Source organism: Cannabis sativa, chromosome 2, assembly GCF_029168945.1.
Source record: "Cannabis sativa cultivar Pink pepper isolate KNU-18-1 chromosome 2, ASM2916894v1, whole genome shotgun sequence".
Lineage (NCBI taxonomy): Eukaryota > Viridiplantae > Streptophyta > Magnoliopsida > Rosales > Cannabaceae > Cannabis > Cannabis sativa.
In genome coordinates, this window is record NC_083602.1 from 77,550,387 (window position 1) to 77,694,565 (window position 144,179).

Below are 144,179 nucleotides of genomic sequence, written 5' to 3' on the forward strand. Positions count from 1 at the left end.
TGCTTAGTGAAAATTCATAAATTAGACGTACTCTAACTTTAGAATTATAATTGATTAATCAAAATCAATTAACTGAGTCTTACAAGCAGTATGGTCTCAACTTGTATGGGGACCATGGGCCTATATAAACCGAGCTTCCAATAAGTCGAACTGAATTTACCAAGTAAATTCCCTAACTTATTAATTTCTTATTGAATCCACACTTAGAACTTAAAATTGCACTATCAGTCATATAGAACGCTCTATATGTTCCACGATATAGATATGCTATTAGTTATCCATTGTTATAATCCTAATTTTGTCAATGACACTCTAATAGATGATCTACATTGAATAGGCACTAAATTACCGTTACACCTTCAATGTATTTTATCCTTAAAATACTTAGCTTCGTATAAATGATATTTTAGCGAAGTGAAATGAGATCTCCACCATTTATCTCTGTTTAGCCAAGCTCGAAGGATATTATCGTTTCACTTCTAAATTCTTATAGAAGTTATAGACTCCATATTTATGTTAGCGCTCCCACTCAATTATACTATCATGTTCCCAAAATGTACGTATCACCTTGACCCAAAAGTAGGCTTAACTAACAAATCAAAGAACATGTATAGTACTCTTGAGATTGAACCTAATCATATCACGATTAAGATCATTTGATCTAGGATCAACGAGTGATATTGAATTGAATAGATATTACGGTAAATTTTAATATATCTAATCAAAGTTCAATATCGGTCCCTTCCGATGTATACTCCATACATACATCCGATACTGGTAAACTTTGTCAATGCCCTGGAAAGGACATAACACTTATCCAAGGTGTAAGAATACCTACCGCTGATTATCATGTCAGTCTAAATCCAGTGAATTGACAAATCAGGGAATAAACTTTCGAACATATAATTAAGATTATATTCCACTGTGTTGACAACACTATAATCATTAACAAATTCATATGTTCTGGACTTAAATAGAATTCATATATTATATATATATAATAATGAAATAAATCACGTGAACCATGGAACATAAGATGTTTTTTCTGATTTTTATTAATAAGTAAATCTGATTATATTGAAATGGATTTTATTTAGGGCACAAAACCCAACAGTAGCTCCTCCAACAACGAGTGTACCCAAGAATGCATATCCAAAGGAACCTAGGACATTAGGTGTTCACAAAGATAAAGGCAAAGGAATCACTATAGAGGAGCCAAAAAAGATTCCTTCCACGTAGCGACCTAATAAGTCTAAAGTAGCTGACCAACCTCCACGAAAGAGGAACGAAAACCATACTTTAGGGTCTGGAGACCAAGCCAATTCTAGAGGCAGAGCCATACAGAAAGACAAGGAAAATTTTGGAACCCAGAACCTAAAACCTCAAAAGAAAACACCCCCTCTAAGTGAGTCGAGTAACCATGACGAAGAGGTTAAAGAAGTCCATCAGGTATCCGAAGATAGTGGCGGAAGTCTGTCGACTAATGATCTTCAAAGAAAGCTGGATGCAAAAAAGGAAAAGGCCAAGGCCAAAAAAGCAAGACCCCGTGGAAACAATTTGAGGAATCACATCAATGATCTTGTTCGCGGAAGAGAATCTTGTAGTGATAAAACTCAACGCCTTGAACGCAAAGTTGAGGAGTTGATGAAGATCACTGAAAAGGTCTTTAGGAAGTGAAGTGGTGTCGCGTCTGACTCTGAGGAAGAGGACACAGAGCCTTGTGTGAAAAGGATTATTAATGCACCATTGCTGGAGCATTTTAGGATGTCCCAGATTGAACTGTATAAGGGACGGACGGACCCCAAGGACCATCTGTCCAAATACAATCACTTCATGCAAGTCGCCAAGGAAAGTGATGATGTTAAATATTTGTGTGTTCCATTAACATTGAGCAAGTCTGCGGAGGACTGGTGGAAGAGGTTGTGTCCGTGATCAATCCACAATTGGAAAGATCTACAGGTGATGTTCGGAAACAGTTTATACCAGCTAAGGCTTATGATCTAAAAGCTAGCTCCTTTACAAGCGTCAAGCAACAAAAAGGAGAGAGCTTAAAGAAATAAATCCAGCGTATGATGGATGTGGCTGCTAAGACAAAAGTCACTGATGATATGAAAATGGTGGCTCTAACATTGGGACTTGTAATTGGATCCCTAGTGTGGGGAGATCTTTAGTGTAAAAGGGTAGACGCTTTAAGTGAATTTTTTGTGCGAGCTCAAGGATTCATAAACCTAGAGGATGCTTATGCCCATGAGTATGGAGTACTTCATGCACCTTCGACCGAAGCAGTAAATGGCCAACCTTCACAAATGGTAACTTCCTCCATTTACCGTCCACCAACTACAGTTACTACTCCCACAGTGTATGGACCAAGTACTTCTGTACAGCCAGCTGTACATACTAGTTTCTCTAGGTACGAAGATGCACAAACCGGATACGGTGCCACTCCCGAACAAACAAAACCAGAAAGCAAAAGCTTCTGAATCTAATGTGACCTACCCAAGAAGTAAGAGGAGTTCAAAGGGGCCAAATCAGAGAGTCTGTGAAGAAAAGTAAAACTCAAGAATCAAGATACATGGAATACACAAGTCTCATTGATACTCTGAGAGAATGTGTACAAGGAAACCTGTAACACAGTGCATTATAGGATGCCTCCACCAATGTTCAAAGGCAGATTACATAGGCGACACCCAAACAAAAGGTGTGAATACCATGGTCTTATTGGTCACACTACCAATGAGTGCGACTACTTAAAAGATCAAATAGAAGGTTGGTACAGAATGGACATTTGACCAATTGGGTAAGAATCCATGTCATTTATCTGGGACAAGCAGTCGCACATGGACTGATGCGTGTCGTAAGCCACAACAAATTTACTATTTTATTTAATTTCAATACTTCTAATTATTTTAGTATAATCGTAAGTAAGGGTCGATCCCACGAGGACTATGTTTATTTAATTATTTTAGTATAATCGTAAGTAAGGGTCGATTCCACAAGGACTATGTGATATGCTTTTTAGCGGTTCCTACTAAGCCTTTTTCCAGCATAATTAGATAATTATGTTGGGAAAACCGTGATTTACCGGCCAAAATATATGCCAACAAAAACTAAACCTAACAAAATCAGGGATAGGAAGCTACTTCTTTTGCCTGCAACCTTTACAAACGCGTTTAACCAACTGCTCGGATAAAAGTGGCCATTCATGTAATGATTTTAACCGTAGATAAATAAACTAATATATATATGAAGAGACCTTGACTTCCAATCGTACTATATAGTTTATGCTTATATGTTTTTTTTCTTTTTTGTCTTTTTACTTCGAGCTTTGTGAAACTAAAAGTTAGCATATTGTTCCCTTAATTTACTCAGACTTAAAAATAGTGCGGAGTAAATAATGTTAAGTGGACATTTATATTGCTAATAAGATATAATTTCATGTCAATAGAATATTTCGTCCACTTAAAAATTTTATGAGCAAGATATTAATTCGTTACTACTAGCTATAGCTAGTCTGTGTATTAATTATATACATATCTTATTAAAGACAAAACATAAAGTAGTAAATTGCAAGAGCTATCATTTCTTGTTTGACAAACCCAACCAAAACATGAGATAGTTTATTTAATGAAAGCTCATAGTACTCATCTTTGACTTGAAGAATGTCTGCATGTGCAGTTCATGTGTTAAGCATAGACTAAAGTTTTGAAGCAGTCCAATTATTAATTATTAACAAAAACATGGAAATTAATTAGTTATTTCCTAGCTTTACTAATTTTGTATATATCCTTGTTTATTCATCATATACATATATATGAGAGGTGGGGGTCAAGCTAAGCTGCTTTGATAGGTCAGAAAAAGGAGCTGGTAACCAAACTTTCCCCACCAATATCGATATTTTTTGTAACATATTTTTTAAATAAAAAATTTGCCCCAAGAAAGGTGAAGGGGGTTGATGGTGACGCCCTTTTTAAACCATAAAGTCCTCCTAGTAGGAAAGGAGGGAGGCTTCTATTTGACTATTTCAAGACTATGCTGAAGCCACTAAGATTATCTTAGCGGTGAGGGAAGGATAAAAAAAAGAGAGATCATGAGTTCGAACTCAAGACTTTTAAGCTATTATTTAATTGGAAAATATCATTAAGTTACACTCAAAAAAAAAAAATAAATAAATAAATAAAAATCAAGATTGTGCTGCCCTGGCCCTATATTTATTTACAGACCATCGCAATCGCCACTAAGGGGGCTTCGTCTCCAGGAGCCTTCTTCAACCTCCCTCCAGCTCAAAAAATGCGAGATTCTGACGGTAGTTTGAAGGGGTTTCGATCATAATTAAATTTCTAATAAATCTATTAGGGGAATGTGATGCGAAATAATGAATAAACCAAAAGATATGACATGATGGTCGAAACTAAGAACAAAAACCGAAAATTTGAAGTCGAACATATAAGGTTCGGTCATGATAATAAAGGCTCGGTCATACATAAAATTAAAAGAATTTATGCTAGATAAAGCAAGAAAAAAATAAACATGTAACAAAACCTGTTAGAATTAGAATAAAGTGAATGAGGTTTTATTTTTTTGACTTTTGGCTCTTGGATCAATTTTTTTGAATTTTTGGTGGTCCATTTTGAAGAGTAACCTATTGCTCTTATATATTCTATTATCTTTCCACACATTAGCAATGTGGGACTCTCAACCAATTTCAAATTTTAAATAGAAAGATAAAATATTTAATTGCATAAATAATATTTAACCATAAAATTTTAAATATAAAGTCTGTATTATGGTATATTTTAGTTATATTTGTTAAGACACTACTAATTAATTATTAAATAAATCTTTCAAAGAGAGACTGGATTAGAATAAAACTATATATATATTAATCAAATAAATCTAATGGAATATCAACCCTCCTCTCATATATATTATTAGAATTTAGGACACGTGTATATAATAACCTCGATGCTCATAAGAATGTTTATTATGGTGATATAGATTGAAGTGTATTCTTCTTTTACTAAAGTTCTTTCTATTGTTTTTTCTTGATTATATTATGTTATATACAGTATTGAATTTAATTGAGTAGAAGAGAGAAAACATCATGGTTCATTGTTTGACACTTAATTTTGTCATTAAAAACATAATATATAAATCATATAAATAAAGTGTGTAGAAACCCCACTAATATTGGTATATCACATGAATCGATGTAGTTTGATTAGCGTCAAAACGTTTGACAACGTGCAGCTCATGTGTAAAAAAAGAGGCCATATATTTCATACCAAAGGCTTGACGAAAAAAATTGTTGGTATCCACCCTTTTTCTATGCTTCCTTTTGTATTTTTGTTTTCAAGTCGTGAGTAAGTAAAGCCTGGGACTCGTTTTTTGTTGTTACTTGTTAGTAGCTAGTACGTAGTTCTACTACTAGAGCTAGATTACATCATTAATAAAAGAGTTATTTGTGGCCATAATATCTAAATTTAGCTTTAAATTTTTTACAGTAAAAATACTTTCTCTTACAATTTTGAAACTTTCGTAGTGTTGACGCTGAAAAGTTATCAACTCTGCATCGTCTGATATAAGCGGTAGCGGCAAATGAATGTATGAACATAAAGTAAAAAAAGAACACTACAATTATAGTAGTTCACTCTCCTTATCACTAAGGTAATAGAACTATCTCTACTTAGAGTTTTTATTATCACAAAAAGCTAATTGTCTTACAAGAGAACTCAAGAAAAAATGAATAGTCTAGCTTCACTTCACAATTTCTAGAGAGAGAACCTCTGACCTTGTAGAGAATATGTAAATTGTGACTAATGAGGTAGGGGAGCTCTCTTTTTATAGGAAGGATGTCCAATTAAATTACAATAATATAATTTGAAAATTTTGCACAACATTCGTTAAGAAATCCAACACTATCTCGCGAGTCAATTATGATGCCCAAAACTTCAAAATTTGAACGAGGGTGAAAAACACACTTAGATTTGTCTTGAGAATAGCTTTAATTTTACACTTGAATCGCATCATTTGGATAAAAATTGAGAAAATTATGACCAATTTACTTAGTAGTATGCATTGCCCAAAAGTGACTGCGAGAATAGACTAACTTTGCCTAGAACTTGGTTTCTGGGGATTTAGGCATATTTTCAGATGTTTGAATGTTGTGATAGATATCCTTAGTTCGTTCTTTCACCTTGGGTAAGTTTTCTTGGCAATTTTACTTGATATGCATGGCTGATTCACGATGAATCACTAATGATGACTAAGTAGGTGATCACTAGTGTTATTCTAATACTTGCACTACGACGTGACATTTGTCTAGGTAACTATACACGTGTAGCCAATCTCATAACCTGGGCGAATGATTCTACTTCCAACAGGCCATGTAGACTGTTATGAAGCTTAAAGTCATACATAGATGGTAGAATGTCTGAACAAACTCACATTTAGACATTTGACCAGCTCTATTAGGTGGATAGCTCGCATGCACCGACCAGAGAGTGCGAGTTAGCAATTTCATAGATATAACTCATTATTTCCAAGCTTGCATATAACGGTACAATCCCTACATTGGTGGAATTAATTCATATCTTCAGAGAATAAAGGCAATCAACCTAGATTTTCTAATTTATTTATTGTAATTATGGGAATAAGCTATTTCTTATTTTATTTATCATTGATTAAGGGAAACTATTTTCAAGTAATTAATCCTTATAAATAGTGGTCTCATCTCACTATTCAGGGATACGAAATTATTCAGAGAAAAAACACTCAAGAGTGAAGTCACGATCTATGAGTAAATCACTCAGAGATCATTGTAAAATCTTTCGAGAGAGAATAATTCATTCTTGCCCACAAGTTAATACAACAAAATAGAGAGTAAGTTATTACCAATCATAAGGGACCAAACATCTATAACATCTAGTATTTTTTTTTTACTTTACGCTCTTTGCTTTCTGTTATTTAATTATTCTCATTGCTTTAATTAAGACTCCTGGTCATTAGCTAAAAGCAAGATCAACAACTAGTGCACATGGTGTCCGTTGACTTTTGGGTGACACATGTAAATGAGACCTTGACATGTGGAAGCATCCAAATCTTATTTTGGAGGCAAAATAAGACCGATGTCAGGAGCAAAATTGTTGTATGAAGGACAGAACACTGAGCCCTAGGCCAATGTCAACCTCGACATCGAATGTGCTTGCACATTGGCGCAATGGGTTGTTTGGGGGCTGACTCACTAATAAATCAATATTTTCTCCTAATTCCAAGTCTTGTATCTTGGTTTTGGAGAAAAAATAGACAAATTCTCAAAACTAAATTGCAATCAGATTGACAGAACCACCAATGGGGTGGCTATGTCAACCTTGGGACCCATTGATTAGGGTGCTATCACCTTGGGTGCCCAGCTTTACATCTGGGGCCTAGATGGCTTTGTTTTCTTCCTGAAAGCACTTATATCTTTCTCGTACACAAAAATAAGGGAAATACCCAAAAAAACTTCTCTAAAAATAATTGACAAACTACCCTTGGTTGAGATAATCAACCTAGGCTCTCTTGAATGGAGAAAATATCTTCAATTTTTTATTCATTATTCGAATAGATAAACTAAATTAGATATTTATATGAGTGAAAGAAAAATTCTTATATATATAAGCTAGTAAAAAAATTGAGTCTCATTTTCTATGTATAAGAGTTAGAAAGTTCAGCAGAAATAAATACAAGCAGAGTGGCCTCAAGGCATAGAGTACGCGCGAGACATCTTCGAAATTAGTTTTGTTAATGCCCAATCTTCTCTTTAGCGAAAAGTGCTCCACGAATTTTAGCTTCATCAAAATTTCACGGGCATTTCTCGGTGAAACAAAATTAGCTCTTAGGTTAGAATGTCAACCTAGGGGCCCATAGTTGTAGATGAACTCCTTTGAGATGTATTCGATGAAATATCATGTCCTTACATTTTCCCTTTGATGGATTTGAGGAACCGGGGCCCAGGTATGTCGCATGAAACCTAAAGCTAGCAACAATTCGCTCACATTGACTATATGTGAACCTGGGCGCCCATTAGGGCTTCTTCATGCCCAGTTTCCATTTCATGTAACTCATTTGCAAAGTTTGAAACTATGCTGGGGCATGTCTCTCATGTATCTTAGGATAATGGCTAACCATATTGCTCATCAAAATTAGATAGAAACCAAAACTGATGCAAGACGGCACATAGGATGTCAACCTGGACGCCCAGCACTGATGTTGGATCCAGGTTGAGCCCTGGGATGCCCATGTGACATCCTTAACTTTATGATTCATCGTTTTACGGTCACTAAGTCATGTTCACTTGAACTTTGTCAAAGGATGGCAACTAGAAATGTCTTCTCTGGATATCAGCGCCTACCTGGGCCCCCACTACTGTTAACCAGGGCATCGACACAACTTTAATGCCCAGGTTGACCACTTTTAGTTTCAGTGGTTGGGCCCCAGGGTTGTTTCCTTCTTACCACGTGTCAAAAGTTTTTTCCATGTCATCGGGTCAATTTTTTGGGTAATATTTACCTATAAGTCAGTATGACATAGGTGTCATGCTAACTTATCAACACGGTGTATGTCTGTTTTATTCAAAACCACGAGTTTGGCATCAATTTTTGGCACGTGACCTTCATTTTTGGCCTCCTACAAAGATTCTCTATGACCTTCAAGATTCCCATTTCCATAGGCAATTTTGATTTTTTTAATCTCGAAGAATGCAACTCGGCGATTTCAACAGCATGACGAAATTCCATTGTTACAAGAATTAGCCCTCCAAATTCAAAATTTAAGAAATTTTGTCTTGACTTTTCAAGCTTCACTTCCATTTCAAGCTTTTGAAACATCTTTACTTGAGCTAAACCAAGCCTGCGTTAACCTAAATTAGCTTAGACGAATCATCTTATGGTGAGAAATGGGTTGTCAAAAATATGCTCAGTAGATTAGAGCAAAGCATACAATACCTAATTTTTCCTTAAAAACTGCAAGAGGTGGAGATAAAGTGGCCTTAGCGTTATTGACTTTAGCCATTGAGAGTGCAAATGTTGCTTGACAAAGATTATGAGCTTGAGCCTCAAGTCAAGAGCACACTTAGTAAAATACAACTTGTATCCATAAAAAATGATTGCAACCTTCCTGATGAAATAGAGAGGAAACCTAGGCCAGATGGTCCTTCTGTCACTAGTAACACATGTTACAGCCTTTGGTCTCGCATGTACATGAATGTGGGCGCTAGTCTTTATTTAGCATACTGATTCCTATTTACTAACTATTCTTCATTTGCATTTTGCAGCGCTGATGATCGACTTTCTTGGGCTCATGGAACGCAACCCCAAGAGAAAAATAGTAATGCCACACTTGAAGCTACATCCTCATGAAGAGTGATGTTAACTAGAGAATGATCCAAGGACCCTTTGTTGGGTTTTATGCCCTAAATAAAACTCTTTACAATCTGATTAGTTATCAATATAAGAAATTTGAAGTGATTAATGTTTGCATGAATTTTACATGCTAATGGTTTAATATGTTTATTACATTCACACACACAAAATCAATTAAATCTAAATCATATGTTTATTCACAATTACAGTATCGTCAACACAGTGGAATGTGATTGTGATCATATGAATCAAAAGAATAAGTCCCTGTTTCATCAGTGTTTTGGATTTACACTAATGTGATAATCAGCGATGATGTGTACTTACACTTGGAGTAAGTGTTATGTTCTTTCCAGGACATTAGTAAAGTATACTAGTTTCAAATGTATGGAGTATACATTGGACTGGACCGATATTGCAACTAAGTTAAGATATTACAAACTTACCGTTATATATCTTTCCAAGTCAATATCAGTAGTTGATCTTAAGATTAAAAGAATCTAAATCCTGATATGCTTAGGCTCAACTCAGGAGTGCTATTCATGTTCTTTGATTTATTAGTTAAGCCTACTTTTGGGTCAGGGTGATACGTATATTTTGGGAACATGATAGTATGAATGAGTGGGAGTGCTGAACATAAATATAGAATCTATAGCTTCTACTGGTGTATAGAAGTCAAGTGATGATTCCCTTCGAGCTTAGCAAATAGAAGTAAATGGATGAGCTCTTGTTCAACTGACTAATTGTTAGATCACTAAACACCATTTACAGGTAGCTAAGTGTTTTAAGGCGCAAAATACATTGAGGGGTGAGAACGGTAAAATTATCCCATCTCGATGTAAATCATCTATATAGAGGATCTTTAAATCACAATAAGATTATAACAATGGTTAAATGAGATAGCATATTGATATCGTGGAACATATAATATGCTCTATATAAGTCTGAGAGTGCATTTCTAAGTTCTAAGAGTGGATTCAACGAAGAATTAATAAGTAGGAATTTACTTGGTAAATTTGATTCACTTATTGGAAGCTCAGCATATAGATCCATGGTCCCCATTCTAGTTGAGAACATTCTGCTTGTAAGACTCAATAATTGATTCGTGATTAGTCAATTATAATTCTAAAAGTTAGACTATGTCTAATTTGTGAATTTTCACTAAGCAGGGGTGAAATTGTAAAGAAAAGAGATTCTAGGTTTATTTATTTATTAATGGACTTTATATGTCTAGTTAATAATTAAATTAATTGACAATATTATTTAATAATCTGTTTTAGTTATTAAATAATTAGTTTTGGCATTTAAATGGTTAGAATTGGAAAATTGGCATTTTTGAGAAAATAGAAATAAAATTTGTGAAAACTGCAAAATCAAGTGGGCCCATTATCTACACCATGGCCGGCCACTTGTTTGACTTTTTCAAATTAATATTTTCATTATTTTAATGCCAAATAATTCCTAACCTAAACCTAGTAGTTGCCTGTAAATAGAAAGTGATGGCTCAGTCAAAACATAAGTTTTTCATAACATCTTGTGACAGAAATTTCTCTCTCCAGAAAAACTGAGCCTTCCCTATTCTCCTCTATTGGCCAAAACCCCTCTTCTCTTTTCTCTTCCTAAATTTAGACCCTAGTGAAAGAGTGAGTGCCCACACACAGCAAGCAGTAACTCAATCATAGATTGGAAGACTGTGAAGGATCAAACTCAAAGAAGAAGGACATTCGGGCTCAGATCTTGATAATACTCTGCGACAGAAAGGATACAAGGGTTAGAGATTTGAGTGGAAGGAGACATTAATTCCGCTGCATCAATGTAAGGTTTTCTTAAATTTATATGTGTTTATTTTATCGTTTTAGAAAGTTCATATTTAGGGTGTTAAACAATATACTTGTGAGTAGATCTAAGATCCTGGTAAAATAAGTTCCAACACCCTTCCCTTCCTAGGAAGAGAACGAGGACTAGAGCGAAGGCTAATGCAACCACTGTTAGTTTTTAAGATTCATATCAGAATCGTAGCAAAAGTAGAAATATGATTTGTTTTTAAAATTAATATTTTGTTGAATCTGATATGAACCTTATACCCTAGATCTCAACACAAAATTACGTAAACTAAATCTAACTTGTTAGATTAAGAAATTACCTCGTGTTACCTACCAGGGTTTCTTTGAATCTTTTTGTATAATGTATCAATCATCTAATCCAATAATGGCTTTGATGAAGAATCCACACCAGATCTTTTAGATCAACCTAACACCCAAGATATGAGTGGGCTTATATATTTAATAGGATGTATAAATTTTTCTGTTATATTGTTTACTCAACCCATGAGACATTGTAACCTAAGATTGGAAAAATTATACAACAACACTTTGTATGTGTGTGACATGTAAAGAGATAAGAGAGAGAGAGAGAGAGAGAGAGAGAGAGAGAGAGAGAGAGAGAGAGAGAGAGAGAGAGAGAGAGAGAGAGAGAGAGAGAGAGAGAGAGATTGAAAGTTAATTTTAATTCTATTTTATTTCCTAATTTCAATTTTGATCCAGTGGTCCCGTACTCTCACTCTACATACCATCTAGATATAATAATATTTTAAAGCCATTTTTAACCCTTTAAAATAAAAGATGATATTATTTCTAATTTGATAATTAAAATTAAAATTCAAAATAATATAATATAACTAAATAATATAATTCAGTTATATTTTTTGTTTTATATTATCTTTTAATTTAAATACATTATCTTATAATATATTTAAATAAAATAATAAATTATAATTATTAATTTGATTAAATTTATAAATAAAATAATAAAACAAACTAAATGGGCTTTACATGAACTACTACATAAATCACTATTCCTCACAGACCTAAAAATATTTTTTTTTGGGATCGTCGCTAAAAAAATTGAGTGTTTAAAATTGTCAAAAAAAATTGAGTATTCTTGACAGTTTTAAACACTCGTGAAGTATTCCCTTCGGTTTAAAACTGTCGCTTATAGTGTTATTCTCGACGATTTTTAAGCGTGCCTTAAAATTATGATTTTTATTTAAAAAAAAATTGTCGATGGTTGAAAATCATGGCCTATAATATAGCGCATTTTAGATCAAAATTTTTTTAAATCTATACATTTTCAAAATGTCGATCTCTCTCCCTAGAGTTCTCCCTCTCTCTTTCTCATAGACGACAGTCCAAAGGCTCCATCACTTGTATCTCATCTCTCGCTCTCTCTCTTTCTCGCTTTGTCTTTCACGAGCTCCACCATAGACGAAAGCCCATCCAAGCTCCACCATGGTCGACCACGTTGACGAGCTTCACCATGAGAACGACCGTCACTCGTCTCTCTCTCTCTCTCTCTCTCTCTCTCTCTCTCTCTCTCTCTCTCTCTCTCTCTCTCGTCCGATGACAAATGCACAACCACGAGCCACCACTCTTTTTGTCCACTCTTTCTCATAACTTCTTAATTATTATTTTTTTAATTTAGGATTTATGTGTTTTTGAGATTTCTGTATTTCACAGATCGTCGGAGATCTCGACTCTTCGAGGATCTTAAGAACAATTGAAAATCCTATCTTGGTTTCGAGGAGGATGAAGTCTCGACTATAGCTCAACGGTTTTAGATCGTCAGGAATTGTTTTATACCGATATTTTGCCACCGTTGCCTATTCTACTTAGTATTCGCGACACTCGTATAGCGAACGGTTTTATAGAGTATCGAGAATTCTATACTTGATGGTGTAAATCAAGAATTTTGGGATTTTAGTAGTGATGTCACCTACACATGTGGGCCATATTTTAAAGCCCAAAATTGATTCTCAATTTTTTTACAAATAAGATTTATTATTTATTTTACCAATAAATAATATTTAATTAATTCTCACTCTCTTATTTCATTAGGATTAAAATAAATATTACATTATACAAAAATAATATTTTCTCTCTCTTTAATATTATTTAAGATAATATTATATTTAACTAATTAATATAGTTTTATCAAATAAAACTAAATAGTTAGATATGACTTTAATAATCCAATTCATAATTGATATAATTATTCAAAATAACAATTTATACAAAATTATTACTTTTCCCTTAAGAATTCTCATAGAAATTAATTCTTTCTCAAATTTTCATCAAGTCAAACCTTCCCCTCTATAGTGTTTCATAGAGGTGACTGGGAACCATAGACCTATATTTCAATGTTCTAATCTTATCCATTTTGTAAGCTTCACACGTGGACCTTGTTCCAGGAACACTCAACGCTAATCAGTCGGTCAATACCTTTGACCGTGGTTCCTGGAAGATAGGAGCCCTCGCTCACGGAAAGGGCCTTTATGAAAAAATCTCCCCCTGCAAGGCAGTGATGTTGGGGGGCAGTTTATTCGATTAGAAATCTTCCCTAGTTTCATGGAATGAAACCATATGCTTTCACAAAGGATAAGGTCTTGTCACAAAGCGTCCATATAAGTCAAGAAGGAAGTTTAGTTGTGTTGAAATCTCGTTTACTATCACGGGGAAGCTCATCCCGTACGGGTCATTCTGCAGACATGGCTGCTAGGCTTTTTTAGGTATAGTGCCAGGATTTGTCCCCCACGATAGTGTTGGGTTTTATGCCCTAAATAAAACTCCATTTCAATGTAATCCAGATTATTCAAATATCAATAAAGTAACAGAAGTATTTTTCATTCATTTGTGTATGTTTTGGTTCACTTTATGAATTGTTTGTCTATTTGATTTATAAATTCATCCAAACCCCTTTCACATACTTGATCATGTTTATTATGTTGTCAACACAGTGGAAAGTAAACGTGACTATGTGAATAAAGGATTCCTAGATTTATCAGAACACTGGGTTTTACTGATATGACAATCTACAACAGAGTTTACTTGCATTTGGAGAAATGCTATGTTCTTTCCAAAACATTGGTTAAAGTAAAGCTCAGGTTGGATGCATGGAGTATGCATTGGAATGGACCGATATTGAACTTTGAAATAGATTTATAAAACTTACCGTAATATCTATTCAATTCAATATCACTAAGTTGATCCTAGATCAAATGATCTAAATCCTGATATGGTTAGGCTCAATCTCAAGAGTGTTATTCATGTTCTTTGATTTGTTAGTAAAGCCTACTTTTGGGTCAGGGTGATACGTACATTTTGGGAACACGGTAGTGCAATTGAGTGGGAGCGCTAACATAAATATGGAATCTATAGCTTCTATCTGGCGAATAGTAAGCAAAGGATGATTTCCTTCGAGCTTAACCAAACGAGATAAATGGTGGAGTACTCATTTCACTTAGCTGATATATCATATATACAGGGTTAAGTATTTTAAGGATAAAATACATTGTAGGGTGTTACGGTAATTAAGTCCCTTTACAATGTAAATCATCCATATAGAGGATCATTGATCACATTAGGATTATAACAATGGATAACTAATGATGTGTCTATATGGTGGAACATATAGAGCATTCTATATACTGAGAGTGCAATTCTAAGTTCTATTCGTAGATTCAACGAAGAATTAATAAGTCAGTGAATTTAAGAAGTAAATTCTTGATTTGCTTATTGGAAGCTCGGATATATAGACCCATGGTCCCGCCACTAGTGGAGACAATATTACTTGTAAGACTCATTTAATTGATTTTAATTAATCAATTATAATTCTTAAGTTAGACTGTGTCTATTTGAGAATTTATCACTTATTAAGGGTAAAATAGTAAATAGAGAATTTGAGGGGCATATTTATTAATTGGGAAACTTTAATTAGTTTTATTATTAATAAATAAATGACAATATATTATTTGATAATTAATTTTAATTATTAAATAATTAGATTTGACATTTATGTAGGTGAACAAAGAAATTGGCAGTTTTTGACAAAACAGGAAACTAGCAATGTAGGAAAAGGAAAGTTGGAAAAGTGGCAAGCCTTGTTTCCACAATGCCTAGGCCGGCCACCTTACTTACCTTTTCACATTGATTTTTCATTTTTTAAATGCCAATTAATTCAACCATAGCCCTAGGTGGTCTTCTATAAATAGAAGGTAAAGGCTTCAGTTTTTTGTACAACACTTTTGACAGAATTTTCTATCACACAAAACTCTCTCAAGCCGCCACCCTCTCTCTCTGTCTACCTTCTCTGTTTTCGAAATTCTATGAGTGATAGAGTAGTGCCCACACAGATCAAGTAATACCTCAATCGTAGTGAGGAAGGCTGTTTAGAATTCATATTCAACAAAGAAGGACATTCGTGCTCAGATCTTGATTACACTCTGCGACAGAAAGGAATCAAGGGTTAGAGATCTGAGTGGGAGGAGACATATATTCCGCTGCACCCAATGTAATATTTCTCTTACTTTTATGTGTTTAATTTTCCATCGTTTTAGAAGTTCATATTTAGGTTGTTAAATCAACATACTTGTGAGTAGATCTAAGATCCTGGTAAAATAAATCCAACAACTGGCACCAGAGCCATGGTAATTGATTTTCTTTCAAGAAATTTGGACTTAAAACGATTTGTTTGTGTTTTGGATGATATCATGTTGCTTTGTGTGTCATATTTATGTTTGATTGTTGTTTGTGAATTCTGGGAAAAATCCTTACTTTTCTGTCTCTGTATTTATTTTTATTGGATAGTTTGGAAAATTCTAAGCAATTTACTTTTTTACAGAACTCGATTTCGATTTAATTTGAATTAGTTATGAATTTTTGAAAACTGGAAAAATTAGGATGATGAACACCTTCCCACGCGCGCGGAATGGCTGCATGCAGCCTCCCTGCGCCGTGAGATCTCGGCCAGAATCCAGGGGACGCGCGCGGATGGGTATGCTTTGCATACCATTCGTACTGTTCATCAAATTTTTTATTTTTTTTCGATTTTTCATGCTATTTGATGGAATTAACTTCCGATTTTTTGTGTAGTTTTGTATGTTGATTTTTGTTTTTCAAATTTCAAATCTAATTATCAGAAATAAATTAATTTGATTTTTCAAAATTAATTTTAGATATTAGTGTAATTTGAATTTGAAAATAGGTTAAAATCAATTTTTGCTTACCTCTTTTCTTATTTCCTTTAAAATTTGATTATTTTATTTTTTTTAAGGTGAGATATTATTTTTTTTGGTAACTTGACCTTATTTAGAATAAGATCAAAATAATCATGATATTTTAAAAAGAGGAAATAAGATATTTTTGTTAACTTTTAAATTTTGTTATTCTTACTTAAATTAAATTATAAAATAAGAAAAGGGTATGTATTTACCATTTTCTATTTTATTAGTTAATTTATTAAATAACATGTAATTTAAAAGGAAAGTTAGCAATTTATTTTGAAAGGATATTTAGGTTACTTAAAACCTAATTTTTCAAAATTGTAGGTTTAATTTTTAAATATTTTTTTTAAAAACCGAATTTTTTTTTCCGAAATATATATTTAAAAAAATTAAATAAATCCTACATCCAACTATCCAAATCTAACTTGTTGCAGGAGTATGTGTTTTAGATTGTTTGTAAGTTTTTTAAAACCTATTATTGCTTGATCTAAATTGCCATGGTTAACTTGTTGACAGATCCAATGATCTGATTTTAACCCATGGTTCAATTGATGATAGGTCAAGTAAATAATTTGTAACAGGTAATTTTTACAATCTTCTTTCATCTATGTATGACCTAGTAACATTATAGGATCCATCCAAATCTGTATGCTTGTGTGAGCCTATATGTTTAATTTTTGTTATAGATACATATAGGTTGTTGTTGCTAAATAAAATGTCATAACCTGATAGATTTTATTTAGGCTCATTTAGTAGTGAGCCTATTCAATTAATAACAGTTGTTCATTTGAAGGTTAAATTCCTCTCTTTTGGGCCTTGTGTGAGAGTTGGGAGCCATAGAAGTGGGTACGACATACTGGACCCAGCCCCCCCTCACATGAACAACCCCAATTGTGAAGGCCCATTTGCCTGATTTGGATAACTGTGCTAGGTTAATTATATTAGTTTGACCTAATAAAATTGATTAGCAACATAATTAATTTCATTCTTCCTTGAAATTAATTTAAGAAAAACATAGTTTGAAGAATTATATTCTAGAAAAAATATATGTATTTTTCTTGTGTTTAATTAAGTATGGAATTATAACCATGTAAATTCTTTCTGAATCTTAATTTTATAATTTCATTAAATATTCCTATTTAAAGTTGAGATTTAGTTATATCTAACAAATCAACTTAGATTTGAATATCTTTTGAATTTCCTATTATAAATTAAGTTGAGGAATTTTAGGAATTGGTTATTAAGATTCATTAGATATTTTTTTTAAGTTGATATTTTATAAATATGAGAACTTAAAATGGAATATCTTTGAAATTAAGTGGTTACTACTTAATTGTTAATATTTAATTAATTCATTGATTGAAGAATATTTAAGTTGGATATATAGATTTTTCTAAACAACTTAAATAAGATATTTTTCAATTTCATTCCATTTTTGAAATTTAATTAAAGTTTTACTTTAATTTGTAATGTTTCATTATTGAGATATGGAATATAAATGATTAAACAAAATACATATTTTAAATAATGAGCTTTAATCAAGAGAAATTCGATCTCCATTGTTGGTTTTACATAGCTATTGTTTTAGTGAGTAATCCTCCCTAATGGAGGAACGTTCATTAGCAAGTTAGCACCGTTTAATCTCGAAAGATAAGTATTCTTATAAGTTTTTTATATTGTTTATGACCACCCTAATGGTGGCGACTGTATAAGACTTACAAGAGTATGAAACAATGGTAGAAGCTCATAAGATAGAATTGCATTGACTCTCGCCTAAACGGGACAACGCTGAATTCCAATCTTGATCGAATAAAAGGTTGCTAGAATGTTTGACATTTTAGATGAATTGACAACTCTATTCAATGGATTATGCTTTGACTCTCGCCTAAACGGGACATTGTATCAGTTCGTTGGAAACCTTGGAAAATAAACTATGTTAGATTTAGTATTTTTATAACATATGTGATTATTTGTTATTTTCTGAACATGTGTATGAATTTATGAACCAAAACCTTACTTCTGTTTTATTGATGTGTTGTAGTGCCAATATGAATAACCCTCACCCCGATCCTCTCCTAGTTAATATCTTAGCAAAAGAACTCTATAGTGTGAAAATGCATCCTGGTAGTTGCATAAACTCGCACCTGTTGATGATGAATCTAAAGTTCCAAAGGCAAATCTACTAGGAATTGATTTATCAAGAGAACAATGGGTACAACTCATCCTTAATAGTCTTCCTCAAGAGTATGATAGTTTTGTTCTATATTACTTATTGAACAATCCTCACTCCTTCGACATGGACAAACTCGAGACTGAGTTGAGGGCCCATGCGCGGAATTTGATTGCAATGGGACCTCCTGGTATTGCAAACTTTAATAATAGGAAGAAGATTAAGCATGAGGGCTCTAACAAAGCTACTTCTTCAAATACAATTATCAGACATCATGTTCTATGTGCGAATTGTAATGGAAAGGGACATAAAGAAGAACAATGTCCCAGGCTTCTAGACAATTCAAACGAAGGTGATGCTTTTGTCTTTGAATCATGAGTTTTAGAGAATGAAAAATCCACCTGGATTGTTGATTCTGGATCTACTAACCATTTATGTTCTTCATTGCAGCTGCTTGAAACTTGGGAAAATGTTCACCCAGATGAGTTAAAGCTAAAAGTTGGAAATGGCGAGTTGGTATCAGTTAAAGCTAGAGGAACAACCCGAATCAAGTTTCATACAAAGAAATTTTTACTTTTACAGAATGTTTTATATATTCCAAACTTTAGTAGAAGCTTGATTAGTGTTTCATGTTTACAAACACAATTTTATATATTGAATTTTTCAAGTACAAATTGTTCAATTTCTCGTAATGGATTTCATATATGTGTTGCTAACATGGAACAAGGGCTTTATGTTTTAAGACCTGATACACAAATCTCACTAAATACTGAACTTTTCAATGTAGCTAAACCTAGAAACCTTAAGAGAAAAGAGATTGATAATGATGATCAAACTTATCTATGGCATTTACGTTTAGGTCATATAGGTTTTGATAGACTCAATAGGCTAACCTAGGACGTTCCATTGAAAAATGTCGTCTTAGGAGAACTGCCAGTATGCGAGTCTTGCCTAGAAGGAAAAATGACCAAACGTTCTTTCTCTGCAAAGGGAGAGTGTGCCAAACAACCCCTAGGGCTAGTGCATTCAGATGTTTGCGGACCTCTGAATGTAAAAGCCCGAGGTGGTTATGAGTATTTCGTCACTTTCATTGACGACTTCTCTAGATACAGTTTTCTTTACCTAATGCAAAAGAAATCTGAAACGTTTGAAAAGTTTCAGGAATTTCATGCTTTGGCTCAAAACCAATTAGGTAAAACATTAAAGATCTTGCGAACTGATAGGGGTGGAGAATATATGGATATGCAGTTCAAAGATCATTTAACTGAACTTGGAATTGAATCCCAATATACTGCCCCAAGCACTCCACAGCTAAATGGAGTTGCAGAAAGAAGAAATCGCACTCTCTTGGAAATGGTTAGGTCCATGCTGAGTTATTCAACTTTGTCTACGTCCTTCTGGGGATATGCTATTCAAATGGTAAACGACATTTTAAATGTTGTACCATCTAAAGCAGTCCCTAAGACACCCGTCGAACTATGGAATGGTCGTACACCTAGTTTACGCCATTATAGGATTTGGGGGTGCCCTGCTCACGTCTTGAGAAAGAAAGAAGGCAAACTGGAATCGCGAACTGAAGTTTGCATGTTTGTCGGAAATTCTAAAGAGACTAGGGGTGGACTATTTTATAGTCACAAGGATAACAAAGTATTTGTTTCTACAAATGCTACTTTCCTTGAAGATAACTATATGAAAGACAACAAACCGAAAAGTGAAGTTGTATTAGAGGAAATGCTTGCAGATACAGTTCCTTCAAATGTTCCATCCTCTTCTACTCAAGAAGAGGACCATCCCACTCCCTCAGTTGTAGCAACTGAGAAAACTACTACCAAAGCTCCTGTTCAGAAGGTCACCACTCCTCGTCGTAGTGGGAGGGTTTCTACAAAACCATCTCATTATGGCTTGGATGGTGAAATCAATATGGTCGTTGGTGACGGTATTGATGACGACCCATTAACCTATAAATAGGCAATGGCAAGTCCGCAACGGAAGCGATGGTCAGCCGGCATGGATTCAGAAATGGATTCCATGAAAAAGAACAAAGTCTGGGAATATGTAAATCCACCCGATGATTATCGTACAATTGGATGTAAATGGGTCTACAAGAAGAAAAGAGGTGCTGGAGGCGAAGTCGAAACTTTCAAAGCTAGACTGGTCGCCAAGGGTTATACCCAAAGAGAAGGTGTGGACTATGAGGAAACTTTTAGTCCGGTTGCGATGCTCAAATCCATCCGAATTCTTCTCTCCATTGCTGCCGCTTTCGATTATGAAATTTGGCAAATGGATGTCAAGACAGCCTTTCTTAATGGGCTTCTTGAAGAAACCATCTATATGGAGCAACCAGAAGGTTATGTTCTTCCTGGGCAGGAAAATAAAGTTTGCAAATTAAGTAGGTCCATTTATGGACTTAAGCAAGCTTCTCGCTCATGGAATAAAAGGTTTGATGAGGTCATTATAACCTACAGCTTTCATTAGAATGAAGATGAACCTTGTGTTTACCAACTCAAGGAAGACCAAGTAGTAGTATTCCTGGTCCTTTATGTTGATGACATTTTGATCATTGGCAACAATGTCAAGAAAATGACTCACATCAAGGAATGGCTTGACACTCAATACGACATGAAAGACTAGGGTGAGGCAGCCTATGTTCTCGGTATTCAGATTATCAGAAACCAGAAGAACATATCCCTTGCTCTCTCTCAAACAACTTACATTGACAAAGTTCTAGAGAGATTCTCCATGACCAATACCAATGGGGCAAATATGCCTTCTAGATATGGTATTCGTCTATCTAAGGAACAGTTTCCTACTGATCCTCAAGAGATAGAAGACATGGCAAAAGTTCCTTATGCTTCTGCAGTTGGAAGTCTAATGTATGCAATGTTATGCACTAGACCTGACATTTGCTATGCAATTGGAATCATGAGCAGGTATCAATCAAATCTAGGACAGGATTATTGGAATGCCATTAAGTATATTTTGAAATACTTAAAGAGTAAAAGGAATTATGTATTAGTCTACAAGGGTGGTGCTTTAAATCCCATAAGCTATACAGACTCAGATTGCCGGGCATGTCTTGAAGACAGAAAATCTACATCTGGGATGGTTTTTACTCTTGGGGGTGGAGCAGTGGTTTGGAGAAGTACAAAACAAACTGCGATTTCGGATTCTACCATGGAGGCAGAATACATAGCTGCGGTCGAAGCAGCTAAAGAGGTTGTCTGGCTTAGAAAGTTCTTCACCAGTCTTGGTGTAGTACCTGGAATGGAAAAGCCTCTAGTCCTGCTTTGTGATAACAATGGAGCTATAGCCAACAGTAAGGAACCTCAGAGCCACACGAGAAGTAAGCATATAGAAAGAAAATATCATATTATCAGAGAATATGTGGCAAGAGGGGATATACTGGTGGAGAAAGTGGAGACAGAGGACAACTTAGCTGATCCATTCACCAAAGTCTTGGCAGTGACTGCATTAGAAAAGCACCGTCAGAATTTAGGGTTAATTGAAATGTACTGATTAGTTTTATATTAGTGCAAGTGGGAGTTTGTTGGGTTTTATGCCCTAAATAAAACCCCATTTAAATGTAATCCAGATTATTCAAATATCAATAAAGTAACAGAAGTATTTTTCATTCATTTGTGTATGTTTTGGTTCACTTTATTAATTATTTGTCTGTTTTATTTATAAATTCTTCCAAACCCCTTTCACATACTTGATCATGTTTATTGTGTTGTCAACACAGTGGAAAGTAAACATGACTATGTGAATAAAGGATTCCTTGATTTATCAGAACACTGGGTTTTACTGATATGACAATCTACAACAGAGTTTACTTGCATTTGGAGAAATGCTATGTTCTTTCCAGAACATTGGTTAAAGTTAAGCTCAGGTTGGATGCATGGAGTATCTATTGGAATGGACCGATATTGAACTTTGAAATAGATTTATAAAACTTACCGTAATATCTATTCAATTCAATATCACTAAGTTGATCCTAGATCAAATGATCTAAATCCTGATATGGTTAGGCTCAATCTCAAGAGTGTTATTCGTGTTCTTTGATTTGTTAGTTAAGCCTGGGTTAGGGTGATACGTACATTTTGGGAACACGGTAGTGCAATTGAGTGGGAGCGCTAACATAAATATGGAATCTATAGCTTCTATCTGGCGAATAGTAAGCAAAGGATGATTTCCTTCGAGCTTAACCAAACGAGATAAATGGTGGAGTACTCATTTCACTTAGATGAAATATCATTTATGCAGGGTTAAGTGTTTTAAGGATAAAATATATTGTAGGGTGTTACGGTAATCAAGTCCCTTTACAATGTAAATCATCCATATAGATGATCATTGATCACATTAGGATTATAACAATGGATAACTAATGATGTGTCTATATGGTGAAACATATAGAGCATTCTATATACTGAGAGTGAAATTCTAAGTTCTATGCGGGGATTCAACGAAGAATTAATAAGTCAGTGAATTTAAGAAGTAAATTCTTGATCTGCTTATTGGAAGCTCGGATATATAGACCCATAGTCCCCCCACTAGTTGAGACAATATTACTTGTAAGACTCATTTAATTGATTTTAATTAATCAATTATAATTCTTAAGTTAGACTGTGTCTATTTGAGAATTTATCACTTATTAAGGGTGAAATAGTAAATAGAGAATTTAAGGGGCATATTTATTAATTGGGAAACTTTAATTAGTTTTATTATTAATAAATAAATGACAATATATTATTTGATAAGTAATTTTAATTATTAAATAATTAGATTTGACATTTATGTAGTTGAACAAAGGAATTAGCAGTTTTTGACAAAACAAGAAACTAGAAATGTAGGAAAAGGAAAGTTGGAAAAGTGGCAAGCCTTGTTTCCACAATGCCTAGGCCGGCCACTTTACTTACCTTTTCACATTGATTTTTCATTTTTTAAATGCCAATTAATTCAACCATAGCCCTAGGTGGTCTTCTATAAATAGAAGGTAAAGGCTTCAGTTTTTTGTACAACACTTTTGACAGAATTTTCAATCACACAAAACTCTCTCAAGCCTCCACCCCCTCTCTCTCTACCTTCTCTGTTTTTGAAATTCTATGAGTGATAGAGTAGTGCCCACACACATCAAGTAATACCTCAATCATAGTGAGGAAGGCTGTGTAGAATTCAGATTCAATAAAGAAGGACATTCGGGCTCAGATCTTGATTATACTCTGCGACAGAAAGGAATCAAGGGTTAGAGATCTGAGTTGGAGGAGACATATATTCCGCTGCACCCAATGTAAGATTTCTCTTACTTTTATGTGTTTAATTTTCCATTGTTTTAGAAGTTCATATTTAGGTTGTTAAATCAACATACTTGTGAGTAGATCTAAGATCCTGGTAAAATAAATCCAACAGATAGTACAGAGCACGTGCGCCGAATCGTACATTCTTGATCCAACAGCCATCAACAAGGGCAATTCAAAAAGGAAGACCCTGAGGCAACACTTGTATGATGTTTGGACTGTACCAGCTGACAACCTTAGATGCCATGTGATGAATCGGCCACCTACCAAATCAACGGTCAAATTTCGTCTTAATATGATCAGTCCAGCCAGCACATGAAGGGGGGTTGGCCTATAAATACTCTTCCATTCCATAAGATAGGGGCAATTCCAAAAAGACAAAAAAAAGCACTGTGTACTACTCACCTAAAAACTCAACCAAAATTCCTATGAAGCTTCTTCTTCTTCAAGGGGAACAAGAGGAATAAAGAGTTTCAGTCTATTATACTAATTTGTATTATTATTCTCGGACCAAATTGTCTAATAAAATGGACTCGTGGACTAAGGATAGTTAACGCCTGAACCACATAAAAATCTTGTATTTATTATTCAATCTGTTTTTCTTTTCTAAGCTCTAAATATTTAGTTTATAAAAAATCTCGGTAAATATCTATTAAACACTTGATTATTATTGAACTCTTCAATCGAATGATCTAGTTTATTAATTCTATTATTACTCTACTATAAATATAGAATTGCATTCTTCGACAATATAAAGTTATATTTACATAGTTCTTACTTGTAGTCCATTGATATAATTAATATAATTAGTTTTCCCCCAATTATTAGTTCATAATTATAGTTGGTCAAAATTATTATTTTACCCTTATAATTATCTCTTGACTTCTTATGAACCAATAATTCATTATGAACAGTTAATCTATAATCTAATTATAGATTTGGATCCCATTATTAACTGTAAAGACCGCTTAATTTAAATTTGGAAATTAGCAGATAATTAGGGTTTAATTATGAAAATTATTTATTGCTATTTAAATAATTATTTATGTTGATTTATTTGAATTCAGAATGTATTTTTATGTCATATAGTGGAATTTCATAATTTTGCATTTTCGGTGCCCGACAACATGGAACGCGGTGTATGGCTCAGTAGAATCCCAATCTAATATTTTAGAATAGCAGGGCGGTATTGTTAGACATTGGGAATGTCGGTATTAGTCAGGAATTTAGAGTTTTCCAAAATTACCCTTAGTACCCTTTTTATGTTGTTTTAGGGTGGAGGGGCAAAATGGTCATTTTTCCCCATATGTATTTTGTCCTATAGTGGACTTGATTACATTTAGTAAGTAGTTTTATGTTGGCTGATATTAGTTTAATAAAATGAAATAAGAGGATTCATGTATTTCATCTTTTATTCAAAAATCAAAGAAGGGAAAAAAATTGCATTTTCACTCCTCTCTCTCACTCATTTTCGAACCACTTGGGACCAGCTAGGGTTCTGATTTTTGCTGCTTCAAATCTATGTTTTGCATCCATTTTGAGTACAATCCAAGCTCTAGGTATAGCTCTTGCATTCTCTCTTTAGTTTCTTGTAATTTAAGGAAGAAAATGGTTGCATGCTTGGTGATTTTGGTGTTGTGGTTGCTGTTAGTTGTTGTTGTTGTTTCAGAAGCTTAGATGTGTTTAATTGAGTGGATTCAAGCTAGTTTTGTTGTTAGTTAGTTGGATTTAACCATGTGTAAAGCTTTAAACTCAAACTTTGGATTTTTATGGTAATATGATGATTTAGTTGCTGTGGTTGTTGTTTGTGTTTGGGTTTGTTTTCTGGTGTTATATTATAGTTATATATGGTGAATTGAGCAGGTTTTGATAGCTAGTTTGTGCGATGAGAAAGCTTTGAGTTTTTGAACTCAAGCTTGACTCATCAATGGTGATTTTTGTTATGGTGCTTGAAGCTGTGTTTTATTGCTTTGTTATTGACCTTTAGGATGTTTAGACCAGGTCTGGAAAGTTTGGAGGGGATTGGGGTTGAATTGGTTGAGATATGGAATTTTTAGTGTTTCCTGCACTGAACCGGAATTCTGGTTCAGAGAGGCCTGTAGGAATTGGAATTCCGGTCGGCTTCCAGGATTTCCTCCCAGAACCGGAATTCCGGTTGGGGAACCGGTCTACCGGTTGGTGCAAATTTGGGAACCCTAGTTTTTCCCATTTTTGTGTTATTTAGGGTATTGCCATGTGGTTTATCGATAGGGAAACTTTTAGTTTCAAGTTTAAGTCCCCGAGAAGTGATTTAGCGTATCACTTATCAGTGTTGTGATTATTGTGATTTAGGAGCCTGTAATTCGTCGAGCAGATTGTTCCACTCAGGTTGACCGGCACACCTGAATTCAGAATCGAGGTAAGATTAGTATAATGTCATGCATATACTTATACATGTTTAGCATACATGTTAGTTGCCATCAGATTAACATATAAGATATATGTTAGGAAAATTTTATATAGCCGTCAGATTAGCATATCAGGGCAACAGTGAGGTGTACATAGAGTTGCGGGAAAGGTACTTATTCAGTCTAAGGAAAGTTCTATACATTTTTGGCACCATTCCAAATTGCCTTAACTACTAGTGTTAATTTCCTGATTAACCAAAAGTAGTTGCCAAAGGTATAGAATCCAGTATCCCTAAAAGAGTAGACATATAGAGAGGAATTTCACATTATTAATGATTTTGTGATTAAGGAAGAGTAATGGTGGAGAAAAGGTTGTGTTTAATTCAACCTTTCAGATCCTATTACGAAGAGTTTACTACTACTACACTTGATTTGTATATCAAGGTGTTGAGATTATTTGAAATGCAATTTTTGTTTTATATTAGTGCAAGTGGGAGTTTGTTGGGTTTTATGCCCTAAATAAAACTCATTTCAATATAATCAGATTTACTTATTAATATAGATCAGAAATAACATTTAATGTTGCATGGTTCACATGATTTATTTCATGATTATATGTACATAATGTATAAATTCATCTGAAACCCTTTTCACATACTTGATCCTGTTTATTGTGTCGTCAACAGATTAGAAAGTAAACATGACTATGTGAATAAAGTATCCTAGATTTATCAGACACAGGGTTTTATTGATATGATAATCTACAACAGAGTTTACTTGCATTTGGAGAAATGCTATGTTCTTTCTAGAGCATTGGTTAAAGTAAAGCTCAGGTTGGATGCATGGAGTATGCATCGGAAGGGACCGATATTGAAGTTTGACTTAGATTTATTAAACTTACCGTAATATCTATTCAAGTCAATATCGCCTAGTTGATCCTAGATCAAATGATCTTAATCCTGTTATGATTAGGCTCAATCTCAAGAGGCTATTCATGTTCTTTGATTTGTTAGTTAAGCCTACTTTTGGGTCAGGGTGATACGTACATTTTGGGAACACGGTAGTGCAATTGAGTGGGAGCGCTAACATAAACATGGAATCTATAGCTTCTATCTGGCGAATAGTAAGTAAAGGATGATCTCCTTCGAGCTTGACCAAACGAAAATAAATGGTGGAGTACTCATTTCACATAAGCTGAAATATTATTTATACAGGGTTAAGTGTTTTAAGGATAAAATACATTGTAGGGTGTAACGGTAATCTAATCCCTTTACAGTGTAGATCATTCATATAGAGGATCATTGATCAAATTAGGATTATAACAATGGATAACTAATGATGTGTCTATATGGTGGAATATATAGAGCATTCTATATACTGAGAGTGCAATTCTAAGTTCTATGCGTGGATTCAACGAAGAATTAATAAGTCAGTGAATTTATGTTATAAATTCTTGATCTGCTTATTGGAAGCTTGGTTATATAGACCCATGGTCCCCCCACTAGTTGAGATAATATTACTTCTAAGACTCATATAATTGATTTTGATTAATCAATTATAATTCTCAAATTAGACTATGTTTATTTGTGAATTTTTCACTAAGCAAGGGCGAAATTGTAAAAAAAGAGTTTTAGGGGCATATTTGTTAATTATGATACTTTGTATGGTTCAATTAATAAATATGATAAATGACAATATTATTTAATAATTATTTATAGTTATTAAATAATTAGAATTGGCATTTAAATGGTTGAGTTTGAAAATTGGCGTGTTTGAGAAAATGAGATGCAAAAATGATAAAACTGCAAAATTGCAAAAAGTGAGGCCCAAATCCACATTGCTTAGGTCCGGCCACTTTTATAGGGTTTTTCATATGATATTTTCATTATTTTAATGCTAAATAATTCAAACCTGACCCTAGTGGAATGCTATAAATAGATAGTGAAGGCTTTAGGAAAATTACACTTTCATTCTAGAAAACCTGAGCCTTCTCTCTCTATATCTGGCCGCCACTTCTCTCTCTCTCTTCTTCCTTGAGATTTCGAAATACTTCAAGTGATACCTCAATTATAGTGAGGAAGATCGTGAAGAACGACTGTCAGCAAGGAGGAGTTTCAGCACTAAAGAATCAGAGAAAGAGATCCAGGTTCAAATATTGATAATGCTCTGCTACAGAAAGGAATCAAGGGCTAGATATCTGAACGGAAGGAGTCATTATATTCCGCTGCACCCAATGTAAGGTTTACTAAACTTTATATGTGTTTATTTCATCGTTTTAGAAAGTTCATATTTAGGGTGTTAATCAACATACTTATGAGTAGATCTAAGATCCTGGTAAAATAATTTCCAACAGAACACCAGTATGACAGCCGATCAAACCACTCCTAGCACCAAAGTCCCATGTACCAATAACACTCAACGGCCTGTTAGAGATGACACAAAACTTCAAAATCTATGAGAGGAACTTGTGATTATGCAAGGCCATAAGAACACTTTGCATCATGATTAGGAAGATCTCCGAGTAGCTATTAACCTTGCCTTGATGAGCAAAGACGTCAATTCAGAGAATGGAGGGATTGAGAGATGGAAGTCATGAGGGCTCAGCAAGCAGCCATTAATGATCGTTCCAGGCAGGGCACCGTGCTAGTCAGAATGGGCTTACGAAGTTACCAGTAGACAATTAGCAACTAAATCTAGCATCCCCCTAAGTGGGTCAGAAGGGTATGTATCAGTCATACTGCATAGACTCGTAGTGGTCAGCCATCCAAATAAAGGCCAGAAGTCCAAACAGTGGGCCAAACGGTAGACAACCAAATTTTGCCAGACTACCCCTTGGGAGGAGGTACACATGTGAACAAATTTACTTATAAAGAGGTATTAGGCCAACCTCTTAGCCAAGCAAGTCAAACATCAAGACAACTTGGTGCCTAGTTTTTCGATTGGCTAGGCACCGCGCATGACCTCAGAAATGATCCAAATGGTGGAAGGGGACTAAATGGACAAAACATTCCACCGATTGCCCAGCCAGATAACCAAGCCCAAGATCCCGTTCAAAGAGATCCCAATGTGACATAGGTCGGCCACCACACTAGCCAATTTCATTCACTTGTGCAAGCACAAATAGATCAACTTAAAAACATGGTACATGGCCTGACTAGTCTAAAACTCATAGATCTCGTACTCGATTGGCCATAGGGATTACCCTTATCAATTGAGATTAAGGCTTTTGACCTACCCCTAAAGTTCAAAATGCCAATTTGGAAAATGTACACAGGAAAAGAAGACCCTTTATCCCATTTGAAGTACTTTGAAATGTAGATGGACCAGTAAGGGATTAGATGCAATGTATAGATTATAATTTTTTTGGCCACACTCTTAGAGGCCACACAGCAATGGTATTTTAAAGTGCCTCCTGGAAAGTTTAATTCTTAGATTTCTTTCTCCTCCAAATTCTACTCACAATTCTCTTCCTCCCGTTAGCTTCTCTCACACCTAGAAGACCTAGTAGAAGTTAAGCAAATGCCAGGAGAACCTCTTAGGGCCTACATTAGAAGGTATGAATAAAAAAACAAAGGTTAAAGGGCTGACTGAGGAGGAAAGATTAACATCACTATTGGGGGTATTTTGCCTCCGGGAGAATTATTGAAAGATATCAAGAGACTAAATGTGGGCTCGATGGCTAAGTTTCTGGATCGGGCAGATGGATTCATTAAGCTCGAGGAGGCAGTAAGGTGTGTGGATACCGTAGGACAAAAGAAGAATCAACAACCAACTACTGCAGCTAGTACTTCCACCTAGAATTCATAATATCCCCATAGCTCGAATCTAAATGGAAAAAGGTCTAACAAGGGTAATAAACAAGGTAATGTAAAGAAAGACAAGTTCACTAGCGACACCGAACATCATCCTAGAGAGAACGCTGTCCTAATATATGATATAGAAACAATCTATGCAACCACCTAGTGTATGGTGTCATACAAGAAACCCTCTCTCATGAAGAAGGACATAAGTAAAAGAGATACAACTAAGTTATGTCATTTTCATGTAGATTACGACCATGACACAAATGAATGTAACAATTTTAAGTGGGAGATTGAATTCTTGATCAGAAAAAATAACCCGCACTTACAAAATAACTAGAACTAACTGATGCCTCCACCAGTTGACGGGCATCTGTAGGTAATCATTGGGGCCCGCACCTCACTGGAGACTTGGGCAAAGCTAGAGAAAAGTATGCTCGAGCCTTGCAACATGAACAAAATGATACAAATCTGGCAGTGGAGGAAAGGAAACCTAAAATACCACACGTAGGGGAACCAATAATAACATTCTCCAAGGCAGATGCTAGCCATGTTATCTTCCCACGTAACGACCCTTTGGTCATTGAAATACAGATTGCAAACATGATAGTTGCATAGAGTATGATGGAAAATGGAATTTCCTCAAATATTCTATTCCACATATATTTAATACAAACGAACATTACAAAAATCGTGTTGTATCTGTTTAGATCGCGTATTTGATAATTCTGAGCTCTGTTTTTATAATACTATGATATTATAGTATCAAAACTATTATTCAACTATCTTGTAACTTAATTGCAACTACAAATATTAAATGTGATTGTGTATATATAAGAAACTATTTATCAATATTTTTTTGTCAATGATCGATAATTATTTGTACCTTAATAGTAATATATGGAGAAACAACTGTTAGTAAAATGTTTATACAATTGTAATGCAACTTGTTGACTTCGCTTTTAGCCAACGACAATGAGTCTATTTTATAAGCGATAAACGATATGTAGTAACGGATATATAGTAAAGCAATAATAAGGCACAAGAATTTTATAGAGGTTCAGCCTCGAGCAGTCCGGTAATAGCCTAATCCTCGTTACTTGTATTGACATAAGAACAAGGAAGAAGATTCCTTTTCTTATAGCTCTTACAACAGTATCTCTGAACATATAATTCTTAGATAATAATATAGTCTTAGCTAGCTGCGTTTTGACTTTTGATCCCCCCTTCCCAGTGAATGTGCATCATTATTTATAGGGCTGGGAAACTTGAGGAGGAAGAGTTTCCTCTCTCGCTACAATGCGCATAGATAGAAAGATCGTGGGCTCAATACTGAATGCAAGGATCGTGGGATTGGGGCTGAGTACACTGATAGTGGGATCGTGTGTATGTCGTATGCACGTAAATTGATCCCTGAGTTATAGGGATTGAGCTGATGACTCATGATGCGAAAGCTCAATTCGCTAAGTGTTAATTGCTCTGCACGGATAGCTGAATATCTTACTCCGGATGTGCCAGCGAGGGATGCTGCTCGGTCTATCTTCCCGATCAGATGCTCCAAGTGGACTCCACCTATCACCATTCTCGTGATGCCACATCATCGTGCAAAATTTGGGATAACACAACCATTATGAAACATTAAAAATCAGAGCAGTGTTTCTAAGTATGTAACTCTATCTACATGTTTATTCCTGATTTAATATGAACAAATTAATTATTTGAAATGTAGAAAATAACAAAAATGCATTGTGATAAATATTTAACTATAGTATTGATGTATTTTTTTTTTATTATACTTGAGTTGTTTGTTTGGGACTCCAGTTCAACTTTTTGAGATCTACATTCATGGATTTGAAAATTGAAGTTAAGACATTAGTTTTATGCGAATTAAAGCAAATTTCTGGTTAAATTTTAAATTCGTAGTAGTTTTTCTGCACGTTTTTTCATGAATATGAAACAATCCCTATTTTGATTGATTCTAGTCATCTTTTCAAATGAAGTCGCATAATTAATGGTGGTTCTCTTTCTAGATGAGTTTCCTTTCAGTTTTGTTGGGTTGCTAGGTTTGTCGATCGAAGATTGTGTGAGTGAGAGTATTTGTTTTGTTCTGTGCAGCTAAAGTAGTAGAAAAAGAAGTATTTTGTAATATTTAGTTTATATGTTGTATTAATGTTCATAGGGTCAGCCTTAACTATTTTTGTAATTTAATTGTCTTTTCTGTATATACTTTAAAAAATCCTTTATAAAATAAAATTATTTTTATGAAAAAGTAAAATAAAAATGAAAGATTAAATCATATTAAATAATTATTTTATCAATTAAATAATTAAAATTATTTTTTGGTGTGTAAGTATACCTAATTTTTATGGGATAAGTTGAAGAATACCAATTTTCTGTATTCATTAATCATAAATACCCTCATATTATATTTTATTAAAAACTACGCACTTTTGTGAGTGGATTACCCATTATACCCTTATCTTTGCATGTTTACATTTTCAATGCAACTTTCACTGCGCTGTAGAAAAATGCTTAGGAAACCCTAGGGTTAGACACTTCTGCGATTCTTCTTTTTCATGTCTTCATGTGGGTTTACATCCATAAAGCTTGTCTCTGAACTGCATTGCGTCCGCCTTTCATCTTGCTTATTCTAAGCCTCATGAACTTTTTTGCCCTAACTCAAGAAAATTTTCTGACTTCTTGAGTTCTGACTTTTCTTTAGACATAGCCGTTCTTTAATCGGTTGAGTACTCCTGGTCGGCATATTTTCTTATTTATCGTTTGATATTCCGTCCAACACTCATCTCGTGTGTTGTCTTTTGTAGATGAACTCAGGTGAGTCTTGGTAACTCAGACATCAGATCGACCAGGATTTGCTTCAACTTCTGCACGAGGATCACCCTCGTCTTCGTTCTAGTCCTCCTTCTAGTGAAGGGCATTCTTCTGAACTTGTACCCAGCCATAGGATGATGGCTCGTACAATGAAAACTACGCGTCTGGCCGATGCTACTGATCCTAAAGTGGCTCAGCTTGCCACTCTGCCCAACGCCAAACAGGATTCGACCGTCCCGATGGAGGAGGATCGCGAGGGGGACGCTAAGGTCCAGGAAGTTGAGGAGCTGGATGATGTGCATCCCGGCAGTCCCTCTGAGGCAGAGGGGGAGGAGGAGATTGAACCCCTAAATTTCAGGGAGTACAATGAGGCTGGGCAGCCAGTCGATGCTGACGGAGATGTCCTGGTTGAGGGTGTGGACTACGTCAGTGAGGAGCTTGTTGCGGCAGTTCCTCGTAGAAGGCAGGGTGCCTTGGGCGCAGGTGGGTAAGTCCTCTGTCCAAGATTACGGAGGCGCGCCTTCGAACTCTTGACCAGGACAGGTACCTGGGCGAGCTAGACTGCTACATTCCCGCCCACACTAATCGTGCCACAAACCCTGACAAGGGGATGTGCCCCTGGTCGGGGGCCCATGGTCAGCAAGGAGCGTTGATGCCCTTGCACAAATATTTTAAGGATGTGGCCGACTTCTTCGGTCTCTGCCCGCCCCAAATCACTCCTAAGGGCATTAAATATTTGTCCACCCTCTTTGTCCTCTACGCTTCCCAAGGATGGGGTACTCCTTCTCCCGATGAGGTTACCTAGTTCTTTGATCTGAAGTCCAACCCCAAACAAGGCAGGTCGGGGTACTTCTATTTCTCTCAGCCAGGCTTCAAGTGGTTAACCGGCACGGATGACAAGGCCATCAGTAAAATAGGGCGTTTTGGTGATGAGTACTTCATGGGGAAGGATCTGAGCATTATCCGGACTCGGTTTCAGCAGATTCCAACCTATCACCGTCCTCTTCTCACTCTTGCTCTTAGGGATAGAGCTCAGAAACTTGCCCGGTTGCCGGGGGAAGACTGGAATATTATCCAGTTGACCTCTGAAGATAATCTTGTGAGGTACGGGCTTTATCCCGAGGACTTTACTCCTAAGTCCGTGGTGGGGAAGAAGAGGAAATCTGGTGCTGGCCAGCCTGAACGAGCTCATAAGGAGGATGAGCTTATTCAACTTAAGCGTGAGGCTAAGTTGAAAGGAGGTGCTAGGGCCAAACAGTATGCTCAGGAGCCTTCAAATCCTGAAGATGAAGCTGAGGACGAGCAGGTGACTCCGATAAAGAGGAAGAAGAAACTCCCGGCCTCGCCCAAGCCTGTTGAACATGCAATTCGCATAAGGGAGCCCCTTTCACCTGTTCGGCCATCTTCTCTCGTGTTCGGAAAAGGGAAAGTCGTTATGTCTGAGATAAGATCGATGTCAGGTGATGATGGACTTCTGAGTCTTGTGCGGGCGGTCACCTTGCATTTTACTTTATTTTGTTCTTGAGCTTCTGATTTTCATGCATTGTGTTTCTGATGGCAGATTTCTAACCATATTGTTTTTGTTATGTGCAGACATGTCTTGGCAGATGCTCGACGCTTTGAGGAAGAGAATAGGCGAAAGCTCTAGCGCCTCTCCTTCGGCCAAGAAGTCCAAGGGCGGTGAGGGGTCCTTTTCAAAGGAAAAGAGACCTTCTAGAGAGGTCATTGATCTTTCTCGAAAAGATAAAGCCATGAAAGAATTTCTTATATCAACAGTGAGAGGTCTTAGATATGCTTTTGTATGCCTTGGACCAGACACCTGCTGTTGAGTGGGAGTAATGAGTAGGTATCAGATTAATCCAGGAGAAGAACATTGGAAGACAATCAAGTAAATCTTAAGATTAAGAAGAGGAACTATATGTTAGTCTATAAGGGTGTGTTTAAAACTCTTAGACTACACCATATCAGATTTCGAAATTTGCCTTTGTGCTAGTAAATCTTTCTGATAAGATGGTGGTTACTCTGGGGGTGGAATAGTGATTTTGGAGAAGTGTAAAAACCTATCTGAAGTCTCTAGGTCTACCAGAGAGAGACTGAATGTTAAAGCTGCAGGAAAGGTACTTATTCAGTCTAAGGAAAGTTCTATACATCTTTGGCACCATTCCAAATTGCCTTAAACTACTAGTGTTAATTTCCTGATTAACCAAAAGTAGTTGCCAAAGATATAGAATCTAGTATCCCAAGAGAGTAGACATATAGAGAGGAATTTCACATTATTAATGATTTTGTGATTAAAGGAAGAGTAGTAGTGGAGAAAAGGTTGTGGTTAATTCAACCTTTCAGATCCTATTACGAGGAGTTTACTACTACTACACTTGATTTGTATATCAAGGTGTTGAGATTATTTGAAACGCACTTTTTCTTTTATATTAGTGCAAGTGGGAGTTTGTTGGGTTTTATGCCCTAAATAAAACTCATTTCAATATAATCAGATTTACTTATTAATAGAGATAAGAAATAACATTTAATGTTGCATGGCTCACATGATTTATTTCATGATTATATGTACATAATGTATAGATTCATCTGAAACCCTTTTCACATACTTGATCCTGTTTATTGTGCCGTCAACACATTGGAAAGTAAACATGACTATGTGAATAAAGTTTCCTAGATTTATCAGACACAGGGTTTTACTGATATGATAATCTACAACAAGAGTTTACTTGCATTTGGAGAAGTGCTATGTTCTTTCCAGAGCATTGGTTAAAGTAAAGCTCAGGTTGGATGCATGGAGTATGCATCGGAAGGGACCGATATTGAACTTTGACTTAGATTTAATTAAACTTACCGTAAAATCTATTCAAGTCAATATCGCCAAGTTGATCCTAGATCAAATGATCTTAATCCTGTTATGATTAGGCTCAATCTTGAAAGGCTATTCGTGTTCTTTGATTTGTTAGTTAAGCCTACTTTTAGGTCAGGGTGATACGTACATTTTGGGAACAAGGTAGTGCAATTGAGTGGGAGCGCTAGCATAAACATGGAATCTATAGCTTCTATCTGGCGAATAGTAAGCAAAGGATGATCTCCTTCGAGCTTGACCAAACGAAAATAAATGGTGGAGATCTCATTTCACATAAGCTGAAATATCATTTATACAGGGTCAAGTGTTTTAAGGATAAAATACATAGTAGGGTGTTACGGTAATCTAAACCCTTTACTGTGTAGATCATTCATATAGAGGATAATTGATCACATTAGGATTATAACAATGGATAACTAATGATGTGTCTATATGGTGGAACATATAGAGAATTCTATATACTGAGAGTGCAATTCTAAGTTCTATGCGTGGATTCAACGAAGAATTAATAAGTTAGTGAATTTTAGTGCTAAATTCTTGATCTACTTATTGGAAGCTCGGTTATATACACCCATGGTCCCCCCACTAGTTGAGATAATATTGCTTGTAAGACTCATATAATTGGTTTTGATTAATCAATTATAATTCTCAAATTAGACTATGTCTATTTGTGAATTTTTCACTAAGTAAGGGCGAAATTGTAAAGAAAGAGTTTATAGGGGCATATTTGTTAATTATGATACATTGTATGGTTCAATTAATAAATATGATAAATGATAATATTATTTAATAATTATTTATAGTTATTAAATAGTTAGAATTGGCATTTAAATGGTTGAATTAGGAAATTGGCATTTTTGAGAAAATCAGATACAAAAGGTGTTAAAATTGCAAAATTGCAAAACCCAAGGCCCAATCCACTAAGGCATGGCCAGCCACCTATTGTGTGTATTTTAAGTTGATTTTCTCATTATTTTAATGCCATATAATTCAAATCTAACCCTAGTGGAATGTTATAAATAGATAGTGAAGGCTTCACGAAAAACACTTCTTCTGATTCAGAAAACCTGAGCTTTCTCTCTCCCTATCTTTAGCTGCCACTTCTTCTTTCTCTTCCCTCTTGATAATTTCGAAATCCTTAGTGTATGAGTAGTGCCCACACACATCAAGTGATACCTCAATCATAGTGAGGAAGATCGTGAAGAAAGATCATCAGCAAAGGAGTTTCAGCGTCAAAGATTCAGAGAAAGAGATCCAGGTTCAGATATTGATAATGCTCTGCTACAGAAATGAATCAAGGGCTAGATATCTGAACGGAAGGAGTCATTATATTCCGCTGCACCCAATGTAAGGTTTCTTTAACTTTATATGTGTTTATTTCATCGTTTTAGAAAGTTCATATTTAGGATGTTAATCAACATACTTGTGAGTAGATCTAAGATCCTGGTAAAATAATTTTCAACAGTCCAAGGAGTCTGGATCACCAACGGCTGGGTCTGAACTGGTCAGGAGTGATCTTCAGCAGGTGCAGGCACCAACTCCACCTTTGCCAGTACTTCCAGAGGCCAAAAAGGACAAGGAGATGCTGGCCCATTACATGAACCGGCTGGTTCCTAAGGTCAGGGAGCAACTGGCTAGTGCTGATAGTGACTCATCTTTGGATGTGTTGGTGGGTGGAGTCCTGAAGGAGTTCACCAGGGTAAATCTTTTTTGATACTTCCCTTTAACTTTCCACACTTAGCTCAATATGCTAAAGTTTTTCTTCTGTGCAGGTGTTGGAAATTATTTTACCAGGATCTTAGATCTACTCACAAGTATGTTTATTAACATCCTAAATAAGAACTTTCTAAAACGATAAATTAAACACATATAAAGTTTAGGAAACCTTACATTGGGTGCAGCGGAATATAATGACTCCTTCCGTTCAGATATCTAGCCCTTGATTCCTTTCTGTAGCAGAGCATTATCAATATCTGAACCTGGATCTCTTTCTCTGAATCTTTGATGCTGAGACTCCTTTGCTGATGATCTTTCTTCACGATCTTCCTCACTATGATTGAGGTATCACTTGATGTGTGTGGGCACTACTCATACACTAAGAAATTTCGAAATTTCAATGGAAGAAGAAAGAAGAAGTGGCAGCTAAAGATAGGGAGAGAGAAGGCTTAGTTTTTTTCTCTGAAGGAAAAATAGGAAATTTAAGTGTGTTTTTCCTGAAGCCTTCACTATCTATTTATAGCATTCCACTAGGGTTAGGTTTGAATTATTTGGCATTAAATTAATGAAAATATCAGTTTAAATTTCCTAAAAAAGTGGCTGGCCCTATACTAGTGGATTTGGGCCTCACTTTTTGCAATTTTGCAGTTTTATCTTTTCTGCATCTGATTTTCTCAAAAACGCCAATTTTCTAATTCAACCATTTAAATGCCAATTCTAACTATTTAATAACTATAAATAATTATTAAATAATATTGCCATTTATCATATTTATTAATTGAACCATACAAAGTATCATAATTAACAAATATGCCCCTAAAACTCTTTCTTTACAATTTCGCCCTTACTTAGTGAAAAATTCACAAAAAGACATAGTCTAATTTTAGAATTATAATTGATTAATCAAAACCAATTACATGAGTCTTACAAGCAATATTATCTCAACTAGTGGGGGGACCATGGGTCTATATAACCGAGCTTCCAATAAGTAGATCAAGAATTTAGCACTAAAATTCACTAACTTATTAATTCTTCGTTGAATCCACGCATAGAACTTAGAATTGCACTCTCAGTATATAGAATGCTCTATATGTTCCACCATATAGACACATCATTAGTTATCCATTGTTATAATCCTAATGTGATCAATGATCCTCTATATGAATGATCTACACTGTAAAGGGATTAAATTATCGTTACACCCTACAATGTATTTATTCCTTAAAACACTTGACCCCGTATAAATGATATTTCAGCTTATGTGAAATGAGTACTCCACCATTTATGTTCGTTTGGTCAAGCTCGAAGGAGATCATCCTTTGCTTACTATTCGCCAGATAGAAGCTATAGATTCCATGTTTATGATAGCGCTCCCACTCAATTGCACTACCGTGTTCCCAAAAAGTACGTATCACCCTGACAAAAAGGTAGGCTTAACTAACAATTCAAGGAACACGAATAGCCTTTCAAGATTGAGCCTAATCATAACAGGATTAAGATCATTTGATCTAGGATCAACTAGGCGATATTGACTTGAAAAGATTTTATGGTAAGTTTAATTAAATCTAAGTCAAAGTTCAATATCGGTCGTTTCCGATGCATACTCCATGCATCCAACCTGAGCTTTACTTTAACCAATGCTCTGGAAAGAACATAGCACTTCTCCAAATGCAAGTAAACTCTGTTGTAGATTATCATATCAGTAAAACCCTATGTCTGATAAATCTAGGAAACTTTATTCACATAGTCATGTTTACTTTCCAATGTGTTGACGGCACAATAAACAGGATCAAGTATGTGAAAAGGGTTTCAGATGAATTTATACATTATGTACATATAATCATGAAATAAATCATGTGAACCATGCAACATTAAATGTTATTTCTGATCTATATTAATAAGTAAATCTGATTATATTGAAATGAGTTTTATTTAGGGCATAAAACCCAACAAACTCCCACTTGCACTAATATAAAACAAAAAGTGCGTTTCAAATAATCTCAACACCTTGATATACAAATCAAGTGTAGTAGTAGTAAATTCCTCGTAATAGGATCTGAAAGGTTGAATTAACCACAACCTTTCCTCCACCATTACTCTTCCTTTAATCACAAAATCATTGATAATGTGAAATTCCTCTCTATATGTCTACTCTCTTGGGATACTGGATTCTATACCTTTGGCAACTACTTTTGGTTAATCAGGAAATTAACACTAGTAGTTTAAGGCAATTTGGAATGGTGCCAAAGATGTATAGAACTTTCCTTAGACTAAATAAGTACCTTTCCTACAGCTTTAACATTCAGTCTCTCTCTGGTAGACCTAGAGACTTCAGATAGGTTTTTACACTTCTCCAAAATCACTATTCCACCCCCAGAGTAACCACCATCTTATCAGAAAGATTTACTAGCACAAAGGCAAATTTCGAAATCTGATATGGTGTAGTCTAAGAGTTTTAAACACACCCTTATAGACTAACATATAGTTCCTCTTCTTTATCTTAGGATTTACTTGATTGTCTTCCAATGTTCTTCTCCTGGATTAATCTGACACCTACTCATTACTCCCACTCAACAGCAGGTGTCTGGTCTAAGGCATACAAAAGCATATCTAAGACCTCTCACTGTTGATGTAAGAAATTCTTTCATGGCTTTATCTTTTTTGGAATAGTTAAGACTTTTCCTTAGATAAATAAAATCTATACCTAAGAAGTTGTGAAGCTTCTATAGATTGCCATTAGAAAGAAAATGCTTCAGCATCTTACTAAAGTAAGTTGCTTGCATTAGAGTAAGTAATTACCAGGTATACCACAAGCCATAGGTTTAGATAAACTCAAACCTATAATACTAGGAACAGGAAGTTTTGTTAAGTCCATTGAATGGACTTATAAACAAAAATTTCCTTTTATGTCCTTGTAATAAAAAACTTTAGGTTACTCCATGTGAATGGATTAAACCATAGTTCTATTGGCTTTCTTCTTATTTTCTTATCTTGACAATCCATTACTTGTTTAAGCTCACAATGGATTTTAATCACTAGTGTCTCCCAAGTCATAAGAAGATGAGTTCCTAGAAACTCTCCCACTACGACAAGGTACCGTGAATTATGTCGAAGAAAACTAAATGGTATTAACCTCTTTGGTTGTGACAAGGCAACAGAGGCAGTGGGATCATCATCCGTTATATAAGATGATAGAACACTTTTGGAATCAAGAATTAAATATCTCCTTTATTTGCTACTTGTTTTTCAGACTTAGTCATTTTCTTAGAAAAGTAGTATTTGTTTGAACAAACACTTTCTTATCTATTGACTATGGGATGGTCCACCCCTAATCACTTAGAATAGCTAACAAACCATGAATCTAGTAATGATTTATCAATTAACAGTTCTAGCCTTTCTTAAGATTTTGATTAGGTCATACATGAATCTAGTAATGATTTACACGAAGTATATAACCATTACATCATTCTGAAATTGTATTACCATAGAAGGATTTAGGCAACGACTAGTAACTAATCATCAACATGCAACTCGAAATTTCTGGGGAGGTAAGTTTGGATATAATTCAAAAATCAATTTAATGATCTTTGAACTGCATATCTACTAACTATTTCTCCACCCTATCAGTTCGCAAGATCTTTAACCACTTACCTTAATGGTTTTAACCATTGCTAGAAATTAATGAAATTTTTCAAACATTTCAAATTTCTTTGCTAAAAGGTATAATCTATAGTGATCGTTTTAAGAATACAACGAAAAACTCATATCCACCCCTGAATGTACATCCATCTGCGAATGAGATGAACTACTTTCAGTGGATATAGGCATATTAACTCTTTGCAGAGATTGATCTTGTCAAATCCACTATGAACAAGATACAAATGCCATAGATTAAGAAAAATGTGGTTGTGTCGTTTTGATGACTTAGGTATAGTTACATCAAAGAGTTCTTAGAATACTGCAAGTGGATCACAGTCACAGTAATACCTAACTCATATTCCATACGGTTGAATCCATTAATAAAAGATGGATATTTAAACACTTGAGAAAGTGTAAGCGTATTGTATACGGAATTAGAAATATAAGAAAATTTCTGTTTGGATTCTAAAATTAAAGTCAAAGACTTAAATTCAACCAAATATAATGAGTAATTCTTTCTTGGACCACCACTACTAATACAAACTCTAAGTCAGATTTGCCCATACAAGTAGGAGATTTCTAAGATTGAGGATTTATATCAATTGGGAATAGAATTTCGGGATTATAATCATAAGCGTCATTTAATTTCTTAAGAGAAAATATAATGACATGAAATGATTTATAGACCATTCATCCAATGATATATTATGGAGCTAATTCGAAATGAATAAGCGAAGAGGAATTAGGATAATTTCGATTATAAATAAGAATCCAACGATGCGTCGATTAGCGAAAGTCAAAGTAATCTTATTTATGTAATCTTCTTGTTTCATATTGTAAAAATACTAGTCTAAGGTGTCATCAATTGATGAACAGCTAGATGTCGCATATACAATATTTATCTTTCGAGATCTAACACTATTATGTATGTCTAATGGTGAAAATCCACTAGAGATTTATCTCATTAGATAAACAAACATGTTGGACCAACAATGAAGATTCGAAATTAAACTACAACTTAATAACAGAAAATAACATGGTTCAATATAAATTCATACACAATTCAGAAATTATAAGCATATAGCAAGTAGGAATGACAAGTGAAAATACTAAAACATACAATCCTAAATAATTTCCAAGGTTTTTCAACAAACTGATACAGTGTCCCGTTTAGGCGAGAGTCAAAGCATCATTCATTGAATAGAGTTGTCAGCTCATCTAAAATGATAACCATTCTAGCAACCTTTTATTCGATCAAGATTGGAATTGAGCGTTGTCCCGTTTAGGCGAGAGTCAAGGCAATTCTATCTTAAGAGCTTCCACCATTGTTTCATAATTTGCAAGTCAAGTATGGTCGCCACCATAAGGGTGATCCATACCATACAAAACACTTACAAACTACTTATCATGCGAGGTTAAACGGTGCAAAATTGCTAATGAACGTTCCTCCATTAGGGAGGATTACTCACTAAAACAAACGCGGTGTAAAATCCACAATGGAGATCGAATGTCTCTTGATAATAAAGCTCATTATTTAAAAAGAGTTGTATTTTCTTTTATTCTCTTTATTTATTCTATTTATTTTAAATAAATATTTATTTAATTAAAATTTCCAATTTAGAATGAAAAATTCTAAATAAAATTTTAATTTAATATTTATAAATTTTACTTAGATGGATATGAAAATAACATGAATTATTTCCATCTTAGTAATAATTTCCAATAAATATTTAGAAAAAAAATATTTAAGTTGTTACAAAATTAATTTAAATTAATTTACAACTCAAATTTAATTTGCTATAAATATATATTGCATTTCGAAAAATTAAAGTATTTAAGAATACAATTTTCGAAAAATGCATGTTAAAATAAAAAATAAATCTTGGAAAAATTATTCTAATTTAATGTTGGCCCAAAATTAATTAATAAAATTAATTTACAACAAAAAATATAATTTTCCTATTTAATTAAATATATAAGAAAAATTTCAAATATTTAAGTATGATGATGAAAATCAACTTAAATATTAATTTTCTATTTAATTAAATACACTAGAAAAATACTTCAAGCAAAAATATCATCTATCTAGATTTTTCTTTGACTAATTAATTCAATTTCTAATAATATACTTTAATTCAATTTATTTTAAATTAATCAATAAATGAAAAAATCATTGATTTAAGTTGATCCAAGAATTAATTAAAATAAATAATTAATTTACAACTTAATCTATTTTTCAAGATAAAATTCGAAATTCTAGCATTTAAGAAATGCAATTTCGAAAATTGATTAATAAAATAAAGAAAAAATATATTTTGAAAATTATTTAAATTTAGTTGAAAAATTAAATTTCAACTAAAAATAATTTTCTATTTAATTAAATGTCATGAAAAAGAAATATTTAAGTATGATGATAAAAATCAACTTAGATATTTAATTTTCAAATTAATTAAATGTATTAAATTCAAGAAATAAATAATTAAGTGTAGAGAAGGCTTAATTATTAATCTCTAGTTTAATACTAGGAAAAATATACTTAAAATAAATTGTACCAAAATTAATTATTTAAATAATTAATTTCACAATGTATAATATTTTCCTATTTAATATTAGAAATAATAAGTAGTCTAGAAATAACTATCTAGAAAATATCTTATTTGACTAAGTATCTTTTCCACAAAATTTGAAAAAATATATAATTTAAGTTGTATTAGAAATAATCTAGAACTTAAATATTTTTCAAAATTAAATTTAATTAAATATCAAAAATTAAGTTGTAACCACTTAATTCAAAAATATTCCATTTTAAGTTAATATTTGAAAAGATATTAACTTAAAAAATATCTAAAGAATCTTAATAACCAATGCCTAAAATTCCTCAACTTAATTTTGAAATTTGAAATTCAAAAGATATTCAGATTTAAGTTGGTTACTTGTAGATAACTAAATATCAACTTAAATAAGAATATTTAATGAAAAATTTAAATTAAGTTCCAAAAAGAATCTAGATGGTTATAATTCTATATTTAATTAAATACAAGAAAATACATATAGTTTAGCTTAGAATAAAAATTCTTTAAACTATAATTTTCTTAAATTAATTGCAAAATAAATGAAATTAATTATGTTGCTAATCAATTTTATTAGGTTAAACTAGTGTAATTAACCTAGTACAGTTGTTCAAATCAGGCAAATGGGCCTTCACAATTGGGGTGGTTTGTGTGAGGGGGTGCTGGGTTCAGTATGTCGTACCCACTTCTATGGCTCCCAACTCTCACACAAGGCCCAAAAGAGAGGAATTTAACCTTAATAAGAACAACTGTTATTAATTGAATAGGCCCAAAAACTAAATGGGCCTAAATAAATTCTATCAATAACTATGATAATTTATTTTAGCAACATTAACCTATATGCATCTATAATAAAATTAAACACATAGGCTCACACAGGCACACTTTGGATGGGTCCTATCATGTTGCTAGGTCATACACAGATGAAAGAAGATTGTAAATTATACCTGTTAACAATTATTATCTTGACCAAGGGAGCCATCAGATCATTAGATCTGGCAAAAAGTAACCATGGCTATTTGCAATCAAGTAATAATAGGTTTTAAAAACTTACAAACAAGCTAAAACACATACTCCTGCAACAGGGTTAGCTGGATAGTTGGATGTAGGATTTATTTAATTTTAAATTAAATAATTAATTTCGAAACTTTATTAAAAAATATTTTCGAAAAAAAATAAAAAAAATTTAAAAAAATTTCGAAAATTAATTAAATATTTAAATTTAAAATTAAACCTACAATTTTGAAAAATTAGGTTTGAACCAACCTAAATATCATTTCAAAATTTGCTAACTACTTTTAAATTTTAAATGTTATTTTATAAATAAAAATTAAATAAAAAATTAGAAAAGATAAATAAATATCTTTTTCAAATTTTAAATGTAATTTAAATAAATAAAATAACAAAATTTAAAAAATTAGCAAAATATCTTACATCTATTTAAAATTACATGATTATAAATATCTTATTTTAAATTTAAATAAGGTCAAAATATCTAAAAAGATTTAAAAAAAAAATTAAAAGATAAGATATTATTAAAAAAAAATATCTTAAAAGATAAGATATTTTTAAAATATCTTAAAAGATATTATAAATATCTTAAAAGATATTATAAATATCTTATAAAATCTGACCTTAAATTTAAAAAAAAATATAATCAAATTTAAAAATAAGATAGATTTTTAAGCAAAAAGATAAATACTAATTCTATTCAAATTCAAATTACACTAATATCTTGAATTAAATTAAAAAAAAATTAAATTAATTCAAAATGATAATTAGAATTGAATTAGGAATAGTAATAGTATATATATAAAACCATACAAAAAATTGGAAGCTAATTCCATGAAAAAGTATGAAGAAAAAAGGAAAAATTCGAAACTGTACGGACAGTTCTGCGATCGCAGGAAACTATCAGCAGAGCCCTGATTTTGTCAAATCTTCAAAAAATCATAACTAATTCAAATAAAATCCAAATTGAGTTCTGTAAAAGGATAACTTGCTTAATTTTTTCCATACTATCCAATAAAAATAATTCCAGAAACTAAATCACAATTATTTTTCACGAAAATTTCACAAACATCAATCAATCATCAAATAACACTCAGTACAACATGATACCATCCAAAGAACATACAAACAATCGTTTTAAAGTCCAAATTTCTTGCAAGTAAATCAATTACCATGGCTCTGATACCAGTTGTTGGAAATTATTTTACCAGGATCTTAGATCTACTCACAAGTATGTTTATTAACATCCTAAATAAGAACTTTCTAAAACGATAAATTAAACACATATAAAGTTTAGGAAACCTTACATTGGGTGCAGCGGAATATAATGACTCCTTCCGTTCAGATATCTAGCCCTTGATTCCTTTCTGTAGCAGAGCATTATCAATATCTGAACCTGGATCTCTTTCTCTGAATCTTTGATGCTGAAACTCCTTTGCTGATGATCTTTCTTCACGATCTTCCTCACTATGATTGAGGTATCACTTGATGTGTGTGGGCACTACTCATACACTAAGAAATTTCGAAATTTCAATGGAAGAAGAAAGAAGAAGTGGCAGCTAAAGATAGGGAGAGAGAAGGCTTAGTTTTTTTCTCTGAAGGAAAAATAGGAAATTTAAGTGTGTTTTTCCTGAAGCCTTCACTATCTATTTATAGCATTCCACTAGGGTTAGGTTTGAATTATTTGGCATTAAATTAATGAAAATATCAGTTTAAATTTCCTAAAAAAGTGGCTGGCCCTATACTAGTGGATTTGGGCCTCACTTTTTGCAATTTTGCAGTTTTATCTTTTCTGCATCTGATTTTCTCAAAACGCCAATTTTCTAATTCAACCATTTAAATGTCAATTCTAACTATTTAATAACTATAAATAATTCTTAAATAATATTGCCATTTATCATATTTATTAATTGAACCATACAAAGTATCATAATTAACAAATATGCCCCTAAAACTCTTTCTTTACAATTTCGCCCTTACTTAGTGAAAAATTCACAAAAAGACATAGTCTAATTTTAGAATTATAATTGATTAATCAAAACCAATTACATGAGTCTTACAAGCAATATTATCTCAACTAGTGGGGGGACCATGGGTCTATATAACCGAGCTTCCAATAAGTAGATCAAGAATTTAGCACTAAAATTCACTAACTTATTAATTCTTCGTTGAATCCACGCATAGAACTTAGAATTGCACTCTCAGTATATAGAATGCTCTATATGTTCCACCATATAGACACATCATTAGTTATCCATTGTTATAATCCTAATGTGATCAATGATCCTCTATATGAATGATCTACACTGTAAAGGGATTAAATTATCGTTACACCCTACAATGTATTTATTCCTTAAAACACTTGACCCCGTATAAATGATATTTCAGCTTATGTGAAATGAGTACTCCACCATTTATGTTCGTTTGGTCAAGCTCGAAGGAGATCATCCTTTGCTTACTATTCGCCAGATAGAAGCTATAGATTCCATGTTTATGATAGCGCTCCCACTCAATTGCACTACCGTGTTCCCAAAAAGTACGTATCACCCTGACAAAAAGGTAGGCTTAACTAACAATTCAAGGAACACGAATAGCCTTTCAAGATTGAGCCTAATCATAACAGGATTAAGATCATTTGATCTAGGATCAACTAGGCGATATTGACTTGAATAGATTTTATGGTAAGTTTAATTAAATCTAAGTCAAAGTTCAATATCGGTCGTTTCCGATGCATACTCCATGCATCCAACCTAAGCTTTACTTTAACCAATGCTCTGGAAAGAACATAGCACTTCTCCAAATGCAAGTAAACTCTGTTGTAGATTATCATATCAGTAAAACCCTATGTCTGATAAATCTAGGAAACTTTATTCACATAGTCATGTTTACTTTCCAATGTGTTGACGGCACAATAAACAGGATCAAGTATGTGAAAAGGGTTTCAGATGAATTTATACATTATGTACATATAATCATGAAATAAATCATGTGAACCATGCAACATTAAATGTTATTTCTGATCTATATTAATAAGTAAATCTGATTATATTGAAATTAGTTTTATTTAGGGCATAAAACCCAACAGCAGGCCGGTCTGAAGTTGGCCTACACTTACTCTTGGGCTAAGTCTATTGCTTCCAAGAATGCGGCTCTGTCCAACACCTTGAGGGCGGAGGCAGACTTGGCCAAGAAGGAAGCTGAAGAAGCCAGGGCGGAAGACGAAGCTGTTCGGTTGGAGTTGGGCGAGGCCAACAAGAAGCTATTCGCTACTGAGAAGAAGATCTCTGTGCTGACTAAGGATCTCGAGGCTGCTGATCGTTTTGAGGAGACCATCGAGATCTTATCTGCTGAGGTAAAAAGTCTTCAGGATGAGAGGACTTCTCTGCGAGCAGTTCTTCTTCGCACGAAGGAGGAGAAGGACACCAAGGAGGGGGAGCTTTCGGCCGAGGTGGACAGGTTGAAGGAGAAGGTCAATACCTTCAATTTTTGGAAGGCTAATCCCCGGGCCAACTTTGACTACTTGGGCGACGCTAAGGACATGTACCTTGAGTACTGCGCGACCCAAGTGGTTTATGGTTGGAACGAGGCAGCATCTTCAATGTCGGGCCAAGCTGCTTCAGCCTTGGGTCAGGCAGCTGATGCTTCTCTTGTTCAAACAACAAATCCTCCTGCTCCAGTTGGCCCAGAAGAATCGAACCAAGAGCTTGGGACTCTAGCTGTTTAAACACTTCTTTTTATCTCTTTTTATATATATATCTTATTCGGCCTCAGGGCCTTTTCTAAGACATCATGACCGGCCAAGCTGTCTTTAAACTTGAAATTATTTTTCATTTTTTGGACAATGAGCTGACCGGGCAGCTTTTAATCCCGGTATTACGTACTTTTGTTATCCTTAATGAATTTCATTCTCTCTTTATAATTGTCGTGCAATTTTGATTGTTTTATTTTCACCAAACGCTTTGTACAGGTATAGGTGCCCCCCAAGTGACCGAGCAGACGTATGACTCTTGGTCACTTGTCATTATAATCATGCTGATTTTTTCGACTCAATTGAATTTTGAAATATTATCTTTATTCATTTATTGATCGAAAAGTATATTTGTTACCGTAGTAACTTACATCAGAGCTATTTGATCTAATCTGATCTTTTAGCTTAACATGAAATAAAACAAATTGCAAACATAAGAAATTGTACTTTAAAGTGGTCAGCCCAACCTGAGTACTTTGTTTCTGAAACCTTTGGGCGTAGTCCGCGTAGAAGGCCATTCACTTAAAAGTGAATGTTCATTTAGTACTTAAAATGGTCAACTCGACCTGGTACTTTATTGGTAGTATTTCCTTAAATGTTCTCCATTTCAGTACCGTGGTCTAGAATGAGTTGCATTTTTTCGTCATACTTACATAATTTGTATGCTCCGGAGTCGAGAACTTCAACCACTTGATATGGTCCTTCCCAGTTAGGTCCTAGTACACCTGTCGTGCTGTCTTTGGTGTTTGGGAATACCCTTCTTAGGACCATATCTCCCACGAAAAATTTCTGAGCTTTCACTTGTTTGTTGAAATACCGAGCTACTCTTTGTTGATGAGCTATCAACTTTAGGTTTGTAGTTGCTCGTTTTTCTTTGATTTCATCAAGTGATTCTGCAAGGATTATGTGATTGGTACCTTGATCGTACGTTAATCTTTTGTGGGAAGGTGGCTCGAGTTCGACGGGCAGCATAGCTTCATAACCGTACGCCATTGCAAATTGTGTCTGACCGGTTCCTGTTTTTTCTGTTGTACGATATGACCATAGAACTTCGGGGAGTTCTTCTGGCCAGTTTCCTTTGGCATCTTCAAGTTTCTTCGTTAGTGTATCCTTCAAGGTTTGGTTGACTGCTTCAACTTGATCGTTTGCTTGAGGATGTGCCACTGCAGAGAAACTTTTGATGATACCATGGTTCGCACAGAAATCAGTGAAAGATTGGCTGTCGAACTGTTTGCCATTGTTTGAGACTATTTTTTACGGTAGTCCGAACCGACATATGATGTTCTTTACTATAAAGTCTTGAATTTTCTTTGATGTAATGGTCGCAAGTGGTTCAGCTTCAGTCCACTTAGTAAAGTAGTCGACTGCTACCACTGCGTACTGCACTTCGCCTTTACCTTTAGGTAACTGCCCGATTAGGTTAATTTCCCAAATGGCAAAGGGCCACGGACTTTGCATCTGTGTTAGCTCGTTGAGCGGAGCTCTTTGTATTTTTGAAAATCCGCATAGCTTCATAATAATTCTGTAAAGCTTCTGCATAATTTCCTTCGGATTGAGCCGACATCCGTTACGGTTCTCTGGCATTTGTCGCACTTCTTAACATAGGCTCTCGAATCTTCAATCATCATTGGCCAGAAGTAACCTTGCCTTAGAATTTTCTTGGATAAGCTCTGTCCGGCGGCGTGATTTCCACAAAATCCGTCGTGAACTTCAGATAGGAGCCGTGCAGCTTCATCTTGTGTAACACATCTGTGTAATGGCATTGAGAATCCTCTTCTGTACATGACCCCTTTCTACTATGATATACCGTGCTGCCTTCCTTCTCATTTTTCGAGCTTCATTTCGGTTATCTGTGAGTTCCCCAGAGTTGAGGTAGGCTGCTATTGGCGTCATCAAGTTTGGGGATGTGTCGATCATTTCGATTTCTTCCGTGCCAGTAATGCTAGGCTCTTCAAGGAACTGGATAGGGACCAAGTTTTCCTTGTCACTTACATTGCTGCTTGCCAATCGAGCTAACGCGTATGCAATTGTATTTTCTTCTCTTGGAATTTGTCTGAGACTGTAGCTTTTGAATTGTGCGAGCAAGTCGTGTATTTTGCTCAGATATGCTATCATCTTTTCTCCCCGAGCCTCGTATTCGCCGAATACATGATTTACCACCAGCTGTGAATCACTGCAGATTTCAATGTGTTCGGCCTTCATTTCCTGGGCTAGCTTATGTCCAGCGATTAGTGCCTCGTATTTGACTTCGTTGTTAGATGCCTTGAATCCAAATTTGACCGCAGCGTGCAGGTGTCGCCCCCAGGCGTGACGAGGGCAATTCCTGCGCCAGATAATTGATCTGTTGCCGACCCATCCACATGTAGCTTCCAGGTCGGATTATCTTCATTGTTACTTGGTTGTAGTACTGGCTCGGGATTGCTTTCTGGTATGCTTTCTTCTTTTCCTGTGCATTCTACCACAAAGTCGGCCAAGGCTTGGCCTTTGATTGCTATTCGGGGTTGGAAGTTGATTTCGTACTATCCCAATTCTACCGCCCACTTGAGTAACCGTCCAGAGGCATCTAGCTTTTGCAGTACTTGTCGTAGTGGTTGGTTGGTGTATACCCGAACAGGATGAGCTCAGAAATAAGGCCTCAGCTTCCTTGTTGCTAGAATATCGGCCCTCGGCCTCGATGAGTCTTTTTCTAATGTAATAGATTGGGTCCTGCACGCTGTTCTCTTCTCTAATCAGCACGGCACTCACGGCATGCTTCGTGACAGCTAGGTATATCCCCAGCTCCTCATCGTCCAGAGGTTTAGAAAGTATGGGAGGTTTTGCAAGCTGTGCCTTTAGATCTTGAAAAGCTCTTTCACATTCTTCTGTCCACTCAAACTTTTTGTTTCCTCGTAGGATGTTGAAGAATGGAACACATTTGTCCGTTGATTTTGACACAAATCTGCTGAGTGCGGCGATTCGATTAGTTCAGCTTTGCACTTCTTTGGTTTTTGTTGGCGAGTTCATATCCAGGAGGGCTTGAATTTTTTCTGGATTGGCTTCAATTCCTCGAGCATTGACGATGAAGCCTAGAAACTTTCTCGAGCTGACTCCAAAAGAGCACTTTAGGGGATTTCGTTTCATGTTGTATTTCTTGAGGACTTTGAGACATTCGTCTAGGTCGTTTATGTGCCCCCCAGCCTTTCTGGATTTGACGAGCATGTCATTCACTTAAACTTCCATATTTCGCCCGATCTGGTCTTTAAACATCTTGTTTACCAATCTTTGGTACGTAGCTCCAGCATTTTTTAGACCAAACGGCATGACTTTGTAGCAGTAGAGACCCATATCTGTTCAGAAACTTGTATGTTCTTGGTCTGGCGGATGCATTTTGATTTGATTGTAGCCTGAATAAGCGTCCATGAAGCTTTAAATTTCGTGCCCGGCCGTTGCGTCTATGAGCTGATCGATCCTTGGAAGTGGAAAACAGTCTTTAGGGCATGCTTTGTTGAGGTTTGTGAAATCAATACAGACTCGCCATTTCTTGTTCGGCTGGGGCACGAGTAGGGGATTTGCGACCCAAGCCAGGTAAAAAGCTTCAATTATGAGGTTGTTGTTGCAGTTTTTCAACTTCATCTTTTAGGGCTACTGCTCGTTCTTTATCCACCAGTCTTCGTTTTTGGTGAACTGGCCGGATCTTAGGATCGATATTCAGGACGTGTGAAATAATAGAAGGGTCGATTCCGACCATATCCGCATGTGACCAGGCAAAAACATCTAGGTTTGCTTTCAGAAATTTTGTCAACTCTGATTTTACTTCGAGCAACAAACCCTTTCCAATTTTTAGCTTTCTGGCCGAGATACCTGGATCGATCTCGATCTCTTCTAATTCTTCCACAGGTCAAACATTGCTGCTTTGGTCCCCAAGTCGAGGATCCACATCTTCATTCTTGCCTTGGGAAGTTTCCTACTTGGGAATATTTTTTTTTCCCTTGTCTGGACTTGTTGGGTTTTATACCCTAAATAAAACTCTTTACAATCTGATTAGTTATCAATATAAGAAATTTGAAGTGATTTATGTTCGCATGAATTTTACATGCTAATGGTTTAATATGTTTATTACTTTTATACACAGAATCAGTTAAATCCAGATCATATGTTTATTCACAATTACAGTATCGTCAACACAGTGGAATGTGATTGTGATCATATGAATCAAAAGACTTGGTCCCTGTTTCATCGGTGTTATTGGATTTACAATAATGTGATAATCAGTGATGATGTGTACTTACACTTGGAGTAAGTGTTATGTTCTTTCCACGACATTAGTAAAGTATACTAGTTTCGAATGTATGGAGTATACATTGGACTGGACCGATATTGCAACTAAGTTAAGATATTACAAACCTACCGTTATATATATATATATATCTTTCCAAGTCAATATCAGCAGTTGATCTTAAGATTAAAAGAATCTAAATCCTGATATGCTTAGGCTCAACTCAGGAGTGCTATTCATGTTCTTTGATTTATTAGTTAAGCCTACTTTTAGGTCAGGGTGATACGTATATTTTGGGAACATGATAGTATGATTGAGTGGGATTGTTGAACATAAATATGGAATCTATAGCTTCTACTGGTGTATAGAAGTCAAGTGATGATTCCCTTCGAGCTTAGCAAATAGAAGTAAATTGATGGGCTCTTGTTTAACTGACTAATTACTAGATCACTAAACACCATTTACAAGTAGCTAATTGTTTTAAGGGGCAAAATACATTGAGGGGTGAGAACGGTAAAATTATCCCATCTCGATGTAGATCATCTATATAGAGGATCTTTAAATCACAATAAGATTATAACAATGGTTAAATGAGATAGCATATTGATATCGTGGAACATATAATATGCTCTATATAAGTCTGAGAGTGTAATTCTAAGTTCTAAGAGTTGATTCAATGAAAAATTAATAAGTAGGAATTTGTTGGGTTTTATGCCCTAAATAAAACTCATTTCAATATAATCAGATTTACTTATTAATGTAGATCAGAAATAACATTTAATGTTGCATGGTTCACATGATTTATTTCATGATTATATGTACATAATGTATGAATTCATCTGAAACCATTTTCACATACTTGATCCTGTTTATTGTGCTGTCAACACATTGGAAAGTAAACATGACTATGTGAATAAAGTTTCCTAGATTTATCAGACATAGGGTTTTACTGATATGATAATCTACAACAGAGTTTACTTGCATTTGGAGAAATGCTATGTTCTTTCCAGAGCATTGGTTAAAGTAAAGCTCACGTTGGATGCATGGAGTATGCATCGGAAGTGACCGATATTGAACTTTGACTTAGATTTATTAAACTTACCGTAATATCTATTCAAGTCAATATCGCCTAGTTGATCCTAGATCAAATGATCTTAATCCTATAATGATTAGGCTCAATCTCAAGAGACTATTCGTGTTTTTTGATTTGTTAGTTAAGCCTACTTTTGGGTCAGGGTGATACGTACATTTTGGGAACACGGTAGTGCAATTGAGTGGGAGCGCTAACATAAACATGGAATCTATAGCTTTTATCTGGCGAATAGTAAGTAAAGGATGATCTCCTTCGAGCTTGACCAAACGAAAATAAATGGTGGAGATCTCATTTCACATAAGCTGAAATATCATTTATACGGGATTAAGTGTTTTAAGGATTAAATACATTGTAGGGTGTAACGGTAATCTAATCCCTTTACAGTGTAGATCATTCATATAGAGCATTCTATATACTGAGAGTGCAATTCTAAGTTCTATGCGTGGATTCAACGAAGAATTAATAAGTTAGTGAATTTTAGTAATAAATTCTTGATCTACATATTGGAAGCTCGGTTATATAGACCCATGGTCCCCGCACTAGTTGAGATAATATTGCTTGTAAGACTCATATAATTGGTTTTGATTAATCAATTATAATTCTCAAATTAGACTATGTCTATTTGTGAATTTTTCACTAAGTAAGGGCGAAATTGTAAAGAAAGAGTTTATAGGGGCATATTTGTTAATTATGATACTTCGTATGATTCAATTCATAAATATGATAAATGACAATATTATTTAATAATTATTTATAGTTATTAAATAGTTAGAATTGGCATTTAAATGGTTGAATTTGAAAATTGGCATTTTTGAGAAAATCAGATGCAGAAAAGATAAAACTGCAAAATTACGAAAATGAGGCCTAAATCCACTAAGCATGGCCGGCCACTTTTGTAGGGAATTTAAACTGATATTTTCATTATTTTAATGCCAAATAATTCAAACCTAACCCTAGTGGAATGTTATAAATAGATAGTGAAGGCTTCAAGAAAATTACACTTCTGATTCAGAAAAAATTGAGTCTCTCTCTCTCCCTATCTTTAGCCGCCACTTCCCTGTTCTTTTCTTCTTCAATATTTCAAATTCCTTGAGTGAATGAGTGAGTTCGCACACACAGCAAGTGATACCTCAATCATAGTGAGGAAGATCGTGAAGAAAGACTTTCAGCAAGAAGGAGTTTCAGCACTAAAGAATCAGAGAAAGAGATCGAGGTTCAGATATTGATAATGCTCTGCTACAGAAAGGAGTCAAGGGCTAGATATCTGAACGGAAGGAGTCATATTATTCCGCTGCACATATTGTAAGGTTTCCTAAACTTTATATGTGTTTATTTCATCGTTTTAGAAAGTTCATATTTAGGGTGTTAATCAACATACTTGTGAGTAGATCTAAGATCCTGGTAAAATAATTTCCAAAAACTGGCCTCGGAGCCATGGTAATTGATTTGCTTGCGTGAAATTTGGACTTTAAAACGATTGTTTGATTTTTTGGATGGTATCATGTTGTATTGAGTGTTATTTGATGATTGATTGATGTTTGTGAATTTTTGTGAAGAATAATTGTATATCTGTTTCTGGAATTATTTTTATTGGATAGTATGGAAAAAATTAAGCAAGTTACTTTTTTACAGACTCAATTTCGATTTAATTTGAATTAGTTATGATTTTTTTAAGTTTCGAAAAAATCGGGTTGTGTCGCTGCACATGCGCGCGGAAATCATGCTGATTTCCCCTGCGCCGAGTTTGCACGCCGAAACAGCCCAGTGCACGCGCGGACGGGTATGCACAGCATCCCGTCTGTATAACTTGTAATTTTTTCGTTTTTCTTCGTTTTTTCATGCTTTTTCATGGAATTAACTTCCGATTTTTTGTGTAGTTCTGTATTTATACTATTACTATTCTTAATTCAACTCTAATTATCATAATGAATTAATTTAATATTTTTTAAATTTAATTCATGATATTAGTGTAATTTGTATTTAAAAATAGTTAGTATCTATCTTTTTTGCTTAATAATCTATCTTATTTTTAAATTTGATTATATCTTATCTTTTTTTTTAAAAAAATTTAAGGTCAGATTTTAAATATTCTAAATTAAATCTTTTTTTAAATAATTTGACCTTATTTAAATTTAAAATAAGATAACTATAATCATGTAATTTTAAATAGATGTATGATATTTTGCTAACTTTTAAATTTTGTTATTTTATTTATTTAAATTACATTTATAATCTGAAAAAGATATTCATTTATGTTTTTTAATTTTTTATATAATTTTTATTTATAAAATAACATTTAATTTTTAAAAAGTAGTTAGCAAATTTTGAAATGATATTTAGGTTGGTTGAAACCTAATTTTTCAAAAATTGTAGGTTTAATTTTAATTTTAAATTTATTTTTAAATTTCGAAATTTTTTTTAAATTTTTTTTTATTTAATTAATTATTTATTTCGAAATTAATTATTTAATTTAAAATTAAATAAATCCTACATCCAACTATCCAGCTAACCTTGTTGCAGGAGTATGTGTTTTAGCTTGTGTGTAAGTTTTCAAAACCTATTATTGCTTGATTGCAAATAGCCATGGTTAACTTGTTGACAGATCCAATGATCTGATTTTAACTCATGGCTCCCTTGGTCAAGTAAATAATTTGTAACAGGTATATTTACAATCTTCTTTCATCTGTGTATGACCTAGCAACATGATAGGACCCATTCAAAGTGTGCCTTTGTGAGCCTATGTGTTTAATTCCATTATAGATGCATATAGGTTGTTGTTGCTAAATAAATTATCATAGTTCTTGATAGATTTTATTTAGGCCCATTTAGTTTTTGGGCCTATTTAATTAATAACAGTTGTTCATTTTAAGGTTAAATTCCTCTCTTTTGGGCCTTGTGTGAGAGTTGGGAGCCATAGTAGTGGGTACGACATACTGAACCCAGCACCCCCTCACATGAACCACCCCAATTGTGAAGGCCCATTTGCTTGATTTGAATAACTGTACTAGGTTAATTAAACTAGTTTAACCTAATAAAATTGATTAGCAACATAATTAATTTCATTTATTTTGAAATTAATTTAAGAAAATTTCAGTTTAAAGAATTTTTTATTCTAAGCTAAACTATATGTATTTTCTTGTATTTAATTAAATATAGAATTATAACCATCTAGATTCTTTCTGAAGCTTAATTTAAATTTTTCATTAAATATTCCTATTTAAGTTGATATTTAGTTATCTATAACTAATCAACTTAAATCTAAATATCGTTTGAATTTCAAATTTCAAAATTAAGTTGAGGAATTTTAGGCATTGGTTATTAAGATTCTTTAGATATTTTTTTTCAATTAATATCTTTTCGAATATTAACTTAAAATGGAATATTGTAGATATTTTTTTTAAGTTAATATCTTTTCGAATATTAACTTAAAATGGAATACTTTCAAATTAAGTGGTTACAACTTAATTTTTGATATTTAATTAAATTTAAATTTGAAAAATATTTAAGTTCTAGATTTCTTCTAATACAACTTAAATTAGATATTTTTTTCAAATTTTGTGGAAAAGATACTTAGTCAAATAAGATATTTTCTAGAGAGTTATTTCTAGACTACTTATCATTTCTAATATTAAATAGGAAAATATTATACATTGTGAAATTAATTATTTAAATAATTAATTTTGGTACAATTTATTTTAAGTATATTTTTCCTAGTATTAAACTAGAGATTAATAATTAAGCCTTCTCTACACTTAATTATTTATTTCTTGAATTTCATACATTTAATTAATTTAAAAATTAAATATCTAAGTTGATTTTCATCATGATACTTAAATATTTCTTTTTCATGACACTTAATTAAATAGAAAATTATTTTAGTTGAATTTTTTTTTTAACTAAATTTAAATAATTTCCAAAATATATTTTTTCTTATTTTATTAATCAAATTTCGAAATTGCATTTCTTAAATGCTAGAATTTCGAATTTTATTTGAAAAATAGATTAAAGTTGTAAATTATTTATTTTAATTTTGCACCAACTTAAATCAATGATTTTTTCATTTAATGATTAATTAAAATAAATGAAGTAAAATATATTTTATTAGAAATTTATTTAATTAGTCAAAGGAAAATCTAGATAGGTGATATTTTTGCTTGAAGTATTTTTCTAGTGTATTTAATTAAATAGAAAATTAATATTTAAGTTCATTTTCATCATCATACTTAAATATTTGAAATTTTTCTTATATATTTAATTAAATAGAAAAATTATATTTTTGTTGTAAATTAATTTTATTAATTAATTTTGGGCTAACATTAAATTAGAATAATTTTTCTAGGATTAATTTTTTATTTTAACATGCATGTTCGAAAATTGTATTCTTAAATACTTTAATTTTTCGAAATGCAATATATATTTATAGAAAATTAAATTTGAGTTGTAAATTAATTTAAATTAATTTTGTAACAACTTAAATTGAATATTTTTCTAAAAATTTATTAGAAATTATTACTAAGATGGAAGAAATTCATTTTATTTTCATATCCATCTAAGTAAAATTTATAAATATTAAATTAAAATTTATATTTAGAATTTTTCATTCTAAATTGGAAATTTTAATTAAATAAATATATATTTAAAATAAATAGATTAAATAATGAGAATCAAAGAAAATACAACTCTCTTTAAATAATGAGCTTTATTATTATTAAGATATTCGATCTCCATTGTTGGTTTTACATCGCGTTTGTTTTAGTGAGTAATCCTCCCTAATGGAGGAACGTTCATTAGCAATTTCGCACCGTTTAATCTCGAAAGATAAGTAGTTTGTAAGTGTTTTATATGGTATGGATCACCCTAATGGTGGCGACCATATTTGACTTGCAAATTGCGAAACAATGGTGGAAGCTCATAAGATAGAATTGCCTTGACTCTCGCCTAAATAGGACAACGCTGAATTCTGATCTTGATCGAATAAAAGGTTGCTAGAATGTTTAACATTTTAGATGAGCTGACAACTCTATTCAATGGATGGTAGCTTTGACTCTCGCCTAAACGGGACACTGATATCACTTTGTTGAAAACCTTGGAAATTATTTAGGATTGTATGTTTTAGTATTTTCACTTGTCATTCCTACTTGCTATATGTTTAATAATTTCTGAATTGTGTATGAATTTATATTGAACCATGTTATTTTCTGTTATTAAGTTGTAGTTTAATTTCGAATCTTCATTGTTGGTCTAACTTGGTTTGTTTATCTAATGAGATAAATCCCTAATGGATTTTCACCATTAGACATACATAATAGTGTTAGATCTCGAAAGATAAATATTGTATATGCGACATCTAGCTGTTCATCAATTGATGACACCTTAAACTAGTATTTTTACAATATGAAACAAGAAGATTGCATAAATAAGATTACTTTGACTTTTGCTAATCGAAGCATCGTTGGATTCTTATTTAATCAACGAAATTATCCTAATTCCTCTTAGCTTATTCATTTCGAAAAGCTCAATAACATATCATTGGATGAACGGTCTATAAATCATTTCATGTCATTCTATATTTTCTCTTACGAAATTAAATGACGCATATGATTATAATCCCAAAATTCTATTCCCAATTGATATAAATCCTCAATCTTAGAAATCTCCTACTTGTATGGGCAAATCAGACTTAGAATTAAATTAGTAGTGGTGGTCCAAGATAGAATTACTCATTATATTTGGTATTAATTTAAGTCTTTGACTTTAATTTTAGATTCCAAACAGAAATTTTCTTATATTACTAATTCCAGGATGCAATACAGTTACACCTTTACAAGGGTTTAATATCCATCTTCTATTAATGGATTCAAACTGTATGGAATACGAGTTAGGTATTCTGTGACCAGGATCCACTTGCACCATTCTAAGAATTCGTTGATGTAACTAAACATAAGTCATCAAAACGACACAACCACATTTTTATTAATCTATGGCATTTATATCTTGTTCATAGTGGATTTGACAAGATCAATCTCTGCAAAGAGTTAATATGCCTATATCTACTGAAAGTAGTTCATCTCATTCGCAGATGAATGTACATTCAGGGGTGGATATTAGTTTTTTGTTGTATTCTTAAAACGATCACTCTAGATTATACCTTAAGAAAAGAAATTTGAAATGTTTGAAAAATTTCATTAATTTCTAGCAATGGGGAAAACCGTTAAGGTAAGTGGTTGAAGATCTTGCGAGCTGATAGGGGTGGAGAAATAGTTAGTAGATATGCAGTTCAAAGATCATTAAATTGATTTTTGAATTATATCCAAACTTACCTCCCCAGAAATTTCGAGTTGCATATTGATGATTAGTTACTAGTCGTTGCCTAAATCCTTCTATGGTAATACAATTTCAGAATGTTGTAATGGTTGTATACTTAATGTAAATCATTACTAGATTCATGGATGACCTAATCAAAATCTTAAGAAAAGCTAGAACTGTTAACCATGGTTTGTTAGCTATTCTAAGTGATTAGGGGTGGACCATCCCATAGTCAGTAGATAAGAAAGTGTTTGTTTAAATAAATACTACTTTTCTAAGAAAATGACTAAGTCTGAAAATAAAGTAGCAAATAAAGGAGATATTTATTTCTTGATTCCGAAAGTGTTCTATCATCTTATTTGACATATGATGATCTCACTGCCTCTGTTGTCTTGTCACAACCGAAGAGGTTAATACCATTTAGTTTTCTTCGACATAATTCACGGTACCTTGTCGTAGTGGGAGAGTTTCTAGGAATTCACCTTCTTATGACTTGGGAGACACTAGTGATTAAAATCCATTGTGAGTTTAAACAAGTAATGGATTGTCAAGATAAGAAACTAAGAAGAAAGCCAAGAGAACTAAAGTTTGATCCATTCACATGGAGTAACCTAAAGTTTTCTATTACAAGGACATAAAAGGAAATTTAGTGTATGTCTATTCAATGGACTTAACAAGACTTCCTGTTCCTAGTATTATAGATTTGAGTTTATCTAAACCTATGGCTTGTGGTATACCTGGTAATTACTTACTCTAATGCAAGCAACTTACTTTAGTAAGATGCTGAAGCATTTTCTTTCTAATGGTGATCTATAGAAGCTTCACAACTTATTAGGCATAGATTTTATTTATCTAAGGAAAAGTCTCAACTATTCCAGAAAAGATAAAGCCATGAAAGAATTTCTTAAATCAACAGTGAGAGGTCTTAGATATGCTTTTGTATGCCTTAGACCAAACACCTGCTGTTGAGTGGGAGTAATAAGTAGGTATTAGATTAATCCAGGAGAAGAACATTGGAAGACAATCAAGTAAATCTTAAGATAAAGAAGAGGAACTATATGTTAGTCTATAAGGGTGTGTTTAAAACTCTTAGACTACACCACATCAGATTTCGAAATTTGCCTTTGTGCTAGAAAATCTTTCTGATAAGATGGTGATTACTCTGGGGCTGGAATAGTGATTTTGGAGAAGTGTAAAAACCTATCTGAAGTCTCTAGGTCTACCAGAGAGAGACTGAATGTTAAAGTTGCAGGAAAGGTACTTATTCAGTCTAAGGAAAGTTCATTACATTTTTGGCACCATTCCAAATTGCCTAAACTACTAGTGTTAATTTCCTGATTAACCAAAAGTAGTTGGCAAAGGTATGTATAGAATCCAGTATCCCAAGAGAGTAGACATATAGAGAGGAATTTCACATTATCAATGATTTTGTGATTAAGGAAGAGTAATAGTGGAGAAAAGGTTGTGTTTAATTCAACCTTTCAGATCCTATTACGAGGAGTTTACTACTACTACACTTGATTTGTATATCAAGTTGTTGAGATTATTTAAAATGCACATTTTGTTTTATATTAGTGCAAGTGGGAGTTTGTTGGGTTTTATGCCCTAAATAAAACTCATTTCAATATAATCAAATTTACTTGTTAATATAGATCAGAAATAACATTTAATGTTGCATGGTTCACATGATTTATTTCATGATTATATGTACATAATGTATGAATTCATCTGAAACCCTTTTCACATACTTGATCCTGTTTATTGTGCTGTCAACACATTGGAAAGTAAACATGACTATGTGAATAAAGTTTTCTAGATTTATCAAACATAGGGTTTTACTGATATGATAATCTACAACAGAGTTTACTTGCATTTGGAGAAATGCTATGTTCTTTCCAAAGCATTGGTTAAAGTAAAGCTCAGGTTGGATGCATGGAGTATATATCGGAAGCGACCAATATTGAAATTTGACTGAAATTTATTAAAGTTACCGTAATATCTATTCAAGTCAATATCGCCTAGTTGATCCGAGATCAAATGATCTTAATCCTGTTATGATTAGGCTCAATCTCAAGAGGCTATTAGTGTTCTTTGATTTGTTAGTTAAGCCTACTTTTGGGTGAGGGTGATACGTACATTTTGGGAACACGGTAGTGCAATTGAGTGGGAGCGTTAACATTAACATGGAATCTATAGCTTCTATCTGGCAAATAGTAAGTAAAGGATGATCTCCTTCGAGCTTGACCAAACAAAAATAAATGGTGGAGATCTCATTTCACATAAGCTGAAATATCATTTATACGGGGTTAAGTGTTTTAAGGATTAAATACATTGTAGGGTGTAACGGTAATCTAATCCCTTTACAGTGTAGATCATTCATATAGAGGATCATTGATCAAATTAGGATTATAACAATGGATAACTAATGATGTGTCTATATGGTGAAACATATAGAGCATTCTATATACTGAGAGTGCAATTCTAAGTTCTATGCGTGGATTCAACGAAGAATTAATAAGTTAGTGAATTTTAGTAATAAATTCTTGATCTACTTATTAGAAGCTCGGTTATATAGACCCATGGTCCCCGCACTAGTTGAGATAATATTGCTTGTAAGACTCATATAAATGGTTTTGATTAATCAATTATAATTCTCAAATTAGACTATGTCTATTTGTGAATTTTTCACTAAGTAAGGGCGAAATTGTAAAGAAAGAGTTTATAGGGGCATATTTGTTAATTATGATACTTCGTATGGTTCAATTCATAAATATGATAAATGACAATATTATTTAATAATTATTTATAGTTATTAAATAGTTAGAATTGGCATTTAAATGGTTGAATTTGAAAATTGGCATTTTTGAGAAAATCAGATGCAGAAAAGATAAAACTGCAAAATTGCAAAAATGAGGCCCAAATCCACTAAGCATGGCCGACCACTTTTGTAGGGAATTTAAAATGATATTTTCATTATTTTAATGCCAAATAATTCAAACCTAACCCTAGTGGAATGCTATAAATAGATAGTGAAGGCTTCAAGAAAATTACACTTCTGATTCAGAAAAAATTGAGCCTCTCTCTCTCCCTATCTTTAGCCGCCACTTCCCTCTTCTTTTCTTCTTCAATATTTCGAATTCCTTGAGTGAATGAGTGAGTTCCCACACACCGCAAGTGATACCTCAATCATAGTGAGGAAGATCGTGAAGAAAGACTTTCAGCAAGAAGGAGTTTCAGCACTAAAGAATCAGAGAAAGAGATCCAGGTTCATATATTGATAATGCTCTGCTACAGAAAGGAATCAAGGGCTAGATATCTGAACGGAAGGAGTCATATTATTCCGCTGCACCCAATGTAAGGTTTTCTAAACTTTATATGTGTTTATTTCATCGTTTTAGAAAGTTCATATTTAGGGTGTTAATCAACATACTTGTGAGTAGATCTATGATCCTGGTAAAATAATTTCCAACAGAATTTACTTGGTAAATTTGGTTCACTTATTGGAAGCTCAGCACATAGATCCATGGTCTCCATTCTAGCTGAGAACATTCTGCTTGTAAGACTCATTAATTGATTCATGATTAATCAATTATAATTCTAAAGTTAGACTATGTCTAATTTATGAATTTTCACTAAGCACGGGTGAAACTGTAAAGAAAAGAGATTATAGGTTTATTTATTTATTAATGGACTTTATATGTCTAGTTAAATGATAATATTATTTAATAATCTATTTTAGTTATTAAATAATTAGTTTTGGCATTTAAATGGTTAGAATTGGAAAATTGGCCTTTTTGAGAAAATAGAAATAAAATTTGTAAAAACTGCAAAATCAAGTGGGCCCATAAACTACACCATGGCCGGCCACTTGTTTGACTTTTTTAAATTAATTTTTTCATTATTTTAATGCCAAATAATTCCTAACCAAAACCTAGTAGTTTCCTATAAATAGAAAGTGATGGCTCAGAAAACAAGACATTCATTAGTTATCTGACAGAAATTTCTCTCTTCAGAAAAACTGAGCCTTCCCTATTTTCTTCTATAGGCCGAAACCCTCTTCTCTCTTTTCCCTTCATAAATTTCGACCCTAGTGAAAGAGTAAGTGCCCACACACAGCAAGCAGTAACTCAATCATAGATTGGATGACTGTGAAGGATCAAACTTAAAGAAGAAGGACATTCGGGCTGAGATCTTGATTATACTCCGCGACAGAAAGCATACAAGGGTTAGAGATCTGAGTGGAAGGAGACATTAATTCCGCTGCATCAATGTAAGGTTTTCTTAACTTTATATGTGTTTATTTTATCGTTTTAGAAAGTTCATATTTAAGGTGTTAAACAACATACTTGTGAGTAGATCTAAGATCCTGGTAAAATAAATTTCCAACAACTGGCCTCAGAGCCATGGTAATTGATTTGCTTGCAAGAAATTTGGACTTTAAAACGATTATTTGTTATTTGGATGGTTTCATGTTGTATTGAGTGTTATATGATGATTGATTGATGTTTGTGAATTATCGTGAAAAGTAATTGAAATTTTGTTTCTGGAATTATTTTTATTGGATAGTATGAAAAAAATTAAGCAAGTTACTTTTTTACAGAACTCAATTTCGATTTAATTTGAATTAGTTATGATTTTTTGAAGATTCGAAAAAAGATAGGAATGTTGAGCATCACCCACGCGCGCGGACAGTAGGAATTCAGACAAGCAAAGACCGAGCTTGCTGTCTGAATCCCCCCATGCGCGCGCGGAACCTGGTCTGATGCCCCCTACGTGCACGGGAATGCTGCAAGCTTCCCAATCTGCCGAGCTTTCTCGGCCAGCATCTCCTTGTGCGTGCGCATTGCATACCGTCCGTACAGCTCACAATTTTTTTCGTTTTTCTTCGTTTTTTCATGCTTTTTCATGGATTTAAGTTCCGATTTTTTGTGTAGTTTTGTATTTATATATTTACTATTCCTAATTCAATTCTAATTATCATAATTAATTTATTTTATATTTTTATTTATTTTAATTAATGATATTAGTGTAATTTGAATTTGAAATTAGTAAATATCTTTTTTTCTTTTTTTTGCTTAATCATCTATCTTATTGTTAAATTTGATTATATCTTATCTTATTTTTAAATTTAAGGTCAGATATTAAATTTTTGAACTTATTTTTTTTTTAAATAATTTGACCTTATTTAAATTTAAAATAAGATAACTATAATCATGTAATTTTAAATAGATGTAAGATATTTTGCTAACTTTTAAATTTTGTAATTTCATTTATTTAAATTACATTTAAAATCTGAAAAAGATATTCATTTATCTTTTTCTATTTTTTTTTAATTTTTATTTATAAAATAACATTTAATTTTTAAAAGTAGTTAGCAAATTTTTGAAATGATATTTAGGTTAGTTGAAACCTAATTTTTCAAAATTGTAGGTTTAATTTTAAATATTTTTTTTAATAATTTCGAAATTAAATTAAATTTATTTTATTTTTTGAAAATAAATTTATTTTTTTTATTTTATTTTTTTCGAAAATTAAATATTTATTTTTATTTATTTATTTAATTATTTTATTTTCGAAATTTATTTATTTAAAATTAAATAAATCCTACTTCCAACTATCCAGCTAACCTTGTTGCAGGAGTATGTGGTTTTAGCTTGTGTGTAAGTTTTCAATACCTATTATTACTTGATTGCAAATAGTCATGGTTAACTTGTTGACAGATCCAATGATCTGATTTTAACTCATGGCTCCCTTGGTCAAGTTAATAATTTGTAACAGGTAAATTTTACAATCTTCTTTCATCTGTGTATGACCTAGCAACATGATAGGACCCATCCAAAGTGTGCCTGTGTGAGCCTATGTGTTTATTTTATTATATAGATGCATATAGGTTGTTGCTAAATAAAATGTCACACCATGATAGATTTTATTTAGGTCCATTTAGTTATTGGACCTATTCAATTAATAGCAGTTATTTACTTTAAGGTTAAATTCCTCTCTTTTGGGCCTTGTGTGAGAGTTGGGAGCCATAGAAGTGGGTACGACATACTAAACCCAGCACCCCCTCACATGAACTACCCCAATTGTGAAGGCCCATTTGCCTTATTTGAATAACTGTACTAGGTTAATTATATTAGTTTGACCTAATAAAATTGAATTAGCAACATAATTAACTTTTAAAATATATGAAATTTATTTTCATTTTAATATTTTAAAGTTAATTTTAAGAAAAACACTTTTAGTTTTAGATATTATTTCTAGACAAACTATTTGTATTTTTCTTGTATTTAATTAAAAAAAGAATTTTAACTAACTAGATTCTTTCTGGAGCTTATTTAATTAAATATTCCTATTTAAGTTATAAATTAGTTGTATCAACTGATTTTTCTTATCTAACTTAAATTTGAATATTTTATTTGAATTTTAAATTAAGTTGAGGAATCCTAGGCATTAGTTATTAAAGATTCTTAAGATATTTTTTAAGTTAGTTTTAAACTTAAAATGGAATATTTTTGAAATTAAGTGGTTACAACTTAATTTTTGATATTTAATTAAATCTAAATTTGAAATTATTTAAGTTCTAGATTTTTTCTAAACAACTTAAATTAGATATTTTTCAAATATTTGTTGAAAAGATACTTAGTCAAATAAGATATTTTCTAGATAGTTATTTCTAGACTACTTATTATTTCTAATATTTAAAAAGGAAAAATTATACATTGTGAAATTAATTATTTAAATAATTAATTTTGGTACAATTTTATTTAAGTATATTTTTCCTAGTATTAAACTAGAATCTAATAATTAAGCCTTCTTTACACTTAATTATTTATTTCTTGAATTTAATACATTTAATTAAATTGAAAATTTAAATATCTAAGTTGATTTTCATCATGATACTTAAATATTTATTTTTCATGACACTTAATTAAATAGAAAATTATTTTTGGTTGAAATTTATTTTTTCAACTTAAATTTAAATAATTTCCAAATATATATATATTTTTTATTTTATTAATCAATTTCGAAAACTCCATTTTAATTATGCAATAATTTTTGAATTTTTTTTGAAAAATAGATTGAGTTGTAAATTAATTATTTATTTTAATTAATTCTTGGACTAACTTAAATCAATGATTTTTTCATTTAATTGATTAATTTAAAATAAATAAGTTAAAATATATATTATTAGAAATTGAATTAATTAGTCATAAGAAAATCTAGATAGGTGATATTTTTGCTTGAAGTATTTCTTTTCTAAGAATTTTTTTTTTTCGAAATTAGTAAAGTTTTTATACTTTATTTTTGAAATACAATAAATATATTCTCAAGGAAATTTTTAAGTTGCTAATTAATTTAAATTAATACAACTTAAATTAAGTTCCTTAATATTTATATTTAAGATTACTACTAAGATGGAAATAATTAATTTTATTTCAAATCACCATCTAAGTAAAATTTTATAAATATTATATTAAATTCTTATTTCTTGAATTTTTTTAATTCTAAATTCGAATTTAATGAGTATATTTATTAGAATAATAAAGAAAATACATTTTAAAGAATGAGCTTTATTATTATTAAGATATTCGATCTCCATTGTTGGTTTTACATCGCGTTTGTTTTAGTGAGTAATCCTCCCTAATGGAGGAACGTTCATTAGCAATTTCGCACCCTTTAATCTTGAAAGATAAGTAGTTTGTAAGTGTTTTATATGGTATGGATCACCCTAATGGTGGCGACCATATTTGACTTGCAAATTGCGAAAAAATGGTAGTAGTTCATAAGATAGAATAGCCTTGACTCTCGCCTAAACGGGACAACGCTGGATTCCAATCTTGATCGAATAAAAGGTTGCTAGAATGTTTAACATTTTAGATGACCTGACAACTCTATTCAATAGATGGTAGCTTTGACTCTCGCCTAAACAGGACACTGATATCAGTTTATTGAAAAACCTTGGAAATTATTTAGGATTGAATTTTTTTTAAGTATTTTGTCATATCATTCCTACCTGCTATGTGCTTATAATTTCTGAATTGATTTTGTGTTAAACCATTATTGATTGATTTCTATTATTTTGTAGTATCCTGTATTATCAAAATGAATCCCATGTTATCACTGTTGACTGAAAATAAGCTGAATGGATCTAACTTTCCTAAATGGAATGAGAACATTAATTTTTCTCTCATAGGAGAAAGTGCCTTGTTTGTTTTAACTGAGCCGTCACCTGAAGTGCCTGGGGACAATGCATCCAAAGTTGTGAAAGAAAAGTATGAGCGTTGGCAGAAAGCAAATGACAAAGCTCTATACTTTATGCTTTCTAGCATGGTTGACACACTCAAAACTCGGTTTTCTAAAATCGAGAAGGCTGCTGAAGTTATGACGAAGTTAAATGAGCTATTCGGTAAGGCATCACTTCAGTCCCGCTTTGACGCGACTAAGAAGTACATTAATGCAAGGATGGAACCTCATCAAAATGTGTGTGACCATGTTCTCCTCATGGCAAGTTATTTCCAAGAAGCCCAGGATCATGGTGCTGAAATAGATAATGCTACTTAAGTAAGCCTTATCTTGAATAGCCTGACTCCAGCATTTCTACCATACACATCAAATTATGTCATGAATAAGAAGGAAATAGACTTTCATGAGTTAGTCAATGACCTTCAAACTTATGAAAATTTGATTGGAGGACCCAAGAAGAAAGGGAGTAAACCTCACAATCCTAGGAATGGTAATGGGACGACAAAACCTGAAGCACATGTTGCCTCTACTTCGAAACCCAAATCGAAGAAGAAGTGGAAGAACACCAAGAAGCGTGCAAAAGCCATGAAAAACAGAAAAAGGCTGCTGCTTCTGGTGATGCTACACTTCAAGGAAAGTATTTCTACTGCAATGAAAAAGGTCATTGGAAACCCCAATGTCCTAAACTTCTTGCAAAAAAAACAAGGTATTTCTATTTATAAACTTTAAGAGTTTTAGTGAATTATTATCCACTTGGATTTATGATTCTGGACTAACTTTGTTTATTTGTTTTCTTCTTCTTATAGGCCAAGCTACTTGAACTCACATGAGTTGGATCGGAAAGCTGGACTAAGGGTGAAATCGTCCAGATGAAGATGAAGCTCTTCAATTTATTTTTGAATTAATTGTTTTAGTTTAAAAACAATTTGGATTTCAAATTTTAGTTAGGGATATTTATCCCTGTTTTTCTCATATTGTTGCAATACATTTTTATTATTAATAAAGTTTCTTTAATTTTTTCGAATTCAACAATTGCAATTTATGAGATTGAACTTCATTTAATTTATCTTCATCAATTATTACCACATTATATTTATATGTTTGTATGTGTAAGTGTTTTTATTATTGATGCGAATTCTATAATATTTAAAACTCTTCATAGAGTTATATTAAATAAACACTAGAAACTATTTCTATGTTTACTAATAATTGTTAGTTCTAATACAATTATTAAGAATTTGTTTAATAAAAAGATCTTTTGATCTGATAGGGGTGGAGAAAAGTTAAGAAAACTATGCAGTTCAACAATTTTTTATATCTAATGAACTCTGGACAGTATTCAACTCCACATAAACTCTATCACACTTAGAGAATAATGATCCTTGCAACCTTTAGGGGTGGATCATAATCTCTATATACTTAGGGGTGGAGTTTATCCACAATACCCTATATGTATATACTTAGGGGTGGAGTCTATTCCACAATTCCCTATGTAACACATATCTTCTTTAAACATGGAAGTAATATAATGAGTTAGCTATTATCAATATAAATGCTTGATCTTGATTGTATGTTCCATTTCGTTTTACTATTGTAAGTAAAAGTTTGATACCTATAAAAGTTCTTTGATAAAGTTTCACACTACCTTAATTGAGTGGGAGAATTTTAAAGTTCTATACCCATCTTCATCAGGTTGATACTTGTGATAGGTACTTAAGAACTTTACTGAAAAGCAAATCTAACCATACACATGTATAGGTATACTTATCAGAATTATGAGAATAAGATAGAGAACTCTAGTTCAGTATATTCGAATGACTTGAACCTAGAATTCTTAATCCTCATAAAATTTTATGGTATCTTAATTTTGATTACTTTATCTCTGGCATGTATTTTTCACTTCAAATACTAGTCTGCTATGTTGCTGACTTAGTCATAACTTAAAGTTTCAGACTAATACAAAAGTCACAACTAGATAACTCTCTAAACAATAAGAGGTTAAAAGTATTATTTAACCAGACATCTGCTATTGAGTGGGAGCTATATGAGATGTAATCAAATAGGGAATATTAGAAGATATTCAAGAAAGATTTATGAAAGTGATCTATATGTTAGATATTAAGGAACTGTGTATCATTTGTCCTTGTATCTCACCAATTCATTTCAAAATTCATGAGATGGTGCTTACTTTGGGGGTGGAGGAATTATTCTATAATTATTCAAGCTCTACCAGAGAAGAATTATAACTTTGTAAATTCGAAAATAATAAGAAAGTTATATTACTGAAGAAGAGTCTACACTGTATTATCTCAATTCCATATTTTAAAATATGAGAGATATGTCTTCTGTTAATTCAGATGTACTTTTAAAACAGTAAAGATTTCAGTATCCCTTGATGGGTAAAGCATATAGTAAAGGATGTTTCATAAGAGTATTTATGAACTAGTTTCCAGAAGTTTGGGTGGATTCAAATATACTACACTTGATCTGAAGATCAAGACATCAGATTGACCTATTTGCACAGTTTGTTTTATGTTAGTGCAAGTGGGAGTTTGTTGGGTTTTATGCCCTAAATAAAAGTCTTTACAATCTCATTAGTTATCAATATAAGAAATTTGGAGTGATTTATGTTTGCATGAATTTTACATGCTAATGGTTTAATATGTTTACTACTTTTATACACAAAATCAGTTAAATCCAGATCATATGTTTATTCACAATTACAGTATCGTCAACACAGTGGAATATGATTGTGATCATATGAATCAAAAGACTTTGTCCCTGTTTGATCAGTGTTATTGGATTTACACTAATGTGATAATCAGCGATGATGTGTACTTACACTTGGAGTAAGTGTTATGTTCTTTCCAGGACATTAGTAAAGTATACTAGTTTCCAATGTATGGAGTATACATTGGTCTGGACCGATATTGCAACTAAGTTAAGATATTACAAACCTACCGTCATATATATCTTTCCAAGTCAATATCAATAGTTGATCTTAAGATTAAAAGAATCTAAATCCTGATATGCTTAGGCTCAACTCAGGAGTGCTATTCATGTTCTTTGATTTATTAGTTAAGCCTACTTTAAGGTCAGGGTGATGCGTATATTTTGGGAACATGATAGTATGATTGAGTGGGAGTACTGAACATAAATATGGAATCTATAACTTCTACTGGTATATAGAAGTCAAGTGATGATTCCCTTCGAGCTTAGCAAATAGAAGTAAATGGATGAGCTCTTGTTTAACTGACTAATTATTAGATCACTAAACATCATTTACAGGTAGCTAAGTGTTTTAAGGGGCAAAATACATTGAGGGGTGAGAACGGTAAAATTATCACATCTCGATGTAGATCATCTATATAGAGGATCTTTAAATCACAATAAGATTATAACAATGGTTAAATGAGATAGCATATTGATATCGTGGAACATATAATATGCTCTTTATAAGTCTGAGAGTGCAATTCTATGCTCTAAGAGTGGATTCAACGAAGAATTAATAAGTAGGAATTTACTTGGTAAATTTGGTTCACTTATTGGAAGCTCAACATATAGATCCATGGTCCCCATTCTAGTTGAGAACATTCTGCTTGTAAGACTCATTAATTGATTCGTGATTGATCAATTATAATTCTAAAGTTAGACTATGTCTAATTTATGAATTTTCACTAAGTAGCGGTGAAATTGTAAAGAAAAGAGATTCTAGGTTTATTTATTTATGAATGGACTTTATATGTCTAGTTAATAATTAGATTAAATGACAATATTATTTAATAATCTATTTTAGTTATTAAATAATTAGTTTTGGCATTTAAATGGTTAGAATTGGAAAATTGGCGTTTTTGAGAAAATAGAAATAAAATTTGTAAAAACTGCAAAATCAAGTGGGCCCATAAACTACACCATGGCCGGCCACTTGTTTGACTTTTTCAAATTAATTTTTTCATTATTTTAATGTCAAATAATTCATAACCTAAACCTAGTAGTTGCCTATAAATAGAAAGTGATGGCTCAGTCAAAACAAGACATTCATTAGTTATTTGACAGAAATTTCTCTCTTCAGAAAAACTGAGCCTTCCCTATTTTCTTCTATAGGCCGAAACCCTCTTCTCTCTTTTCCCTTCATAAATTTCGACCCTAGTGAAAGAGTAAGTGCCCACACACAACAAACAGTAACTCAACCATAGATTGGAAGACTGTGAAGGATCATACTTAAAGAAGAAGGACATTCGGGCTCAGATCTTGATTATACTCTGCGACAGAAAGGATACAAGGGTTAGAGATCTGAGTGGAAGGAGATATTAATTCCGCTGCATCAATGTAAGGTTTTCTTAACTTTATATGTGTTTATTTTATCGTTTTAGAAAGTTCATATTTAGGGTGTTAAACAACATACTTGTGAGTAGATCTAAGATCCTGGTAAAATAAATTTCCAACAGGGCTCTGGCTGGAGGATATTTCCTTCTTAGCCTTGGCCACTGCAAGGTTGTAACATTCCCGAGCAGATTGCTTGTTCCCTCTAAGACAACCTACCCCATTCTTTTTTGAGAACTTCAGGCACGAGTGAAATATTGATGTGACAACTTTTAAGTCATACAAGGCTGGTCGTCCAAGCATTACGTTAAAGGCTGAAGGAACATCCAATATTAGGAACTGTGCCACGATAGTTATGCTTGTCGGAGCTTGTCCAATAGTGAGGGGTAGCCGGATTTATCCTAGAGGTGCAACTCCTTCACCGGAGAAACCATAGATAGGCTAGAGGCATGGAGTTAGATCCTTGAGTTGGAGCCCCATCTTTTCGTAAGCAGTCTTGAACCAAATGTTTGAAGAAGCTCCATTATCGATCATGGTTCTAGCCACCATTTTATTTGTTGTCTGGACTTCCACGAACAGCAGGTCGTTGTGTGGAAATCTAATCTTGACAGCGACTTCATCGTTGAAAGTTATGGTCGGCTCTCCAGCTCGTGAAACTTTGGGCTTTCTTTCTTCCTTGGCCAAGATGACTTCTTCTTGCTCGTGCTGAGCTGTCCGGGCATACCTCTCCCGAGCTTTACCCGAATCTCCAGCAATGTGCGGGCCTCCAATAATGACTTGTAAGTGTCCATCGACGGGTGGAGGTAATAGATCCTGGTTGTTTTGACCTTGGTTGTGTTGGGTTTTATGCTCTAAATAAAACTCCACAATGTAATCTAGATTATTCAATATCAATAAAGAAACAGAAGTATTTTCATTCATTTGTGTATTTTTTGGTTAACCTTATCAATTATTTGTCTATTTAATTTATAAATTCATCCAAACCCTTTTCACATACTTGATCATGTTTATTGTGTTGTTAACACAGTGGAAAGTAAACATGACTATGTAATTAAAGATTCCTAGATTTATCAGAACACTGGGGTTTTACTGATATGAAAATCTACAAAAGAGTTTACTTGCATTTGGAGAAATGCTATGTTCTTTCCAGGGCATTGGTTAAAGTAAAGCTTGGGTTGGATGCATGGAGTATGCATCGGAATGGAGCGATATTGAACTTTGATATTGATTTATTAAACTTACCGTAATATCTATTCAATTAAATATCACTTAGTTGATCCTAGATCAAATGATCTTAATCCTGATATGATTAGATTCAATCTCAAGAGTGTTATTCGTGTTCTTTGATTTGTTAGTTAAGCCTACTTTTGGGTCAGGGTGATACGTACATTTTGGGAACACGGTAGTGCAATTGAGTGGGAGCGCTAACATAAACATGGAATCTATAGCTTCTATCTGGCGAATAGAAAGTAAAGGATGATTTCCTTTGAGCTTAACCAAACGAAGATAAATGGTGGAGTACTCATTTCACTTAGCTGAAATATCATTTATATGGGGTTAAGTGTTTTAAGGATAAAATGCATTCTAGGGTGTTACGGTAATTTAATCCCTTTACAGTGTACATCATCTATATAGAGGATCATTGATCAAATTAGGATTATAACAATGGATAATTAATGACGTATCTATATGGTGGAACATATAGAGCGTTTTGTATAGCTAAGAGTGCAATTCTAAGTTCTATGAGTGGATTCAACGAAGAATTAATAAGTCAGTGAATTTAAGATGTAAATTCTTGATCTGCTTATTGGAAGCTCAGATATATAGACCCATGGTCCCCACACTAGTTGAGACAATACTACTTGTAAGACTCATTTAATTGGTTTTAATTAATCAATTATAATTCTCAAGTTACACTATGTCTATTTGAGAATTTATCACTTATTAAGGGCGAAACTGTAAAGAGAGAGTTTATAGGGTATATTTATTAATTAAGAGACTTTAGTTAGTCTAATTGATAAATATAATAAATGACAATATTATTTAATAATTAATTATAGTTATTAAATAAGTTAGAATTGACATTTATATGGTTGAATGTGAAAATTGGCAGTTTTTGAGAAAACGGGAAACAAAAATGATAAAATAGGAAAGTTGCATATGTGAGGCCTATTTCCATATTACCATGGCCGGCCACATCATTGCCTTTTATCATTTAATTTTTTCAATTTTTTAATGCCAAGTAATTCAACCCTAACCCTGTGTGGTATTCTATAAATAGAAGGTAAAGGCTTCAGGAAACACACACAACACAATTGCATTCTTTTCCTTTCACAGAAATTTTCCTGAGCCGCCACTTTCTCTCTCTCTCTCTCTCTCTCTCTCTCTCTCTCTCTCTCTCTCTCTCTCTCTCGCTCTCTCTCTCTCTTTCTTCTTCTCTATTTCGAAACCTCTAAGTGATATAGTAATGCCCACACACAGCAAGTAGTACCTCAATCATAGTGAGGAAGACTGTGAAGAATTTAGATTCAACAAAGAACGACATTCGGGCTCAGATCTTGATAATACTCTGCAACAGAAAGGATACAAGAGTTAGAGATCTGAGTGGAAGGAGACATATTATTCCGCTGCACTCAATGTAAGGTTTCTCATACTTTATATGTGTTTACTTACATTCGTTTTAGAAGTTCATATTTAGGTTGTTAATCAACATACTTGTGAGTAGATCTAAGATACTGGTAAAATAATTCCAACAACTGGCACTAGAGCCATGGTAATTGATTTGCTGGCAAGAAATTTGGACTTAAAACAATTTGTTTGTGATTTGGATGGTATCATGTTGTTTTGTGTGTTGTATTGATGATTGATTGATGTTTGTGAAATTCTGGGAAAAATAATTTAACTTTCGTTTCTGGAATTATTTTTATTGGATAGTATGGAAAAAATTAAGCAATTTACTTTTTTACAGAACGCGATTTCGATTTTATTTGAATTAGTTATGAATTTTTGCAAATCGGAAAGAATCAGGGTGGTGAACACCCTTCCCACGCGCGTGAAAATCATGCCAAGGGACCCTTGCGCCGAGTTTTCTCTGCAATTCCCCCCAACCTCCGTACCACCTGCCATTTTTTTCGTTTTCTTCGATTTTTTATGCTATTTCATGGAATTAACTTTCGATTTTTTGTGTAGTTTTGTATTTTGATTTTTAATTTTCATATTTCAAATCTAATTATCAGAAATAAATTAATTTATTTTTTAAAATTAATTTTAGATATTAGTGTAATTTGATTTTGAAAATAGGTAAAAATCAATTTTTGCTTACCTCTTTTCTTATTTTTTAAAATTTGATTATTTTATCTTATTTTTAAATCTAAGGTTAGATATTTAATTCTTTTTATAAAATATTTTATTTTAAGAAATTTGACCTTATTTAGATTTAAAATAAGATTACTATAATCATGGTATTTTAAAAAGGAAATAAGATAATTTTGTTAACTTTTAAATTTTGTTATTTTCACTTAAATTAAATTATAAAATCAGAAAAGGGTATGTATTTATCATTTAATTTATAAAATAACATGAAATTTAAAAGGTAATTAGCATTTTTTGGAAATGATATTTAGGTTAGTTGAAACCTAATTTTTTTCAAAAAAAATTGTAGGTTTATTTTTTTTAATATTTTTTTTAATACTATTTTCAAAATTTTTTATTATTTTTAAAATTAAATAAATCCTACATCCAACTATCCAATCTAACTTGTTGCAGGAGTACGTATTTTAGATTGTTTGTAAGTTTTTCTAAAACCTATTATTGCTTGATCTAAATTGCCATGGTTAACTTGTTGACAGATCCAATGATCTGATTTTAACCCATGGTTCAATTGTCAATAGGTCAAGTAAATAATTTGTAATAGGTAAATTTTACATTCTTCTTTCATCTGTGTATGACCTAGTAACATGATAGGATCCATTCAAATCTCTGTTCCTGTGTGAGCCTATATGTTTAATTTCTGTTATAGATGCATATAGGTTGTTGTTGCTAAATAAAATGTCATAACTTGATAGATTTTATTTAGGTCCACTTAGTTTTTAGGCCTATTCAATTAATAACAGTAGTTCATTTTAAGGTTAAATTCCTCTCTTTTGGGCCTTGTGTGAGAGATGGGAGCCATAGAAGTGGGTACGACATACTGAACCCAGCCCCCCCCCCCCTCACATGAACTATCCCAATTGTGAAGGCCCATTTGCCTAATTTGGATAACTGTGTAGGTTAATTAAATTAGTTTAACCTAATAAAATTGATTAGCAACATAATTAATTTCATTCTTCTTGAAATTAATTTAAGAAAACATAGTTTGATGAATAATATTCTAGAAAAACTATATGTATTTTCTTATATTTAATTAAATATAGAATTATAACCAACTAGATTCTTTCTGAAGTTTAATTTTATTATTTCATTAAATATTCCCATTTAAGTTGAAAATTTGTTATTTCTAACAAATCAACTTAGATTTGAATATCTTTTGAATTTTCAATTATAAAATTAAGTTGAGGAATTTTAGGAATTGGTTATTAAGATTCTTTGGATATTTTTTAAGTTGATATTTTTTTTTAAATATGGACAAACTTAAAATGGAATATCTTTTTTTAAATTAAGTGGTAACAACTTAATTTTTAATATTTAATTAAATCATTATTTGAAAAATATTTAAGTAGGATATTTTAGATTCTTCTAAACAACTTAAATAAGATATTTTTCAAATTTATTCCAATTTTTGAAATTTAATTAAAGTTTGATTTTTTTTATATAAACATTTTTTTAACTAAACCAACTTTAATTTGTAATGTTTCATTATTAAATATGGAATATAAATAAATGATTAAATAAAATACATATTTTTTTTTAAATAATGAGCTTTAATCAAGAGACATTCGATCTCCATTGTTGGTTTTACATAGCTTTTGTTTTAATGAGTAATCCTCCCTAATGGAGGAACGTTCGTTAGCAATTTAGCACCGTTTAATCTCGAAAGATAAGTATTATTTGTAAGTGTTTTATATTAGCATTGATCACCCTAATGGTAGCCACTGTATTTGACTTACAAAAGTATGAAACAATGGTAGGAGCTCATGAAATAGGAATGACCTTGACTCTCGCCTAAACGGGACAACGTCGGATTCTCTTTTCTATCGAATAAAAGGTTGCTAGAATGTTTATCATTTTAGAAGAGTTGACAACTCTATTCAATGGATGATGCTTTTACTCTCGCCTAAACGGGACACTTTATCAGTTTGTTGGAAACCTTGGAAAATAAACTATGTTAAATTTAGTATTTTTATAACATATGTGATTATTTTTTATTTTCTGAACTTGTGTATGAATTTATAGAACCAAAACCTTACTTCTGTTTTATTGATATGTTGTAGAGCCAATATGAATAACCCTCACCCCGATCCACTCCTAGCTAATATCTTAGCAAATGAACTCTATAGTGTGAAAATGCATCCTGGTAGTTGCATTAACTCGCACCTATTATTGATGAATCTGAAGTTCCAAAAGGCAAATCTACTTGGAATTGAATTATCAAAGGAACAATGGGTACAATTCATTCTTAATAGTCGTCCTCAGGAGTATAATGAATTTTTTGTATTTTACATGATCAATAATTTTAACTCCTCCGACATGGACAAGCTCGAAGCTGAATTACGAGCTCATGAACGGAATTTGATTGCAATGGGATCTGCTGGTATTGCAAACTTTAATCCGAGGAAGAGGATTAAGCATGAAGATTCTAGCAAAGCTGCTTCTTCAAAAACAATTATCAGACATCATGTTCTATGTGTGAATTTTAATGAAAAGGGACATCAAGAAGAACGATGTCCCAGGCTTCTAAACAATTCAAACGAAGGTGATGCTTTTGTCTTTGAATCATGTGTTTTAGAGAATGACAAATCCACATGGATTGTTCATTCTTGATCTACTCACCATGTTTGTTCTTCACTGCAGCTGCTTGAAACTTGGGAAAATCTGCTTCCAAAAGAGTTAAAGCTTAAAGTTGGAAATGGGGAGTTAGTATCGGTCAAAGCTAGAGGAACAGCCCGTATCAAGTTTCAACAAAAAATTTTACTTTTAGAAAATGTTTTATTTATTCCAAACTTTAGTAGAAACTTGATTAGTGTTTCATGTTTACAAACATAATCTTATATATTGAAATTTTTGAGTTCTTATTGTTCAATTTCTCGTAATGGATTTCAAGTATGTGTTGCTCACATGGAACAAGGGCTTTATGTTCTAAGACCGAATACACAAATCTCACTAAATACTGAACTTTTCAATGTAGCTAAACCAATAAGCCTTAAGAGAAATGAGATTGATAATGATGAACAAACTTATCTATGGCATTTACGTCTAGGTCATATAGGTTTTGATAGCCTTAATAGGCTATCCAAGGACGGTCCATTGAAAAATGTCGTCTTAGGTGAATTGCCAGTATGCGAGTCATGCCTAGAAGGAAAAATGACCAAACGTTCTTTTTCTGCAAAGGGAGAGCGTGCCAAGCAACCCCTAGGGTTAGTGCATTCAGATGATTGCGGACCTTTGAATGTAAAAGCCCGAGGTGGTTATGAGTATTTCGTCACTTTTCATTGACGATTTCTGTAGATATAGTTTTCTTTACCTAATGCAAAAGAAATCTGAAACGTTTGAAAAGTTTCAGGAATTTCATGCTTTGGCTCAAAACTAATTAGGTAAAACATTAAAGATCCTGCGAACTGATAGGGGTGGAGAATATATGGATGTCCAGTTCAAAGATCATTTAATTGAACTTCGAATTGAATCCCAATACACTGCCCCCAAGCACTCCACAGCAAAATGGAGTTGCAGAAAGAAGAAATCGCACTCTTTTGGAAATGGTTAGGTCTATACTGAGTTATTCAACTCTGTCTACGTCCTTCTGGGGATATGCTATTCAGATGGCAAACGACATTTTAAATGTTGTTCCATCTAAAGCAGTCCCTAAGACACCCGTTGAACTATGGAATGGTCGTACACCTAGTTTACGCCATTATAGGATTTGGGGGTTCCCTGCTCATGTCTTGAGAAAGAAAGAAGGCAAACTGGAATCGCAAACTGAAGTTTGCATGTTTGTCGGAAATTCTAAAGAGACTAGGGGTGGACTATTTTATAGTTACAAGGATAACAAAGTATTTGTTTCTACAAATGCTACTTTTCTTGAAGATAACTATATTAAAGACAACAAACCGAAAAGTAAAGTTGTATTAGAGGAAATGCTTACAGATATAACTCCTTCCAATGTTCCGTCCTCTTCCACTCAAGAAGAGGATAATCCCACTCCCTCAGTCGAAGCAACTGAGAAAACTACTACCAAAGTTCCCGTTCAGAAGATCACCACTCCTCGTCGTAGTGGGAGGGTTTTTACAAAATCGTCTCGTTATGGCTTGGATGGTGAAATCAATATGGTCGTTGGTGACGGTATTGAAGACGACCCATTAACCTATAAACAGGCAATGGCAAGTCCGCAACGGAAGTGATGGTCAGCCGGCATAGATTTAGAAATGGATTCCATGAAAAAGAACAAAATCTGGGAATATGTAGATGCACCCGATGACTATCGTCCAATCGGATGCAAGTGGGTCTACAAGAAGAAAAGAGGCGCTGGAGGCGAAGTCGAAACTTTTAAAGCTAGACTGGTCGCCAAGGGTTATACCCAAAGAGTAGGTGTGGACTATGAGGAAACTTTTAGTCCTATCGCCATGCTCAAATCCATCCGAATTCTTCTCTCCATCCCAGCCGCTTTCGACTATGAAATCTGGCAAATGGATGTCAAGACAGCCTTCCTTAATGGGCTTCTTGAAGAAACCATCTATATGGAGCAACCTGAAGGTTATGTTCTTCCAGGGCAACAAAATAAAGTTTGCAAATAAAATAAGTCTATTTATGGACTTAAGCAAGCTTCTCGCTCATGGAATAAAAGGTTTGATGAAATCATAAAAACCTATGGCTTTCTTCGAAATGAAGATGAACCTTGTGTTTACCCACTCAAGGAAGACCAAGTAGTAGTATTCCTGGTCCTTTATGTTGACGACATTTTGATCATTGGCAACAATATCAAGAAAATGACTGACATGAAGGAATGGCTTGACACTCAATTCGATATGAAAGATTTGGGTGAGGCTGCCTTTGTTCTCGGTATTCAAATTATTAGAAATCAGAAGAACAGATCCATTGCTCTCTCTCAAACAACTTACATTGACAAAGTTTTAGAGAGATTCTCCATGACCATAACCAACAGGGCAAATATGCCTTCTAGATATGGTATCCGTCTATCTAAGGAACAGTGTCCTACTGATCCTCAAGAGATAAAGGACACGACAAAAGTTCCTTATGCTTTTGCAGTTGGAAGTCTAATGTATGCAATGTTATGCACTAGACCTGACATCTGCTATGCAGTTGGAATCGTGAGCAGGTATCAGTCAAATCCAGGTCAGGAACATTGGAATGTTGTTAAGTATATTCTGAAATACTTAAAAAGTACAAGAGATTACGTGTTAGTCTACAAGGGTAGTGCTTTAAATGCCATAGGCTATATCGACTCATATTTCCAGGCATGTCTTGAAGACAGGAAATCTACATCTGGGATGGTGTTTCTCTTGTGGGTGGAGCAGTGGTTTGGAAAAGTGCTAAAGAAATCGCGATTTTAGATTCTACCATGGATGCAGAATACATAGCTGCAGCAGAAGCTGCCAAAGAGGTTGTATGGCTGAGAAAGTTCTTCACCAGTCTTGGTGTCGTGCCTGGAATAGAAAAGCCTCTAGTCTTACTTTGTGATAACAATGGAGCAGTAGCCAACAATAAAGAACCTCGAAGCCACAAGAGAAGCAAACATATAGAAAGGAAATATCATATCATTAAAGAATATGTGGCAAGAGGGGATGTATTGGTGGAAAAGTGGACACAGAAGACAACTTAGCTGATCTATTCAAAAAAGTATTGGCAGTGACTGCATTTGAAAAGCACCGTAAGAATTTAGGATTAATTGAGATGTAATGATTAGTTTTATATTAGTGCAAGTGGGAGTTTGTTGGGTTTTATGCCCTAAATAAAACTCCATTTCAATGTAATCCAGATTATTCAATATCAACAAAGAAACAAAAGTATTTTTCATTCATTTGTGTATGTTTTGGTTCACCTTATCAATTATTTGTCTATTTGATTTATAAATTCATCCAAACCATTTTCACATACTTGATCATGTTTATTGTGTTGTTAACACAGTGGAAAGTAAACATGACTATGTGATTAAAGATTCCTAGATTTATCAGAACACTGGGGTTTTACTGATATGACAATCTACAAAAGAGTTTACTTGCATTTGGAGAAATGCTATGTTCTTTCCAGGGCATTGGTTAAAGTAAAGCTTGGGTTGGATGCATGGAGTATGCATCGGAATGGACCGATATTGAACTTTGATATAGATTTATTAAACTTACCGTAATATCTATTCAATTCAATATCACTTAGTTGATCCTAGATCAAATGATCTTAATCCTGATATGATTAGGTTCAATCTCAAGAGTGTTATTCGTGTTCTTTGATTTGTTAATTAAGCCTACTTTTGGGTCAGGGTGATACGTACATTTTGGGAACACGGTAGTGCAATTGAGTGGGAGCGCTAACATAAACTTGGAATCTATAGCTTCTATTTGGCGGTTAGTAAGCAAAGGATGATCTCCTTTGAGCTTGACCAAACGAACATAAATGGTGGAGTACTCATTTCACATAAGCTGAAATATCATTTATACGGGATCAAGTGTTTTAAGGAATAAATACATTGTAGGGTGTAACGGTAATTTAATCCCTTTACAGTATAGATCATTCATATAGAGGATCATTGATCACATTAGGATTATAACAATGGATAACTAATGATGTGTCTATATGGTGGAACATATAGAGCATTCTATATACTGAGAGTGCAATTCTAAGTTCTATGCGTGGATTCAACGAAGAATTAATAAGTTAGTGAATTTTAGTGCTAAATTCTTGATCTACTTATTGGAAGCTCGGTTATATAGACCCATGGTCCCCCCACTAGTTGAGATAATATTGTTTGTAAGACTCATGTAATTGATTTTGATTAATTAATTATAATTCACAAATTAGACAATGTCTATTTGTGAAATTTTCACTAAGTAAGGGCAAAATTGTAAAGAAAGAGTTAATATGGGCATATTTGTTAATTATGATACTTTGTATGGTTCAATTAATAAATATGATAAATGACAATATTATTTAATAATTATTTATAGTTATTAAATAAGTTAGAATTGACATTTATATGATTGAATGTGAAAATTGGCAGTTTTTGAGAAAATGGGAAACAAAAATGATAAAATAGGAAAGTTGCCTATGTGAGGCCTATTTCCATATTGCCATGGCCGGCCACATCATTGCCTTTTATCATTTAATTTTTTCAATTTTTTAATGCCAAGTAACTCAACCATAACCCTGTGTGGTATTCTATAAATAGAAGGTAAAGGCTTCAGGAAACACACACAACACAATTGCATTCTTTTCCTTTCACAGAAATTTTCTTGAGCCGCCACTCTCTCTCTCTCTCTCTCTCTCTCTCTCTCTCTCTCTCTCTCTCTCTCTCTCTCTCTCTCTCTCTCTCTCTCTCTTCTTCTCAGTTTCGAAACCTCTAAGTGATAGAGTAGTGCCCACACACAGCAAGCAGTACCTCAATCATAGTGAGGAAGACTATGAAGAATTCAAATTCAACAAAGAAGGACATTCGGGCTCAGATCTTGATAATACTATGCAACAGAAATGATACAAGAATTAGAGATCTGAGTGGAAGGAGACATATTATTCTGCTGCACTCAATGTAAGGTTTCTCATACTTTATATGTGTTTACTTACATTCGTTTTAGAAGTTCATATATAGGTTGTTAATCAACATACTTGTGAGTAGATCTAACATCCTGGTAAAATAATTCCAACAGGTTGGTCTTGACATACTTCAGCATGTGCGGATTGTTTTTCTTTAATAGAAATTCAATTTCCCGCTTCAGATTGTAACATTCGTTGGTGTCGTGGCCCCGTGGAACCGATAAAATTTCATCATATCCCTTTTGTTGGTTTCTTTCTTCATGGGCCCGGGCTTCTTGTACGAAATTAACGACTGAGTTTCCATATACACACTCTCTATATCTTTAGTCAGAATAGTGAATGCAGTGTGTTTGGCATGATCACGGGGAGTCTGTCCGAATTTATCGGTGAACTTTCCTTTCTTCCCGTTTCCTTGCTTGTGGTTGTTGCTTGAATGTTTGCCACTTGAATTGTTGGAATAGTTGGGAAGTTGGGCGGATGTTCCGGTGGAAGGAGCCTTCGTTTTGCCCGGCTTTTTCTCACTTTTTGCTCGTTGAATGGCTTCTTCGAGCTTGATGAAGCCTTCGGCTCGGTCAAGGCAATCACTCATTGAGTCTACCGGCCTGTTCTTCCTTATATCCTTCTATAGTTCACCAAGGACTTCAATGCCCCCCCGTATCGCGGATAACTTTCCATCCTCGTGTTGGGTTTTATGCCCTAAATAAAACTCATTTCAATATAATCAGATTTACTTATTAATATAGATTAGAAATAACATTTAATGTTGCATGGTTCACATGATTTATTTCATGATTATATGTACATAATGTATAAATTCATCTGAAACCCTTTTCACATACTTGATCCTGTTTATTGTGTCGTCAACACATTGGAAAGTAAACATGACTATGTGAATAAAGTTTCCTAGATTTATCAGACATAGGGTTTTACTGATATGATAATCTACAACAGAGTTTACTTGCATTTGGAGAAGTGCTATGTTCTTTCCAGAGCATTGGTTAAAGTAAAGCTAAGGTTGGATGCATGGAGTATGCATCAGAAGGGACCGATATTGAACTTTGACTTAGATTTATTAAACTTACCGTAATATCTACTCAAGTCAATATCGCCTAGTTGATCCTAGATCAAATGATCTTAATCCTGATATGATTAGGCTCAATCTCGAGAGGCTATTCGTGTTCTTTGATTTGTTAGTTAAACCTACTTTTAGGTCAGGGTGATACGTACATTTTGAGAACACAGTAGTGCAATTGAGTGGGAGCGCTATCATAAACATGGAATCTATAGCTTCTATCTGGCGAATAGTAAGCAAAGGATGATCTCCTTCGAGCTTGACCAAACGAACATAAATGGTGGAGTACTCATTTCACATAAGCTGAAATATCATTTATACGGGATCAAGTGTTTTAAGGAATAAATACATTATAGGGTGTAACGGTAATTTAATCCCTTTACAGTGTAGATCATTCATATAGAGGATCATTGATCACATTAGGATTATAACAATGGATAACTAATGATGTGTCTATATGGTGGAACATATAGAGCATTCTATATACTGAGAGTGCAATTCTAAGTTCTATGCGTGGATTCAACGAAGAATTAATAAGTTAGTGAATTTTAGTGCTAAATTCTTGATCTACTTATTGGAAGCTCGGTTATATAGACCCATGGTCCCCGCACTAGTTGAGATAATATTGCTTGTAAGACTCATGTAATTGGTTTTGATTAATCAATTATAATTCTCAAATTAGACTATGTCTATTTGTGAATTTTTCACTAAGTAAGGGCGAAATTGTAAAGAAAGAGTTATTAGGGGCATATTTGTTAATTATGATACTTTGTATGGTTCAATTAATAAATATGATAAATGACAATATTATTTAATAATTATTTATAGTTATTAAATAGTTAGAATTGGCATTTAAATGGTTGAATTAGAAAATTGGCGTTTTTGAGAAAATCAGATGCAGAAAAGATAAAACTGCAAAATTGCAAAAAGTGAGGCCCAAATCCACTATGTAGGGCCGGCCACTTTTGTAGGGTATTTCCCTCTGATATTTTCATTATTTTAATGACAAATAATTCAAACCTAACCCTAGTGGAATGCTATAAATAGATAGTAAAGGCTTCAGGTAAATTACACTTACTTTTCTGACACTTTCTGAATTAGAAAAACCTCAGCCTTCTCTCTCCCTATCTTTGGCCGAACCCACTCTCTCTCTTCCTCTTGAATTTCAAAATCCTTAGTGTATGAGTAGTGTCCACACACAGCAAGTGATACCTCAATCATAGTGAGGAAGATCGTGAAGAAAGACTTTCAGCAAGAAGGAGTTTCAGCATCAAAGATTCAGAGAAAGAGATCCAGGTTCAGATATTGATAATGCTCTGCTACAGAAAGGAAACAAGGGCTAGATATCTGAACGGAAGGAGTCATATTATTCCGGTGCACCCAATGTAAGGTTTCCTAAACTTTATATGTGTTTAATTTCATCGTTTTAGAAAGTTCATATTTAGTGTGTTAATCAACATACTTGTGAGTAGATCTAAGATCCTGGTAAAATAATTTCCAACAACTGGCCTCAGAGCCATGGTAATTGATTTACTTGCAAGAAATTTGGACTTTAAAACGATTGTTTGTTTGTTTTTGGATGGTATCATGTTGTATTGAGTGTTATTTGATGATTGATTGATGTTTGTGAATTTTCGTGAAAAATAATTGCGATTATGTTTCTGGAATTATTTTTATTGGATAGTATGGAAAAAATTAAGCAAGTTACTTTTTTACAGAACTCAATTTTGATTTAATTTGAATTAGTTATGATTTTTTGAAGATTCGAAAAAATTGAAATCTTTGAAATTTTCCTGCGATCGCGAAAACTGTCCGTACAGCTCACAATTTTTTCGTTTTTCTTCGATTTTTCATGCTTTTTCATGGAATTAACTTCCGATTTTTTGTGTACTTCTATATTTATACTATTACTATTATTAATTCAATTCTAATTATCATAATGAATTAATTTAATATTTTTTAAATTTAATTCAAGATATTAGTGTAATTTGAATTTAAAAATAGTTAGTATCTATCTTTTTTGCTTAATAATCTATCTTATTTTTAAATTTGATTATATCTTATCTTATTTTTAAATTTAAGGTCAGATTTTAAATTTTAATTTAAATTTTTTTAAATAATTTGACCTTATTTAAATTTAAAATAAGATAAATATAATCATGTATTTTTAAAAAGATGAAAGATATTTTGCTAACTTTTAAATTTTGTTATTTTATTTATTTAAATTACATTTAAAATCTGAAAAAGATATTCATTTATCTTTTTTAATTTTTATTTAATTTTTATTTATAAAATAACATTTAAATTTTAAAAGTAGTTAGCAAATTTTTGAAATGATATTTAGGTTGGTTGAAACCTAATTTTTCAAAATTGTAGGTTTAATTTTAAATTTAAATTTTTTTAAAAAAAAAATCGAATTTTTCAAATTTTTTTTTAAAAAATTTCGAAAATATTTTTTATTTAATTAATTATTTCGAAATTAATTATTTAATTTAAAATTAAATAAATCCTACATCCAACTATCCAGCTAACCTTGTTGCAGGAGTATGTGTTTTAGCTTGTGTATAAGTTTTCAAAACCTATTATTACTTGATTGCAAATAGCCATAGTTACTTTTTGCCAGATCTAATGATCTGATGGCTCCCTTGGTCAAGTAAATAATTTGTAACAGGTAATTTTCACAATCTTCTTTCATCTGTGTATGACCTAGCAACATGATAGGACCCATCCAAAGTGTGCCTGTGTGAGCCTATGTGTTTAATTTCATTATAGATGCATATAGGTTGCTGTTGCTAAATAAAATGTCATAGTTCTTGATAGATTTTATTTAGACCCATTTAGTTTTTGGGCTTAGTCAATTAATAACAGTTGTTCATTTTAAGGTTAAATTCCTCTCTTTTGGGCCTTGTGTGAGAGTTGGGAGCCATAATAGTGGGTACGACATACTGAACCCAGCACCCCCTCACATGAACCACCCCAATTGTGAAGGCCCATTTGCGTGATTTGAATAACTGTACTAGGTTAATTAAACTAGTTTAACCTAATAAAATTGATTAGCAACATAATTAATTTCATTTTTTTTTAAATTAATTTAAGAAAATTATAGTTTAAAGAATTTTTTATTCTAAGCTAAACTATATGTATTTTCTTGTATTTAATTAAATATAAAATTATAACCATCTAGATTCTTTTTGAAGCTTAATTTAAATTTTTCATTAAATATTCCTATTTAAGTTGATATTTAGTTATTTGCAACTAACCAACTTAAATATGAATATCTTTTGGATTTAAAATTTCAAAATTAAGTTGAGAAATTTTAGGCATTGGTTATTAAGATTCTTTAAGATTTTTTTTTTTAAGTTAATATTTTTTCGAATATTAACTTAAAATAAAATATTTTAGATATTTTTTGAGTTAATATCTTTTCGAATATTAACTTAAAATGGAATATTTTCAAATTAAGTGGTTATAACTTAATTTTTGATATTTAATTAAATTTAAATTTGAAAATATTTAAGTTCTAGATTTTTTCTAATACAACTTAAATTAGATATTTTTTCAAATTTTGTGGAAAAGATACTTAGTCAAATAAGATATTTTCTACATAGTTATTTCTAGACTACTTATTATTTCTAATATTAAATAGGAAAATATTATACATTAACAAATTAATTATTTAAATAATTAATTTTGGTACAATTTATTTTAAGTATATTTTTTCCTAGTATTAAACTAGAGATTAATAATTAAGCATTCTCTACACTTAATTATTTATTTCTTGAATTTAATACATTTAATTAATTTGAAAATTAAATATCTAAGTTGATTTTCATCATGATACTTAAATATTTCTTTTTCATGACACTTAATTAAATAGAAAATTATTTTTAGCTGGAATTTATTTTTTCAACTAAATTTAAATAATTTTCAAAGTATATTTTTCTTTATTTTATTAATCAAATTTCGAAATTGCATTTCTTAAATGCTGGAATTTCGAATTTTATTTGAAAAATAGATTAAAGTTGTAAATTATTTATTTTAATTTTGGACCAACTTAAATCAATGATTTTTTCATTTATTGATTAATTTAAAATAAATTGAATTAAAGAATACTATTAGAAATTGAATTAATTAGTCAAAGGAAAATCTAGATAGATGATATTTTTGCTTGAAGTATTTTTCTAGTGTATTTAATTAAATAGAAAATTAATATTTAAGTTGATTTTCATCATCATACTTAAATATTTGAAATTTTTCTTATACATTTAATTAAATAGGAAAATTATATTTTTTGTTGTAAATTAATTTTATTAATTAATTTTGGGCCAACATTAAATTAGAATAATTTTTCCAGGAATAATTTTTTATTTTAACATGCATTTTCGAAAATTGTATCCTTCAATACTTTAATTTTTCGAAATGCAATATATTTATAGAAAATTAAATTTGAGTTGTAAATTAATTTAAATTAATTTTATAACAACTTAAATTGAATATTTTTCTAAATATTTATAGGAAAATATTACTAAGATGGAAATAATTCATATTATTTTCATATCCATCTAAGTAAAATTTATAAATATTAAATTAAAATTTAAATTTAGAATTTTTTATTCTAAATTGGAAATTTTAATTAAATAAATATATATTTAAAATAAATAGATTAAATAAAGAGAATCAAAGAAAATACAACTCACTTTAAATAATGAGCTTTATTATTATTAAGATATTCGATCTCCATTGTTGGTCTTACAATAGTTAAATGTTTTCAATATAACCTCGAGACGCTAGACTTCGTCCCCCTATGGATGGTTATTCGTTGAACGCATTTAACACCGTAAGATTTCCTTGGATAAGTGTTTTGTAAGTTTTCGTCTCTATTAGACTCTCCCCTACGGTGACTACTTAGAGATAAACTTATAAAACATGAAACAATGGTGGAAGCTCATAAAATGAGAATAACCTTGACTCTCGCGTACCGGGACAACGTTGGATTCTTATTTTGATCGAATAAAAGGTTGCTAAAATGATTTCTATTTTAGATGAGCTGACAACTCTATTCAATAAATGATACTTTGACTCTCGCCTACTGGGACACTATATCAGTTTGTTGGAAACTTTGGAAATTATTTAGGATTGTATGTTTTAGTATTTTCACTAGTCATTCCTACTTGCTATATGTTTATAATTTCTGAATTGTGTATGAATTTATATTGAACCATGTTATTTTCTGTTATTAAGTTGTAGTTTAATTTCGAATCTTCATTGTTGGTCTAACATGTTTGTTTATCTAATGAGATAAATCCCTAATGGATTTTCACCATTAGACATACATAATAGTGTAAGATCTCGAAAGATAAATATTGTATATGCAACATCTAGCTGTTCATCAATTGATGACACCTTAGACTAGTATTTTTACAATATGAAACAATAAGATTACATAAATAAGATTGCTTTGTCTTTCGCTAATCGAAGCATCGTTGGATTCTTATTTATAAACGAAATTATCCTAATTCCTCTTAGCTTATTCATTTTGAATTAGCTTCAAAACATATCATTGGATGAATGGTCTATAAATCATTTCATGTCATTCTATATTTTCCCTTAAGAAATTAAATGACGCATATGATTATAATCCCGAAATTCTATTCCCAATTGATATAAATCCTCAATCCTAGAAATCTCCTACTTGTATTGGCAATCAGACTTAGAGTTAAATTAGTAGTGGTGGTCCAAGAAAGAATTACTCATTATATTTGGTTGAATTTAAGTCTTTGACTTTAATTTTAGAATCCAAACAGAAATTTTCTTATTTCCAGAATACAATACAGTTACACTTTCAAGTGTTTAATATCCATCTTTTATTAATGGATTCAAACTGTATGGAATATGAGTTAGGTATTCTGTGACCAGGATCCACTTGCACTATTCTAAGAATTCTTTTATAAACCTAAGTCATCAAAAGACACTACCACATTTTATTAATCTATGGCTTTTGTATCTTGTTCATAGTAAATTTGACAAGATCAATCTCTGCAAAGAGCTAATATGCCTATATCTACTGAAAGTAATTCATCTCATTCGCAGATGGATGTACATTCAGGGGTGGATATGAGTTTTTCGTTGTATTCTTAAAACGATAACTCTAGATTATACCTTTTAGCAAGAAATTTGAAATGTTTGAAAAATTTCATTAATTTCTAGCAATGGTTAAAACCATTAAGGTAAGTGGTTAAAGATCTTGCGAACTGATAAGGGTGGAGAAATAGTTAGTAGATATGCAGTTCAAAGATCATTAATTTGATTTTTGAATTATATCCAAACTTACCTCCCCAGAAATTTCGAGTTGCATGTTGATGATTAGTTACTAGTCGTTGCCTAATTCCTTCTATGGTAATACAATTTCAGTGTAATGGTTGTATACTTAATGTAAATCATTACTAGACTCATGGATGACCTAATCAAAATCTTAAGAAAAGCTAGAACTGTTAACCATGGTTTGTTAGCTGTTCTAAGTGATTAGGGGTGGACCATCCCATTGTCAATAGATAAGAAAGTGTTTGTTCAAACAAATATTACTTTTCTAAGAAAATGACTAAGTCTGAAAATCAAGTAGCAAATAAAGGAGATATTTTTTCTTGATTCCAAAAGTGTTCTATCATCTTATATGACATATGATGATCCCACTGCCTCTGTTGTCTTGTCACAACCAAAGAGGTTAATACCATTTAGTTTTCTTCGACATAATTCACGGTACCTTGTCGTAGTGGGAGAGTTTCTAGGAACTCACCTTCTTGGAAGACACTAGTGATTAAAATCCATTGTGAGTTTAAACAAGTAATGGATTGTCAAGATAAGAAACTAAGAAGAAAATCCAATAGAACTATGGTTTAATCTATTCACATGGAATAACCTAAAGTTTTCTAATACAAGGACATAAAAGGAAATTTTCGTTTATAAGTCTATTCAATGGACTTAACAAAACTTCATGTTCCTAGTATTATATGTTTGAGTTTATCTAAACCTATGGCTTATGGCATACCTCGTAAATTACTTACTCTAGTGCAAGCAGCTTACTTTAGTAAGATGCTGAAGCATTTTCTTTTCCAATGGTAATCTATAGTAGCTTCTCAACTTATACACATAGATTTTATTTATCTAAGGAAAAGTCTCAACTATTCCAGAAAAGATAAAGCCATGAAAGAATTTCTTAAATCAACAGTGAGAGGTCTTAGATATGCTTTTGTATGCCTTAGACCAGACACCTGCTGTTGAGTGGGAGTAATGAGTAGGTATCAGATTAATCCAGGAGAAGAACATTGGAAGACAATCAAATAAATCTTAAGATAAAGAAGAGGAACTTTATGTTAGTCTATAAGGGTGTGTTTAAAACTCTTAGACTACACCATATCAGATTTTGAAATTTACCTTTGTGCTAGAAAATCTTTCTGATAAGATGGTGATTACTCTGGGGGTGGAATAGTGATTTTGGAGAAGTGTAAAAACCTATCTGAAGTCTCTAGGTCTACCAGAAAGGGACTGAATGTTAAAGTTGTAGGAAAGGTACTTATTCAGTCTAAGGAAAGTTCTATACATCTTTGGCACCATTCCAAATTGCCTTAAACTACTAGTGTTAATTTCCTAATTAACCAAAAGTAGTTGCCAAAGGTATAGAATCCAGTATCCCAAAAGAGTAGACATATAGAGAGGAATTTCACATTATCAATGATTTTGTGATTAAGGAAGAGTAATAGTGGACGAAAGGTTGTGTTTAATTCAACCTTTCAGATCCTATTACGAGGAGTTTACTACTACTACACTTGATTTGTATATCAAGGTGTTGAGATTATTTGAAACGCACTTTTTGTTTTATATTAGTGCAAGTGGGAGTTTGTTGGGTTTTATGCCCTAAATAAAACTCATTTCAATACAATTAGATTTACTTATTAACATAGATTAGAAATAACATTTAATGTTGCATGGTTCACATGATTTATTTCATGATTATATGTACATAATGTATAAATTCATCTGAAACCCTTTTCACATACTTGATCCTGTTTATTGTGCCGTCAACACATTGGAAAGTAAACATGACTATGTGAATAAAGTTTCCTAGATTTATCAGACATAGGGTTTTACTGATATGATAATCAACAACAGAGTTTACTTGCATTTGGAGAAGTGCTATGTTCTTTCCAGAGCATTGGTTAAAGTAAAGCTCAGGTTGGATGCATGGAGTATGCATCGGAAGGGACCGATATTGAACTTTGACTTAGATTTATTAAACTTACCGTAATATCTATTCAAGTCAATATCGCCTAGTTGATCCTAGATCAAATGATCTTAATCCTGATATGATTAGGCTCAATCTCGAGAGGCTATTCGTGTTCTTTGATTTGATAGTTAAGCCTACTTTTAGGTCAGGGTGATACGTACATTTTGAGAACACGGTAGTGCAATTGAGTGGGAGCGCTATCATAAACATGGAATCTATAGCTTCTATCTGGCGAATAGTAAGCAAAGGATGATCTCCTTCGAGCTTGACCAAACGAACATAAATGGTGGATTACTCATTTCACATAAGCTGAAATATCATTTATACGGGATCAAGTGTTTTAAGGAATAAATACATTGTAGGGTGTAACGGTAATTTAATCCCTTTACAGTGTAGATCATTCATATAGAGGATCATTGATCACATTAGGATTACAACAATGGATAACTAATGATGTGTCTATATGGTGGAACATATAGAGCATTCTATATACTGAGAGTGCAATTCTAAGTTCTATGCGTGGATTCAACGAAGAATTAATAAGTTAGTGAATTTTAGTGCTAAATTCTTGATCTACTTATTGGAAGCTCGGTTATATAGACCCATGGTCCCCGCACTAGTTGAGATAATATTGCTTGTAAGACTCATGTAATTGGTTTTGATTAATCAATTATAATTCTCAAATTAGACTATGTCTATTTGTGAATTTTTCACTAAGTAAGGGCGAAATTGTAAAGAAAGAGTTATTAGGGGCATATTTGTTAATTATGATACTTTGTATGCTTCAATTAATAAATATGAAAAATGACAATATTATTTAATAATTATTTATAGTTATTAAATAGTTAGAATTGGCATTTAAATGGTTGAATTAGAAAATTGGCGTTTTTGAGAAAATCAGATGCAGAAAAGATAAAACTGCAAAATTGCAAAAAGTGAGGCCCAAATCCACTATGTAGGGCCGGCCACTTTTGTAGGGTTTTTCCCTCTGATATTTTCATTATTTTAATGCCAAATAATTCAAACCTAACCCTAGTGGAATGCTATAAATAGATAGTGAAGGCTTCAGGAAAATTACACTTACTTTTCTGACACTTTCTGAATCAGAAAAACCTGAGCCTTCTCTCTCCCTATCTTTGGCCGAACCCACTCTCTCTCTCTTCCTCTTGAATTTCGAAATCCTTAGTGTATGAGTAGTGCCCACACACAGTAAGTGATACCTCAATCATAGTGAGGAAGATCGTGAAGAAAGACTTTCAGCAAGAAGGAGTTTCAGCATCACAGATTCAGAGAAAGAGATCCAGGTTCAGATATTGATAATGCTCTGCTACAGAAAGGAATCAAGGGCTAGATATCTGAACGGAAGGAGTCATATTATTCCGCTGCACCCAATGTAAGGTTTCCTAAACTTTATATGTGTTTAATTTCATCGTTTTAGAAAGTTCATATTTGGGGTGTTAATCAACATACTTGTGAGTAGATCTAAGATACTGGTAAAATAATTTCCAACATCTCGGTTACCCGCGAAACTTTGGTCGCTTCCGTCGTGAATCTGCTGATTTATGCCCAGAGTGGCTCGCTCGGTCGTTGCTTTACTTCGACCAAATCTCCCAAATGCAATGGGAGCTGACGTGAGGAAGAGAATCACGCATGGAATTCCGAAGAAAAGGTTTTCCATGAACTAAAATTTCTAGGAGCCAACTTGAAATACCATTGCTCTGCGGCTTCCGACAGAGTTGCCGGGAACATTCTGCAGCATACATCCCCCCGTACTCCTTGTAAATCCATTTTCATCTCAAAGTACTTGAGATGGGAAAGAGGATCTTCTCTCCCAGTATACATCCTCCACGTTGGCATTTTAAACTTGTGAGGCAGTGGCAGGAGATTGATCTCTGGTTAGAAGGGAGTTTCGCGAGCACGATCTAACTCAAGATCATTGTTGCGCTGTCCAGCCATGCCATGAAACATATTTTTCAATTCGTCAAGCTGGGCCTGTACGGCTGGGCTGACCTGCTCGACATTCTTGTCAACTTGGATTATGTCAGCGTCTTTCTGAGCATGGATTTGAGTATGGGCTCCAGGCTAAACGATCGTTGTAGTATTTTTCTCGTCTGTTACCCTTCTTCTATTTAAATCGTTCCTTAGGTCGTGGGTTGTTCCCAACGTATCGAACACAAAAGAGCATGTTGCCTTAGCGATTGGTTCGCTTGGTTGACAGGCAGAATAGCGCGATTAGCCTGGTTGGAACCGTCAGGTATGACTCCTCCTGATGAATTACCGGACAAGGTCTGCTAGCCTACTGCTTGGCCCACGAGCGGAACTCATGACCGGGGATTGGGCGGCTTACCATTAGTTTTCTGGGAAGTATTCATCGTTGGGTCATCCTGCGTTTCTCCTAGGGGAATGACGTTCGGCGATTGCTGAACTACAGTTTGGTAGCCTCTTCGTATCATCACGGTGGCTTGGCGACTACGATCTTCGATCTCTGCATGGTGAGCCCTTAATTCCTCCATCTCTTTATCTCTCAATTCAGCGAACGTACGCCTTTGTTCGTCAAACGCAAGATTTACTACAACACGCAGTTCATCCTGATCATGATGCAGAGTGTTGCTATGACTCTGCATGAGTCCGAGCGCGTCACAGAGATTTTGTAATTCGGTTGCATCTCCGATGGTCGTCTGGGCATTGGTTTCAGGTGGAACAGTCGTATTATGGATGCCCTGGTTGTGTGTGGAACTGTTATTCCTAGTCTCTTGTACACCAGGCGCAACTCTAGTAATAGGAGCTGTTTCACCATTCACCACGCTTCCCGTCTGTCCGGGATTGACAGCAGGCAGAACCCTTGAACTCCCTGGGTTCTGTAATGCCGAATCTAGCGTCTGTGAATTTGCTAGGTTAGACAGGCCTCTACGAGTTTGCACCATCGTGTTGGCGGTTGAGTGTCAGATAAAGAGCGATTTGTGATCCTTCTCTCAATGAAAGAACCAAAATGTTGACTTTGCTTTTAGCCAACGATAATGAGTCTATTTTATAAGCGATAAATGATATGTAGTAACAGATATATAATAAAGCAATAATAAGACACAGGAATTTTATAGAGGCTCAGCCCCGAGCAGTCCGGTAATAGCCTAATCCTCGTTATTTGTATTGACTTAAGAACAAGGAAGAAGATTCCTTTTCTTATAGCTCTTACAACAATATCTCTGAATATATAATTCTTAGATAATAATATAGTCTTAGCTAGCTGCGTTTCGACTTTTGATCCCCCCTGCCCAGTGAATATGCATCACTATTTATAGGGCTGGGAAACTTGAGGAGGAAGAGTTTCCTCTCTCGTTACAATGCGCATAAACAGAAAGATCGTGGGATCAATGCTGAAGGCAAGGATCGTGGGATTGAGGCTGGGTACACAGATAGTGGGATCGTGTGTATGCCGTATCCACGTAAATTGATCCCTGATTTATAGGGAATGAGCTGATGACTCATGATGCGAAAGCTGAATTTGCTAAGTGTTGATTGCTCTTCATGGATCGCTGAATATATATCTTACTCAGGATGTGCCAGTGAGGCATCCTGCTCGGTCTATCTTCCTGAGCATATGCTCCAAGTGGACTCCACCTGTCACCATTCTCGTGATGCCACGTCATAGTACAAAATTTGGGATAACACAACTATTATGAAACATTAAAAATCAGAGCAGTGTTCCTAAGTACGTAACTCTATCTACATGTTTATTCCTGATTTAATATGAACAAGTTAATTATTTGAAATGTAGAAAATAACAAAAATGCATTGGGAGAAATATTTAACTATAGTATTGATGTAATTTTTTTTGGATTATACGTGAGTTGTTTGTTAGGGACTCCAGTTCAACTTTTTGAGATCTACATTCATGGATCTGAAAATTGAAGTTAAGACATTAGTTTTATGCGATTAAACCAAATTTCTAGTTGAATTTTAAATTCGTAGTAGTTTTTCTGCACGTTTTTTCATGAATATGAAACACTCCCTTTTTTGATTGATTCTAGTCATCTTTTCAAATGAAGTCGCATAATTAATGGTGGCACTACAAGAAATCCCGCTTTGCCGGCGCATTGTTCCGCCGGCAAAAGTACCCTAACTGCGCCGGCAAAGCTTTGCCGGTGCACAACTGCGCCGGCAAAGCTTATCTGGGAAGCTTGGTCGGTAAAGGACTTTTTACCGGCGCATAGAGTAACTGCGCCGGTAAAACTTCCGCTATGAACCTGCTTTGATAAGTTTTTGTCGGCGCAATAGTGCCCCGGCAAAACTATTGGCGCCAATAGTTTTAGCCACTTTTTACCGGCGCAGTAATGCGCCGGCAAAAGTATTAATTTTTATTTTTAAAAAAATTTAGTTAATTATATTTAATTAATTATAATATTAATTAATTAAATATAATTAATTAATTTTTTTAAATAATTATAATATTATATTAACGAAAAAAACAAACATAATTTACATTAAAAGATAAACCAACATTAATTATATTATGTTCTACTAAAATAAGTATATAAACAAAATGTTAAATGTTCGAACCGGATAATAAAAAAAGTACAGTTCTATAGGCGGGTAATGTCGTCATCGTTGTTTCTCTGAGTCTCGGGAGGCTGCGATGATGATCCAGCACCAGGAGCAGCCGACGATCCAGCACCAGGAGTGGGCAATGGTGGAAGATCCATGGGAGGCAAGTTGAAACCCGGCACAGCTCGAGAAAGATACTCAAACTGATCTTGGAATCGTCTGAGGTAGAGTTGTTGTGTCTCATACTGCTGCCTCGTATGTTGAGTTGTCTGCTCCGCTTCCTCCACTTTTTTCTGTAAAGCCTCGTACTGTTCCATTGTAACAGTCGGTGGGGCTGAAGGATGCGTGGCAGGTGCTCTTTTGGCCCCAACTCCCTTCAGTCTGGGGAGATGGCCAAAGCCTCTAAGATGCCGAGATCGTTCCCCGAGTACTTGTGTCATAATAGGTAAGTCTCGGGGGTGCTGTGTAGGATCGACAGCAGGCTCTTCGTGCTCATCTTCAGTGGGCGCTGGTTGAGTTGCTGCTATTTCAACCATTTGCTCCTAAAACAAACAAATAAGTTAAATGGTTAATTTTAATACAAAATAAATTGAAAGAAATAAATAAAAATTGAATTAAAACGTAAACTTACGCAAGCTTGTTGCGCGAACTCGTTGCGCCAATCGTTGCCTTTATTGTGAAACTTTTGAAAAGTTTCCACCGCAGTTGGCAGTTCTCCTGTGTCGGGGTTAGCCTATTTTCAAGAGAAAATAGATTAGTATTGTTATTTTACTAGAAAAATTTAAATGAATGATAGTTAAATATAAACTTACCCCCTCGACAACATGTGAAACAATAGGCTTGGAGCCCCAGCCTCCTAGAAATTTCATCTTACCCCGACTTTCTTTATTTTTCGCTGCTCTCGCCTGAAATTAATAATTTTTCTAACAATTAATTATTTATTATTGACTGTATAAATTAAACATTACTAAAATTAGAAATTTTAAAAAATGTACCTTTTGTTTGTCTGTGCTCCAATAAGCGATGCAGTCACTCCACACCTCTTGAGTTACTCCCTTAGGAGGTGACATGTCGGCCCTCTCCTGTCCAAGCTCCTCAATGTTTTGTATCCACTTTTTCTTGCAGTATGCCCTCTAGTCACGTAAACCCTTTGACATCTCGTACTCACCGTAGTCTACGAATGTAGGGTTATCTCGTGGGAGCACAAACTTGGTCTGCAAAAAGTTACAAATTAATACATTAATTACAATTTAATAAGAGTATAGTAATTTAGAAATTAAAAAAAATTATTAAGACATACCTCAAGTCTATCCCAGAGTGCATTGATGTCAGCCCTACTGACATCTTCCCATTTGAATTTATTAATGGGGATAGACATCCGAGTCATCCATTTCGCCATATTGTTGAATTTTTTTCCGTTTTTGCCGACGGGGGTGCCAGTCTCTGCGTGCACCTCAATCTGTAACTTGGCAGATTGTGTTTTGGAGAGCTCTTCCTCAACATTCTTACCCTTGTATTTACCTCTGACCCCTTTCTTTTTCGAACTGCTGCCACCTGGTGTAGACATACTACATATACAACACATATTGTTTATTTAAAATATACTAATATTGCAAACATATTAAAGAAGAAGGGTTGTAATTTTATTTTATTTAAAACACTATTTCAATTACAATTAATCATCCTCATCATCAGTTACATATACAGCAATATCATCACTGTCACTCTCTAATTCTAAGGAGTTGTCTTCTTCGGTATTTAGACCTTCGTTGTCATCATCGACAATGAAATCATCTAATTGTTGAGGCTGTGAATTCACACGATGGATGTTTGCAACTTCAGTTGGGTCGACCTCATGGCGAACATAGTCAACATCATCCAACTATGGAAGTTGAACAATGAACTCGGTTTCAGCTGAATTGTTTTCCTGTACAAAGGGTGTCTCCCCATCCGTTTCCGGGAAGTCCCAAACATTTCGTGGTATGTACTCATTTACAATCAGCTAGTCTTTACCGTTCTTCAAATCAGGAATGTAATAGATCAATTTTGCTTGCGATGCAAGTATGAACGGTTAATTTTGGTACCACTGTTGGTTGACGCAAATGCTAGTAATAACACCGTCACTATCCATTCTACTCCCGTTAGTGTCAAACCACTTACACAAAAATAAGAGAACACTGCAGTCTTTTAAATAAGTGAACTCCATAATTTTTTCAAGTGTGCCGTAAAAATTTTTTCCATCTTCACCGGGGACCATAACACCGCTATTTTGTGTTTTGCGGTTATCCTCCCTTTCCTTGACCAAAAATTTAATACCGTTCACTATGCACACTGGATAAAAATAAATTACTGCATTCGCTGGGTTAGCGATAGCATACAACTCATCTGACACTTCACCCTGGTTGCTCAACAGTAGTTCATTAATCTACATATCAGGAAAAATATTAAATTAAGAAAAGTTGAACAGTTATTGAGAACAAGATTAAGAGTATTGAGAGCCAACAAGACTTACTCGAGTTTTGAACCATTCAGGGAACTAAGTCTCTTGCACTTTTTCAATCTTGCCTACACCCCTTGCTTGAAACAACTCCTTGTGCTCACTATATAATATAATGCACTTAGTAAGTTAAGAATTTTTTAGATGAAGTCGACTATTGTGTGTTTCTGTTTATGGAATTTATAATTACTTGATATACGGCTCAACCTCTGTGCAATTGTTCAAAATGTACCACTCCGCCTTACGCTTGCTTTGCATGGGTAAGGTGTCGACTGTCCTCATACCGAGGGGTCGGCCAACATGCTTGAATACAGAAAATTGTCGAGTTGGCATGTTTTGGACAATGTCATTGTTCCGGTCAGGACGGTTGAATCGAGTTTCAACTTCTCGAAAGTACATTGAGCAAAAGGTTAAGGCCTCATTAACCACAAAAGATTCAGCAATAGAGCCTTCCGAACGGGCACGATTCCTGACATATTGCTTGTACACAGACATTGACCGCTCAATGGGATACATCCACCTGTACTGCACTGGTCCACCTAGTATAGCTTCTTTAGGGAGATGCATAACTACGTGAACCATTATGTCGAAGAAAGCCGGTGGAAAAATTGTTTCTAACTTGCACAAAGTTAGAATATTTGTTTGCATTTTTTCTAAATCCGAAACATCAAGTGTTCTTGAGCATAATTGTTTGAAATACAGACACAACTCAATATTGTGTCGCGGATTTCTTTTTTCAAGAACTTACGAATACCTGTCGGTAGTAAACGTTGTAACAACACATGACAATCATGTGATTTGAGCCCGGAAATCTTGCCTGTATCCAAATTTACATTTTTGTCTAAGTTTGCTGCAAAACCGTCCAGAAATCGTACAGACTTTATGAAGTCTGCAAATTCAATCCGTTCTTGAACACTAAGTCTGTAACTAGCTGGAGGCTTCTTCCACTTCCCATTCCGGTCTTCATACAACCACAACTCTCGTCGTATTTGCAAGTCTTGCAAATCCATTCTCGCCTTGTCGGTATTCTTTGACTTCCCGTCGATACTTAGAAGAGTACCTACTAAGCTGTCACACACATTTTTCTCAATATGCATTACATCAAGATTATGTCTTAAGGACTTTGACTTCCAGTACTCTAGCTCAAAAAAAATACTTTTTTTAGACCAATTGAGCTCTTCACTAGAACGCTTCTGTTTCACACCCCCGAACTGTTTGTGTTTTCCAGGCAAAGTCAATGGAATTCGGTCTAATTGAGATAAAATATCATCCCCCGTCAATACAGGAGGTGGTGCTCTCTTCTCAGGCTTACCATTGTACTTTTTGCTTCTCCTTCTCGGATCACTCATTCGAGAAAACGTTTGGGGCCAACATATCCAATCTTACTATTTAGGCCAATGGAAGGAGTATGTTCATTGCAAGTGGGACACGCCATATACCCTTTTGTGCTCCAACCAGACATTAGAGCATAAGCAGGAAAATCATTTATTGTCCACAACACTGCCGCATGCATTGAAAACACAGTTCCGTTGTAGGCATCTCGGGTTTCAACACCCGTCTCCCACAACTGTTTCAGTTCATCAATTAACGGTCTCATGAATACATCTATGTCTTTCCTAGGAGATGATGGACCTGGAATTAATAAGGTCAACAACAACGATTCAGAACTCATACACTTCCACGGTGGCAAATTATATGGGACACAAATAACTGGCCACAGGCTGTAAGAGTTGCTCATGTTGCCAAATGGATTAAAACCGTCAGTCGCCAATCCCAGTCTGACATTTCTAGGTTCAACAGCAAAAGACGGATGAAGGCGGTCAAACTGCTTCCATTCTTCAGCATCTGCAGGATGCCTAAGAACACTGTCTTCTGTTGGGCTCTGCGAGTAATGCCACCGCATATCCTCCGCAGTGTGTCTTGAGCAATATAATCATTTTAGTCTAGGTGTGAGTGGGAAGTAACGCATAACTTTGTGAGGAACTTTTTTCCCCTTACCCTTTCTTTTCACCCATCGTGATTCGCCACTTACAGAGCAAAACTCCTTCTTCTCATTCTCCTTCCAGAAAATAGCACAATTATACTTGCACACATCTATTGAGTCGTAACCCAAACATAGATTGCGCAATCGCATCTTCGACTCATAATGCAACTTCGGTAATTTTGTCCCCTCTGGAAATAGATCAATCAAGATGGATAGCAACATATCGAAAGAGTGGTTACTCCACCTATTCAAAACCTTGCAGTGCATAAGCTTTACCAGTGCATTGAGGGCTGATTTTTCGCAACCTGGATATAACTCAGCCTCCATCTCCTTAAACAAGTCATCAAACTTGTTGTTGTCGTTGATAGGGTGTTCATTGAAAGAATTAGTAGTGTTAGCAGATTCGTCAAACCCAGGGTCCCCTCTTAACATGTCCGCCAACACATCTGCCATTTCCTCTTCGTCATTTTTAGGAAGTTCAACTGCGGGCTGAGAGAAAGTCTCCCAGTAGAAATACCAGGGGTTGTACGAAGGTTGGATCACGCTGAGAAATAAATGAACCCTTATAGTTGCACGTGTGTGGAAATTCACATTCAAACACCGCATGCATGGGCATCGAGCTAATCCGTCAGAATTCACGTGGTTTGTTGCTACCGCAACGAACTCGTCAACGCCACTTTGAAACTCTGCAGAGCGCCGGTGCGCCTTCATCCAACTTCAGTTGGTAGGCATCTTCCACTATGAAGTAATTAACAAAAACAATTTAAAAACAAACAAGAAAATGTGTAAGTGTCCTAATCCACCTTCTCACTCCATTACTAAAAGGGTAAAGAACCTATCCCATTCAAGTTTGTAATATACATATAGTACAATCTACGCTCTTCAGATTATTTCATTTTTGTAAAAATTTCGGCAGCACCTCCCCACAGTTCTTATAAGTTAGCAAACTTGTAGTAATTAAGTATGCCGACTTACAAGAACGTGTAAGAAGACGTTGTACCAAAATATCTACTAATGAAATAATCAAATAAGCAATAGATCATACTATAAGTATAAAACAAGCCCAAACTATCCATGCGGACAAACAGTCCTGGATAATTTGGAGAAGCGTATTTAAGAGTCCTTACTGACTCAGCCTCTCCAAACGGGTCTAAGGTATTTCGTGCATGTGTAAAATTAAAAAAAAAATAAATTATCACTATGTGATAATACAAATACAAATACAATTGTTCTATCCTATCTTTTGTGTACAACCAAAGAGATCAAGAAAAGATAATAAAAATTTAATTTTATGTTATTTTACAATATCTTATGCTCATTTATACTTATTTTAATATCACTTTATTACATTTTAAATTGTATACTACTTTTTTTATTTTTATTATTTTGTAATCATTTATTATTTAATTTTAAATTACTAACCTTTTAAAATTTATCAAATCAATTTATTACATATTAACTTATATATTACGTATTATAATTTTATTATTTGTAAATCGTATATTATTTAAATTAAAATTACAAACTTTTTCAAATTTATAATATCACTTTATTATATTTTAATTTATATATTATATTTTTCACTTTTATTATTTATTTAATCATTTATTATTTAAATTTAAATTACTAACTTTTTCAAATTTATAATATCACTTTATTATATTTTAATTTATATATTACATTTTTCACTTTTATTATTTCTTTAATCATTTATTATTTAAATTTAAATTACTAACTTTTTTTGAACTTTATAATATCACTTTATTATATTTTAAATTATATATTACATAATTTTTCACTTTTATTATTTTTTAATCATTTATTATTTAAATTAAAATTACTAACTTTTTTAAAAAATTAATACCACTTCATTACATTATAACTTATACATTACATTTTTTTTTATTTTATAATCATTTATTAATTAAATTAAAATTACAAACTTATTAAAATTAATAATATCACTTCATTATAATTAAAATTTTATATTAAAGGCCATAATTAAATAATTCTCTAATTATTTATTATTTAAATTGAAAATATTTTTTTTTAAAAAAAACTATTACTTCACTAAATTTTTAATTACATGTTTCAATTTCAATTTTATGTTTTACCTTATTTATTTACTTTTATCAACAATTAACTTATCAATTTTATTTCATTTAAACAATTAATTAATTCTACATTTTCTCTACTAAAATTTCGGCAGCATAACGGCTTAAAAATTGTAAACCTAAAATTTTCAAAACCTATAAATAACACAAACAAATATTTCACGACAATATATAAACAAAACAATAATCCACCCATCCACCAACAGTCAATTTTATCACAGAACCTACTTCACTAACATGCATAGACATATTAACTAATAACACATACTACTACCTACTAAGCGAAAGCAAAATAATATACCTGAATTGAGTGCAAAAATAACAACAGCAGGCAACTAGCGGTAATCCGGAGCGGTCGAACAGAGACCTAATTCCATAAATTAAAAAGTAAAACCAATTTAAAATTTTAATACCTAAATACATATCAACACATACACACATATATTAGTATATACACTCACATACACATATCTATTCACCTACACCCACTTACACACATACACATACACATAGACTCACATACACTTATACACACCCATACGTACATATATACATCTATATATTTCCATACATATATACATACATACACACATATATACATACATATTTACATACATACATACATTCATATATACATACATACACATATACACATATATACATACATACACATACATATTTACATACATATATTCATGCATACATACATACATACATACATACATACACATACACACATATACGTATATATACTCACATACATATATATACATACATACACATACACATATACATACATATCTACCATACACATACACATATATACAAATCTAAATATTTATAAATCAATACATTAAAAATTAAAAATACCTTCAGATGGTGCGTTGGGCGGTGCGGTGGTGCGGACGACAGTGGTGGTGAGGTGGTGCAGCCGGCGGTGGTGAGGTCGGAGTGGTGATCGGATTTTTTTTTAGGGAAAAAATAAATAAACAAAGAGGGATTGAGTGGGGGAGATAGATTTTCAGAGAAATTTAGAGAGATTGAGAGAGATTGAGGGGGCGGCTGAGAGAAAACAAGAGAGAAGGAGAGGGGGCGGCTGAGAGAAAACCAGAGAGAAGGAGAGGGCGGCTGTTTTTGCAGAAAATGAAGTGCGGGGAAGAAAGGGGGGCTTCGTAGCCCCTGATACATATTAATACTTTTACCGGCGCATCCAATTGCGCCAGTAAAAGTATTAAAAAAATAATTGTAAACCTAAACCCAAAACGAGCGTTTCACTTAACACTTTTGCCGGCGCATAATTGCACCGGCAAAAGTGGCCCCACCTACCACATAAAATCCACGCGGGAATTTTCCCTCCAATATTTTTTATGCCTTTTGCCGGTGCACCTATGCCCCGGTAAAAGTATAAATGCGCCCCAAAAATGAAATCGAAGGCGGCAAATTCTCGCGCCTAATGGTTTTATGTTTTACTGGCGCATTTAACTTGACATCGCCGGTATAGCTATGTTTTGTCGGCGCAAATATGCGCCGGCAAAAGTAAACCCAAAATAAATTTGGGAGTCTACACATTTGTTTGTGTCGAAAACTTTTGCCGGCGCATGTCACGAAATGCGCCGACAAAAAGCCTTTTTCATGTAGTGTGGTTCTCTTTCTGGATGAGTTTCCTTTCAGTTTTGTTGGGTTGCTAGGTTTGTCGATCGAAGATTGTGTGAGTGAGAGTATTTGTTTTGTTCTGTGCAGCTAAAGTAGTAGAAAAAGTAGTATTTTGTAATATTTAGTTTATATGTTGTATTAATGTTCATAGGGTCGGCTTTAACTATTTTTGTAATTTAATTGCCTTTTCTGTATATATTTGAAAAAATCCTTAATAAAATAAAATTATTTATATGAAAAAGTAAAATAAAAATGAAAGATTAAATCATATTAAATAATTATTTTATCAATGAAATAATTAAAATTATTTTTTAGTATGTAAGTGTACCTAATTTTTATGGGATAAGTTGAAGAATACCTATTTTTTGTATTCATTAATCATAAATACCTTCATATTATATTTTATTAAAAACTACGCATTTTTGTGAGTAGATTACCCATTATACCCTTACACTCTACTTAGTTTAGCACATAATTTACATTAATCTAAGAGGTATAAATGGAGACATCATCTATAAAAGTAGATATATTTTAAAGAATAAAAAAATAAAGGTAAGAATTAAAACAATTAGAGTAAAGTGAGTATATAATGTAATTTCCTCATTTTTATGGGGTATGAGAATTGGAGAGAGTATTTGAGGCTTCCCAATTACCTCCAATGACACAATTATTGTGTAAGTACGTAACCAAACAAACACATCAAACTGTGTAATTACCTCTAATTACAATTAATTTTAAATACTTGGTGGCTTTCCAAACAGGTCACGAGGGAGTAACCAACTTTTTCTTAACCTCCCCCTATTGCGAATTGGTTATAGCATCATCAAGAATTCAACGCAATTGATGAATAATATTTTACTAAGTTCCTCGAAGTTAATATAGTCATTAAATACAGGCAAATTATGGAGTTGATGGTAACAATGATTTATGTATAACAATGAATAAAATGGTCATCTCTTAGCTTAATATTAATTTTCTTAACTAACTAATAAGGGGAAAAAGAAAGATAGATAAAGAAAGCCCCTCAACACAACCTATCCCGGTGTTGCTTTTGTGTCCCTTAGGCATGTTATGAAATAATGATAATGATAAGACTAAACCACTCATCATTCTAATAATCAACATAATTATTATTCTAATATATAACTAATTGATATATCATATTATAATGTAGGACATATTATCAGTACAATAGAATATTATCAACGAATCCTTTTAGCACCACCTGCAAAATGTAGAAAATCTTCAGCAAATTGTTCCTCGCAGACAAATAGAGCAGACAAGATGCATCATTGCGATATCACTTTTACCAACCATGCATTTATTCATACCATATTGGAAAATTTTATTTTATAAAGTTACTGTATATAATACTACACAAAAACTATAAATATATACAGATTGTACTATATATGTGTAAAGTAACTGGCTACTATACTATATAACATACGAAATTGTTTGAGTGGGACACTTAGTCTTGCAAATATTACAGAGGGGCCCACGTTATCCTATTTATGTTGCCTTATTAAACAAACATGCACATATTTTAAAATTTTAAGTTGCAAGAAAAAGTTGTCTATTAATGATCCCGTTGGCATTAGGGATATCACAATTGTATTTGTATGGCTTCTAGTGGCTACAAATGAATTTGATACCATATTTAGGCTACATAAGCATGCAATGTGCTTTCTATTTAGGAACCAAAAAAACAAAATTTCAGAGATTCCCAACATTTGGAAAAGTATATATAACCAATATATATCACTTTCCTACATATTTATTTTGGGAGTCTTTCTAATATTTTTCTTTTCTTTATATTATGAGGCCTTTCCTCCTTATTGCCTAGTATAGATTCTTATATGTAATAGAATGTCAGAATAATTTTAATAAATAATGTTAAATAAAAATATTGAGAATGGAGATGATAAACAAACATAACAATATGTTATTAATTGAAAAACAGTAATATAAATATACAACAATAATGAGATAGAAAATCAATAATTAAAAAGAAAGTCAAGACACCTGAAGTACGCTTTTCTTAAACCAGATTTGCCCATCTACCTAGTTAGTGTTAAAGGATACATGAACAACCGATTTCCAGGATACAATGACTAACAAGTAGAAAAATACACCACTTTCACTACTCCATCAAACTCAAATTAATACCTTCACTCTATCACCAAATAACTAGGGAAAAGATAAAGCAAAAAGAAGATAATATAGCTTTTGAGTGAGTGACTCTATTTGTTTTTTTGTTTTGAAAGAAAAGAGAAGACTCCTTTTATAGGCTTTGCTCTGAAATGAAGAAATTGCATTAGATTCCCCTGTCCTACTCTACTGTTGTAGGTGAATATTTTGCATAACTAAATTGTCTTTTTTCTGCAATCCCTATAATCATTTTGCAATAATTAAGAAATTATATTGTTAGAATATTGCCTCTCTTTCTCATTGTATTATTTCCAGCTGTATTGAGCCTAATGACTCTTTTGTAAGTGAAAGACTCTACCGATAAATTGAATGCAACAACTCATTGTTAATTGACCTGAGTTTTATATCAAATATATTTGTCTAATATTTTCACTTGGTATCTGAGCTAATCCAACCATCACCCTCCAATGTGGACTCTTGAAAACCATATTAGAATATTTTTATTTATGGAAATTATTTTCTAATTAAGGAAATGATTTTCTATTTAAGGAAATAAATAAATAATTGATTTTCTGATAAATGAATATTTTATATTCATTAAATCTGGACAATATTAATTATGTAATATTCTATATAGATTTCTATATTCATTACCTGATTTGATTTCCTTAATTAATTGTCAAAATATTCTGACAATTAATGTGGCAGAGATACTGATGGAGTATCTCACCTATAAATATAGGGTCTCGGTCCCCGAGCTCCTCACTCATTCTGAATCCATTCAGCAAATTCCATCTAAAGAGAGTTGAGAGAGCGAGGAAGCCCGAACTCCAATACCGAAGCTATCGCAGGGATTGAAGCTCAAAGATCAATGGCTGGAGGTACATCGATCCTTTCATTGCATATATTATTGATATGATTACAGTTTAATTTTCCGCATTTCATATCATTTGTATATGCTATATTACATACACTATATATATAGTCTAACAGTTGGTATCAGAGCGGATTTATCTCTGCCTTGATTTTGGTTGAGTTTCATATATATATATACACTTATATACACTGTTCATATTTATATATATTTATTTTGGTTAGTTGGTGTATATATATACTCATATTCATATAATTCCAAGTATATATATATATATATTTTTCATACGTATATACATATATATATCTTTATTCTTATATATATATATTATATACATTTATATACTGTATATATATATTTTTTCATTTTCACGTGTATATATGTTTTTATATATATATATTGTATATTATATATATGCTTTATCGCATAATACATTCATAATATTCATTTTCATTATGTGATATATACATGCATATATATATATAAACACGATCGGTCCAAGTTTAATTTTTCCGTTTTTCATTTTTTCGGTGTTTATTTCGAATTCTATATACATTACTATATTCGTATAGTATTATAGATCGATCTAAGCATTGAAAATCCATTGAAAAACTTAAAGATGGAAAAAATTTTCAGTTAAAACTTTTTCGGACCCGATTAATTTCGTGATATTAAAGTATATATTTTTTCGTGTTTTTGTGCATAAAATCTATGTGGATCTCTTTATTATTTGATTTAGAACCATTTAGATTTGAAAACACGCATTTTGGTCGTCGGAAACGCAATTTCCGATCGGGTTTGGGTCAGGTTCGACGGACCCGCGTGCAGAAAAACGGGTCAAAATCGACCCGGTTTGGCTGAAGAAGACGACGCAAACGACATGTCGTTTGTCAAAAAACGACGTGTCGTTTGCCCAAAAACGACGTGTCGTTTGCCCAAAAACGACGTGTCGTTTGTCAAAAAACGACGTGTCGTTTGCCCAAAAACGACGTGTCGTTTGTCAAAAAACGACGTGTCGTTTTTCAAAAACGGCGTGTCGTTTATAGTAAACGACATGTCGTTTTTCACACTGTGAAAAAACGACATGTCGTTTTTCGTCTTCATAGGAGCCCTTCAGAGATAAAAAACGACGTGTCGTTTGCATGCATTGTCAGCCCCTTCAAATTTTGGAAAAACGACGTGTCGTTTTGCTTTTTGCAAAAACGACATGTCGTTTGGCAGTATGGTTTTTTCAAAAAAAAAGAAGGGAAAAATTCCGAATTTTTTATAAATTTTTATTTATTTGGAATATTAATTATTTTCCTATTTTTCTGTGTTAACTTAGTCAATAAATTGCATTTAGTTAATTTTCCATTTTTGTTTAAAACATATATATAGTATAAATTGAAAATGGAAATTTGTTTAAATTTGGTAATTTATTACATGATTTATTTAGGCATGTAAAAATTGTGCTAATTTGTGCATTTAATTATATATTACCAAATTTATGCAATTTATTGTTTAAATTAATTTTGAAAAATCTGCCATTAATTTCATATTAAGGAATTAGCATTTAATTAATAATCATACATTAATTGTATTATTTTGTATTTATTTGAAAAATTTATGTTTAATGCAATTAATTTGGATTTGTATGATTTAAATGCTATACATAAATTCCTTTTATAGTGCTAGATATATTTAGAAATATTCAAACATTAAGATAGGTTGAATATTTTTTTTTAGCAATTAAATTTCATAAAACTTCATAAAATTATTCATAAAATATTCATAAAACTTAATAAAATGAATAAAATATGAATAAAACGTAAGTAGTTTTGTGGTTTGACATAAGAAAACATGAACCTGGGACAAATGCTCATATCTAGAACGGTTTTTAATGATCTTCGGATGACCACACTAGGAGCACTAATCTCAGTGATTGTCTATTATGTTAATAACGAAATTACTTTTAGGTAGAGCCCAATACCTAATGTCTAAAGTGAAAATATAATTTTTTATAATTAGGGAGTAGCCACAGCATCTTTAATTATATAAAATTATATATTAATTAAAATTCACCTTAATGGACAAAACTTGTAATTAATTATTTGGATATAATAATTTTACCCCACAGGGATTTTATTATATTTTTATAATTAATTAGGATAATATATTAAGTTAAATTCTCTTAATTTACCCCACAGGGAGTTATGAGGATTTGAATTAATAGTGTTATCACAAATTTTAATTAAAGATAGATTTCATTCCTCCATTAATCTAAATTAAATACTTCATTAAATCTATCATAAAGTTCATCTAATTTTATTAGATTTAAAATTTAGCCCACAGGCAATTTTAGATTTAATAAAATTTTCATCTTCATCATGTTTCTACATTGGTAAAACATGAATTCATTAAAGCCTCAATTCTTTTAACATCTAAATTTTTTGTAATCCTACTCTTGCAGCTATTTCATCCACCTCTAAATATGCTGAAATTACTAGTGAAATCCCTGAGCTTAGGAGTGACAACTTCAAAATCTGGAAGGAACGAGTTCTTCTCCACCTTGCTTGCACTGACATGGATTATACAATAAGGAAAGATGAACCAGCTGCTATCACTGATACTAGCACTGCTGCTGAGATTGCACTGCGTGAAAAGTGGGAGCAATCTAATCGTCTATGCATCATGTTAATTATGTCCAGAATTCCTATGGGAATGCGTGGATCGGTGGAGCCACCTGAGAAGGTGAAAGACTTTATCAAAGTTATGGATGAGCAGTTTGACACTTCAGATAAATCTTTGTTCATCAACCTCATCCAAGAGTTCTCGTCCACAAAACTCACCGGTGTTAAAGGAGTTCGAGAACACATTTCTAAAATGAGGGACATCACTGCTCATTTGAAGAAACTCGACGTTATCATTCCTGATACCTTCCTGGTTCATTACATCCTTCACAATCTTCCTCCACAGTATGGGCCTTTCAAAATTTCCTACAACACACATAAAGAAAAATGGACTATCAATGAATTGATGACCATGTGTGTTCAAGAGGAAGCCAGGCTCCTACAGGAGCAAGGAGAAAGTGTTCACCTGACCACTCAACCTAAGAAACGCAAGCCATTCAAGAAGAACAAAGGGAAAAAGCCCATGGCTCCCAAGGCTGCCATAAAGAAAGATTCCATCAAATGTTTCTTTTGTAAACAAAAGGGACATGCTAAAAGGGAGTGCAGCCAGTTCAAGAAATGGATGGATGACAAAGGTAATCCAATTTCCTTAGTATGTTATGAATCTAATATGGCTAATGTTAATCTTAACACATGGTGGATTGATTCCGGTTCAACAATTCACATAAAAAATTCCTTGCAGGATATTCAAAATCTAAGGAAGCCAGTGGCAAGTGAGCAAAGCATCTTATCTGGAAACAAGATGGGCTCACATGTGGAAGCTATTGGAACATGCAATTTAGTTTTAAGTAATGGTTTTATTTTAAAGTTAGAAAAGACCTTTTATGTACCAAGTTTCTCTAGAAACTTGATTTCAGTTTCAAGACTTATACCCTTTGGTTTTTCCTTTACATTTTCAGACAAATATTTTAATTTATATTATAAATCTGAATGTGTTGGAAATGGTATTTTGTCTGATGGTCTTTACTGCCTTAATTTACAAAATAATACCACTAATAATGTTATGCATGTTCACGCTGGCACTAAAAGATGTGTTATGAAAGAGGATTCCTGTACATTGTGGCACCGGAGATTGGGACATATCTCCATTGATAGAATTAAAAGGTTGGTAAAAGATGGGGTACTCAATACCTTAGATTTTACTGACTTTGATACTTGTGTGGATTGCATTAAGGGAAAGCAAACCTCCAAGTCTGTCAAAACTGGTGTCCATAGGAGTTCTGAAATATTAGAAATCATACATACTGATATATGTAGTCCAGATATGGAGTCACATGGTCAGAAATACTTCATCTCATTCATAGATGATTACTCACGCTACATGTATATCTACTTACTTCATAATAAAAGTGAAGCATTAGATGTCTTTAAGATATTTAAAGCTGAAGTAGAGAAATAATGCAACAAGCAAATTAAGATAGTGAGATCAGATAGAGGAGGTGAGTATTATGGTAGATACACAGAAGATGGACAAGCACCTGGTGCATTTGCGAAGTTTCTTGAAGAAAATGGGATTGTTGCCCATTACACCTTGCCCGGTACACCCGAGCAAAATGGTGTTGCAGAAAGAAGAAACCGAACATTAATGGACATGGTGCGGAGTATGCTTAGTAGCAACTCTAATCTTCCTAAATCCTTGTGGACTGAAGCATTAAAGACATCCGTGTACATATTAAACCGAGTTCCAACAAAGGCAGTCTCAAAAACTCCTTTTGAATTATGGAAAGGTTGGAAACCAAGTTTGAATCATGTACGCATTTGGGGATGTCCATGTGAAGTCGGAATATATAATCCACAAGAGAAGAAATTGGACCCAAGGACCATAAGCGGATTCTTTATAGGGTACGCTGAAAAGTCTAAAGGTTACAAGTTTTATTGTCCATCTCATAGCACAAGAATTGTGGAATCAAGGAATGCAAAATTTCTTGAGAATGCCTTGATCAGTGGGAGTGATCAATCAAAGGACTTAGGTCCTGAGAAAGATCCTTCAGAACCTTCCACTTCAAAAGCAAGATTGATAATGGTTAACACTCCTGTAGTTCAAACGAATGTTGAACAACCATTACCAATCACTGAAGATCCACAAGTTGGTAATGATAATCCAGTAGATCAAAATGTTCAAGAGTTGCCTGCAACTGTTGAACAACCCGCCGAACCATTTCTTTGCTCCCCAAGAGCCTGTTGGGGAAAGTCTTAAGAAGATCTACTAGACCTATCAAACCAAAGATTTACAAAGACTATGTTGTGTATTTATTAGAATCTGATATTGGAATTGGAAATGATCCAGAAACGTTTTTACAAGCTATGAACAGTAGAGAATCAAAATTGTGGTACAATGCTATGGATGATGAAATGAATTCTATGAGGTGCAACAGAGTCTGGGAACTTGTAAAGTTGCCTAATGGGGCGAGAGCCATTGGCTGTAAATGGGTCTATAAAACTAAGAAAGACTCATTAGGCAACACTGAGAGGTACAAAGCGAGACTTGTTGCTAAAGGATTCACTCAAGAGGAAGGAATTGACTATACGGAGACTTTTTCTCCTGTATCAAAGAAAGATTCGCTGAGAGTCATCTTGGCATTAGTTGCTCATTTTGATTTAGAGCTGGAGCAGATAGATGTAAAAACTGCTTTTCTGAATGGTGATCTAGAGGAGGAGGTATACATGAAACAACCAGAAGGATTCTCCTCTAGTGAAGGTCAGGATTTGGTATGCAAGCTCAAGAAGTCCATCTATGGATTAAAACAAGCATCCCGTCAATGGTATTTAAAATTTCATGATGTCATCTCTTCCTTTGGATTTGAAGAGAATGTCATGGATCAATGCATATACCTGAAGGAAAGTGGGAGTAAGATCTGTTTTCTTGTTTTATATGTGGACGATAGTCTTCTTGCATCCAATGATAAAGGGTTGCTACGTGAAGTGAAACAATTTCTTTCAAAGAACTTTGAGATGAAAGACATGGGTGAAGCATCCTATGTCATAGGCATTAAGATTCATAGAGATAGATACCGAGGTATCTTAGGTTTATCTCAAGAAGCCTACATCAACAGAGTTTTAGAAAGATTTCATATGAAAGATTGTTCACCGAGCGTTGCTCCAATTATGAAGGGTGATAAATGAAATTTGAGCCAGTGCCCAAAGAATGATTTTGAAAGAGAACAAATGAAGAACATTCCTTATGCTTCTGCTGTCGGAAGCCTAATGTATGCTCAGGTGTGCACAAGACCCGACATTGCTTATTCTGTCGGAATGTTAGGAAGATTTCAGAGTAACCCGGGGATAGACCACTGGAAAGCTGCAAAGAAAGTAATGAGGTATCTTCAGGGTACTAAGGATTACAAACTGATGTTCAAACGAACTGACAATCTAGAAGTAGTTGGCTACTCAGACTCAGATTTCGCTGGTTGCATTGATTCACGTAAATCTACATCTGGTTACGTGTTTATGTTTGCTGGTGGAGCTGTGTCCTGGAGAAGTATCAAACAAACTTTGACTGCTACTTCTACTATGGAGGCTGAGTTCGTTTCTTGTTTTGAGGCTACATCACATGGTGTATGGCTAAAGAGTTTCATTTCAGGCCTTAGAGTGGTTGATTCCATTGGAAGGCCGCTAAAGATGTTCTGTGACAATTCAGCTGCTGTTTTCATGGCTAAGAACAACAAAAGTGGAAGTCGAAGCAAGCACATCGACATTAAGTACTTAGCTATTAGAGAACGTGTTAAGGAAAATAAAGTGGTCATTCAACACATTAGCACTGAATTGATGATTGCCGATCCTATGACAAAAGGCTTGCCACCTCATAAATTCAAGGATCATGTAGAGAACATGGGACTTGGTTCCCTTATGTAATTTGTACAAATAAAGTTATTATTAATGAAACTCTTATTTTTGATTTTCTCATATTTATGCGCATCTTAATTTTACATTTGAGAAAAATTTCAGAGGACCTGAATAAACATAAGGTTTAGGGTTTATTCACTTAAGTACATTGCCACATAAAGTACATTGTTATATAATAAATGTATTGTAATACATGGAAGATAATACTCGATTCATAATGAGGACATGTCGCTATGATTCGTATGTTTATTATATAATGAGGAACGTTGGGTTTGAATATTTTAGTTTAAATGCTGACCAAGTGGGAGAATATTAGAATATTTTTATTTATGGAAATTATTTTCTAATTAAGGAAATGATTTTCTATTTAAGGAAATAAATAAATAATTGATTTTCTGATAAATGAATATTTTATATTCATTAAATCTGGACAATATCAATTATGTAATATTCTATATATGATCAGATTTCTATATTCATTACCTGATTTGATTTCCTGAATTAATTGTCAAAATATTCTGACAATTAATGTGGCACAGATACTGATGGAGTATCTCACCTATAAATATAGGGTCTTGGTCCCCGAGCTCCTCACTCATTCTGAATCCATTCAGCAAATTCCATCTAAAGAGAGTTGAGAGAGCGAGGAAGCCCGAACTCCAATACCGAAGCTATCGCAGGGATTGAAGCTCAAAGATCAATGGCTGGAGGTACATCGATCCTTTCATTGCATATATTATTGATATGATTACAGTTTAATTTTCCGCATTTCATATCATTTGTATATGCTATATTACATACACTATATATATAGTCTAACAAACCAAACCCCTCAAACAAAAGGAAACACCTATGCATCCATTGTTGTTGGATCAGAAAACACTCGAACCACCACCAGAATCACTCAGCTCCCAAATCCTTACTGTGAACAACACTTCAGTACATTAAACCAACCCTTTTCACTCAAGCTTTACAAAAAAAACTATATCATGCGGAATATAATGGTCTCAACCATTGTAAGAGGCCATCGATTGGATGGTTTTCTAAATGCAACAAAATCTATCCTAATAAATTTATGGTTGTAGAAACAAGCGGTGAGGATAATGAAGTTGTTAATGAAGTCAAAGTCAATCTCAAATTTGAGAATTGGATAGTCAATGACCAACTTCTTGTTGTCGCTCCACGTCCAAATCTTTAGCCACCGATGTTATGGGAACAACCACAGTAGCAAAACTTTGGTGTGCCTTGGAAAGCATGTATGGTGCTTATTCAAGAGAAAAAATGGATGACATTAGGACCCTAAGTCAAATTCCAGAAAGGGATCCTCAATAATGGTAGAATACTTGAGGCAGAAAAAGAATTTGTCTGACATTCTTGCTCTAGCAGGAGACCTCTATCCAGAAGCTCACCTAGTGGCGAACATGTTGTCTGAACTCAATGCTGAAAATATCTCCATTGTTGTGTAAATCGAAGCTTAACCTAAATCCACTTGGCAGGAGCTGCAAGACACTCCACTAAGCTTTGATTGTAAGAACTAAAGACTCCAAACCTTGATGAAAACTAATAAGATTGCTAATGTTCCTACATCACCGCAAGCTAATGTTGCCTCTAAATCCAACTTCCATGGGCACAGTCAAGGTCGAGGATCCAACTCTAATAAAAACACAGAACTTGGAAATGGAGGAGGTTATTTCTCCAACAACCGTGGTAACCGTTCTTGAAAAAGGGGAAGGTCAAATGGTGGAAGGCCAACATGCCAGGTGTATGGAAAATACATACACTCTTCAGTTTTGTGCTATTATCGATGACAGGTACATGTGATCTCATCAAGGAAACAATTAATCTTAGTAAAACAAAACAATAATGCTTTATAGTTACACTTAAGATAGTTGATAGTGATGCCTAGTTTGTTAACTTGGAGCGTCTAACCACATCACCTCAAATTCATCTTCAATGAGCCACCAGAAAGAGCATGGGAGTAAGGAGACTATCATTGTATGTAATGGAAATAAATAAACCATTTTTTATATTTGTAATGGCTTTTCACATACAAATTATGGTAAACAATTATCGTTGAAAGAAGTTTTACATGTTTTTGATATAGCTAAAAATCTTATTAGTGTGTCCAAACTTACAACTGATAATCCCATACTAATTGAGTTCAATCAAAATTTTAGTTTGACTAAAACAAGGACACCAAGAAGGTGCTCCTCCGAGGGGTGCTTAAGGACAGTCATTATCAAATTTCATCAACAATATCCAAGTCAGCTTCCCAGTCCAAGTCTATCTTCACTATTCAATCAAGAACCCACAAGCCAGTGTCATCTACTAGTTTTACTACTGCTCATAATGTCAATGTACCTCAGCATGTTGCTGATAGTTTTTCCATTTTCAAAATAAATGTGTGGCATAGGCGTTTAGGACACCATCTTCTGAAGTCATGAGTCAAATGTTAAAATCCACAATGTAAGAATTTTCAGAAATGAAATGAAGTATTTTGTGATGTGTGTCAGTATTGGAAGTCACACTTTCCTCCCTTTAAAAACTCTTAAAATTGTGCCAAGGACTTCTTGGAGCTGATCCAAATCAATCTATTGGGATTCGCTCTAGTTGCTTCCAACAAAAGTTTTTAATATTATATCCATTTTGTGGATGATTTTAGATATACATGGCATTACCCTTTTAATTTCAAATCAAATGCACTTGATGGTTTCTTACAATTTAAAGTCCCTGTTGAAAACAAATTTGACAAGAAAAATTAAATGCTTAAGGTCTAACTGGGGTGGTTAATTTTGTTCCTTTAATGAGCTTGTCCATAAACATGGTATTGATTTCAACCATCCTTGTTTGCACACCTTAGTGAAAAATGGCCGAGCTGAGGAAAAACATCAATACATTTTTGTTGATTCTATTTGAGGCAAGCTTTCTACTCAAAGATGAGTGTGATGCTTTTCACACAACAGTATATCTCATAAATCGACTGCCTACAGTTGTGTTGACCATAAATCTCCTTATCAAATTGTTGATTCTTGCAAACTGGATTGTAATTTCTTTAAAACCTTTGTTGTCGCATGTTTTTCTTGTCTCAGACCATATCAAGCTCACAAATTTCAGTTCCATTGAATAAAATGTGTGAAATTGGGTTATGTTGATGATCATAAAGGGTACTGATGCTTAAGTCCAACAAGGCGCATATATAACTCTCCAAATATAGTTTTCAATGAGTTAGAATTCCCTTTCACTATTGATTTTTAAATAATCATCAATATGAATCTTCTGCCATTATACATAACACCTCATGGTCCACTCCTCTTACTTAATCTTTTACTTCCAATGCTCCCATTATTTCCACTTCTACTGCAACATCACCAACACTCCCTAGAGTAGCTACTTTATCCTTGTCATCACACCATCATGGAAATACTAATGGTTCATTGTCACCATCTGGTACGATTTCAGTTTCATTAAGAGGTAAAATCTCCTAACAGTGAGCCAATTAATTTTAATTTCAATCTTGATCAATACTCGCTTTTCTAATTTTATGTTGAAATCATAGATCATGCATAAGATGGCCATTCAAACACACCTAATAAGAACTATTTACTGAGATTTTTGGAATCTGACTATATTTAGAGCTTACAAAAGAAACAAAGTAACATAATTAATACAAACTTTTTACATGATTTAGAAATTAACTATCCTTTATCTACAAGTCCATTTTATTAGCCACATTGGCAGGTGATGAATCTTACAAGTGGATACACAATGGACTAGAACTCTCTATTCCTCTCGTTCCTCTTGAAGAAGAAGAAGCTTAATAGGAATTTTTTTAGAGTTTTAGTAAGTAGAATGAAATGTTTTTACCTTCCAAGAGTTACCGCTATCTTATGGAATGCAAGGGTGTTTATAGGCCATTTTTCCTTTCACGTGCTTGTTGGGAAAATCTTGCTAGGTAAAATCAAACCATTGATTTGGTAGGTGGTCAATTCATCACATGGAATTTAACAACTGGGCACACATGCTCTATGCTACTGCATAACGTGGGGGACAAAACCTTGCATCGTACATGAAAAAGGATGGCTATCATGTCTGCAGTCTGACATATACGGGTAGAGTTTCCCCGTGACACTGAACACGTTTACAACTCATCTTGACTTCGTCTGTGACCTGTATTGTCCTACTTGAGGAAGCCTTCATCCTTCGCAAGGCATTCAGCTTTAGTCCCTGAGACTATCAGAGATTACTGATCGTGGACATTCCTTGCATCCTTTCATTTCATGAGAGTATCCTTTTGCGAAATCCCTTTTTTAGAGCTCAGGTAGTCTCTCGCAGGAGCTACTGTCAAAAGCATTACCAGCTAACTATAATCAATGCTTTCTTAGTCAGGGTCCACGTGTTAAGCTTGTAAAAATCCAAACAAAATTTACCCAAAGCTTCTGGGACGGCACACGGTGTGGGAGCTTGCAGTATTTCTTCACTTTCTCATGATTGGCTTCTGACATGTGGAGTATCTTCAAGAATTTCATTATATCATGCAAGTGGCCGTCAGTTGATGTTTTACTATCAGTGGATATTATTTTCTTTGTACACTTGCAGTACTTTAAACGTAGACTCTTGCAATTCGCACACGTCTTAGGCTCATGTCTGGGGAGACACCAAAATGGCGGTGAATCGATTGAGTAGACCCTTCATTTAATAAGAACTTTGCACGATACATGTTGTGATGGATGTTAAACGTTTAGAGACGATGCATCTTCTCAGCTCCCCGTTTGTCAAATCTTTAGATACTATTTTGGTGAATGATCTGAATCTTATACTTCTCGTGGAAGGCAGGCCTTTAGGTATCCATTAAATACTCACAACATTCATCACCTTTTAAGTTTCAATTTTTTTTTCGCCGTTCACACTAGAGTTCTATCAATTCGTCTCATCTTTTCATTTGCTTTACAAGACTCGCTCAACTAACCCATCTTCAGTCGTGCACGCCACCGGACCAACGTAGTAGAGCCATCCCTCGTAATACTCTTGTTCATCAACTAGTAAGTGTAATCAGCCACTTTTTACTTGACGCAAAAATATTGAGGTTGAATGGTGTATACTATATACGAGTCACTATTCTGAGAATGTTGGTCCCATTTATACGGTCTTTTGAAAAAGAAAAAAGGAAACTTGATGCCTTGTCCTATACTGACGCGCTTAACCCCACACTACCTTATGCAGGCACTTCTTGGTCTACCATGAGGAGGGCTAGCTATTCAAAATTTATGGGAGACATCAATCTTTTCAGGAAAAGAAAAAGGTAGGAAACTACTCCTAGTACCGGGGGCCACTCCCTGCTTACAAGACCCACAACTCAGGCTAGGCCAGCCCCGCCCATGCTATCTATCTATTCTCCCAAAAATTCCCTCTATGGGGTTTGCGTTCCCCACAAAAACTATCCCTCTTGATGCCCACGCCATGCAGTGGGAGAAGGAGATAAAAAAGCAAAGAAGGGATTGTTACACAGGCAGGGTAACATGCTTTTGGTCGTTAAGAGGGCTGAAATCTCAAGGCCTTCACACCCTAACCCTAACTAGGCCAATGGTCAAAGTGGAGGCCCTAGAGAATTGTCTAGCACCTAAGGTCGGGAGTGAAGCTTCACCTTTTGCACTTGAACTCCTGGACTGGGTGGCTGGTAATGCCTTTGAGTTGCCCTTGGAGACTTGGGCAACCTGAAAAGCTTTCGATGCTTTTGCCTTAGCCCATGGTGCTAAGAAACTAGCAATTGGGGTAAGCTTCTGAACCTCTTCATTCTAAATTTTATCATTGTATGTAGCTTTCTTATTTTTTTCTGAATGCAACAGGGGGCTATGCTGGCAAAAAGGGTTGTTGGAGAGGTTGGTATGTTGGTCACGGAGCTTGAGTAGGCCAAGGTTGAAAACTGCAACCTCCATGATGCCAATGAGACCCCTCTTGCTGAACTTGCAGAGGCCAAGCTTTACATTGAAGGCTTGAAGAAAGAGAACTTGCTATTGGAAGATAACTATGCCCACCAGAATCGCCTCATATGGAGCATGAGGGCCATCCACGACCTTTACAAGGAGACCATGGAGAGGGTGCCTGGGGTAAAGTCTTTCGATCCACCCAGTAGAACCCATCCTTTTCTATCCGTAGCATACAACAATCTTTCTTTTTCTTCGCATTTTTCTACATAATCCTCCCCCTTTTTACTCTTTTTATTTCATGGAGACATTTTAACTTTGCCCTAAATGCAGGGGTTCTTTGTAACAACTGTAGGTTCTTACCCTTTCCAGTTGAAGCCTCACCCCTGTTTTGTTAGACTTATTTAAGGGTTATTTACGTTAGGTTGCTTTGAATTGTATGGTTCCAACGGCTACCACTTCAACCCTTTTCACCAAACTTTGCCCTTTCAGCTAATTTGGGGGGCCTCTAAAACTTCAATTTCCTGTTCCTAGATTACCAGGTTATCACGAAGCCTTAGTAATTTTAGCATGCCCTTAGTAGCTAATTATTCATTCATGAATGTTGCTCACGGAATGGTAGCTCAAGGATGGTTTTCTTCACGAAAGGGGAGTTCCACTTTCCAATTACCTCTTAGGCTCCTATATTTTTATGAAGTTAGGTTCCGGGAGTGATGCACGTAAGTGCCATACACTCCAGCCATTTTCCCTTGTCCGGGAATGGAGCTGGAACCATAACGAGTTTAAGCGAATTTCTCTATGTTGAACCTTGCCAACATAGCCTTTAGCTCCTTGCAAAATCCCGATAAATTAAATCTTATGAAACCTAATGAGACCATTGAGAAGGAGTCTGGTTGGATTTTTCTTCTTGGGAAGTTTTGCTAAAAATGCATCTCATCTCCAGAGTTACGCAAATATTTAATTTTGAAGAAGGATTTGAACTGTTTTTTCCCTTAGGAAATTTGGTTGAAAATGCTTCCTGTTTATGGTTTGATACGCATGGCACGCTAATAGCTCTCACAAGGTAAGTGAGTGCAAAGCACCATTGGTTCCTAGGTCATACGCAGCTAGGCATAACACTCCCCAATTGAAGTAAGAGATTTGGACGCCTCCAAATTCTGGGTCATTTGTCTAAAACATAACTTGTGACACTACCGTGTCACTTTAGGCCACTGAAGGGGATATATGAGAGGTACAACTTGACTTACGCTCATACTCCAATCGTGCTCTCTCCGGCTATGGTCACCTGTGAAGGACTCTTTTCGAAAGACAACGAAGGCAAAGTTGAATTTGACAGTGGTCTTTTGGCTTCCACGAGGGAAGGCTTGCGCCACACTAAAATTCCAGCAAAGCCTTCATGCTTAAAACTATAGATGAAAACTAAATTCGGTGAAGGACTTTAGGCAATCCTCCTCCTAAAGGGGAGGGTTCAAGTCGCATCTGACCCCAAGCAATGTTTTCACCCAAAAGATCAGAAAAGTAATCCATAAGCACGATAAAAATTATGCAGCGAGAATATACATGCCTGTGGAACCCATGTTGAATTGGTTGGTAGACTTTGGCTTCCATTAAGGAAACCTAAAGTTGCACTAAAATCCAAACAACGATTCTGTTGGAAATATTTTACCAGGATCTAGATTTACTACCATGTATGTTTCATTAACATCCTAATATGAATTCTAAAATAATGAAATAAACACATAAGGGTTTAAGAAAACCTTACATTGGCTGCAGCGGAATATAATGACTCCTTCCATTCAGATATCTAGCCCTTGATTCCTTTCTGTAGTAGAGCATTATTAATATCTGAACCTCGATCTCTTTCTCTCCTTCCTTGATGCTGATTCTCCTTCTTGTTGATTTGATTCTTCACAATCTTCCACACTATGATTGAGATACCACTTGATGTGTGTGGGCACTCACTCATTCACTCAAGGTTCGAAATTGAAGAGGAAAAGAGAAGGAAAGTGGTTCAGCGTATAGAGAAAAGAATAGGAGGCTCAACTTTCATCTGACATAGTTAAGTGTGAATGTGAGCCATCACTATCTATTTATAGGTAACCACCTAGGTTTAGGTTAGAATTATTTGGCATTAAAATAGTGAAAAAATAAATGATAAAAGCCTACACTAGTGGCCGGCTTGGGCTTTGGATATTGGACCGCACTTATGCAATTTTGCTGTTTTATCATTTTTGCATCTAATTTTCTCAAAAACGGCAATTTTCAAATTCAACCATTTAAATGCCAATTCTAATTATTTAATAACTAAAAATAATTATTAAATAATATTGTCGTTTAATATATTTATTAATTAGACATATAAAGTCTCTTCATTAACAAATAAAACCTAGAATCTCTTTTCTTACAATTTTGCCCTTGCTTAGTGAAAATTCATAAAGTAGACATAGTCTAATTTTAGAATTATAATTGATTAATCAAAATCAATTAACTCACTCTTACAAGCAGTATGGTCTCAACTAGTATGGGGACCATGGGCCTCTATACCGAGCTTCTAATAAGCCGAACCGAATTTACCAAGTAAATTCCCTAACTTATTAATTCCTTATTGAATCCACACTTAGAACTTGGAATTGCACTCTCAGTCATATAGAACACTCTATATGTTCCACGATATAGATACGCTATTAATTATCCATTGTTATAATCCTAATTTGATCAATGACCCTCTAATAGATGATCTACATTGAATGGGGACTAAAATACCGTTACACCTTCAATGTATTTTATCCTTAAAACACTTAGCTCCGTATAAATGATATTTCAGCGAAGTGAAATGAGATCTCAACCATTTATCTCTGTTTAGTCAAGCTCGAAGGATATCAATGTTTCTCTTCTAAATTCCTATAGAAGTTATAGACTCCATATTTATGTTAGCGCTCCCACTCAATTATACTATCATGTTCCCAAAATGTACGTATCACCCTGACCAGAAAGTAGGCTTAACTAACAAATCAAAGAACATGTATAATACTCTTCAGATCGAACCTAACCATATCAGGATTAAGATCATTTGATCTAGGATCAACGGGTGATATTGAATTGAATAGATATTACGGTAAATTTTAATATATCTAATCGAAGTTCAATATCGGTCCCTTGCGATGTATACTCTATACACCCGATGCTGGTAAACTTTCCCAATGCCCTGGAAAGGACATACCACTTATCCAAGGTGTAAGAATACCTATCGCTGATTATACCATGTCAGTCTAAATCCAATGAACTGACAAATCATGGAATAAACTTTCGAACATATAATCAAGATTATATTCCACTATGCTGACAACACTATAATCATTAACTAATAATATGTTCTGTACTTAAATAGAATTCATACATTATATGTATATATAATCATGAAATAAATCATGTGAACCATGCAACATAAATTGTTATTTCTGATCTTTATTAGTAAGTTAATCTGATTATATCGAAATGAGTTTTATTTAGGGCACAAAACCCAACAGATTCCACTCTCAAGAAATGGTGAAACATCACTGGACTTGCAACGGACTTCAAGCAATCCTTTTCTCCTAGGACGATGGGCTGAAAACGCGTTGAACCCCCAGTGAGCTTTCTCGCACAGAAAACTACGTGCCTATAGGAAATATGTTGAATTTTATGTTGTGGACTTTAGCTTCCGTGAAGAAAGGCTAATGATGCACTAAAATTAAGGCGATGATTTTGTGTTAAAAGACTAAAGGGTGTGAAAAAACACAGGGTGTGTGACAGACTTGAAGCGGTCGTTCTCTTTCGGGAAGGAGAGTTAAAGACGTATTGAACCCCCAGTGATCTTTTATGCACAAAAAAATTATGTGCTTACGAGAATCGTATTGAATTTTAATGAGGGGGACTTTGGCTACCATGAACAAAGGCTAAAGTCGCACTAAAAATCAATCGATGATTTTGTGTTAAAAGACAAAAGGGTGTGACACATCACTGGGCATGTGACAGACTTCAAGCAGTCCTTTTCTTCATAGGAGGGTCGAACATGTATCAAACCCCTAGCTATCTTTCATGAATAGAAAAACCATATGCTTGCGAGAATCTTGTTGAATTTTATGTGGCAGACTTTAGCTTCCCTGAAGAAAGGCTAAACTCGCACTAAAATTCGAGCGATGATTTCCTGTCAAATGACCAATGGATGTGAAACATCACTAGGCGTGTGACAAACTTCAAGAAGTCCTTCTCTTCCAAAAAGGAAGGTTTAAGACGTATCGAACCCTCAGTGATTGTTCATGCACAGAAAAACCATGTGCCTGCGAGAATCATGTTGAATTTTATGTGGAAGACTTTGGCTTTCGTTAAGAAAAACTAAAGTTGCACTAAAATATAGGCGATGATTTCACATTAAAAGACTAAAGGGTGTGAAACATCACTTGGTGTGTGATAAACTTCAAGCAGTCCTCTGTTTTTGAGAAAGAGGTTTGAAGACGTATGAAACCCCCAATGATCTTTCACGCATGGAAAAACTATGTGCCTATGAGAATCATGTTGTATTTTAAGTGGCAGACTTTGGCTTCCATGAAGAAAGGCTAAAAACACACTAAAATTTAGGCGATGATTTTGCATTAATAGACCAAAGGGTGTGAAATATCACTGGGCGTGTGACAGACTTCAAGTAGTCCTTATCTTCTAGGAATGAGGGTTTAAGACGTATTGAATCCCCAGTGATCTTTTACGCACCGAAAAACCACGTGCCTACAAGAATCATGTTGAATTTTATGTGGTGGACTTTGACTTTCGTGAAGAAAGGATAAAGTCACACTAAACTTTAGGCGATGATTTCGCATTAAAAGACAAAAGGGTGTGAAACATCACTGGGCGTATGACAGACGTAAAGAAATCCTCTCCTCTTGGAAGAAAGGTTAAAGACGTATCGAACATGTAAGGATAAACCACGTTCCTGCAATAATCATGTTGAATTATGTGGCAGACTTTGGCTTCTGTGAAGAAAGGCTAAAGTCGCACTAAAATTCATGCAATGATTTCACGTTAAAATACCAAAGGGTGTGAAACATCACTGGGCGTGTGATAGACTTAAAGCAGACCTTCTCTTCTGTGTAGGAGTATTGAAAACTTATCAAACCCCCAATGACCTTTCACGCAATAAAAAACCATGTGCCTGTGAGAATCATGTTGAATTTTATGTGGCAAACTTTGGCTTCTGTGTAGAAAGGCTAAACTTGCACTAAAATTCAAGCGATGATTTCATGTTAAAAGACCACAAGGTGTGAAACATCACTTGATGTGTGAAAAACTTCAAGCAGTCCTTCTCTTTCGAGAATGAGTGTTGAAGACGTATTGAACCCCAAGTGATCTTTCATGCATGAAAAACCATATGCATGCGAGAATCATGTTAAATTTTATCTGGTGGACTTTGGCTTTCGTGAAGAAAGGCTAAAGTCGCAATAAAATTCAAGCAATGATTTCGCGTTAATAGGCCAAAGGGAGTGAAACAAAACTGGGCGTGTGAACTACTTACAACTATTCTTCTCTTCTGGGAAAGAGGGTTGACGACGTATCGAACCCGTAATCTTTCATGCATGGAAAAACCACTTGCTTGCGAGAATCATGTTAAAAGATCATAGGGTGTGAAACATCACAAGGTTTGTGAAGGACTTCAAGCAATCTTTCTCTTCTATGAAGGAGTGTTGAAGACGTATCAAACCCCCAGTGATCTTTCACGCACAAAAAAACCACGTGCTAGGAAGAATTATGATGAATTTTATGTGGCGGATTTTGGTTTTCAAGAAGAAAGGATAAAGTCACATTAAAATTGAAGCGATGATTTCACGATAAAAGACCAAAGGGTGTGAAACATCAGTGGGCGTGTGACAGACTTCAAGCAGTCCTTCTCTATCGAGTAGGAGGGTTGAAGACGTACAGATAACCACATGCCTTTGAGAATCATGTTGAATTTTATGTCGCGGACTTTGGTTTCTTGAAGAAAGGCTAAACTAGCACTAAAATTGAATCGATGATTTTGCGTTAAATGACCAAAGGGTATGAAACATCATTGGGCGTGTCAGAAACTTCAACTAGTCCTTCTGTTCCAGAAAAGAGGGTTGAAGACAGATAAAACCCCGAGTGATCTGTCGCACACAAAAAAACCATGTACCTGCGAGAATCATGTTGAATTTTATGTGGTAGACTTTGGCTTTCATAAAGAAAGGATAAAGTCGCACTAAAATTTAGGCAATGATTTTGCATTAGAAGACCAAAGGGTGTGAAACATCACTAGGCGTGTGACAGACTTCAAGTTATTGTTCTCTTCCAGGAAGGAGGGTTGAAGATGTATCGAACCCCCAATGATCTTTCATGCATAGAAAAACCACGTGCCTGGGAGAAACATGTTGTATTTTTTGTGGCAGACTTTGGCTTTCATGAAGAAAGGCTTAAGTTGCACAAAAATTTGGGTGATGATTACGTGTTAAAAGACCAAAGGGTGTGAAATATCAATGGGTGTGTGACAGACTTCAAGTAGTCATTCTCTTCTGCGAAGGAGGGACGAAGACATATTGAGCCCTGAGTGATCTTTCATGCATAGAAAAACCACATGCCTGCAAGAATCATGTTTAATTTTATGTGGTAGACTTTGGATTTCGTGAAGAAAGGCTAAAGTCGCACTAAAAATCAAGTGATGATTTTGCGTTAAAAGACCAAAGGGTGTGACACATCACTAGGCGTGTGACAGACTTCAAGCAGTCCTTCTCTTCCGAGAAGGAGGGTTAAAGATGTATCGAACTCCTAGTGATTTTTCATGCATAGAAAAACCATATGTTTACGAGAATCATGTTGAATTTCATATGGCAGACTTAAACTTCCATGAAGAAAGGATAAAATGGCACTAAAATTTAGGTGATGATTATGCATTAAAATACCAAAGTGTGTGAAACATCACTGGGCGTGTGACAGACTTCAAGCTATCCTTCTCTTCGGGGAAGGAGGTTTGAAGATGTATTGAATCCCCAGTTATCTTTTACGCACGGAAAAACCACGTTCCTGCAAAAATCATGTTGAATTTTATGTGCCAAAATTTGGCTTCCGTGAAGAAAGGCTAAGGTCACACTAAAATTCAAGTAATGATTTTGCGTTAAAAGACCAAAGGGTGTGAAACATCAATGGGTGTATGAAAGAATTCAAGCAGTCCTTCTCTTCTGAGAAGGAGTGTTGAAGACGTATCAAACCCTTACTGATGTTTCATGCAAGGAAAAACCACGTGCCTGCAAGAATTATGTTGAATTTTATGTGGCAGACTTTGGCTTTTGTGAAGAAAGGCTAAAGTCGCATTAAAATTCAAGCGATGATTTTGCGTTAACAGACCAAAGGGTGTGAAACATCGCTGGGCGTGTGACAGGCTTCAAGTAGTCCTTTTATACCGTGAAGAAGGGTTAAAGACGTATAGAACCCCCAATGATCTTTCACGCACGGAAAAACCACATGCCTACAAGAATCGTGTTGAATTTTATGTGGCAGACTTTGGCTTCTGTGAAGAAATGCTAAATTCGCACTAAAATTAAAGCGATGATTTTACGTTAAAAGACCAAAGGGTATGAAACATCACTGGGCGTTTGAAAATTTCAACTAGCCCTTCTCTTCCAGGAAGGAGGGTTGAAGATAGATCACACCCCCAGTGACCTTTCACACACAAAAAAACCATGTGCCTGCGAGAATCGTGTTGAATTTTATGTGGTACACTTTGGCTTTCATGAGGAAAGGATAAAGTCGCACTAAAATTCAGGCAATGATTTCGCACTAAAAGACCAAAGGGTGTGAAACATCACTAGACATGTGACAGACTTCAAGTTATATCTCTTCTGGGAAGGAAGGTTGAAGACAAATCGAACCCCTAATTATCTTTCACGCACGGTAAAACCACGTGCTTAGAAGAATCATGATGTATTTTATATTGCAGACTTTGGCTTCTGTGAATAAAGGCTAAAGTCGCACTAAAATTTACGCGATGATTTCGCGTTAAAAGACCAAAGGGTGTGAAACAGCAATGGGCGTGTGACAGGCTTCAAGCGGTCATTGTCTTCTGGGAAGGAGGGTTGAAGATATTTTAAACCCCCAGTGATCTTTTATGCACAAAATAATCACATGCCTACAAGAATCATGTTGAATTTTGTGTGATAGACTTTGGAATCCGTGAAGATAGACTAAAGTTGAACTAAAATTCAAGTGATGATGTCACGTTAAAAGACCAAAGGGTGTGAACATCACTGCGTGTATGAAAGATTTCAAGTAGTCCTTCTCTTTTGAGAAGGAGTGTTGAAGATGTATTGAACTCCCAGTGATCTTTCACTATTACGAATTTTATGTTTATTACGCAAGTGTACGCAATCAAGTAGTATCTCACGCAAGTGAGGTCGATCCACAGGGAATTGGATTAAGTACTACTAAACTATACTTATGCTTCTATTTGGTAAAACAATAAGTTTGCAATTTGAAAGTAAATTACTCAGAAAATTAAAGAGAAAATAAACGAAGATTAATCACGATGAGAGATTAGGGAGGTGAATCCTGTTGTTAAGCTACCAATGTTAATACCTAATTGCTATCCTTATCTCAATGTGAATGACAGATTATAAATTAACCTAACTCTTTTCAGATCTTTTAGGTTCTAAATAATGTGTTCTCTAATTAACTTCTTAATTAAATCAACACAAAATCAGCAGTAAGCAATAATCTATTAGTCACTAAGGCTATGTATATACTTTCGTTTCACATCAAAACCTAGACTATCCAAATTTTAGCATTCCCAATTCTCACTTTTCAGATTTCGAATTGAGATCATTGAACATGTAAAAGGTGATCAAGCTTGCACATGGAATTAAACACAAATAAAGATAGTATGCACACATAAGATGAAGGAATGGCAATTATTTATTAACTAGGCAAAAACTTAAACAACAATCATCATCCTCCCTTATTGGGAAATTTAGTTCATAATAACTCTAAAAACATCCATGATTAATTTAGAAACAAAAACAAACATAAAGAAGAATTTAAGGGTAAAAGAAAGAAACTAGAAGGTGATATCGCTCCGGGTCTTCAAGATAGCTTCCTCTCCACTTGCATCCACTATTTAGGTCTATTTCTTCTTAATTCTGACCTTCAGTGTCGTATTCCTTATATAGGGATGAGTAGTGTGCCTCCAATTGAGAGAAAAATCAAAATTAGGTCAAAACCACGACGTCCGTACCAAGTCGCGGCTAGCCCTTAAGCTGGTCGCGACTACAGGCAAACCTCAAAAATAGAAGGTTCTGCCAAACCTCGAAGTCGCGACCAGGGTCGCGACCTGGCTCTCATGAGGTTGCGACTACTGACGCGTCTGGAGCCGAATTTTCCAATTTTTTTCCAGTTTATCCCTGTTTTTTGCCATTTGACTGAATTTGAACTTTAACACTCCGGGAACCTGAAATAATGAAAATCAAGCGTAAAACTGCTCCAAAAGACACCAATAGACGAGATAATGCTAACTTTAAAGACCCGAAACATAAGCTAATTATAACCTAACAAAATCCCCCAAACTAGATTCTTACTCGCCCCCGAGTAAGATAAAAAAAAAACTAACTACGCTATCAGATAATTACTATGCTGGTGACTCATGCTCTATTTTCTTCCTTGCATAAACTAGAATTTTGACCCTACTAACTCTAACAATTAACTCGGATGCTCAATTAATAACACTATGTACAACTGCAACAATTTATTCAAATGTGAAATATTGTTATAAAATTTTTACTCTTTCCAACAGTTCCACAGCCCGATAACTCATAAGCTTGCATGTTTACCTTTCTCCACTAATGTTGACAGTATTCTTTGGAATCATTAGGTCTTTTCAAGGCTTTAGGTAATATGGCTCAGATATTCAGGGATAGGCAAAAGCCAATTTTGGCTCAAGATATCATAAGCATACAAACAGAACCCACAAGCTTCATACTTTTCTTTTTCTAAGATCCCATAATGTTCCCCAAATTTACCAAGATTGATAGAAGATATCTCTATTATTTTTCCAACATCACTGAATCTTTTTTTTTTCAAACATATTTTTTTATTTATTTATTGTTTTTTTTTCTTTTTTTCTTCATACTTTTTTTTTTCAGTGACATTGAATTACACAATTTTTTCATCTTCTCAATCTTACAAGTTTTTCTCCCTCTCACTATTTCCTCACACTAAATGTTTCTCCTCCCCCAAACTTATCATGTAGCTTATGATATCATGGATAACACGGTGAAGAAAAATTAATAGTGTGGTTGCAAAATTTTCAAATCAATGGGTGAAAAACATAACAGGTTTAGGCTCAAAAGGTTAACTAAGGATACACCTTATTATGGTAGGCTTGAAAGGCTCAAACTATCCAACAAATGCTAAGTCATATTCCAATTGAACACTACCAAGGATTTCGCCTCAAAAGAATAAACATGCAAGTTCTAAGCTATCCTGTCAATCTTACCACAAACCATAGTAAAACAATTATAACAATTTTTCACAAATTGAGTATTTGCAATTGTACACAGGTTTCTAAGCATCCAAACTAATCCAAAGAGTTAACAGAATCAAGCACACAGTTATTTTACAATTTCAAATCACATTACACTAATCAGCAGTATACAACTATCCTCTAGATTATTGCCATTCCTTGACTAAAACAGAAAATTAAAAGGCAGAAATTAAAGTGCAGAATTTAAAATGCAGAATTAAAAATTTTAAGTCTCTCCCCCCAAACTAAAATATGACATTGTCCCCAATGTGTACAGTACGATACAGAGAAAAGAGACTTACCTGAGACCCTCTCAAAAAGGGTTGGGTGGTGGCGGCTGGTCATAGGGATAGAACCGAGGAGGTTGCGCCAAATAGTTCGGGTCATCAATCCCGATGTTCATTCTGTTGATGAGAGAGTTAAGTTGCTGAACTTGTCCCTCATCATAGACACTCCTCTGCACTATGTATTGTTGCATGTGGTTGTTCTGCTGAATTATATAACTCAGTTGTGCATGAGTGTGTTGTGTTGTAGGATCGATAGGCCCAGGCAATTGTAGGGGCTGCTCCTCTTCTTCTTCAACACTAGGCTCGCGTTGCCGCCTACGCCCTTGCGGTGCATCAGGTGGTGGTTGGCCATAAGGATGTGGCTCTTTCAGCCTGTTGACAAAGGCGATGTCCATCTTGCGAAGTGGCAACACCGTGTTGTCATACTCTAATTGGGGAACTTCATATGCCCCGCAGAGTTCTGTGATCACTCCCGCCAAACCAAGACCACCTCCCGTGGCTCCTTGCACAATCTGCTCAATGCTTTGCCATATGACTTGTCCAATGTTAATGTTGTACCCCTTCATTATGGCGTACACATATTTCAGGCGATCAATTTGGACATCGGAAAAGTGCTTATTTGGCACTAACCGAGCACTCACAAAGTACAGCCATGTTTTTGCCACCGGGTTCAGCTCACACCGGTATAGGATATTTAGCGACCCCTCTGTGCCATCATTGTCATGAAACCTCAACCCAGGAAATCCCACTGTCTCTGCCACATCCACCATATCAAACTGCTCTTCCTGCTCAATAATTCGGAGGCGTTGTTCTTCCCAAGTGTAATCTTGGACAGAGAACATCACATTAAATGCATCAGCAGTAGCAGGAACTTTCTTCCCACGCACTTTCACTTCCCCATTCCGGCGGTCGGGCCAATTTGCAAGAAATTCACAAGCCATAGTAACATTAGCCCGACCCCGAGCATCCACAAAACTTCCCCACTTCATTCTTTCTATTTGAGCTCTGATTGTTTCAAATTGAGGTTGATGCCTCAAAGGATTCTCGGGGAATTCAATACCCCGATCATCAATATAAGCCCTATTCTTAAGTCTCATGAAGCGGTTTTGGGCCTCAATGTTCCCAAAGCGAGTCCTATCAAAACCCGTTGGTGGTGGGTTTAAAGACGAACCCTCCTCTACATTCCTAGTCCTTTTAGGTGCCAGTTTTTTTTTTTTGATTTTTTTTTTCTTCTGATTTTTTTTTCGAATTTTTTTTTTTTTTCTAAAAAATTGGGCAGCACCTCCCCTTAATTTTCTATATCCCAAAAATTGAAAAATTCACCAATAAATCACACAACTACATTCACAATCCCAAATCACACTACAAACCTAACAATCCTTATGGCAATCACTAATTTGCACCACAATCACAAACAATGCTCAATATTTCATGCAACTTTTCAAATTCACTAGAAAAGAATACTTACAAACCCGAAGACATATTACTCCACCTCCATTGTTCATTATCTTTGAATGTTTGAGGCTGAAGATGAAGAACCAAAATATTATTCGGATTTGGGTTGTTATTGATGAGTAATTGGGTTGTTTTTGATGGAAAGTGTATATTGATGAAAGAAATTAGGTTTTAGGATGGATTGGGATTAAGAAATTGGATTGGAGATGAAAGAATTGGAAGTTTGGTGAAGAAATTTTGAATTTTTGAGAGGAAAAGGGGTAGAGTCGGCTGAGAGGGTTTTAAAATTTTGAATTTTTGATGTAGGGTTGAATGAGGGGGGAAAATTGGATTTTATAGAAAATTTCGAGGGCAAGTCGCGACTAGCTTACGATCGATTTTTAGCCTTCTCTGGAAAATAGGGAAATCGCGACTGGAGTCACGACTTGGAAAATAGGTCGCGACCTGGCAACAGGCAAGTCGCGACTACTGGAACCAAAAAAATTCGTGAGTTTCTGTAAAAGTCCAGGTCGCGACTTGAAAAATAGGTCGCAACCCAGGAACCCTCAGGTCGCGACCACTGGGCTCCAGGTCGAGAAAAAACTTTTTTTTTTTTTCACGCTTCTCACGATTCAACTAAAAAGAAATAATGTCTGCTACTAATCGAAAAATTAAAATACTAAAAATACTAAAGCATAGACTAGAAACATAATCAAAAAGTCTGAAAGATTAAAGAAAACACTTGGGTTGCCTCCCAAGAGCGCTGTCTTTATCGTCATATAGCCGGACGCTGAGCCTTGTGCTTCAAAGTGGCGCCAGAATCATGGCGGACTTGGCTTGGTCAAATTGACCTCCCATGTTGCTAATTTCAGAGTTTTGCACAAGAGTAAGTTCACTTTTAGAATTACCACACATCAATCTTTTCCAACGCCGCTGAATCGTTCGAAGTTGCTCTTTAGGCTTTGCTTTCTTCTTATCAGCTTTAACAAAAGAACCCTTCACCATCTCAATCTTGCAACAGGTAGGAATGTCGGTTGGGGCAAAAACATTAAAACTGACCTCTTCATCTTGCACTCGCAACTTTAACTCCCCCTTTTGAACATCTATTAATGCTCGGCCCGTGGCTAAGAATGGTCTTCCCAAAATAATGGGAATAGTTGAATCTTCCTCCATATCAAGAATTAGGAAATCAGTAGGGAAGATAAACTTACCAACCTTCACTAGTACATCTTCAATTATCCCACGAGGATGAGTCAAAGAACGATCTGCCAGTTGTAAAGTCATTGTTGTAGGCTTTGCTTTTCCCAATCCTAGCCTTTTGAAGACAAACAATGGCATTAGATTAATGCTCGCTCCTAGATCACATAGAGCTTTAGTTTCCACCGAACCCCCTATAGAGCATGGAATATTGAAACTACCCGGATCTTTAAACTTGGGCGGTAGTTTCTTCTGCCAAATTGCACTGCACTCCTCAGTGAGTGCCACTATTTCATAGTCCTCCATTTTACTCTTCTTAGACAATATCTCCTTCATGAACTTCACATGCCTGGGCATCTGTTCTAAAGCTTCAGCAAAAGGAATGTTGATGTGTAGTCTTTTAAAGACCTCTAGAAATTTTGTGAACTGCTTGTCTAGATTGGTCTGACGGAGTCTCTGAGGATAAGGAATCTTCACATGATGATCAATACTGATTGGTGGAGACTGTTGTGGTGGTGCTGGGCTATCAGTAGCCTTCTCTACTGTAGGTGTTGGCGTTGGCACTGGTTGAGCTTTAATCTCCTTATCTCCATCAACTGGTTGTGTCAATTCAGGCCCATCATATTTCTTTCCACTTCGCAGGGTTATTGCCTTGCAGCTTTCTTTAGGATTAACCTCGGTTGTACTAGGCAAGTTTCCCTGAGGACGGGTTGCTATCTGAGTTGCCAGTTGCCCCATTTGAGTCTGCAAATCTTTAATGGAAGATCTAGTTTCAGTCATAAATTGTAGCAATAAATCTGTCTGCAAACCAGAATTTCCACTAGAGGTTTGTTGCTGATTAAACTGTTGGTTCTGATTCTGGTTATGATTTTGTTGCTGATAGAACCCACTGTTTCTTCGGTTATTACCCTGGTTAAACCCATAATTGTTGTTGTTATTCTGTGAATAATTTCCAATGGCTTTAGCTTCATCCATTGGCAAACCATCCACATCTGCTTGACACTCTGAAAAGTGATGACTTCCTCAACATAACTCACAAACAACTTGGGCTTGTTTAGCTTGCCCTGCAATTAGCTTTGTCAATGCCTCAACCTGAGCTGTCAACTTTGTGATGGCATCAACCTCTAACACACCAGCTACCTTCTTTGATTGACTCCTTTCAGTTGGCCACTGCTGATTGTTTAGAGCCATCTCCTCCAATAGATCATAAGCCTCATTAGCACTCTTTCTCATAAAGGCTCCACCAGCTGCTGCATCTATTAGAGTTCTAGTGTTTCCTACCAACCCATTGTAGAAGTTGTGGACCAGCATCCACTTCTCTATACCATGATGAGGGCACTTTCTGATCAAATCTTTAAACCTCTCCCAGGCCTCATGGAGAGATTCATTATCTTGTTGGCAGAAGTTGTTAATTTCTCCTCTCAGCTTTGCAGACTTGGCTGGAGGAAAGAACTTTGATAAGAATTTCGTTGCCAGATCATTCTAGGTGGCAATAGAGTTGGGTGGCAAGGAGTTTAGCCAACTCTTGGCTCGTTCTCTAAGAGAGATGGGAACAGTCTCAGTCGAATAGCATCATCACTAACTCCATTAACTTTAAAAGTTTCACAAAGTTCCATGAAGTTAGAGAGATGCAGGTTAAGATCTTCAGAAGGGAGGCCACCAAACTGAACTGAAGACTGCACCATTTGAAGTATGTCAGGTTTGATCTCAAAGTTGTTCGCATCCACAGCCGGTGGCCTGATACATGACTGCACTCCCGTCAGAGTAGGGAGAATATAATCTCTCAAGTTGCGGCCATTAGCTTGATCTTCCACGGCGCCACCATTATTACCGTTATTACCTCCGTTGTTTGCAGCATTAGCATTCACATTAGCAGCCATGATTTCTGAAGTTTCAGCAGTTGCTGAAACTCCTTTTCGCTTCTTGTTCTTTCGGTTTCTCCTACAGGTTTTCTCGATTTCAGGATCAACTGGTAATATGACAGCTTGTCCTTGACGGCGCATACACTTAGGATTCCTGAAATGGATCACGAAAATATTGCAAGAAAAAAAGTTAGAAAAATCAGCAAGAGAAAAATATACCAAAGTAAAAGTTAGTATAATTTTGTGTAATATTAATCTTTAAACAATTCCCCCACAACGGCGCCAAAAACTTGTTACGAATTTTATGTTTATTACGCAAGTATACGCAATCAAGTAGTATCTCACGCAAGTGAGGTCGATCCACAAGGAATTGGATTAAGTACTATTAAACTATACTTATGCTTCTATTTGGTAAAACAATAAGTTTGCAATTTGAAAGTAAATTACTCAGAAAATTAAAGAGAAAATAAACGAAGATTAATCACGATGAGAGATTAGGGAGGTGAATCCTGTTGTTAAGCTACCAATGTTAATACCTAATTGCTATCCTTATCTCAATGTGAATGACAGATTATAAATTAACTAACTCTTTTCAGATCTTTTAGGTTCTAAATAATGTGTTCTCTAATTAACTTCTTAATTAAATCAACACAAAATCAGCAGTAAGCAATAATCTATTAGTCACTAAGGCTATGAAAATACTTTCGTTTCACATCAAAACCTAGACTATCCAAATTTTAGCATTCCCAATTCTCACTTTTCAGATTTCGAATTGAGATCATTGAACATGTAAAAGGTGATCAAGCTTGCACATGGAATTAAACACAAATAAAGATTGTATTCACACATAAGATGAAGGAATGGCAATTATTTATTAACTAGGCAAAAACTTAAACAACAATCATCATCCTCCCTTATTGGGAAATTTAGTTCATAATAACTCTAAAAACATCCATGATTAATTCAGAAACAAAAACAAACATAAAGAAGAATTTAAGGGTAAAAGAAAGAAGCAAGAAGGTGATATCGCTCCGGGTCTTCAAGATAGCTTCCTCTCCACTTGCATCCACTATTTATGTCTATTTCTGCTTAATTATGACCTTCAGTGTCGTATTCCTTATATAGGGATGAGTAGTGTGTCTCCAATTGAGAGAAAAATCAAAATTAGGTCAAAATCACGACGTCCGTACCAAGTCACGACTAGCCCTTAAGCTGGTCGCGACTACAGGCAAACCTCAAAAATTGAAGGTTCTGCCAAACCTCGAAGTCGCGACCAGGGTTGCGACCAGGAAAAAGGGTCGCGACCTGGCTCTCATGATGTCGCGACTACTGACGCGTCTAGAGCCGAATTTTCCAATTTTTTTCCAGTTTATCCCAATTTTTCGCCATTTGACTGAATTTGAACTTTAACACTCTGGGAACCTGAAATAATGAAAATGAAGCGTAAAAATGCTCCAAAAGACACCAATTGACGAGATAATGCTAACTTTAAAGACCCGAAACATAGGCTAATTATAACCTAACATTCACTCATGGAAAAACCACGTGCATGCAAGAATCATGCTGAATTTCATGTGGCAAAATTTCTTTTTTGTGAAGAAAGGCTAAATTCGAATTAAAATTAAAGCGATGATTTGGCATTAAATGACCAAAGGGTGTGAAACATCACTGGGTGTGTGACAGACTTCAAGTAGTCCTTCTCTACCGGGTAGGAGGGTTGATGACGTATAAAAACCCCCAATGATCTTTAACGAACAAAAAAACCACATGCCTGCGAGAATCATTTTGAATTTTATGTGGGAGACTTCAGCTTCTGTGAAAAAAGGCTAAACTAGCACTAAAATTTAAGCGATGTTTTCACGTTAAAAGACCAAGGGTTGGGAAAATTCATTGGTCGTGTGACAAACTTCAACTAGTCCTTCTCTTTCAGAAAGGAAGGTTGAAGACAGATCAAATCCCAGTGATCTTTCTTAAAAAGAAATCCATGTGACTATGAGAATCATGTTGAATTTTATGTGGTAGACTTTGGATTTCATGAAGAAACGATAAAGTCGCACTGAAATTCAGGCGATGATTTCGCATTAAAAGACCAAAGGGTGTGAAACATCACTCGAAGTGTGACAGACTTCAAGTTATTGTTCTCTTCTGAGAAGGAGGGTTGAAGACGTATTGAACCCCCAGTGATCTTTCACACACGAAAAATCCACGTGCCTGTAAGAATCATGTTGAATTTTATGCGTTTGACGTTGACTTTCGTGGAGAAAGGCTAAATTAACACTAAACTTCAAATGTTTTTGCGTTAAAAGACCAAACAGCGTGAAACATCACTAGGCGTCTGACACACTTCGAGTAGTTCTTGTCTTCCGAGAAGGTGGGTTGAAGACGTTTTGAACCCCCAATGATCTTTCATGCACGACAAAACTACGTGCTTGTGAGAATCATATTGATTTTTAATATGGGGGACTTTGCTTTCGTGAAGAAAGGCTAAAGTCGCACTAAAATTCAAGTGATGACCTCACGTTAAAAGGCCAAAGGGTGTGAAACATCATTGGGCGTGTGACATACTTCAAGCTATCCTTCTCGGAAGAGAAGGATGGTTGAAGACCTATCGAACCCCTAGTGATCTTTCATGCATGGAAAAACCCCTTGCATGCGAGAATCATGTTGTATTTAATGTTGCGGACATTGGAATCCATGAAGAAAGGTTAAAGTCAGACTAAAATTCAAGCGATGATTTCACGTTAAAAGACCAAAGGGTGTGAAACATCACTTGGTGTATGAAAGACTTCAAGTACTCCTTCTCTTCTAAGAAAATGCGTCGAAGATGTATCGAACCCCCAATGATATTTCACGCACGAAAAAACCACATGCCTACAAGAATCATGTTGACTTTTATGTGGCGAACTTTGGCTTTCGTGAAGAAAGGACAAAGTCGCATTAAAATTCAAGTGATTATTTTAGGTTAAAAGACCAAAGTGTGTGAAACATCACTGGGCGTGTGACAGACTTCATGCACTCCTTATGTACCGGTTAAGAGAATTGAAGACGTATAAAATCGCCAATGATCTTTCACGCATAGAAAAACCAGGTGACTGCGAGAATCATGTTTAATTTTTTGTGGTAGACTTTGGCTTCTGTGAAGAAAGGCTAAACACGCACTAAAATTCAAGCGATGATTTCACGTTAAATGACCAAAGGGTGTGAAACATCGCTGGGCGTGTGACAAACATCAAGCAGTCCTTCTCTTCCAGGAAAGTGGGTTGAAGACAGATCAAACCTCCAATGATCTTTCACACACAAAAAAGCCACGTGCCTGTGAGAATCATGTTGAATTGTATGTGCCGAACTTTGGCTTTCATGAAGAAAGGCTAAAGTCGCACTAAAATTCAAGCGATAATTTTGTGTTCAAAGACCATAGGGTGTGAAAAATCACTGGGTCTGCGACAGACTTCAAGCTATCCTTCTCTTCTAGGAAGGAGGTTTGAAGACATATCCAACCCCAGTGATCATTCACCCACGGAAAAACCACATGCCTGCAAAAATCATGTTATGTATTATGTGGCAGACTTTGGCTTTCGTTAAGAAAGGCTAGAGTCGCATTAAAATTTATGCGACGATTTCCCGTTAAAAGACCAAAGGGTGTGAAACATCAATGGGCGTGTGACAGACTTCAAGCAGTCCTTCTCTTTTGGGAAGGAGGGTTGAAGACATATTGAACACCCAAGTGATCTTTCATGCACTGAAAAAGTACTTGTTTGCAAGAACAATGTTGAATTTTATGTGGCAGACTTTAGATTCCGTGAAGAAAGGTGAAAGTCCCACTAAAATTCACGGGATGATTTTACGTTAAAAGACCAAAGGGTGTGAAACATCAATGGGTGTATGAAAGTCTTCAAGCAATCATTCTCTTATAAGAAGGAGTGTTGAAGACGTATCAAACCCTCAGTGATCTTTCAAACAAAGAAAAAACACGTGTCTGTAAGAATCATGTTGAATTTTATGTGGCAGACTTTGGCTTTCATGAAGAAAGGCTAAAGTTGTTGGGTTTTGTGCCCTAAATAAAACCCATTTCAATATAATCAAATTTACTAATTAATATAAGATCAGAAATTATTCTATGTTGCATAGTTCACATGATCTATTTCATGATTATGTTTATTGTATAAGTTCAATTTAAGTCCAGAACATATATAAATATATATATTTGTTCATGATTATAGTGTCGTCAGCACAGTGAATATAATCATTATTATATGTTCAAAAATTTAATTCCCATAATTTGTCAGTTCACTAGATTTAGACTGGTATGGTAATTGACGATAAGGTATACTTACATCTTGGATAAGTGTTATGTCCTTTCAAGGGCATTGGCAAAGATTACCAGTATTGGATGTATGGAGTATACATTGGAAGGGACCGATATTTATCTTGGATAAGATATCATAAACTTACCATTATATCTTTCTAAATCAATATCAATGGTTGATCTTAGGTCTATATATCTTAATCCTGATATGGTTAAGTTCAAGTTAGTTGTATTATTTATGTTCTTCAAGTTGTTTGTGGAAGCGAACCAATGGTTCTGGCAGATATTTACATCTTGGGAACATGATAGTTCAATTGAGTGGGAACGCTAAAGATAGATATTGTAACGCCCTAATGCTAAGGCACGCTATAGCGCTTTTTCAATTGTAGTGCAATCTTTGCTAATCAAAGAATTTTCTCGAAAAACGTGTCAAATTAAAACTTTTATATTAATTATTAAACTTTATAATATATTAAAATATTTACAAGTGCCGGGATCCCGTTTTCAAACTTTGTAAATTAACTTTTCAAAATATACATTTATTACAGGTCGCACAGCGACTACCAAAATACAATCCCCAGATGTCCCGAGACTGAACACTCCAGGTCGCGCTGCTTGACATGTACAATCCCATCTGAGCTCAGGTTCACTCCTGTTCAGCCTTCGCCTTTCCTTTACCTACACATGGAAGCAGAACTGTGAGTCGACATACTCAGTAAGAAATGCATATAACATATCATATAATTTCCGACCTGTAAATAGGCACCCATACACCTATTCACAGAGCTTAACAGATGAGTATGAACGTTCTAACTAGGATACGACAATGTACCATGTACCACATGCACTCAGTATATCGTCGTACTAGTGTAGGTAGGGTATGGACCGCACCTTGAGTACCGTCAAGTGTTGTACCACAGACACCTTGTACCTTCCCGTACAAGTGCTGGTAACACCCTGATGTACTTTCAAACATCATACACCTTACCAATGCACTTTGTACCGCAACCGTAAAAGTGTTGGCAGTGCATGAATCATAAAAAATAAGCATGTATATACAAACACATATACATACATTCAGATAATCACATCACACATTATACACAGTTCTTACCTATTTTCTGAATTCAAGTGTGCTGGCCGACCTGAACGGAAATCTCGTGCTAGATGGATGCCATAATCACATTTTGAAACCGGGTAAGTTACATGATTAAAACCCTAATCCCGAGAAACCCAAAACCAAAACCCTAGGTTCTGCTATGCTCTTAATGGGTTATTCTAACTCTGGAAATGGGGAAACACCCAACCGAGGCATCGAAATGGAAAAAATTGAGAAAATGAAAGGCCCGGGGAACCCTGCCAAAATCGGCTAGCCGGTTTTTGTGGCACTGCAAACCGGCTAGCCGGTTTGCACCAGGTTTCCCAAAACCGTTCATTTCTTGCTCAATTCTCCTCCAAATGCAATGAAACCTTCCAGAGCTCCTATTCAATGCATAAACAATAAAACCCAGCCAATATTTCACAGAACAAATCATTATAATTCAAGTTGCCATTAATGCTCAAAGCTTTGAACTCAAAGCTCAAAGTTGCATAAAACATACAACCAACCTCAAAACCAGCTGGTAGGATCTTAAAACAACTCAAACTAAACATAAAATTCGAACTCCAAATAACCCTAACCCTAACAGCTCCTAAAACTCAAAATCAACTCTTGAAACCAAATAAAACTTGAGAAAAACCATAACTAAATAGCAACTAGGGTTTACCTTGATTAATTCCTCCTTCAATCCCTGCTGAAAACAGAGAATCCAGCAATGAATTCCCCCTTGGTTGGCTGGTACGAAAAGAGAGAAGAGCAAGAAAGGGTTTTCTTGATTTTTTTGACTTTTTCCTATTTTTCCTATTTTCTCTAAATGGCATAAAGACTAGGAAAAATCCTTTTTCCTTTGCTGAATATTGCTTGGCTAGGTGTCAATTAATTAGAAAGCCACCTATCCATGACTTAACAAAAAGTCCAATTTGCCCTTTGACTCAAACTTAGGGTATTAACCAAAACTAGGGGTAAAATGGTCAAATTCCATAACCCCGCTCAATCTCGATAATTTATTTTCTCAAAAATATTTCCCACTAAGAAATAAGGTTCTAAACTTACCCATGTGATCAATCTAGCCATCCATCGCATTTTTCGTTGTCGCCGAGCAAAAATTACAAAAATAACATATTTAACATATAAGCTAAATAATACCCCTAGAGTTTAATAAAATCTCCGGAATTGAGAATTTATAACTCTAATATTTATTTCTAAATATTGGGGTCCACAATTAAATTAATTCACAAATAATAGTAAAATAATAAAAATTAGTGCTAATTGTCTTTACTAATCCAAATTTCTAAAGCGGTCATTAAAATTATCCCCCCGTTAAAAGTATTTCGTCCTCGAAATCTAACCTCAATAGCTCTGGATGTTGAGTTCTCATATCCGACTCCAATTCCCAGGTGGCTTCTTCCACCTTACTGTTCCTCCAAAGCACCTTAACCAGTGCAATATTCTTATTCCGAAGAACTTTTTCCTTTCTATCCAAAATCTGTACAGGTTGCTCTTCATAGGATAAGTCTGGTTGTAGTTCAAGGGCTTCATAACTCAAGATATGAATCGGGTCTAACACGTATTTCCTCAACATGGAGATGTGAAATACGTCATGAACAGCCGATAATGCTGGTGGTAAGGCCAGCCAATATGCTACCTGCCTGACCTTCTCGAGTATCTAAAATGGCCCAATGAACCTAGGGCTTAACTTACCCTTCTTCCCGAAGCGCCTAATACCCTTCATTGGTGAAACCCGCAGGCAAACATGTTCCCCTGCCTGAAATGTAACATCTCTACCCTTTGGATCAGCATAACATTTCTGCCTGCTTTGAGCAGCAAGCATCCGAGCATTGATCTTATCAATTGCCTCATTGGTCCTCTGCACTAACTCTGGACCCAAGTACTTCCTTTCTCCCGTCTCATCCCAATGAATAGGCGAACGATATTTTCTACCATATAACATCTCATAGTGAGCCATCCCTATTGTACTCTGGTAGCTATTATTGTAGGAGAATTCAATTAAAGGCAAGTACTTACTCCATGAACCTTCAAAGTCCATGACACAGGCTCGCAGTAAGTCTTCAAGTATCTGGATTGTTCTTTCTCACTGACCATCAGTCTGAGGGTGAAAGGCTGTGTTAAACTTTAACTTGGTACCTATAGCCTTCGGAAGACTCACCCAACATTTCGATGTAAAGTTTGGATCCCTATCTGACACAATAGATTTAGGGGC

The 144,179-nt window shown here is 34.3% G+C and overlaps 1 non-coding gene across 1 annotated transcript; it reads left to right on the forward strand.

The window, feature by feature from the left end:
- The first annotated feature begins 136,012 nt into the window (after nt 1-136,012).
- On the forward strand, nt 136,013-136,119 carry LOC115718223 (small nucleolar RNA R71). The gene has a single exon (XR_004011807.2). It is a non-coding gene; the product is annotated as a small nucleolar RNA R71 (small nucleolar RNA).
- Nucleotides 136,120-144,179: the final 8,060 nt, after the last annotated feature.